The sequence below is a fragment of the Brassica rapa genome, chromosome A06 (genome assembly GCF_000309985.2).
Source record: "Brassica rapa cultivar Chiifu-401-42 chromosome A06, CAAS_Brap_v3.01, whole genome shotgun sequence".
Lineage (NCBI taxonomy): Eukaryota > Viridiplantae > Streptophyta > Magnoliopsida > Brassicales > Brassicaceae > Brassica > Brassica rapa.
The window spans coordinates 17,210,381-17,350,327 of NC_024800.2; the positions used below are offsets into that span (position 1 = coordinate 17,210,381).

General features: G+C 34.4%; 19 protein-coding genes, 1 long non-coding RNA gene and 1 pseudogene across 35 annotated transcripts; 12 read left to right on the forward strand and 9 right to left on the reverse strand.

Annotated features, from left to right (window-relative positions):
- The first annotated feature begins 3,034 nt into the window (after positions 1-3,034).
- Positions 3,035-13,915, forward strand: LOC103873684 (annotated as a pseudogene).
- LOC103873683 lies at positions 12,104-13,749 on the forward strand. The gene is made up of 3 exons (XM_033273509.1): positions 12,104-12,247; positions 12,491-12,500; positions 13,310-13,749. The coding sequence occupies exons 1-3, from the start codon at positions 12,104-12,106 to the stop codon at positions 13,747-13,749; spliced, it is 594 nt and encodes a 197-aa protein (XP_033129400.1).
- A 3,134-nt stretch (positions 13,916-17,049) lies between the features above and the next one.
- Positions 17,050-20,055, forward strand: LCB2 (long chain base biosynthesis protein 2b). The gene is made up of 11 exons (XM_009151928.3): positions 17,050-17,420; positions 17,493-17,581; positions 17,652-17,797; positions 17,864-17,988; positions 18,062-18,155; positions 18,229-18,392; positions 18,543-18,704; positions 18,903-19,029; positions 19,107-19,273; positions 19,377-19,484; positions 19,674-20,055. Exons 1-11 carry the CDS (start codon positions 17,229-17,231, stop codon positions 19,767-19,769), a joined length of 1,470 nt encoding a protein of 489 aa, XP_009150176.1. The 5' UTR covers positions 17,050-17,228; the 3' UTR covers positions 19,770-20,055.
- Positions 20,056-23,437: 3,382 nt separating this feature from the next.
- LOC103873514 (long chain base biosynthesis protein 2b-like) lies at positions 23,438-29,345 on the forward strand. Of its 8 annotated transcripts, none has more exons than XM_009151925.3 (12): positions 23,438-24,417; positions 24,506-24,571; positions 25,954-26,042; positions 26,768-26,913; positions 27,032-27,156; positions 27,335-27,428; positions 27,874-28,034; positions 28,160-28,321; positions 28,457-28,583; positions 28,688-28,854; positions 28,921-29,028; positions 29,146-29,345. In XM_009151925.3, the coding sequence occupies exons 1-12, from the start codon at positions 24,301-24,303 to the stop codon at positions 29,239-29,241; spliced, it is 1,458 nt and encodes a 485-aa protein (XP_009150173.1). In that variant the 5' UTR covers positions 23,438-24,300; the 3' UTR covers positions 29,242-29,345. The 8 variants fall into 8 exon arrangements, with proteins under 8 accessions (XP_009150173.1, XP_033129949.1, XP_033129950.1 ...); XM_033274058.1 differs by having other exon boundaries at positions 23,440-24,417; positions 25,078-26,042; XM_033274059.1 differs by having other exon boundaries at positions 23,440-24,417; positions 25,246-26,042.
- Positions 29,346-29,725: 380 nt separating this feature from the next.
- Positions 29,726-31,752, reverse strand: LOC103873515. Its single transcript, XM_018652648.2, is given in 3 exon segments — positions 29,726-29,962; positions 29,964-30,196; positions 31,558-31,752. Coding segments are annotated over 3 exon segments (402 nt in total). The 5' UTR covers positions 31,633-31,752; the 3' UTR covers positions 29,726-29,868.
- Positions 31,753-32,559: 807 nt separating this feature from the next.
- LOC103873513 (sialyltransferase-like protein 2) lies at positions 32,560-35,960 on the reverse strand. 2 transcript variants are annotated; one of them, XM_009151923.3, is made up of 12 exons: positions 35,722-35,958; positions 35,557-35,648; positions 35,067-35,156; positions 34,826-34,903; positions 34,641-34,741; positions 34,254-34,446; positions 34,059-34,149; positions 33,879-33,943; positions 33,620-33,774; positions 33,453-33,534; positions 33,165-33,274; positions 32,560-33,076 (listed from the first exon to the last, which is right to left on the reverse strand). In XM_009151923.3, the coding sequence occupies exons 1-12, from the start codon at positions 35,807-35,809 to the stop codon at positions 32,881-32,883; spliced, it is 1,341 nt and encodes a 446-aa protein (XP_009150171.1). In that variant the 5' UTR covers positions 35,810-35,958; the 3' UTR covers positions 32,560-32,880. The 2 variants fall into 2 exon arrangements, with proteins under 2 accessions (XP_009150171.1, XP_009150172.1); XM_009151924.3 differs by having other exon boundaries at positions 32,587-33,076; positions 35,557-35,630; positions 35,722-35,960.
- Positions 35,961-37,508: 1,548 nt separating this feature from the next.
- On the reverse strand, positions 37,509-42,667 carry LOC103873512 (mitochondrial phosphate carrier protein 2, mitochondrial). Its single transcript, XM_009151922.3, has 5 exons — positions 39,496-42,667; positions 38,504-38,909; positions 38,101-38,315; positions 37,899-38,023; positions 37,509-37,813 (listed from the first exon to the last, which is right to left on the reverse strand). Exons 1-5 carry the CDS (start codon positions 39,790-39,792, stop codon positions 37,756-37,758), a joined length of 1,101 nt encoding a protein of 366 aa, XP_009150170.1. The 5' UTR covers positions 39,793-42,667; the 3' UTR covers positions 37,509-37,755.
- A 1,406-nt stretch (positions 42,668-44,073) lies between these two features.
- LOC117126260 lies at positions 44,074-47,614 on the forward strand. Of its 2 annotated transcripts, none has more exons than XM_033274085.1 (3): positions 44,074-45,949; positions 46,041-46,281; positions 46,353-47,614. In XM_033274085.1, exons 1-2 carry the CDS (start codon positions 45,092-45,094, stop codon positions 46,230-46,232), a joined length of 1,050 nt encoding a protein of 349 aa, XP_033129976.1. In that variant the 5' UTR covers positions 44,074-45,091; the 3' UTR covers positions 46,233-46,281; positions 46,353-47,614. The 2 variants fall into 2 exon arrangements, with proteins under 2 accessions (XP_033129976.1, XP_033129978.1); XM_033274087.1 differs by having other exon boundaries at positions 44,074-44,872; positions 45,088-45,949; positions 46,041-47,614.
- Positions 47,615-47,649: 35 nt separating this feature from the next.
- On the reverse strand, positions 47,650-48,843 carry LOC103873680. The gene is made up of 3 exons (XM_009152077.2): positions 48,187-48,843; positions 48,048-48,114; positions 47,650-47,951 (listed from the first exon to the last, which is right to left on the reverse strand). Exons 1-3 carry the CDS (start codon positions 48,841-48,843, stop codon positions 47,650-47,652), a joined length of 1,026 nt encoding a protein of 341 aa, XP_009150325.2.
- A 1,572-nt stretch (positions 48,844-50,415) lies between these two features.
- On the forward strand, positions 50,416-51,905 carry LOC103873511 (membrane steroid-binding protein 2). The gene is made up of 2 exons (XM_009151921.3): positions 50,416-50,813; positions 51,314-51,905. The coding sequence occupies exons 1-2, from the start codon at positions 50,497-50,499 to the stop codon at positions 51,669-51,671; spliced, it is 675 nt and encodes a 224-aa protein (XP_009150169.1). The 5' UTR covers positions 50,416-50,496; the 3' UTR covers positions 51,672-51,905.
- Positions 51,906-52,363: 458 nt separating this feature from the next.
- LOC103873510 (fasciclin-like arabinogalactan protein 2) lies at positions 52,364-53,881 on the reverse strand. The gene has a single exon (XM_009151920.3). The coding sequence runs from the start codon at positions 53,731-53,733 to the stop codon at positions 52,534-52,536; it is 1,200 nt and encodes a 399-aa protein (XP_009150168.1). The 5' UTR covers positions 53,734-53,881; the 3' UTR covers positions 52,364-52,533.
- Positions 53,882-59,517: 5,636 nt separating this feature from the next.
- LOC103873509 lies at positions 59,518-62,511 on the forward strand. The gene is made up of 14 exons (XM_009151917.2): positions 59,518-59,745; positions 59,819-59,972; positions 60,046-60,158; positions 60,236-60,308; positions 60,390-60,544; positions 60,613-60,753; positions 60,868-60,963; positions 61,058-61,169; positions 61,259-61,417; positions 61,494-61,531; positions 61,620-61,712; positions 61,799-61,882; positions 61,984-62,130; positions 62,219-62,511. Exons 1-14 carry the CDS (start codon positions 59,674-59,676, stop codon positions 62,351-62,353), a joined length of 1,572 nt encoding a protein of 523 aa, XP_009150165.2. The 5' UTR covers positions 59,518-59,673; the 3' UTR covers positions 62,354-62,511.
- Positions 62,512-63,573: 1,062 nt separating this feature from the next.
- On the reverse strand, positions 63,574-65,116 carry LOC103873508 (60S ribosomal protein L13-2). 2 transcript variants are annotated; one of them, XM_009151916.3, is made up of 5 exons: positions 64,970-65,116; positions 64,562-64,680; positions 64,347-64,480; positions 64,101-64,259; positions 63,574-64,012 (listed from the first exon to the last, which is right to left on the reverse strand). In XM_009151916.3, exons 2-5 carry the CDS (start codon positions 64,665-64,667, stop codon positions 63,791-63,793), a joined length of 621 nt encoding a protein of 206 aa, XP_009150164.1. In that variant the 5' UTR covers positions 64,668-64,680; positions 64,970-65,116; the 3' UTR covers positions 63,574-63,790.
- A 1,343-nt stretch (positions 65,117-66,459) lies between these two features.
- On the forward strand, positions 66,460-69,202 carry LOC103873678 (FBD-associated F-box protein At3g49020-like; the record flags this gene model as incomplete). The annotated part of the gene is made up of 1 exon (XM_033273510.1): positions 66,460-69,202. A coding segment is annotated over one exon (912 nt), but the record flags the coding sequence as incomplete, so codon positions are not given.
- An 899-nt stretch (positions 69,203-70,101) lies between these two features.
- On the reverse strand, positions 70,102-78,193 carry LOC117126256. Its single transcript, XM_033274077.1, has 2 exons — positions 77,551-78,193; positions 70,102-73,848 (listed from the first exon to the last, which is right to left on the reverse strand). The coding sequence occupies exon 2, from the start codon at positions 73,422-73,424 to the stop codon at positions 72,207-72,209; it is 1,218 nt and encodes a 405-aa protein (XP_033129968.1). The 5' UTR covers positions 73,425-73,848; positions 77,551-78,193; the 3' UTR covers positions 70,102-72,206.
- Positions 75,094-76,356, forward strand: LOC117126109. The gene is made up of 2 exons (XM_033273511.1): positions 75,094-76,230; positions 76,306-76,356. The coding sequence occupies exons 1-2, from the start codon at positions 75,094-75,096 to the stop codon at positions 76,354-76,356; spliced, it is 1,188 nt and encodes a 395-aa protein (XP_033129402.1).
- On the reverse strand, positions 76,669-77,212 carry LOC103873507 (uncharacterized protein At4g04775-like). Its single transcript, XM_009151915.3, has 2 exons — positions 77,039-77,212; positions 76,669-76,959 (listed from the first exon to the last, which is right to left on the reverse strand). The coding sequence occupies exons 1-2, from the start codon at positions 77,210-77,212 to the stop codon at positions 76,669-76,671; spliced, it is 465 nt and encodes a 154-aa protein (XP_009150163.1).
- A 4,060-nt stretch (positions 78,194-82,253) lies between the features above and the next one.
- LOC103873505 (U-box domain-containing protein 32) lies at positions 82,254-86,998 on the reverse strand. 2 transcript variants are annotated; one of them, XM_009151913.2, is made up of 10 exons: positions 86,575-86,998; positions 86,007-86,128; positions 85,646-85,767; positions 85,439-85,543; positions 85,101-85,246; positions 84,834-84,997; positions 84,360-84,506; positions 83,448-83,975; positions 82,650-83,366; positions 82,254-82,577 (listed from the first exon to the last, which is right to left on the reverse strand). In XM_009151913.2, the coding sequence occupies exons 1-10, from the start codon at positions 86,744-86,746 to the stop codon at positions 82,395-82,397; spliced, it is 2,406 nt and encodes an 801-aa protein (XP_009150161.1). In that variant the 5' UTR covers positions 86,747-86,998; the 3' UTR covers positions 82,254-82,394. The 2 variants fall into 2 exon arrangements, with proteins under 2 accessions (XP_009150161.1, XP_009150162.1); XM_009151914.2 differs by having other exon boundaries at positions 85,646-85,757; positions 86,575-86,688.
- Positions 86,999-88,544: 1,546 nt separating this feature from the next.
- LOC103873504 lies at positions 88,545-93,025 on the forward strand. Of its 4 annotated transcripts, XR_004448806.1 has the most exons (7): positions 88,545-89,360; positions 89,499-89,556; positions 89,653-89,830; positions 89,943-90,075; positions 90,928-91,905; positions 91,997-92,120; positions 92,202-93,025. It is a non-coding gene; the product is annotated as an uncharacterized LOC103873504 (long non-coding RNA). The 4 variants fall into 4 exon arrangements; XR_004448805.1 differs by having other exon boundaries at positions 90,928-92,120; XR_004448804.1 differs by having other exon boundaries at positions 91,997-93,025.
- A 6,009-nt stretch (positions 93,026-99,034) lies between these two features.
- On the forward strand, positions 99,035-100,224 carry LOC103873502 (signal recognition particle 9 kDa protein). The gene is made up of 4 exons (XM_009151912.3): positions 99,035-99,213; positions 99,416-99,484; positions 99,697-99,790; positions 99,912-100,224. The coding sequence occupies exons 1-4, from the start codon at positions 99,142-99,144 to the stop codon at positions 99,986-99,988; spliced, it is 312 nt and encodes a 103-aa protein (XP_009150160.1). The 5' UTR covers positions 99,035-99,141; the 3' UTR covers positions 99,989-100,224.
- Positions 100,225-132,272: 32,048 nt separating this feature from the next.
- LOC103873500 (BAHD acyltransferase BIA1-like) lies at positions 132,273-135,256 on the forward strand. Of its 2 annotated transcripts, none has more exons than XM_009151909.3 (2): positions 132,273-132,928; positions 134,214-135,256. In XM_009151909.3, the coding sequence occupies exons 1-2, from the start codon at positions 132,523-132,525 to the stop codon at positions 135,083-135,085; spliced, it is 1,278 nt and encodes a 425-aa protein (XP_009150157.1). In that variant the 5' UTR covers positions 132,273-132,522; the 3' UTR covers positions 135,086-135,256. The 2 variants fall into 2 exon arrangements, with proteins under 2 accessions (XP_009150157.1, XP_009150158.1); XM_009151910.3 differs by having other exon boundaries at positions 134,217-135,256.
- The last annotated feature ends 4,691 nt before the right edge of the window (positions 135,257-139,947 follow it).

Here is a 139,947-nt window from a genome sequence, read left to right on the forward strand (position 1 = left end):
TGAACAATTTAAAAAATAGATTTAAAAAATAATATGATGGAAGACATTAATGGAATGAAAAGATCATTGATCATCAGTATTTTGTTTTTGAGCATTTAATACAATGGAGAATATTATAGAAATATATATACATATGTGATTATAACTATGTATATATTTGTCGTGGTGTTATTAAAAGTATACATATGATAATAGTATTATAAGTATACATTTAATAATAGTGAAAATTATAATTAGAATTTGGTTGAACTGGGTTGAATCATGACTAATATGTTTTGTCAGTTCGTCATCAGGTCTCGTTTTCAAAACAGTAATGGAAAAAACTATATAATATTTTTAATATAACATTTCTAAATTGTTTTAATCCATCAAAAATTATATTAATTATTAAAAGCCAAAAAAAATGTTATTATTATTAAAAAAAATTATTGATTCAGTTGGCTTTGGGCTAGTAGTTTGTTCATTTTAAAATCACAATTTGAAATTTCCCAAATATACAGATATCAATCCTTAGATTTTAAAAAGACAAAAATATCTCTGTCTTCTTTCATCTCCCGTGTCGAAAAAAGAAAACCCTAGTAGCCGCTTTCCATTTTTTCAGCATCGTTAACTTTTGGAGCCAAGTGTTTATCTTGCGAATGACATTTCTAGATACAATTGAAAGACTCTGTAGTGCTTTTTTGTGGTCGGGTGATCCTAATCAGACTCACAAAGCTAAAGTTCGTTGGGAGGACTTGTGTTATCCTAAGTCGGAGGGGGGGGGGGGGGGACTAGGGATAAGGAGACTCAGGGATTCAGTTAGGGTATTTGCTCTCAGCTTGATCTGGTGCATATTTAATATGTCAGATTCCTTGTGGGTTTCATGGACTAGGCATTATCTCCTGCGGCATAGCTCATTCTGGGATGTGTGTGACGAGTCAACGAGTTCATGGATATGGAGGAAGCTACTTAAGATGTGTACTCTGGCTTTTCAGTTCATCAGGGTGGAAGTTGGTAATGGGGCTAGAGCTTTCTTCTGGCATGATGATTGGTTGAGAATTGGCAGACTTATTGATGTAACAGGTGCAACTGGCACACGGTATCTGCGGATTCTTTGCAGTGCAAGGGTTTGTGATGCCGTTCGCCAGAACCAGTGGAGTATATGGGGCCAGAGCATCCGCAACTTCCAGGAGCTTCAAGCCAAAATTCAAGCAGAACCAGTCCCCGACCCGCAGATGAAAGATGATAAATTTCTCTGGAAGCATGATACTGATGACTATAAGGACTACTTCTCTTCTGCTTGAACTTGGGAAAAAATACGCTGCAAGAAAGAAGCAGTAAATTGGAGTAACGGGTGTGGTTTAAACAAGGGATTCCTAGATGTACTTTCATTGTTTGGCTTGCAATACAGAACATGCTCTCAACTGGAGATCGAATAAGGCAGTGGGGGATTATGCAAGGATTCATTCTCTGTGGGGATAGGGACGAAACTCGTGACCACCTATTCTTCCCATGTCCCTATTCTTATACAATTTGGGACAGAGTTGTAGGCAGGCTCATAGGAAGAAGAATAAATCCAGATTGGTCCGATATGCTCAGGTTAGTGTGTGTAGGAGCTTATTCACTTATGGACCAGATTCTCATTCGACTATTGATTCACTTTAGTATATTTATGGATCTTATAATCTAACCACTCTCTAGCACCACTCTTAGATTTATTGACTGCAAAGTGTATTAGAGATACCAAAGTGGATCACCTGCCAATTACCCACACTTGCTGAGAATTTTTAAAGGAAACCTAATTGAGCTTAATTTGCTTGTTTTGGAGCTTGGTATACATTAGATCACATTCCTCCTACAAGCCTGGAAGGCAAAAGTCTGTGTGGTTTCTGAGTTCCCTCTCTCTTCTCTCTCTCTTCTCTACCTCTCTCTCTCTCTCTTCTTCTCTCTTCTCTCTCTCTCTCTCTCTCTCTTCTCTCCTCTCTTCTCTCTCTCTCTCTCCTCTCTCTCTCTCTCTCTCTCTCTCTCTCTCTCTCTCTCTCTCTCTCTCTCTCTCTCTCTCTCTCTCTCTTTCTCTCTCTCTTTAGCATCTATAAGAATAAAAGATTGAAATGATTTCCTGCGGTTTATAAGGGTATGGGTGTTTCTGATTATCTTCTCTCTCTCTTGCAGTTTATTCATATGGTTGCTACGATTTAGGTTAGTTCACGGTGATCCGGATTGCAGCCTACTAATGCGCCGAGATGGAAGCTTGGATTCATTCGAAAGGCAAGTTCCGAGTTCTTTACTCTTAGAACATACTCTTGCAAATTCATCGAGATTGATTTTGTCTCTCGCGATAAGCTGGAGGTTTATTGTTGGATAAATTGCATCGATAGGACAAGGCCCATCGAGTAAACAAATGCCAACCTAATTGACTTAAAAGCGGTCAAAGAAACATGCTGACTTGGAGAAAAAAAAAGAAAAAAAAAGAAAAAAATCAACAATAAAAGGAGAAGACCAAAGACGAGACATGAGACATTTACAAACAGATCAATAAATGTCTTTCAAAATAATTCACCATCTAACTTGTGCCTTCAACTCGTATCTGTTGAATTCAAGTTAAACAAAAATTGAATTAAAAATTGAAGAAAAATAGTGGGTATGAACAATTTAAAAAAAAATAGACTTAGAAAATAATAAGTAGGAAGACATTAATGGAATGAAAAAAATCATTGATCATCAGTATTTTGTTTTTGAGCATTTAATACAATGTTGGACCATGAGTCATATGTTTTACTGGTTCATCATTCAATCCGGTTTTTAAAACTGCAGTGAAGAAAAGCAGTTAATTATTTTTTCCTATTAAACTTTTTGAATTGTTTTGATCCATCAAAATTATGTTATCTTTTATCAAGAAAGACAAGTTAAGCTATTAATGAGCTTCTCCGAATGATCCAACCATTTCTTCATAATGTAATTTTTCACTTTCTTCTCGTCGCCTCCAAATATATTGCACAATGCCTCAACGTAGTAAGTTGGGAACTTCCCGTTCATTTTCAAGAAGAACATAATAATGCGTGTCTCGTCTCTGCATAACTGGTCTTTCATAACATCGAATTGAGAAGTGTGGGAAGGCGAAGAAGAGAGTGATAGAGCAATTTTTCTTCGTATGCAATTTTTCTAGGAAATATAAACCTTTGGCCGGAGCTTCTCACGCCAAAGGAATCATCCTTGAGCTCATGTAAGACATAGAATATGCTTCTTTATCTGGTTTTTTTTGGTGTGGACATTGTTGATGATGAGTGATTCTCTGTATGTTTGATTATGCAGAGGAATGGAGGCTAAGCAGCCAAACTATGGTATATGTAAGTGTGTTAGAATACAACTTGTCAAGAATGGAAAGAAGATTGCTGCTTTTGTCCCCAACGATGGTTGTTTGAACCTCATTGAGCCAAATGTAAGCTGAATGAATAAAGCCTTTTGTAACCATTTATGATTAGTTTTGTCAAAGGTTGAATTCATGTTTTGTGTTATGTTGTTTGCAGGACGAGGTTTTTATCTCTGGATTTGGGCGTAAGGGTCATGCTGTGGGAGATATTCCATGAGTAAGGTACAAGGTCGTCATGGTTTCTGGTGTTTTACTCTCTTCTCTCTACAAGGACAAGAAGGAGAAGCCAAAGTCTTAAAACAAAACCCTCAAAGCTTTTGAATTTTATTTTTGATGGCATAAACACTTTTCAGTATTTAAGTTAAATAAAAGAACTCTTGTGTTCTATTCTACTTTCGGATTCAGTAACTTGGTGTGTTAAATCTTGTATTCTGATTAGCATTTGAGTTTAGTTTAATCAACCTTATAATATGGCATGGAATTCTATTACTAATCCAAAACAAGTGATACATATCACTACATAAAGATGCTACTCATTCGTAATCATGTCAATTATAAAAATCATAGAGATAAACAAAAGTCACACAGCCAGCTTACAAACTGAATAAGGTACCCAAACAAGTTTAAGATCAGATCAGTGACCGATCAAAATACACCAGAAACTAAACAGACCATATCTAATATACATAAATAATTTTATAATCAATTATACATTTTAACTCATACAAGCTTTTAACAATAATCTACTGTAAAAACCAAATTTAGTAAAACATAAGATAATCCACTAAAGTATATAAAATTAAACAAAACATTATGTAAATTTATTTACAAGTTTGTTTCTTTTCTACTAACAATGAAAAAAAAGAACCTCATGGGTTTTTTATGATCATCCAACTACACAAAGTCACAAGAAATGATGTAATGTCACATCCATTTCTTAATATATAATTAAAACATAGATTACTTACCAAAATAAAATCATCTTGAACCTTTTAACAAGAAGAAAATAATCATATTTTAAAAAATAATCAGTAATAATAATTTTAAAAAATCATAACTAATTTTTCAGATAACATGGTATATTTAGTCTTCATATACAATAACATGCACAAAATTTAACTATTATGTATATTTCTAAATAATAACAATTTGTATTAAATATTTACTCTAATTACTTAAATTATTTCTTAATTTTCATCACGTCCGTTGGGTGGACCGGCCCTAATATATAAATATAATTTGCTAGTTATGCTCTTGTTATTTAAAGGACTAGAGGACCTACGAAAATAGACTTATCCTCAAAGCAAATGGCGTACTTTAACCTTTTTTTCTTTTAATTTCCGTGTCGACCGGAAAAAAGAAGAAGTTTACATGATTTTAGGAGTGTATGATATTAGAAAGTGTGCTTTTGAGCACATAGATTCTCCTCTCTTAACTGTCTACTAGATCTTAATCCGCGTTTTGAAAGCGTTTCAAAGCGTGAAATATTTTATAATTAAATATTTTATCACCAATGTTACAAATGTTTTATTAATTTGTATGAATTATTTTCTGTTTAAATCAACGATTTTATATCCAACCTAGATCAGTAGACAAACCGGTAAATCCGATGATATGATATGCAATTCAGTTCAGATTTTAATAAATATTCATTATTTAAAAACTCTTTAAAACTCACAGAAAAATCTGCTAGGACCTGAGGTTAACAAGCTGAACCGATGGATGACTGATACGTAACCCAATTTTTAAAAAATTTGTTATTTAAAAATTTAAGTTAATTTAATGTTTGCATTAGATATTCAAATACTTTTTAATTTTAATATTTTTATTATATGTCGTAACTCCAACTTGTCACAAAAAAATGTTTAAATTATTATTTTGTATTTATGTAAAATGAAAAAAAATAACGAAAATTGATTTAAAAACTTTACTATTTTTAACATATTTTTTGTATTTTTAAATTGATATATATAATCATATATTACAATTAATTGAACTATTGATCTATGGTTCACCCGGTGTCAACCCAATAACCCATAGACCAAAATAGTTAGTCTAATGTCAGGATCGGGTCTTGAAACATTGATTTAAACATATTTTTACTCTTTATATTTTCTTATAATATACATTAATTTAGTTTTACCAAAATGATATATGAATTATATAGTGATTATTTATATATTGATCATATCTCAAAAGATAATATTATTTATTGGTTGATCATATCTTTACTTTGTTTGATCTTCTAAAATTAATTGTTTTTGCTTGTTCTATAATTTTTGATATCCATTTGATAATACCTGTAAAATTTGTAGGCCCTTTTAGACTCCATTTGTCAGAGACAATGTACATAATGATGTGGGATTACTTCTTCCGAGAGAAAGAGAAGGATTCACAAAAGCGGCATGTTACAAAGAGCATAACAATTTAGCACCCTGAAACAAACATTAAAAGTTAACAATATTAAAATTCCATGATATTTAAAAATAACAATATTATGGTTTAAAGTTTCAAAAAATAGTATATGGAATTTGGTTAACCTTTTTGTTTGAAGAAATTATCTACAATGTTTCACCAAATTTGTCATTGAATTCCTTCCATGTGTGAATGACCTTAACTTGAATGCACCAAGTTGTTCCGAAGCTTAATTTCAGAAAGATATGACAACACTCTTTTTAGAAGACATTCTGTATGAGATATTGTTCTGATTCTTGTGTTATACATAAGGTTAAAATGGTTGTATATATAGCGAATGGGTAAGTGGTTTAGAAAGGGATCTCACGAATGGAAAATAGGAGATGAGAATTGAGAATATTTGGTTAGTTCAGAATATTACTTGGAATATACTACTTTAATGATCTTAATATATTTTGTATCTACATTGTTACAAACTATGTTCTTCAAATAACAAATATAGTTAGTTAGCTGTTCAAATAGAAATATTGTTGTTAGATATTAACTTCGTGTTTGTGAAGCTACTGTTTGAATTTGGTATGAAAAATTAAAACTAATAAAAGCAAAAGACATGCATTATATTCCATAAATAGTGTTTTGAAATTGGGTTTATGTAGATAGGTTAACGTATACTGTTAGTTTGGATTTTATCATATTTTTATTTTTTGAAAATATATTAATACATATATCCTATAGCACTTAAATATAATATACACTTAAACACACCATAACATGATACTTTGTTGTAAAATTAAAAAAAAAAACGTAAGTGTAGTTTCTTTCAACAATGTCAACTATCAAAAAACTAAATGATGTTTCGATAGGTTTCCTTTCGTTTGAGTTTCCATAAATCACTTTGGAGCTTCGTTATATAATGTTAAGGGTTAGGATAGTATAGGGGTATATGACTTACCAACATATAAAATATCATCCATCCCCTACATGTGTCTTTAGTGAGTTTCAATCAAGACACTTTAGTTGCTGATAAAGTAAAGCGGAATAGTAAGTGTAACATCATATTTCCTCTCTTAGCATGCCTTATGTATTAGAATGAGTGATGAAATAAGAGGAATGGCGATGTGATGTGATGTTGTATTTCGATAATACATGTGTTTCAAATTTAGGTGGGTAGTTAAATGATAACTGGAACGTGATATTAAGCGTGTATATTATTTAGTTAGCATTAATTTAGTTGGTCTTTTTTATTTGACGATTTTACCCTTAATGAAGAATCTTTTAGAAAATGTTATAATATGTATTTGATAGCGTTACTGAAACCATTTAAATAATGTTTTTGGCGCTTAAGTATAATTTCTGCTAATTATTGGCGGAATCAGTGTTTTATGTTTCCGTTCACTTAATTTTCAAAATAGTATTAATTAATTGATATTTTGGGTTTTCTATATAATAGCGTTTATTTAATGCTATTATATAGTACGGAAAATTCAAACTCATCTACGATAGCAGTTCAGTAAAATGTGCTATAACAATGTGATATTAATGTGGATTGTTTTTAGTGAATCCAAGATGAACAAGTCAACAACACCTTTGCCAAGTTTCATTCAATCAGAGAAGATCTCACTATCGAATTTACCCCCAAACACTTAAGGAATCACTGCTAAAGAACTGTGACGACCATCTTCACTAAAACCCAGACTACAGAAGATCCAACCGTTGAAATCCAAATTTCTTCGTTGAAATTTTAACTCACTGATTGAAAACGTTTCCCACAAAATATCAACCCGATCAGGATCTCTCTAAACATGCCTTGACAAATCCGATGAAGTTTTCTTCATTTTTTCCTCTCTCTTTTGTTTAAGGAGTCTTCTTGAAAAAAAAAATTATGTCAAGTCTAACTACATAAATTAAGTTAAGAAATTTTATATAGTGTTTTACTGATTTCTAATGCCCAATATTAATTTCATAGACTAATATTAATAGCCCAACTTCAAGTTTGGCTATTACCAACCAAACCCATTAAATTTTCCTTTGTGTAGAAGGAATCCAACAAAGAGAAATAATGATGATTAGAGATCATTAACGGAAAGCGTGAGTCACAAATAAAGACAAAAGAGAAGGAAAGAGTTGTCAGCAATCCATCCATCCAGGTGCTGAGAGAGAGAGAGAGAGAGAGAGAGAGAGAGAGAGAGAGAGAGAGAGAGAGAGAGAGAGAGAGAGAGAAGAACCTGTAGATGCAAAAGATGGTGGTAGCTTAGTTGTGAGATTTGGTGCAATGGTGGCTGCTTTTGTAAGCAAATCTGCAACTACAAAAAAAGAAGATTTTAAACCGAGATAGAAAAGCAGAGAGTAGGAAATCAATAAAAAGTGAGATGGATACAGAGCACATACTGCATAACTTAGTCAACTTCAAGAAGTTCAGTTCTCAAATATAGAAAAAGCGTTGTTCTAGCAGACGTAACACTACGGTTTTATCCTGGATTGAAAATAACTAGTATTACCCCTCTACCAAAGTTAGTTTACTGTTTTTAGATTTTTTTGATCATTTTCATATTTTTCAATCAGAATAAATTATTATTTAAAATATTATATGAACAGTGGCACATAAATAGTAGAGGTTCCTCCATTAAGAAAAAAAGAAGGGATAAAACATATATCAATATAAATGGATACATGTTTGCAAAACATTTTAAAATACCAAAAAATAAAATATAGTTTAAATACTTTATTTGATCCCTTAAATTTTTTGTGATGATTTTATAATAACAGATAATTTAATTTATGTAAATTTAAGTATGATGAATCTAATAAATTTGCTATTTTATTTTTTACAGTTGAAAATAAATGTTGCATTTATATTTTATGTTAGTTTACCAAACATCTTTTTGTAAAAGGACACATTTGAAATTAACCCACATTACTTATTTTGATACTTTGTTAAATTTAGAAGATTAAATTTTCCAACTTTAGTTTGCTTTTTATTAAATTATAATTAATTATCTAGCAGTAATTAAGTAACATAAACTGACCTTTGGATTCAGAGATGCAAGGTCTGTGATACATCCAACAATAGTTTTAGGAGAATGCTGAAAAATAATTGATTCAATGAAGGAAATATTTATCAACAAATAAAAAAAAGTACATAATGAAAAACAGGCAAAACCTTCTTTGCCAGGCTAAAACATGATGCTCCATTTAGTCCCTTTTCATGTGAATAATTTTGATTGTGATCCATCCCATCTCTCCAAACTGTGACCTACACTGCATGTAAATCAATTGATATAGGAAGTTTATAAGTTATATACTGCAGTGAATAGTGATCTAAAATTGAATCTCTTTAAAAAATACCATACCAGCATACATCTTCCTATAATTCCATTGTACTGATCTAAAATCTCGTCGATTGATATTATTCAGACAATGAATAAATAAAGTTTTGATCTGGTACAGAGAATAAAAAAGAAGACAGGAAGAAACATGTCGATGTCAAAACTGGAATTTAAGAGATAATACATGTTGTTTTGATAGAGAAGATTGAAAGAAACAGAAAAAAACAAAGAATAATTAGTAGATCAGAGAATCATATAGAAGAGGAAAACAGTTTGAAAAATCAAGGTCATATGATTTTGAACATGGGTAGATGCAATATCCTTAGAAAATTTAGGATCTATGTGCTGAAATTTAGGAATCGGTTTTTTTTTTTAAATCAATTGTTTTTTTAATATTTTGTATTTTCCATATGTCAAATTTTGATTTGTCAAATGACTTGTGCTTTAGTATATAAAGGATATGTGAAAGGAAACAACTTTTTTTGAATGTATTTTTCATTTTATTATATAATTTTCAGTAAATTATTATTTGTTGACTAAATTTTTTATCAAGCTCAAGTTATGATATGTATTTTCACTATTTTTTTTATAATTTGATAGTTTTTGTTTTTCAAACTGATTCTTTTTAAGTTTAGTTTCGATTATTTATTAATTTGTGGTTGTGGTTTCTTCTCATTAGCTTGGTGGCCAAAAAAGAAAAAAACATTTCTTGATAAAAAATGTTTTTGCTGGCATAAGTTTGATGAAAAGTGGAAACAATAGCTTAAATGTATTTTTCTCATTTTTATTCTTATGAATATTCTCTATTAATTTTTTGAAATCTATGTTTTTAGATTATATTATGTATTTTAACTAAATTATCATATATTGATAAAAGATTGATGTTGATAGGATTGCAAATAAAATAATGATTAAAATAGGTTTATGGTTTATTATATGTTTTGTTAATTGATTTGGTCTAAATGTAAAGATGATGAAAAATTTAAGATACATATTAAATTTTTTAAACTATACTTAGGTATCAAATTTTTATATAATTTCTTGATGAGTTGGCTTGAATAAAAATTACTTTTACACATGTGTCATTCATAGGTAAACTTTCCAATTGATTTTTTTATTTGATTGGTCGATGTTTTTTGTTTATTTATTTATTTAATTTGTCTAACCAATAAAATAAACCATAAACAAACTTGTATAAGTTAACAAACAATGCAAAATATGTTATGAAGAAAAATATATCCCTCAATTTATGGCAAATATGTTGTCAAACACACCCAATAATAAAATTTAACATGAAACATTTGATTGAATAAGAATCATCTGAATATTTTATATCTTCAATTTAGAGTAATCTTATATAATTTTCAACAAAAGCGAAAAATGAATATATGGTCAAAGTTATGATCATAAAGATTAATCTGATATAAATTTATCTTATCTTATTTTAAATGATTTTGATTAATGTAGTTGTTAATAAATACAAAAAATGGTATAATTTAAAATTCATAAATCATTTATCTTACAAAATAAAAAACAAGTTCACTTAAATTTCTATTTAGAATAAATTTTATCATTAGAGAGTTATAATATACATTTATTGTAAATTGAACATATTTTATAGTATTTAATGTATACTCGTTTTATATTTAAATGTATGGGTTTTATATAAATATATGTTCCATTTATATGAAGCGATAAAAAGGAAAACATTAAATTTATGGTTTATAAGGGATGTAATATAATAAATTGGCGTTAGACAACCACAAATTTTAAACACTACACAACATATAAATTTTATTATATTGTAAGTAATTAAATTGAAGCATATACTAACTATTTTTAATTTAGTTGTTGATAAAAAGACAAATAATATACTATAAAGTCTTGTATGTATGAAAAAGTAATAAAATAATGAAAGTAAACAAATAAATCAAATATTTATTTTGAAAGATATATAATAAATAAATTTTACATTTAATCTGTAAAATATAAATATATCTTAGAGTGACAAAAATACGTTAAAACTATTATATTATATATTAAATTTTTAAAAGTAATTATATTTGCGTAATCACGGACAATCACCTAGTATGTACTTGTTTTTGCATTTTAATGGATTTGAAAATCTGAATTAAATCTAGTGTTATTAGTTCTATGATTTTCAAATCTGTATTAAAATCATGTGTTATTGGTTTAATGATTCATAAATTCTATATCAAATCAAGTGTTATTCTATCGTACAGATTTACTAATAAATTTGATTTTTAATGGCTTTGAATGGATTTGTTTGGATTTTTTTGTTTAAAATACAAAGACTCAAATCCGAGGGAAAACTTCCGGATTTGTAAATACTAATCCGAAAATTTTTAAAATCTGCATAGTTTACTTGGATTTATAAATACTACATGGATTTCTAAATCAATCAAAATATCACAATACTAAAAGTAAAAGCCGGATATGGTGAGCAGGGAGCGTGCCACGTCATCAAAAATAATCAGCCAATCAGAAAATTTAAATCTGCAATGTCAGCTTAAGTTGAGATTGATAAATACGTAAAGGCCCAGTTTCAGCCTACTTCTCCCACCACCGTATATCATAAAATTTCTTATTTACTTCTTCTCTCTTGATTACCTCTTCGTATCCTCTTCGTATCTTCACTCCGTCTCCGTATTTGCGTCCATCCGTCTCTTCTCTAATTGGTTCAACTGCATCAGGTTTTGGAAATCGAAGTGTATGCCATTTTTTTAATTTGGAGTTTAAGGCTGAGCTTGATGATAGAATCGTTTGATCATAAACCCAGGTACGACGTAATCCTTTGAATCACAAGTTATTACATTCACAATTCGATTTATTAAGATGTTTATGTGAAAATCAGTTTAGCAATTTACGAAAACGGAGACGAGATCTAGACGGCAGAGAAATAGAGTTGAATGGAAGAGGATATGCAAGAAGATGTTCGAAAGAAGCAGCTCTAAGGTGGAAATTTATGGGACCTCTGCTTCCGACAGAAACGATGCTGACCCATGATGACGGAGTCGCCGATGCTGGTGGGAGCAACAGTGGAAAGATTCTCACGGTCAAAAGAAGGCTAAAAGTACATAGAGGTTACATTTTCTTTATGACAATCAGAATCGTTGGTGGTGATCGTAGCCTAAAGGTATAACTTGATTTAGGTTCCCTTAATATGCTCGACTTTGAGAGAATATAGTTTTCTCTCATAAGTCATAACCTCAATCTTATTGTATTTGTCCAAAACCAAAACTATATATCAATCATTTTTATTGGCTTTTGATCATTAGGAACTTCAGATGCTTCTGCAGCTGCACAAGAGAGATGAAATCTGAGTGATTTTGCCAAGCCTCTTGGGCGATGAAAATTTTGTTATGTTATGTCTTGCTAGGTAAAGGCAGGTCAGTATAACTTTCATTCATTCCCTATCTTTGTTGGAGTTTGTTGTTCATGTTATACAAACACAATTTAACCTTTGTTCAAATCTGTTCATTGTTTTTCCAACCAAATTCTCACACATATATGCAAATATGAAACAAGATTCTTTCCAATACCCTGCTTCACCAAATTCAAGTTGAACATCATCTCAAAAGAGAAATAGAGGTTCAGTCTCATCTCGAGTCTCATCTCATGAGTGGCGTTTCAGACATATTTTGAGGTATATGAAACATATTATTAGTACATTTTTTCCTTCAGTTCAGTGAATCTTTTAGGACTTCTGTGGTGGTTGATGTTTTTGAAGTTGTTATGACAACACAAAGTCATTTGCTTCAAAGTGAATGAAGCGTGTTCATCAGCTCCAAGAGGCTGGTTTCATCATGATGTTCTTCACTTCAGGTATATATGTTTGTTTCATTGATGTGAAATATCTAACTCTTATGTAAGGGTGAGAATGGAGAAATACATGTGGCTGTAAGACGTCCAATGTGACAGCAGGGAAATGTGCCATCTTCTGTTATCTCGAGCCACAACGTGCATCTTGGAGTATTTTCAACCGGATGACACACCATTTCAACAGGTACCATGTTTACAGTTTACTGTAAACCAGCAAGATCTATGATTTTAAGTTTAACTAACATGACAACTTTGATTCTTCTCTGTGTCTGATGCCTACAATGTTACTTAATGTTAATACATTGTTGTTTTGTTTGAGACAAGACTTGTCCATCAGAGTGTTAAAATAGCTACTCTATAATCATGAAATTTAAAGCTGATATGAAATTCGGATGTTCTGCTCCTGTAGTAGCTCCAAGAGTTGTGCTTTCTAAAACGGTGTTTGTCAAAAGCCTTCGCCTTCAGCCTTTACCTCCAAAGATTTTCTTGATTGCTCTCATGTGGATGGCTTCAGACGTGCCTCCTGGTGTTTGTAGAGAACACACCGTCAATTTTTCAAGTTCATGGTTTGTGGCGGTCCATGCTGTTGTGCCTTTCATACCTATGCTCGGAAACTCTGTGCTGATGCCTAAAGCAGCCATGGCTAAAACCATCGGAGCATCGATCTTGGGACAGCTCATTAGTCAAGAGCTGAACATTACCGTCTCGGAGCAGCAGCTGCGAATAAAGTTTCTGAAAGTTAACAAGATCTATGATGGTTCAGACGTTGCCAAAGGAAATTGTGCTGATGGGGAAGGAGTGACAGATGGTTATTAGTTATTACTTATTACAATGTAATAGTATAGGCCTCGACCACAAGCTTTAATCATTTCAAAGAAGAAATATGAAATGATTTTTCTCTAATGTATATGACTATAAATGAGGATACCAGATGAGAAAAATATTGATAGAGAAGCTATTGAAAAGGTCAAATTATGTAGTTCTCAAAGTTGTCACAGAGTTAACCAATGTAAAATAATGCACATTGTAAAGAAAAAGGGCATGAGTAAAATATTTCCTTAACTCTAAATTTATTAAATTGTTTTATCAATTAAATAAGAGACAAATAAAGAAGATGTGCATACCTTTTAAGTAATTAAAAATCATTAATTAATGATAACAGACATAACAAATAATGATGATTTTCTTTTCATCACTGCAGTATTAGCCAACTAAAATTTTAAATATATACAATTTGCTAAGCAAATATTACAAAATATGTAGAGTCCAACTAACATTGAAATACATACAATAATATTTTTTTGTTTAATCGTAAATACTATTTAGTAAATATGTGAAATTTGTGCATTTTACTATCTTCATTTGTATTATTTTGAAAGTTGAAAAATATTTAAGATTTAATAAAACTTTCAAGATTAAATATAGTAGTAGCTAAAATATTATAGGAAATAATAACAAAAAAAATGTATTGACTTTGTTTACATTTGGATATAAGACTAATATTCAAAACATATTTAATTTGATGGTGCTATGTTTTTTCAAAACTCTATAATGACAAAAAAAAAAAGCATATATACCTAAATAAAGTACATAGAGTAACTTGGTGATAGCTCACAACTAGGAATGACTATAGAAGTACCTATAACCATTCTGAAAATCCTTTGCAATTGTAGCAATTTTTTATAGTCAACTTTGATGCATAATTAACTTCTTCCCGACATTAGAGATTTAGAGGTTAGGAAGTCACTTTTAAAAATACTTAATCCAATCTCCCAAACGAATTGTTTTAATTTTTAAATATTTTGATTGCTTTTTAAGAAGCAAGCTTGGAACCTTTAAAAAAAATAGCAAGCTTAAAATTTAAAACAAATAAGGTTATTCCTTAACCTCTTCGATGATTTTTTTTTTTTGATGAAATATCAAATTCATTGATCAAGCAAAGAATGTTATTTACATAAGTATGGCTACTTTACTATCTTTATGTATGAACCACTTCTTTTTCACATACTAAGCTGGAACCAACGGCTGAGTAATCCTCCATATTTGTGATCGAATCTGTATTTGAGTGAAGAGATTTTGTTTCTCACTGCCTTATCAATGCGCCGTCGCATATGATCAGTGGTAACTCTGCTTTGCTGATGACGCCTCCCATTCCTTTCTCTCCAAATGTGGTAAATTGTGGTCTGCAACAAAAGTTTCAACAAAACCATGGAGATGTGAAGCTTAAACTTTGAGACTGACCAACCATCTTTGTTCAAGGAGCTGCGAAGTATGAGTAATTGGATATATAAAGTTGTCCATATTTAGATTAGTTCATAAACAACCATAGAACAAGATTAATTAGTTCATAAACAATTCTTTCATTCTTTTGTAAAGGGTCCATATTTTTATCAATAAATTTAATTTTAAAAAAAGTTATCGTGGTAACAACCATTATCTCCATAATATATTTTAAAAAAAAAATTAAAGGTTTAATACATACTAATTAATAATTCTTATTTATATAAAAGTAATTACTTCCTTCATTATCACACGGTTTTATTTTGACAAAACAATAAAAATCATCCAAAATTTCAAAGGAAGAATAAGAGTAAAGTACAATAGATGGGTTAGAGGTTAGACCAACTAATAAGAAGATTTAAGATGGTAATAAGATTATAATCAAGGAAACACAGTTAAGGACAATTTCCTGACGTCTGATGAATTGTCTATGTATTCTAAACTCAGTTTTGGTATTTGTATCAAATAAGAAAATTTTTATAACAAAAGTGCGAGAAAAAAAATTATATGCAGCATTCAAACAACAAAAATCAGAACATGTTTCATTTCATATATTATATCTATGGGTGGACAAAAAAATCGAACCAAACAGAAACCGATCCAAACCAAGCCAAAATCTATTATCAAATAGTTTGGATAAAGATGTTTCCAACCCGAACACACCGAACCAAGTAAAACCGAATCGAAAAACCAATGTATTTTTTATTATTATTTGAATTAAAGATAGTAGCAGTATACAATATACTAAAATCCTAAAACTAAAGTCATTGTTAATTTTATTAACTATGTTGGGGTTTTTAATTTTCTATGCACTTTAGTTAATTTTGGTTTAATTGTGTTCTTATAATTTTTTGTGTGGTTTTTTTAAATTTTTGTTTCAGTTTTATATTATATTTAATTTACATAGTTTATTTTTAAAAAGCATTATTAATGATTTTTTTATTAATTTTCTGTTTACTCAGTTAACTTTGATTTGATTATGTTATTATAAACTTTTTGTGCATTTTAAAGTTTTTAATTTAATTTATATTGGATTTAGTTTACATAGTTTATCTTTTCATAGTCACCAACCTAATGATTTCATGACCAAACATTTATGTTTTAAGACATATTTCTCTTAAATTAAACTAAGGGAACCTGATTAAACCAAACCTAAACACAAATCTAGACGAATACAAACTGAACAGAATACAAACCAAACCGAAATCGATCCAGACCAAACTAATTTTGGTTTACTTCAGTTGGTAAAAAATTATAGAACCGTATTAACCGAATCCAAACTGAACCGATAAAATAATCGAAGTGTCCACCTTTAAATTTATATTCTACTCACTACAAACATATAAATTATCACAATAAAAAAAAATATCAATTATCCGCGCGTAGCGCGGAATACGACCTAGTATAAACTAATAACACTTCCTAAGAGTTCTTTAGTTTATGAAAAATACAATATTATTTCTTTCAAATCGTTAAACAAGTAGAACTGTTAGCTGTACTTTGGATAATTTCAAATATTTTTAAATATTTAGAATATTTAAATACATAGTTGTAATTCAGATATTTTATGGTATCTAAAATTTTTCAGTTCGGGTAAAAATCTGATCCAGCTCTTCGGATATTAAAACCATTTGAGTATTTTTACCAATTTTGATTCGAATTTAGTAGGTTAGATTCGGTTTGGGTTTTTCGTGTCCGGATATTTTACCAGATCCTACATGTATCGATTAAAAGTTGGGATTGGATTATAATTGAGGTTTTGTTTTGGTAAGTTCTGGTTCAGAATTTTTTCTGGTCCAAGTAAAGTGACAAAGGAATAATAGTTTTATTTATTTTTATTTGTAAGATTCGAAGGATCCTTTTGTTTTTTTTAGAAGAAGAAAGGGGAAGAGATCCAATTCAAATCTCTCTCTCCTCTCTCCCGTGAGAAAGAGAAAGGCGCAGATTTTTCCAGATCTCATCACAACCGAGATTGAGAGAGAGAGAGAGAGAAGGAGAAGGAGAAGGGAAGAAAAATGATTACGATCCCATACCTGACGGCCGTATCGACATACTTCAGCTACGGCTTGCTCTTCGCGTTCGGGCAGCTTCGAGATTACTCGCGCCTTATCTTCGATTGGTGCTCCACCAACAATCTCCACGGATACGCCCCCATCTGCTTGGCTCACGAGGATTTCTACATCCGACGATTGTATCACCGTATTCAGGTCTTCTTAATTGATAAATGAAAAAGAAAACATTTTGTTTATGATTCCTAATGTTTGTTTGTGTGAATAAAGGATTGTTTTAATCGGCCCATCTCAAGTGCTCCTGATTCTTGGGTTGATGTTATCGAGAGGTACTCTAATGACAACAACAAGACCCTCAAGTGAGTGTCTCTATCCCCTTCCCTCTCCTTCTATTCTAAAGGTTTAACCTTTCCTTTTTGGTGGTTCCAGGCGAACAACAAAGAGCACAAGGTGCCTCAATTTGGGCTCTTACAACTATCTTGGGTTCGGTTCTTTCGATGAGTATTGCACTCCTCGCGTTATTGAGTCCTTGAAGAAGTTTTCAGCTAGTACATGCAGCTCTCGCGTTGACGCAGGTCAAGACAGAACAATCTCTCTTCTCTGTTTTTGTATTCTGACATCCGTTTCGTTTCTGCCATCAGGGACCACATCTGTGCATGCAGAACTTGAAGAATGTGTTGCCAAGTATGTGGGGAAACCTGCTGCTATTGTCACTGGTATGGGCTTCGCAACAAACTCCGCTATCATTCCTGTCTTGATTGGAAAGGTACGTTGTGATGAACGCCCATGGATGCTACTCCCAAAGACCTATGTTTTAGTGGCATCTTTGTCCTATGCAGGGAGGGTTGATAATAAGCGATTCTTTGAACCATACTTCAATTGTAAACGGTGCTCGAGGTTCAGGAGCCACTATCCGCGTTTTCCAACACAACAGTAGGCTTTTCTTATGCTTCTCTTTCCAGGTTTTTGTTATCCATCCATGTAAACTTGGTTGATTGCTTTTCAGCACCTGCTCATTTGGAAAGAGTATTGAAAGAACAAATCGCTGAGGGACAACCTAGGACACACAGACCCTGGAAGAAAATTATTGTTGTTGTTGAGGGTATTTACAGCATGGAAGGGGAGATTTGTCAACTGCCCGAGATTGTCTCAGTTTGCAAGAAGTATAAGGTGAGATACACTTTCTTTAATGTTCCATATTTGTGGAGGTTAAGGAATTCGATCTACTTAACCATCCTTTCTTTGCGACTTCAAAATATTCTAGTCTAGTTTGTTTGTCTGGTGTGTAACTTCAGTTGTTCTTGTATATCCTTGTTGCAGGCTTATGTTTACTTGGATGAAGCTCACAGCATTGGAGCAATTGGAAAAACAGGCAGGGGTGTTTGCGAACTTCTCGGAGTTGACACAGCTGATGTGGACATTATGATGGGGACTTTTACCAAATCTTTCGGATCTTGTGGTGGCTATATTGCCGGATCCAAGGTTAGCAAATTATATACCTTTCTTTTGCAATTATGTAAAGATCTCTTATAATGACCCTTGTCAAAGATGAGGAAAGAGCTTCTACTAAGGCCCTAATCCTACACAACAGACCATTTATTTTTGTCTAGGCAAGTAGTGCAGTTTATCTCAAAACCAACCAAGGGCTTATATCATATTTTGTGCTTTCAATTTCGGTAGGAGCTCATCCAATATTTGAAGTACCATTGCCCGGCTCACCTTTACGCAACATCAATCTCAACTCCTTCAGCGCAACAAATCATATCAGCCATAAAAGTTATCCTTGGAGAGGACGGTTCAAACAGAGGTACCTCTCTATTGTTTTCTGAGCTTCATAATCTCAAGTTATGTAGTCTCAAAATTCTTCTAAAAAATCTGGGGCAGGTGCGCAAAAGTTAGCAAGGATAAGGGAGAACAGCAACTTTTTCAGGGCTGAGTTGCAGAAGATGGGATTTGAGGTCCTTGGAGACAATGATTCCCCAGTCATGCCAATAATGCTTTACAATCCAGCAAAAATCCCAGCCTTCTCAAGGGAATGCTTGCGAGAAAACGTAAATACAGACAGGACTCTTGTCTTTCTTCCAGTATCTCATTTGCTTTTATTACGCAAAAGAGACTCTCACCTCTTCAATGTACGTTTAAAACTGTGAACAGGTCGCAGTTGTGGTTGTTGGTTTCCCAGCTACGCCTCTATTGCTAGCCAGGGCTCGTATTTGCATATCCGCATCTCACTCAAGAGAAGATCTTATCAAAGCTCTAAAGGTAAAAGAAAATATCTTTCTTTGAGTTCACTCGCGTGCTCTCCTAATATCATTTACTATACAATTGATGAAGCCTTAACAAATTCTCAGGCATAGTAAAGAAATATTTGATTTGAGTCTAACCCCAAAAGTCTACAAAAAGAACATAATAAAGGGACTGTGCTTATAGATACTCTCTGTGTTATGACAGGTTATAAGCAAAGCAGGTGACCTTACCGGAATCAAATATTTTCCGGCAGCACCAAAGAAGCAAGAAGAAGAGAAAGATAGAATCAAATTGGATTAAGACCGTAATGCTAAGCAGTTTCCTTACCAAACGAGGGTTTGATCAGTACTAATTAGCATTAGTTTACTGGTTTTTCTTGCGGTTCTGTCTTTTGCTGTGGCCCCTCTACTTGTCTTGAAACTTTGTGATCGTTCTTCTTTTTTTTCATTTTGTTTCTTTGGTTTCGTCCGAGTTAATTGTATAGCTTCCTTTAAGATTGGTGCTCCAAAATTACAGATGCTATTTGATGACGTTTTATGCTTCTGTTTTTGCTTCACGAAGCTAATATATGGTGTCTAATTCTTTAGGACCAAAGCAATTTTTTTTTTTTAATTCGGACTGTTTTGTTGTGCTCCTTCCTAATTTTAACCTCTGAAAAATCTATATATCAAACCAAGTGTATATTGTTGATTTACAATTCTTCAGAAATGTTCAAACGCAAAATGAACTGTTAAATGATCAAAAACCAAAATGGAGCATACAGTATTCAATTATTCCAGATCGGGACAGGAATGATAATGATGGGAAGTTGTTGGGACGAGTGGTAGCTACATCTTGGTCCTCACTTCATAATGTCTTGAGAGTGACGCTACTTGTCACGAATCTTGTGATTTATTCAGACTTAATTGTTTAGGGTCTTCAAAAAGCAGAGGATAGGGAACCGCTAAAAGAACTTTTCTTGATCTTTGACTCTATTTTTGTTCCGAAGTCAAAATATCATTATTTATGCGTCTGCTTTTGTTCCACGAAAACTAGGGTGTCCAATTCTAGACTAAACCCTAAGAAGATCTACAAACTAAAAAATTATCTTCATGTTTTAAATTTCAATACAAACTTTGAGGAAATAGTTTCAGTTAATCCAAGTTCCTAATGGCCCCACAATATAATGTAGACTAGTGGTTGAATTCTCTTAATGGAAAACCATATCTCAAAACGTAACTGATGACATTTGTAATAGATAATGCCTACTAAACTAGAATAGAAACAATCATTCCTAAATTTTTGTTCTGAACACTGAACACATCATTATTTTCTGAGTATTGGAACTTCTATTGCAAATCAGTCTAAGTGTTGTATACCTACCACCGGACGTAAGTGACGAGTTAGTTTAAGCATTATTTTCTAAGTGCTGGTGTTGTTTTTATATGGGACTTTAAAGTTTCAACTTATACTAGTCGTTTTAACAAGCCATTTTTAAACGCCGTTAAAATAGTTAATCATTTTGAATTTTATTTTTAAACGTTTTTCAAGGGATTCGAACCCGAGTCGAATGCCTCAATCATAAGAAAGGTAAACCACTAGACTACTTACACCATTTTATTAACTAGTGGTATATACTAATAGCAGAAGAAACAACTTGATATGATATGCTATTCTCCTCCTATTATCGACAGCCCTTTCTTGTCCGCGTCCTAGAATAAGCAATTTGATGAAGTGAGTTTTTAAGTTTCTACAGAGAAGTGTGTAATAACTGTATTGAGAGAGCTCCAGCCACTTGAGTTTTCAAGTTTTTACATCAATGGTTTTGAATCGTAGATTGGATAAGTGATAGAATACAGTTACAAATTACAGATTTAGGTTTTGAGAAGAAATTTATTAGGGTTTATTAGATCCAAAAACTATTTAGGGGTTTATGTTGGAGAAGAAACAATTTGAGGGTTTAATAATAACTATTAGTATCTACCACTAGTTAATGAAATTGTAAGTAGTCTAGTGGTTTACCTTTGATATGATTGAGGCTTTGGGTTCTTTGAAAAATGTTTTTAATAGTATTTCAAAAACGACTTCGTATGGATTTGACAGAGATTAGAAACGGAGATTAATCTCGTTAACTCAATATGTTAACCATTTTAACGGTGTTTTAAAAATGGCTTAGTCAAAATAAGTTGAATGTTAAAACGGATAGTCAAAATAAGTTGATTCTTTAAATGACCCACTAGAAAATTCATATTTTTTCTCAACCAAATTTGAAAGTTGGTGATTTAATTGACAATTTTCTTTTTTTTATAGTGATTGGAAACCTTGTAAAAAAAGTGTTTTACGACATAAATGGTACCAGCGAAGGCTAGCTCTAGACCAAATAAGAGATGGGCTTATTTGCTAAATAGCCAAAAAAAAGTGAAATTAGATTTTTAGAGAGAGAGAGTAGAGAGAGATAGGAAGAGAAAGTAGGAGAGAAGGGGTGTTTTTAGTTAGTTAGTGAAATTTGTTTTTTTTTGTGTCTACTGGGTGCAATTTCCCATAAGAGATTGGGGTTAAATACCCAAACTCTTCCCAGCTAACAAAATAAAAATATAAAAAATGTTGTATACATATTCGGTAGAGAGTTTTTGTTCATCAAGAACCAGTGTCGTGCAAAGTGTTTTAGGGGCATAAGACAAGTTTAAAAAACAAACTTACAACTATAATGAAAATAATTTTCTAAGGCCCTGTTCGTTTGCTCACCCAGGTGATCCATCTGGGTGAAAATGCAAATTGATGTTCGTTTTATGCATTATAATGTTATATCCAAATGGATCATCCAGCTGAATTTTTAAAAACTCATATCAAATTCTCACTTAAATGAAGGTGAGTCTTGATGGTGCATCTAGATGCAGATGCATCTAGATGCAGATGCATCTACTTCAGTCCAAAATGATAAATGACAAAAATGATCTTTTAAAATCAAAATATTATTTTCAAACCGTAAATTCTATTTTTTTGCATATACATTTTTCCCCTATAACTAAAAAATGCATTTTCTCGCAAAAACTGAAAAACACACTTTCCCGCCAAAACCGCAAGATGCGTTTTTCTGCTAAAAAACATAAAACACACATTTTCATAAAACACATTTTTCGGCTAAACAAGTAAAACCGTACTTTTCAACGAAAACCGAAAAAACACATTTTCCCGCTAAACCCAAAAACGCATATTCCCGCCAAAACTCCAAAAAGCATTTTCCGGCCAAAACTGCAAAAAGCATTTTCCCGCCAAAACCGGAAAACGCATTTTCTCGCCAAAACCGAAAAACACAATTTTCTCGCCAAAACCGGAAAACAGAATTTTCCCGCCAAAACCGGAAAATGGAATTTTCCTGCCAAATCCGGAAAACAGAATTTTTCCGCAAAAACCGGAAAACATAATTTTTCCGCCAAAACCGGAAAACAGAATTTTTCCTGCGAAAACCGGAAAAAACGCATTCCCCCCCCCCCCAAAACTGAAAAACGGAATTTTACCGCCAAAACCGGAAAATGAAATTTTCCCGCCAAAACCAGAAAAACGTATTTTCCCGCTAAAACCGGAAAAACGCATTTTCTTGCTAAAACTGAAAAACGCATTTTCCCGCCAAAACCGAAAAATGTATTTTCTCGCCAAAACCGGAAAAATGTATTTTCCCGCCAAAACCAGAAAATTGTATTTAACCGCCAAAACCGGAAAAATGTATTTAACCGCCAAAACGGGAAAATGTATTTTTCCACCAAAAACGGAAAAAATGTATTTTCCCGCCAAAACCGGAAAAGCGCATTTTCCCGCCAAAACCGGAAAATGTATTTTCCCACCAAAACCAGAAAAAATGTATTTTCCCGCCAAAACCGCAAAAATGATTTTCCCGCCAAAATCGCAAAAAAAAAAAAAAAAAATTACCGCCAAAATCGTGAAAAAAACTTTTCCCGTCAAAAACACTTTTCCCGCCAAAACTTGAAAACACATTTTTCCCATCTAAACCGCAAAAACGTATTTTTCAGCCAAACCCATAAAACCTATTTTCCACCAAAACTATAAAAATGCACTTTTTCGCGAAAAACACATATTTCCTCAAAAACCGCAAAAATATTTTCAGCCAAAACCGTAAAAAATGCTATTTTTCCGCCGAAACGTAAAAAATTATATTTAGTCATTTTATTAACAAGTCCACCTGGATGCAGATGGAAGTTAAAAAATGACAAGCAAACCAACATAGTTGCATTCAGATGATTCATCTGGATGCATGAACGAAATGAAGAAACGAACAACACTCAGATGGAGCATCTGGGTAAAACATCTAGATGGACCATCTGGATGCATCTTCCAGATGTACAAATGAACATGGCCTAATATGATATATCACCTTTGCCAAATACACAAGTTTAACACTTACAAAAATAAGTTTATTACTTAAATATACTATATTATGTCATATAAGAAAAAATACATAGATTCAAAAAATTAGTTAATCAATTCTCATGAAAAAAATTTTCTTAGAAAATAAGTTAAGCAACTAGAAATTATTTTAAATTTTGGGTCTAAAACAAATACATTTTTCGATACACTGTAAGCACGCCTCTTTCGTGAACATCCACGTAGCTACATTGTTTAAAAGAAAGAGAGACCTCAAAGAGTTACCTCCTAAGTTTCTTCTCTCTCTCCCTCTCTCTTAATCTCACTCTCATTACACCTTCAACTCCAAGACCCTACAGCATTTACTTGACTTCTTTAACAGAAAGACCTCTACAGCAAACATAAATAATGGAATAGGCAGAAGTTTTCGAAAACCTATCATTGTATTCTTCTGTCTAGAAACTCGCAGAGGATGTACTTTACCACTATCTCAACATATTTGAGCTGCTGCTTGATCATCGGCTTTGGCCATCTCCGTGATTTTTTCCGTCGGATCCTCGTTTTGCTATTCACCAACGACAATCTCCAGGTTTGTCATTTCGTAAGTTAACTTTGAATAATCTTTTTCCATTTATTTTCTTATATCGTATGTAACTTGAGTTTCACTTTGTGTATAGGGATATGCGCCAATCTGCTTTGGACACGAGGATTTCTACATGAGACGAGGATATCATCGGGTTCAGGTCATTCTCTTAACTATAAACTAATAAAACCATTTTTCTACAAGGTCCATGTGTTAATTGTTTTTCTTTTCATTTGGTAGTTGCCATAAATGAAGCTTTGGTATAGATAGACCAATCCAAACCCATACTGATCTTCCAACTAAATGAAAAATGAATAAACTTTGTAGTTTTGCTCATTTTTTCGCATTGAATAACAAAGCTGAGAATGTTGTGGTTTACATTTCTCATTTTATTAGTAATTTTTTTGATAATTCATCCTTTTATAAAAAATCATTTTTCAAATATATATTACAAGAATCAACTAAAAGCTAGTATAGTATTATATTTTTTGTCATCAGCGTAAGAAAAAAAAAATAAAATATTATATATTCAACCCGAAATACGAGAATTCAGATCCAGTTATAAGCCCGATTTGAATAAAATTTCTTGAGTCATCTAATACATAAGTAGTTTCGTCCGTCCACTAAACTCTGCACATTCCGCTAGTCCATATTTTGAATCTTTAGGAATCAGTAGTCGCTTTCGACCATCAACTAAACCATAGGAAGGTGGGGTTATCCTCATTGCCTTGGATGCCGGGAATTCCCATGTTGTCTCCGGAGTAGCTAGCTTCACATAATCTCTTTGAATCTTGTAACTGTCACTGACGATGAAGCGCGAACCGAACAACATAGATGGAGGGATAAAGAACTTACTCTTACCGGGAAGAAACACCCACCATCAACACCAAGACAGAGACGGACCTAACTTCGTCGACACACTTTGATCGAGATGGCTCTAATGACCTGCACAAGATGTCAGCTAAGAAACACTACCGAAACGGAATCAAATTACCCGAACCAGGCACTGGGATGTGACGCCACTTGCCGCCTCCAAGAACCGAAATGACAACTGACTGTGACACGCAGCCTTGAAAAGCTGACTCCACCGCGCACAATGGCTCTGTTCCACCGTGTCGTGACTCCAACACCAACCAAAATGCCACCGCTGACAACCTCGCGAGCATCTGGAGAGACGTCAGACCAGGGCCAACAACAAGACTGATAGAGGAGGGAAGGCACGATGAAGCAAATACGAAACCGAGGGTGAAAGAAAGAAACCCTCTGGCGACGGCACGCGCTCTCACGCGCTGCCGGACGCTGGAGGTAAACTTAGAATACGATTTGGGTTCGAGGAGAAAGAGAGAATGAACAGTTCACAACTTCTTTTTGTAAAATTTGAAGATAAAAAGACTGATAATGTTAAGACTTTGTGCAGTACAGTGCTATTATCTTGATAATGTTTTCCGTTATATATATATATATATATTTTTTTTTTATATTGTAATACCTACTTTTTATTTCTTCGTTAGCATGAAGGACTGTTTTTTTCTAACCATGAAGGACTGTTTTGCCCGTCCAATAGCGAGTGCACCAGATGCATGGTTTGATATGGTCGAGAGAGACTGGAACGATGGGGAAAAAGTGATAGAGTAAGCAGGCCCGGGTTAATTTTTGAGTGGACCTTGTGCAAATTCTAACTTTTCAGAAGCAATAAAAGTAATTTGCAAAAAAAGGGCCCTAATTCTATAAAATTAGACCTTAAATTCTAACTAAATTTTATTTATTTTTTGGGGGACCCTGTGCAAATGTGCCTTGTGCACAGGGTAAGAGCCGGCACTGAGAGTAAGTGTACTTTCTTCCTCACCTTTTCTTTTTTACAAACAGTGTGCTTTCTTTTGAAAAGTTATATCACACGCTTACATTGAGATACAATAGAGTTTCTAAAAATCGATAAACACACTAAATTAATTAAACTTTTGATCTCGAATTGGACCGATTCAAAATAAAAATATGACACAAATCGATAAGATGTTACGATAATAAAATGATAAAATAATATTTTTTAGAAAATACTATGTAAATATATAGTTCCACTAAAATCATAAATTAATAATTTATATATATATATATTATATAAGTACAAAATGTATTGTATTATTTTGTTTATATTCACAATGGAGTTCATCTCTATTTTTTCTTAACATTTCAATATATTTTGATAATATTTAGTAAAATTATTTATAAACCCACATTTAAATTCTACATATACACAAAATAATATTAACATGATATAAAGTCAAATTTCTAAAATTTCAATATAACTTTAGAGATGGGATTCTAAACATAGCTGAGTAAACCTCTGGTTGCAATGCAGTCGAACAACAAAGAGAAGAAGGTGCCTCAATTTGGGGTCGTACAATTATCTTGGATTTGGTTCATTCGATGAATATTGCACGCCTCGTGTTATTGAGTCTTTAAAGAAATTTTCAGCAAGTACATGTAGTTCTCGTGTTGATGCAGGTAAACATTACCGCCTATAATTTTAAGTGTTTCTCTTCTTCTTTTTTTCTTCTTTTGTTTATCAAATTATTCCTCTATATTTCCTCTGACCTACGTGTGGTTTGATTATGGCGTAAAGGAACTACTAGTGTGCATGTAGAGCTTGAGGAATGTGTAGCTAAATATGTGGGAAAGCATTCTGCTATTGTCTTTGGCATGGGATACGCCACAAACTCGTTTATCATTCCTGTTTTGATTGGAAAGGTATGCGCATGTATACACATCCAGAGTCAATGAGTCATGACTTCGGACCTTAGGTTTATATATATATATGCTAATATGTTGAAATATGATCCAGTTCATAGTTCTGTATGCTGTATATTGTTAGCAAAAACCATTAATCTTTAAGTAGCTTATTAGTGATTCATTTCACTTGAAACAGGGAGGATTGATAATAAGTGATTCTTTGAACCATAGTTCAATTATTAATGGTGCTCGAGGTTCTGGAGCCAATATCCGCATTTTCCAACACAACAGTAAGCTTTTGTAGTGCCTAAAATTTCAGCTTTTTATCATTCAATTGAATGGCCTTCTTTTATAATGTAGCACAGATGGTATCTTTCGTTTTAGACACAAGATACTAATAATATTTTTTGTTATTTTTACTTATTGTAAACATTTTTCTTGGTTTTTTGTTTTTGTTTTAGTGATGTTTATTTGTGTCTAGATCTTAAATTATAAATTTATTTTTAGGACATGTTCGTCTGTCCATCTAAATAAACTATTTAGATAGAGATGAGAACCAGGGTCCGTTTAGTGTTAAAACGTAAAATATTAAAATGGTTCATATTGATGAGACCTGTAATTTTAGGCAAATTTTGAAAACCAGTTGGCTGAACAAAATTGAATGATCTGGATGGAGAGTTCAGTTAAAATTGTAAACTATCTTCACCCTAACTATATTGCTTTTTCTTTTTGCAGAACCTTCTCACTTGGAAAGAATACTGAGAGAAATAGCGGAAAGACAAACCAAAACACACAAACCCTGGAAGAAAATTATTGTTATCGTTGAAGGTATTTACAGCATGGAAGGGGAGATTTGCAAGCTTCCCGAGATTGTGTCGATATGCAAGAAGTACAAGGTTGAGACAACTGAAAACTAAATTATCATTCACATGCAATGCAATATCAAAGTCTTCTAAAAACCAATTTGGTTGTCTTATATATGTATAAAAATGAAAAGTTTTATTTTGTTATATATATATAGGCATATGTTTATTTGGATGAAGCTCATAGCATTGGAGCCATTGGGAATACAGGAAGAGGTGTTTGCGAACTTCTTGGAGTTAATACGGCTGACGTGGACATAATGATGGGAACCTTCAGTAAATCTTTTGCCTCTTGTGGTGGATATATTGCCGGCTCTAAGGTCTTTAAGCAAACTTATGAGCATCACCTCTTTTATATCAAATCTTGTCAAAGAAAAACTTGTACACATGATGATTAAAATAAGAAAAAGTTATAAAAATAGTATTTTGAAGTTTCATTTTCTTTGTTTTTGTAGGAGCTCATCCAATATTTGAAGCACCATTGCCCGGGTCATCTTTACGCAACATCAATTTCAACTCCTTCCGCACAACAAATCATATCGGCCATAAGAGTTATCCTTGGAGAGGACGGTTCCAACAGAGGTACCTCTTAAAGTCCCTTCTCTGTTCTTACATTTATCATTTTTACTTTCATGTTTGACTAGCTTCATTTTCGACTCAACCCTGATTAAAAAAACTTGTTTAAGGGGCACAAAAGCTAGCAAGAATACGAGAGAACAGCAATTATTTTAGGTCTGAGCTACGGAATATGGGATTTAAGGTACTTGGAGACGTTGATTCTCCAGTCATGCCAATAATGCTTTACCATCCAGCTAAAATCCCAGCCTTCTCTAGGGAATGCTTGCGAGAAAATGTAAGTTTCTCTATCAAAATGAATCTCATTTATAAGAGAGCAAACTCTAAAAGAAATATGAAACAGGTTGCAATCGCCGTGGTCGGTTTCCCAGCTACACCTCTAATGCTAGGAAGGGCTCGTATTTGCATATCCGCATCTCATTCAAAACAAGATCTTATTAAAGCCTTAGAGGTAATATCTTGCTTGTGCATTCTCTCCCTTTCTTTCCCTAGCAGTAGCAAGCCGTAGAGGTTGATATATTATAGATGCAAACTCTAATAAACATTCTTTGTATATGATGAATGACAGGTTATAAGCAAAGTAGGTGACCTTACAGGAATCAAATATTTTCCTGCAGCTCCAAAGAAGCAAGAAGCGGAGAAAGATACCATCAAACTGGTTTAGAAATTTTAGAATCGCAATGTGTTGCTCTATCTGATAATATTCATGCACAAAGAACAGGTCCGGTCGATCTGATTTCATAATAATGTTAGCAAAATTGCAGCCTCCACGAAATTAATCCAACTGAATCCTAAGAGGTCTTTACTTCAATTCTCTATATCAACATTCAACTTCTATTCCACAATAAAAAAAACTGACCTTAGCATATCCATGTCTCCTGTTTCTTCTACAAACTGAGAGAAATAAACACTTAACGATGCCAATCAAAAGCTAGACTGAAAAGTGAAAACATTCAGTTTCATCTCCTTCAAACTCCTATTGCAAGTTCCTTATTATCATCAAGACCATCCACAGAAATAGCTCAAGTGAAGTAAAGAGAGATATCACAGATTAAAAACCTTTTTCTTGCTTCAACTTGTTCCTTTTCCCACTTCTACTTCTACTACTACTGTAGCTAATGCTACATTCAAACAAGAAACATCAAAAATAAGAACCAATCAACGAATAGCAAAAAGGATGAAAACGGTTTCATTCATGGTTTTTAGACATTGCCACGGCTGATTATCTCACCAACAAAAACAACAACACAAAACCATCTTCTCTCTTTATCTAATATATCATGAGAAGTCTCTATCTACCAAGCTTCTGGATAGCAGAAAACATCTTCCTCCTAGACCCAACAGCGTTAATCCCCATATCTTTCAAATCATCCAAGGACAACAAGGTCATCAACCTCATGAATCTGAAACATTGGCCAATATCTCCCTAACCCTCCTAACGCTTGCAACCAAATCTTGACCCCTGACAACTCACTACTATTGGCGTAAAAGCCAATATCACCGTCTCTTAATGGACTCTCCGAGTCTTCTCTACTGAAATCCCTAAATCCTAAACCTTCTAATTCATCCATTTCCCCAATTGGATAGTACCCGCTGCGCTGCTCCCGGCGATGACCCGACTGTTTGAACCGAAAATGGTGTGTTTGTCGGATTCATACAATATACAATGAAGAATTTAACAAATAGATTTTTTAGATTCTCGAGAGGCTTAAGAGAAATCAATATAGAAATTAAATGGAAAATGAACATCAAAAAGAATTTATTGATCAAAGATTATATTATATGTATGATTACAAGTGTAAAATATCCATAAACTCTTTGTAAGAATCCATAAACTCTTTGTAAAAAGTATTAGCTCTAAAATGGAGAAGAGAATAAGATCATTTCTCATAAGTAAGTAGCTCTTTATCTCCTATATATTATTTGAGAAACATTGCAACATTTTTTGTAGCCATCTGTCATTACTAGAATGATTCTTAGAATCCTTAGAGAAATAGGTTGGTCCATCTAAATATATAATAAATTTTTTATTAAACCATAATAAATACATTATTAATGTGCTTCATTATTTTCTTAAATAAGATTACGGAATTGCCTAATGTGGCTAAAGTATATATGACAATTAATGATTTTGAATAATAAAGATTTGATAAAAATAAGTGTGTATTATAATATATATATTTGTTTAATTTTAAGCTATTAAAATAAATTAAACAATCATAGTAACCATATAATAAAAATTAAAAAAAATTATATATATTATATTTTGAATTTTTAAAAACGAGTATAAATTACTAAAACTGTTAAAAAAATTTATTATGACATGATACAAATAATTAAAAAATAATATAAGTTGAAAGTCTCATTTAATAAGTATCAAAAATAAAATATATATAAATATATGTATCATTTTAAATTAAACTATATGCAATATAAAAATACATAAATATCTTAATTTTGAAATTTACTTTGAACATTTTTTGTTAAAAATTTTGAAAAAATATTGACAACTTAATTTTTTTAAATATTATAAATTACTTAAACCATTAATCCCTCAGTGAAAATTTTGTTATCACTAATTTAGACATTGCTATAACAGATACAAATGACAAAAAAATAAGCAAAAAACATCATTTAATAAATATTAATATTAAAATATACCATATATATGTTACTATCATTTAAATTTAATTATATATCTTATCAAATAAAAAAAATATTTTTTAGATTTATAAAATTTATTTATATGTTCGCACCAATTTAATTATATAATTAGTAGATAATAACTTTTTAATTATTTAATATATATTTATTATTTTATAATATGTTATAAACATATAATATATAAAATAATTTATATATATAATGTTCATTCCGCGCAAGGCGCGGGTCTTAACCTAGTTTATATAAAAAAAAAAGGTGTTTAAGGTTTCTTAACAAACTGGGTCTAGTTCATTGTCTTAAGAGGATGTAAATCTACCTCCAACACCGACCCGTTTCTTGACCCGCCAACTCCCAACACCGAAAGGATCCACATTTCCTTCTCTTTCATCATCTAGCTAGGGCTCCGGTATTCTCCTCGTACCCAGAACTCAAATTCGTTAAAGCTCGAGTCCTCACCGATGGTTTGCTCATGTCTTTCTTGTTCCACTAAGGTTTCCTCCCCTGCCAACCGTGGTGATTGTACAACTGGTCGCCGCCGATCTCGCCTTATCGAACACTTGGTCTCCTAAATCGTTGAAGGAAGCGAAAGAGGAACGCAGCCATTGTCGTTATCTGGTGGCAGTTCCGTCATTTCTTGAGAGGTTTCCTGTTTCACTTTTTATCAGACATACACATACATGTGGTTCTGCGACTGTGGAGCTACTCGAGAGAATGAAAGGTCAAAATCTTTTTTGTTTAGGTTTTATCTTGGAGAAGTCGGAAGAAGTGGGATGTGAAAGCAAGAGATTCGTCATCAGTAGAATCGAAAAAGGAAGGTGAGAGAGGGAGAGAGAGAGGGAGAGAGAGAGGGAGAGAGAGAGAGAGAGCTGTTCACTTCCTGACACGTGTACGCTCCTGCACAAATTAGCAGTTTATTGACAAAACCTGCTTAAGTTCTGTTTAGTTCCATTTTTAATCCCGAATAAATATTTAAAAGAATTAGCTATTGAATAGGCTCTCAAAGACAAACCGAATAAATGAAGCTTATGGTCTTTACTCCAGAGATCTCCATGAAAGGTGTGGAGTAGAGCTCAACTGCTTACTACACACTTTTACGTGGATCATGCAATGCAGGTCTCTCCAGGATAGCTCTGCAGCTAGGAGGGAAACTGGTTATGGATAGTAGAACTCCAACTCGGGATGGGATGACGAGGAATATGAGAATATTAGCGTATTGAAAATTAGGCGCTATTCTACTTTTAAATATGGAACTAACCGAAGGTCTGATACTGAAACAATTTGATGAAATTTCTGCTATTCTACTTTTAGGCGTTATTTCCAAATTAACACAAATATTAAATGCAAATAAAGAAAACAAAAGAACATTATAACATTTGCTTATGTATTAAAATTAGACATGGACCTCTAGCTTCCAGTTCTATCTCACATTAACCGATCTCTGGTGAAGAAAACTTCGATAAACAGGATATCAATCCCTAACCTCTAAGAGATTACCCAGAAAGATCTGACCTCGATGGTCTTGAACTCCATATAATAACTATATTGCAGAGGGATGTACTTGATTTTGAATCCATCGTCGGCCTGTTTTGTGCTTTAGTGTATGGTGGAAAAAAAAACGATTTCTATATAAGCAGTTTCGTTAGTCAGCTGGTGTAATGCAAAGCTGACTATGTCCTGGACTGTGCTCCAATGGGTACATGGTCGTGCTTCTCACAAATTTCTGATGGTCCCTCGCAGGTTTTCTGAGGTCAGAGACCATTGGACGCTTGTTTTTGCTTCTCTTCTTTACTATCGAGCATGAAGCTAATGGGTCTACAGATCCTGCTCCAACTCTCCTGCACGTTGAATAAGTTTTTTCTTAGAGAGATAATATTTTTTTGAGGCAGACTATGTGCGCAAAAGAAATAAGACGAAATTGATTACCTTAAGAGCTTCTCTGCTGCGATTCTTGCAGATCTTATTGTTTTGCGACTTGGCAGCCATTTCATGACTCGGTTTGGATCAGCTCTCATGGGCGAGTGTATTTTAATGAGCTATAAACAACAAAGAGAAGAGAACCAAGTCAAAACCAAAAGGCCTGAAGGGTCTTTTGAATATATAATAGGCCAATGCAAATCTAATTAAACGAATCAAGTGATTGTTGCCATCTGCCACATTCAAAATGTAGCAACTTGTACTGAGAATTAAGAAAACGAGAAAGGACAGACTTACACCCAAGCATTCCATCATCTGGTAGTAGGCTCTACCATGCAAAGGAGTATGTCCTTGCCGAGATTCTGAAAAATATCTAGTCCTGAAAAAATAATGCAAGAGGTTACTGTCAAACATAAACATAGTTATTAACATCTAGACAAAATAAATCTAGGTAAACTTCATACCACTCTTTATAACCTGGATCTACAGTGAAACCATACATATCCACTGAATCACAAGTCGATAGAGCAAATTCAAGAGCCTTGAGCCCGGTTCCTTTAGCTGCTGAGCCAAATGAAGCACCAAGCATCAAGTAGACAGGATTTTTTATTGGAACTTCCTACAGAAAAAGGAAGAATCCTCAAATAAGTTTGGAAGACGAGGAATAGATTTCAGATATTCAAAACCAAAGAGCTAAGAGACGAATAAGGGCAATGTACAAACCCGAATCATCTTGTTCATAATATCATGAATTGTTGTTTTTACTAGTAGTACCTCTTGCTTTTTTTCTGCACAGTCTCAAAGGATCAGAGAGAGTGTAAACTATGACACACACAAGAAAATCGAAATAGAGAAACAATGGCGGTAACCATGAAGGAATGTAAAACAAGAAAACAGTTATACCATCCAACTCCACGACTTTGTCAAGGGCTTTTGCCGACCCTCGATTAAGAAGACGGAATGTACTTTTCTCTCCCACATATTCCTTGTAGTTCTGCAAGAAGATGTTCCAAGAAAAAGAATGGAGTAAGATAAGTGAGAGAACAGAGGGGGAACAAAAGAATCGGGAGTTAGATAAAAAAAACAACTCATCATTACTTGAATTGGAGCACCGTTTTCTCTGATAACCGCATCATAAGTATCAATCTCTTTTCCGAACTTTGTTTTCAAAAGATCACCAGAGTTGCCAATAACAGCACATCGCTCAAACTGCCGGGGAAAATATGGAGGTGTTTCAGGTAGCACCAATGAAAGCTTCTCGATGCATAAAGACCTATTCTGGCACCGATTACTGCACCAGGGGAGTGCGAGTTTCATTAAGACCAAAAAAAGAAGAAGACAACACACCATTTTACTACTTGATATATTGTGACTGGGACCCTTCAATTTTAGCAAGTTTTGAACTGTTGTCTATGAAGAAAACGGATTATAACAGTAACAACCACCATGCACTTCATTCCTCGGCTAATTTCAGTCAATACTTACAGTTGTATTCCTTTATTGATTCTGCGCCATGCATAATCCTCCCATCCATTTGGTAAGGCATCAATGTATTCCCTAGTGAGTATGGTAGAGCTATTCCTGACCTGGTCAACCAACTCGCTAATTAACCCATCAATGTATTATATGAAGCGAAAGTTTACACAGACTTTAGGAAATGAAACACCCACTTGTTCCCATGTAGCTACTGCTTCGCACAAGTCAAACTCATAAGACAGTCCTTCAAGCTCTCCAGACTTAGGATCTTTCTGTTATTGTTGGACATAATCCAAGACATGAAAACAAGGTAAGAGTAGAAGTATTCAGTACAGTTTTTTTGCTAAACAACGATAATGACAAGCTTAACTCTGTCAAATGTATAAAGTCAAGTAAGCAGAGTGAGAAAATAAATAGTCAGAAGAGTGCATTTACCCATTTGGGAATAGTATCCCTGGGGAAGTTTATTGAGACTTTACAATAATCTCTACCAGTAGCAGCTTGTAATCCCAAGCCATTTGCACTCTACATCATTCCAAAATATACACTTTTAGTCACACATGATGTTGTTAGTAAATCTTACAAGTAGCATACAAAAGAAACATATGTATACACACAAACAAGTAATACAGCAACTCATAAAGTTAACTGAAGATGAAAACTCAACCCAGGATAAAATTTTCCATCTTTTTTAAGATGTTGTTAAGGTCTTAGCTAATGAATCAATGTGCCTCAATTTTCACTCAGGTTCCAGTTTGAATTGATTCCAGCCATTCAGTAACAATCCACTAGATTGGATCAATTCTAATCAACAGATCTCCAAAATTCACAATTAAGACTTAACTCTCAACGGATCAAGAACGTGATTCCCAGCAGATAGTGAAGTGAAGCTAACAGCAAAGATCTGTAAAGCGAAAGTACTTACGACGCACTTCTGGAATCCGTTCTGCAGGGACTGCAACGCCTCTAAATCTTCATTGCTAAGCCGATTTGATTCGTCTAAACCCACGGAATCATCTTCTTATTCATCAATAATCATCGCCATAAATCACACTGTGAACAATAATCATATATACATATACATACTTACAGAGATTTGAGACGCCGATAATGTAGATGAGAACAACAGAGATTCCAGTTGTTAAAGCTAATAGGAATATCAATTGCAAGATCTTCATCGATTCACTCAGCAAGTTTCAGTAGTGAGACGATGCGATCTTCCAAAGTAACTACAGGGGATCTGCGGGTCTGAGCTAATAAGGGTGGGCGGGTATAATATGTATCCGGACCCAACTCTTGTTAATCAAATCTATAACCCAAAAGAAAACTAAAAAACCTATAAATATTTTTCAAAAATTGATCCAAAAATCCAAATTAGCTTCTAAAATAAATAGTCAAAAACTAAATAAATATCTCAAATAACCAATTTTTATATTTAATTTTTATTGAATATCTAAAATACTTAAATTGAAATTAATCAAACTGAAGTTGTCGTCTTAACTGAACTCGACCTTACAATATAAAAAAAACATGAATGGAGCTTAGGAGACTTATTTTGAAAATCTGAAACTCTAAAATAGATACTTGAACATATACGTAAGTTTGTAGGTTATGAAGATTTAAAGCAAACACCGTCAAATCTGGTTACTGGTTGATGAAATGTTTGAAGAGGGAAGTTGAAATCAGAGATGCTGAGACAAAACCTTTGCTCAACCCACTCAAGGAAGCAGTCCGGAAACTCACCACATCACCCAAAATCAAAGTTTTCCTATGGAAAATATTATGCAATGCTATTCCGGCAGGAGAACTCCTTATCAAAAGAAGTATAAAGATGGATCAGGTCTGTAATACATGTGGGCATCAGGAGAATCAGTTAATCACATTGTCTTCACATGTAGACAAGTGTTAGCTCTAGCAAAAATCATGGTTCCTTTTATGGGTTTTACAATTTTTCATCGTTTGCTAGAGTTAATGAACAAGAAGAAGGAAATGATGGAAACTTTGAGAGCTATACCTTAGATTATATGGTTCCTGTGGAAAAACAAAAATGAAGTTTTGTTTGAAAGAACAACTAGAGAGCTAATGAATTGGTTCAGAAAATTGAGCTTTTGTTCATGGCTCAATCGCATGAGGAGGAACTTGTTGCAGCAGAGAATGCTCAGAGGGCTATGGTTCAAAAGAAATGTAGTCAGCCTCCGCGTGGATGGCTAAAGTGCAATATAAATGTCATGTGGGACGGACACAAAAAGATTGGAAGGGCATTATGGGTGCTTAGGGACGACAGGGGCGTAGTCCTGATGCATAGTAGAAGAGCTTTCCTTAATGCTTGTGACATTAATAAGGCTAGGCTGAAGACTTTGGTATGGGCTATTGAGAGTATGGTTTCTCACAGGACGAACAGGATTCTTTTTGCTATTGAAGATTCTACTCTTGTAGGGGATGGTGACTCGACCCAATAGCCTTCTTTCAAGGCACAGACCAAAGATATTCTAAATTGCTTGACCAGACTGAGTGGTTGAGAGTGGTAATGGAGGAGAGAATAACAAATAGAGGGGTCTTTCTCATAGCTCATAGCATGATCAAGGAAAACAGATTGCAATCGTATGTGGCGCATGGAGATCATACATGGTTAGAATCATTCTTTGCTAATGAGAAAATCTTTGCCCTGTGTTTAGTTTTCTGGCTGTTTTTTGTGGAGTTTGTTGGGATGGGATGAAGGCTGGTCCATTGTTGACTTAATGATTGGTTATTTTATGGCTTTTAAAAGGATGTTAGTAGGTCTATGCATGTGGTGTATTAGGAACTTGTTTAACTTCCTATTTATGAATATAAATCAAAAGATGACAACAAAAAAAGAAGATTTAAAGCAAACAAAAATGAAGAGAGAACAAAAATTGTTGATTATTACGTATGATTACAGAGTTTTTTCGCTCTTATAGTGTCCAATCAAGCAAAACAAAAAGTATTCTAACAATAAAATCCATTTAAAGTGCACAAGCAGAACAACTAGTTGTAGGGAACACACTTTTGGTTACAAGGCAATAGGCAAAAATAAGAATAACAACAATTGCTTCCCTTTTATTGCTTTAACGTGTCTGGCTTTGCAAGGAATGTCTTTGTAACCTTATGCACTTACAGCTGGAGCAAGCGCAGTAGCTGGAGAAGCACCACCAGTGGTTGGCCTAAGAAAATGAGAAAATTATAAGTAGATGTTTTTTTCTTAAATATTTGAGTATTGATGAAAATATGAGGGGGAGTATAGCTTACAATCCAGCTAAAACTTTGACAGCATCATAGATAACCCATTGAGCACCAGTAAGTGTTCCTATCATGAAAATGCGAAGAGGAAGTCCACGAGTAAACATACCCAATAACCCTAGCCTCTTTACTGCCTGTAAATCAAAACCAAGTCAGAGCAGCGCATATGTATCAATGAACAGCTCTCTGATTTGCATGTAGTTTCACTTACATCACTAACAGTTGCTCCTTTAGAGTTATTGAGGAAAGAGACCAAGTTATCTGCAGGATGTGAGATAACAGCGCAGAAAATTCCAGCAATGTATCCACCGGCGAAGCTAACTCCTAGCTGAACTGGCTCTGAGCACTCTTCCTTTGGGGTAGGAATCACTTTCTTGTATATGAGCTCCACAGTGTTCTCAAAAGTAGCAAATTTCATCATGGTATCTGCAAAAACCTCTAAATTTGTTTACATATTGATACTTTTATTTTGTGAATAAAGCCGATTCTGAACACAACACAGTGAAACATTAGTTTCCCCCAAAATTATAAAAAATAATTTATAAATATAGTCTCCAAACTGTTAAAAAGGTTCTATACAAGATTGTCTTTAGTATAACTGTATAAGGACTTACATGGAATCTGGCGTCCCCATAGAGGAACAAGCCCTTTGAACAACCCTCGAACGCCTTCTGATCTAATGATCTTTGGTAGACCATCAGATAAACCGCGGGCGAAACCAGGCTGAGTCTGGACCCTGACTTTGACAGCTTCCATTGGACAGAGAGCCACATCTGCGACGATCTCCGCAGAGGCCGAGCCAGCTAGGTAAATGAGGGTCTTGTATTTGGCTGCGTTTTCTGGTCCAACGATGTCTGAGTAGTATTTCTTGGCGTACTCATACAGACCGTATTTAAAAGCTCCCTGAGCACTGTACCCTATAAGAGTTGGCGACCAGCCTCTGGTGAAACCCTTGAGACCTTGCTCTTTGATTGTTGTCTTGAAAGCAGAAGTTATGTTCTTGTACTTGGATGGATCAATCTGAGAATATAAAACAATTAGGGAGTTTTCTGTAAATTCGTGGAGAGTTGCTATTTGTGTTTGCTATATTAGCTTTAGCTCAGATTCTCTATGATTGCACATCAAAATCGTGCAAAGATTGAAAAGCCTCCGTCGCAGTTGAACATTCAGTGCCGTGTAAAACAAGAAACTCAAAAGTTGACACTACGTGTAAAGTAGCATGAAATGATAATATAAATAAAAGTAGGAATAACTAGATGTAGAGGAGAAACAGTCAAACTAGATGTATATTCAGATTAGTAAACATACGGATATCTCACATATTTAATATTATTATAATTTGTCATATAATTAAAATTATTGCCCATGTTATAAGATTCTACTAGTTTTTTTCTTTTTGACAATTGCATAAGATTCTAGTTCAACCACAATATTTTTGAATGAACACCATTTAATTATATTGATAGAATAAACAAAAATCGTTATTTTGCAGTTAATTTCGCTTACCCACCACGTACATAGCTTTCGAATAAGGTTCGAAAATGTTAATACGAAGAATCAGTTCTGCTAAAAGAAGAACAAGACAGTTTTGGTTTAGAAGCTTCACCTGCATATTACATTTCAGGACATCGAGTGGCGTAACGGCCGTGTGGGTGACGCCGCAGCTCAGCATCCCGCCGACTGTACACGCCGCGAAATACGCCGGAGAGTACAATTCTACTTTCTCATTCGGCGCGGGAATCGCAAAACTTGGACCGTTCGATGAGACTGAAGAAGTCTTCAGCGACCTCGACGGCTGTGCTTTGCGTTGCGTCATGTTCATCGCTGGCTCATGCAGCTGAAACAGACGATGGTCGGAAGAGTAGAGGAAGCTCGGGATCAACGATCTGCTCGAGTCCGACATTTCCGGAGGAAGAGGAAGAGAAAGATAGATTGACTTGTGTTGGTTATGACTTTTCTTTTTTTTGGAAAGAAATGTGATTTTGTTGTGGAAGGCGACAAGATCTCAGGTTGAATTTATAGGTGCTGATAGCTTCGTTATAGTATGTCATATTTGACTGACGTCTCAAAACATTCAAATACTGGCTTGTCACGACTCTTTGCATGTCAACAAGGATTTGGAATTGCGCTACTGAATGTTTTATTTGCAGCTTAATAATATGACATTTCCTAATACTAATATGATTTAAATACGACTTCTTAGTGATTTTTGTTGGTTTCTCTTTTGTCTTGGTCGTCTGTTTCTTTGGTCATCAACTCGTTTTGCTTGTGGGTTGTTTTGAATGGTCTCCATAGTTTGGCTTTAGATCGTGGTTTTCTGTTTATTTTAATTCGTTCATGAATGAAGAAGAATCACTCTGTGAAGACCTTGCTTGATCTACTTAAGAAAAAAAACAACTTAACTTTTACTGCTAACTAGAGACTGCGATTAGGGGCTATAATCCTTGTGGAAAAGATATTTATAGCCAGTAATCTAGTGACTCATATAGCAGTAGAGCACCTTCTTAGAGCTAGAAATTTCTAAGAGTTTTGCAAGTATTCCTAAAAAAATTGGTCTTTGATTTTTTACACAATGAAATGAAGAAGATTACCTCTGAAGTGTTGGAGAAAAACCAATATAAGATTTCTGGGTTTATATATGCAATTCAGTTATGAGCATTATCTTATGTCAATCAACTAGGCACATTGTTTGGTGATGGAGATGATGAAGAAAAGTTTACATTATGCTTGCGTTGCATAGGAATCACCTACTATGGAATAGGTAACCAATGTTGATAGGAACCAAAAGGTAATAATGTTTATATAGTTCTATAAAATTATTTTAATCTTTGCGTTCTTCTTTGTGGATTGTTTAATAATGCTAATATTGGACAGAATGTTGTCAAAAGTGTCCTTGAAAATCTCTAATTGCATAACAATTCGGTTGAAGATGTTAACATTCAATTTAGAAGATTTTTTATCTTGCAAAAGAGGATATCATTTGAAGAGACATGATTGGCTTAATGGAAGTATCAACATTATTGTTGAAGTGAATAAAGAGAATTATGCTCATGGCAGTGATTTAACTGCAGAGAAGACTGAATTCCTTACTTGGAGGGTATCACTTTTGGAATGAAGAGTGAAGTACCATGAAGATCTTTTGAACATTCGTAAAAAATCCGAGAAGGTAAACTATTTTATATATTTGTATTGTGTTGAAAATAACGGAAGATTCATATTCTTATAACTTGTAATAGGAAACTGAGAAGTCACATGAAACTGAAGGTGACACGAAACCAAGGCTTGGTATTTGTAAAGTTTTCATATTTTAAATCTCTATGATATTATTTGAGAACTCAGTTTCTTATGTGTCACTCTCACGTTAACTTTCACGATGGTTGATTACACTAATATCTTTAATGAATTAGTTTACATTTAAAATACTATTATTTTTTTAATTTAATTTCCTTTTTAAAATTTTCCAAAAAGCATATACATATAATAAAAAGGAAAATTATTATAAAGTAAAAAAATGAATTGAAAAATGAAAATATATGTATATATAATATAATTTCATGAAAAAAGGGAAAGTTCACAAAATAGTAATATTACATTTAAAAAATATTTTTAAATAACATAAAATATACTTTTGAAGTAATAAAATACTTTCTTTATATCTATATTTTCTTAGATGAAAATATAAATGTGTATATAATGTGAATTCATTAAAACCAATTTACACTGATAATCTTGATATTAGAAAAATAAATAATATTTCTTTTAAAACATAATTTTAAACAATACAAAAAAAATTCAAAGTAACATAAATATTTTTTATATATCTATCTATTTTATTAGATGATTACATAAAATAATTAAGTAACATAAACTGATATATGTTAAATTGACTAAAAATAGTTTATAATTAGTAATATTGAGATATTTTATTTATTTTTCATATATTTAGTAGAAATGATTTCCAGCTTTTGCAGCGGCAATAACATGAACAGAGAAACGAAAAAGAAACTTCTCAACATCATGCACAAAGCATGAACAATGCCTTTTGCAAAATTCATCACTTGATCTCATGTATCTCCTTTAACCTCAAACTCTGGATCATTGATTTTGGAAACTTTGAGCCAACAGAACTTATGATCATATAAGTTCTTTTTCTTCATTTCTGAAGTGACATGGTGGATATAACGAACTCTCTTTCTCGTGGCATTCAGTGAACCTTCTACTTGTAATCAATCTAATAGTGTCAAAAGCATACAATCGGTTAGTCACGAGTACTCAGTTTCAGCATAGAATTAATAGTTTCAGCCAAGTTGGATGTCATGATGTAGTAGCAATTAGGATAAGCATAAGCCCGTAACCACTTCTTGATATTTGCTTTAAGAAGATATTCTGGAACTTCAGTGTCAAACTTTTGAATCTCATGAAAATAATAGTCAAAATCATCTTTGGTGTAGGCATAAGCAGCCTCTACAACCAATGATATAAGTGTTGAACTCTTATACTTCTCTTGGACATTCTTCTCAAAGTGGAAGATGTGAATTCTATAGTGAGCAAATTCAGTTGCAACTTGCAATAGAAAATATGGAAGATACAAATTCCATGGTGAGCAAGAGAATAACATTCTAAAAGAGCAGTTGCAATAGAGAATGCACGATCAGAAACAAAAACCAAATCCTCTTCATAATGAATGATAGTTTTGTAAAAATGGAGCCATCTCTGTAAATATGCGTGCTCTGTAAATGGAGCCAGGGAGTGGATGAGATATGCGTCTGGTCAAGCAATTTAGAAATTTAGAATATGGCTTGCTCTGTAAAAATGGAGCCAGGGAGTGGATGAGATATGTGTGCTCTGTAAAAATGCAGGGGAGACTAGAAATTAACCATCTCTTCTTTGATTGTTCATTCTCTTCTCAGATTTGGAGTCATCTTATGAGAGGAATTCTGGAACATTCTTACACAACTGACTGGAATGAAGTGATAAGAGTTGTTGGGTAGTACAAACAGAGATAGGAAGAAAGTGTTTTGCTTCAGATATGCTTTTCAAGCTAGTATACACATGATTTGGAGAGAAAGAAATAAAATCAAGCATGGTGAGAAGCCTCTTCCCATTGCTGCCGTAAAGAAGGTTCTTGATAAAGGAGTTAGAAACAAGCTGAGTTTGATGAGATTTAAAGGAGGTAAAGGGCTGGAAGGCATGCTTCAATACTGGTTTACCACAAGAGTGTAGATAAGGGTCTTTATCTTTTTGGAGTTATGAGTATATGATAGGGGTTTCCTCTTAATTAGGTCTACACTTTGTTGTAAAAAGGCTTTTGATTGAATAAAATTTAACATTCATTCAAAAAAAAAAGATAGTTTTCAGACATATCATAAACCAACTCCATAAGGCTTCATTTTCAAAATCCACTATAGCAAAAGCAATAGGATACAAGTGATATTTATCATCTTGTAATGTGGCAGCAAGTAGAGTCCATTGATACTTTACTTCTTCATCAACTTAAACCCTCTGATAAATGGAACAAATGACACAAAAGGCAAATTTAAACTTCCCCATAGAATCAACATCGATAAAAGTCACAAAATCTAGATTCTTTTCCTTTAACATGTGAAACTAGTTGAAAAAAATATCATAACTTTCATTAGGAATACCCACAGCTAGATCTTTAGCGTGTAATTTGTAATCGCTAAGATATAGTGTTATATATGATCTAACATAACATATTCCAGATAACAATTTATATATCAGCTGCCATAACATGTACCAAGTAACAAACCATCTATCAAATTTTTATACCAAATTATATATCAGGTAACAGAACATATACCAAGTAACAAATATTTTATCAGATAACAATAAGTATGTAGCATGTAACAAAATAATTTATCAGATAACAAACAATTTATCAAAAAATATATCAACTCTCAAATCATGTATCTACCGATTTATTAAGTAACAAATCATGTATGGAACAATTCGTTGGAAAGAGGACCTAGTCTCCATAGCTGTCCAACACAACACTTTTAAAATAGAATTTTGGGAGATTTGATTCCAACATAAAAATAGTGTTTTACGAGAGCGATTAGTGTTTATGTTGGAGATAGCTAAAATACAAACTGAGTTGAATTTGGAATGGAATAAACTAAAATAATAATTAGAAAGTAAAGTTTAGAAAAATAAAATACAGATGAGAATCGTGTTTGCGAGAGGAAAGGAAAAAAAAAGAACAATATAATAAAGAGGTAAAAGAGATAATGAAAAAAGCTAAAAAAGAACATTTTTCTAATAAAAAGGTTACAATGCAGTCAGGCGTGTATTTTTATATGGTGGTAGAATGTCGGCTGTAGAATCGTCTTTGTAATATTCTCATCGTTGTAATAGCATGATTAATCAGGCGTTAAAAGAAAAAGGTTACACACCTTACATATATTAAACATCTTACACACCTACATAAAACTATTGGATTTAATTAAGGGAAATTACCTCTAATAACTCACATTTTATGACTAATGACTAGATTAACACACAAAAAAAAGAAAGATAGAAAATGCATAATTAAGACTGAAATGCCCCATCGGTTAAAAAATTAGTTCCCAGTAAAAATAAATTAAGGCAAAATTACTCTTACTTGACCAAAAAAAAGTGAAACCTCTTTGAAAAAAAAATATCCTCACGATACTTTTCTCTTCCATGACCCCAAGAACCCTAAATCCCCAAATTGTGAAATCCTCAATCTCTTAACTCTCTTTAGTTTCCATCATGATTTATCATCGATTTCTTCATCTCCACACCCTAATCAACCACTAAAACCTTCGATTCACATAGGACAAGTGAATCCAAAACCCAAGCGACGAAACCTAAACCCCCTTTCGAAAATTCTCAGCTGTGTCGAATCTCAAGGCTTTCATCTCTTATTCTCATTGATTTCGACACTCTTATAAGCTCCTCTCCACATCAATCAGTTTAATTCACCTATTTTGCCATCAAAGGTTAGTCTCTATCAAACTATTTTTTTAATATTGAGTATCAAATGAATTCAATTTTGTTTTGATACAGAGTAGATAGAAGTGTTTTTCGTTTGTACATTTGTTGATATCAGTTTGGGTATCGTCTGGCTCGTTTGTGTTCTTCAGTCTTGGTCGTTTCTATGTTTTTGGAAAAAAAATAAATTTTCTAATACTTACTACATTTTACAATTTTGCAGACGGATGACTACATCAAAAAGTGGAAAAAAATATCCAGCAAGACTTTATCAAGAGGGGAAATGTCCATTGCAAAGTGGAAGCATGAATCATAACTGTCATTTGGCTAATTTACAGATGGTGGAAGAAGTAGTTGGTTTAGATGCGTGGGAATCCATTAAAACATCATCTGTTGGAGTTATTATGAGGCTGAAAGAGCTGAATTATACCTGGTCAGCCAAGGCGGTTCACCATTTACTTACAAAGCAATTGGTGGTTAATAATATCCATGAGATATGGTATGCTATAGAAGGTCAGCCAATTAAGTTTTCGCTATATGAGTTTGGTGATATTACAGGTTTAAATTGCGAGCCTTTCAACATAAATGAAGAGGTGGAGGTTGATCATAAGCCATTTTGGGAAGAGCTTGGTGTCTCTCCTTCACATGGTCCTATGCTTTCTGAGTTGCTGTCGTTGTTCACTAAAATTAGGAATTGGTCGTTTGAGAAGAGAAGAATGATTGGTTTACTATGTGTCTTGTCTATTGGAGTACTTGGCATCTCTTCAGGCAGTAGAATTCCTTTGGATCAAGCAAAGAGAGTCCTAGACAAAGAAGCATATGACAGATACCCTTGGGGGCGTGTGGGATTTTCTAGCCTGGTAAATTCAGTGAAAATTGTTTCATATGAAGGAAGGAACAAGTATACACTTCGCGGATGCGTACACGCTCTTCTCATCTGGGTGTATGAGTCGATACCTGGTATTGGGCATGAATATGGGAATCATATTGAGGGTAACCAAGTTCCTCTTCTCTCCTGGTATGGATCTCGTGGCCGTATAAACTGGGATGACTTTTATAAAAAAGAGAAAAGTCTCCATCTGAAGGTTACGTTTTTTTTCTTCATTATTGTTTTTTTTTTAAAGTGATCACTTGACATATTAAGATACTAACATATTTGCATTATTTGATTGGTAGGTACGAGTCAGACATCTCATTGTCAAGCAAGAAGCTGAGATATACCCTCAATGGCCAGAGGACAAGGTTGATGATGATCTTCACAACTTGATCACAGACATTCTACATGGTGAGATCGATGATACGTATTGGAACCTGAACTCGCGTTACTGCACCAGTACCAAACAAAGAGAAAAGGAAATTGGTGAGTGAAGAACAAGCGTGTATGAAAAAAAAAATGCCAAAAGAGAGGACATCCACTGTGAGTGTATAAGCCTTTTGTTATACATATATGCTTGACGTTTATTGCTGAGTTTGTTTACTGTGTTGTAGCATGCTTGCGGATCCAGCCTTAACTCAACTCGAGATGAGACATTCCAACTTGGTCTAATGGAAGCAATGAACACATTGACTGCAAAGGTTGGAAGTATGAACACAGTCATTGTTGAGAAGGTGTTGACTGCAGTAGACGCATCTGTAGATGAAAAAGTAAATGCAAGGATTGGTGGAAGTTCTCAGATACTTACAAGAAGGTGTTCAATGGGTCAGAGACTACAAGAAATATGATCCTAAAACGTGGAAGTTCTCAGATACTTACAAGAAGGTGTTCAATGGCAATCACCCTACAGAGTTTTCCAACAACAGAAAGTGGCTGAAGGATGTGGATCGGTTGTTTCTTTGCCACTTGATAAATGGTGACCATTGGGTCGCTTTAGAAGTGGATCTTGACAAGAAAATAATCCATGTTTACGATAGCATACAGACAGTTGTCCCAAGCCACACGGATCTTCTAGAAGAGTGTCGTCCTTTCACGAAGATGTTTACGCTCTGAAGTATATAGAGTGTAAGGCGATTGGCTGTGGTTTTGAAGGACTTTCTGATCAGTGCATTCCGGCAATGCGTATTAAGTTAGCTGCTGAGATCTATGATGAGGTTTTGGGTCTGTAGTATTTTAAGTTTCTGATATGATATTCTATGTCTTGAACGTTATGGATATGTAGTATTTTCATTTTTCGGATGTGTAACATTTTCATGGTTTGGTTTGGTTTTGAAATCAATATTTCGAGAAATTGTGATAGTCTAGAGATGTGGAAGATTGTGGAGACGTTGATCAAACACGCTTCTGAATTAGCTTCAAAACTGTGTTCTTTTGTGCCTTTAGAATAATATTATTATTGATGCAGGTCTATACATAAGATGTGTCGTTGTTTGGTGGTATTTGGGTTGTTTTTCGCCCATCACTTCACGGGTTCAAACCCAGCAGAGAGCGTTTTTATTTTTTTTGCATTTGCTAATTCATTAATGGCATAATGGTAAATAAGTTCATCTTCTTCAGATCAATTCTAGGGTCACGAAGATTGCAGATTTTTGTGATTTTTAGTTCAAAATCGTGAAAGCAAGGTGATAAACCAAGTCGTTTCACTTGACTTGATCTCAATTTGTCAATTTTCTATCGATTTGAGGCTGGGTGATCGAATTAGTGGTTTCTGGGAAAAAAAATTGGACTTTCATGTAAAACAGAGTAAAACAGAGAACAAATTATCTAACCAGAATCCAATAAAATAGAAGTTAAATTGTCTAACAAAAAAATAATAGCAAATTGTCTACCAAGAAACAAATGACGCATTGTCTAACCAACAGGACATGTTTTGCAATTGTGACCAACTTGATTACAAATCGAACATTTGTGCTCTTTTCTTGGTCGTTTCTTATTTTCACCTTTCTCAAACCAAGACTTCATTCTTGAATTTTTGGGTCTCCCTGGTGGTTGGCGAACCTCGGAAGGCAAACAAATTTTTCCTGCGACATTATTAGGGACTGGTGTATCAGCATCTCTCGGCATTACTGCCACAGAGTAAGCGTTGTACAGATAGTTTGTAAGATAGTATGGATGACACAATGAAATGGTTGATAACTTTGTCGCTTCAGCTGCTGCAATTGCGTGAACACAAGGTAGTTTTTCTAAGTCAAATCTGTGACATGAACAACTTCTCTCAGTCAAATTCACTATGTGGGTAGATGAGATACTTGACACCTGATATTGATGAATATCTATCTGTTGCACGCACAGCGTCTTAGCATAAGGTACACGGCCCTACAAAAGTATGTCTCAAATGTTAGTATTGTGTTCACAAAACATTCATGTGTAATAGAAAATCAGGTTTACCTCTAAAAGCTTCTCTACTCCACGAGTTAGAGTTGTTTTCATTGAATTTGCATCAATTTTACGTGACGAAAACCAGCGCGTCATCATTTGCCTTATTGCTTCTATAAGTCTTACAACCGGCAAACTCCTTGCATCTGAAAGCACTTTGTTGATAGATTCAGCTATATTGGTCGTATTCAAGTTGTACCTATCACCAGGGAAATGAGCTCTCGCCCACTTGCGTACATCTGCTTTCTGTAAATAACCATGTAATGCCGGGTGCAGTGCTTTGATCTCATCGAATATGGTTTCAAAATCTGAAGGCTTGTATGAATTAGCTGCCTTTTTAACCAAGCCAAACAACTCGCGGCCTCTAAACTTTAACAAGACATTCTTATACAAGTGATAAGTGCAAACTCCCGCAGTTGAATATACATGGGCTATTGCTTTTCCAATTGATTTGTGCCTATCAGAAATAATAGCAAGCCTTTCATCATCTGAAATCACACAGCTGAGTTGTCTGAAAAACCACTTCCATGATTCATCATTTTCAGTATCGACTATCGCAAATGCTACTGGAAATATTTGAAAGTTGCCATCCTGTGCTGATGCAATTAGTAGAGTCCCTTTGTACTTTCCTTGCAAGAATGTGCCATCGACCACAACAACCTTCCTCATGAATGGAAATCCCTTGATGCTAGCACCAAATGCGATGAAAAGATACTTAAATCTGTCACTAGAATCTACTACAAGGCGAGCCAAATAAAAATAGAGCCAAAATCGAAACTGAAATTGTTTTTTTTTTTGTTTATGAAAGATAGAGTGCAAATATATGATGTTTCTGGGTATATGGACGCCAATTAAGTCTAAATAATATATGTGTTCGAAAGCCAAAATAATAATTGAAGATTTAAAGTATAAACTAGATAGTGACCCGCCCTCGAGAGGGCGGCTATATTTTTTGTTTTTAAATTATTGCCTAATATAATTTATATGTTTGTGTGTATATAATCATATTTTTGTATGATATAAATTTAATAGAATAGATAATTTTTGTAAGTATATTAAATAAATCAAGTTTTATAAGTATGTAATTGTGTCTTTCCTTGTATCATATATGTATTTTTTGTAATCATATTTGTGTTTTTATCTGTGATCATATTTGCGTATTTAAAAAAAAAGATTAGTAAAGTATTTTGATAATTGTATTGAATTTATTATATTGTTAAAATATAAATTTGTGCCCTAGATTCTGACCCACTCTTTCAAAAGACGGGTATATCTTTTGTTAAAAAATTATTTTTAAATTTTTTATTTTTATATTTGTGTTCTTAGTTTTTTAATTATATTAAACCTGTTAATGTTTAAATAAAATTAATGAGAATAATAAAGTCCCTAAAATAAAAAAAATACATAGTTGGACATAACATTTATCCCTTTGAAAGGGCGGGTCAAAATCTAGTTATAATTTAAATTTAGAAAAAAAGTTATTTTATAAATTAAAAATTTATTTTATAAATTATATTCATATGAATATATAGGGCTAGAGTTTGTTTTGAGAATTGGAGCCAAATATATTTACTGATTTCATTAGTATTATATATTTATTGATTTCAGTAGTATTATATCCTGAAATTTGATTTCAGTAGTATTAACAAAATACATTCTGATATTAAAAGTTTTAAAATTTTATTACGAAAAACCATGTGGGTTAATGGATCACACTGTTTAGATGGCTTATGGGCTCATTCCCATTTTATGATAGTAAAGGCACGTGAGAAAGACCACGTGACATCTTCTTCTTTATGTTAAACCTAATTTTGTCTCGTATTTTTACAGTCGTCATTCCGGTTTTTGTCAACATTATGAAACTTCTCAAATATATAGGTTTTTAATCGTATAAACTTGTTAATCTTGCCATCTTTACAGAAACTTTAACAATCGAGATCCCAACTTTTACCAAATTAGGTGGCCGGCTAACTCAGTTACTCAGGCGATTTAGAGGACATAGAATACCACCGATCAAGCATGTACGCCACACGGTCACCTTTCATGGACAAAAAATTGATTTTACTAAATTGTTTTTTGGTAATTTTTTAATAGGGGATGAAAAAGAACGTGCTGGTGTTTAAAAAAGAAAATTGAACGTGGTAGTTTTTAAATTAATCAGATACAATTATATAAAGATAATAATAAGTGGTCTCATAGATAAAAGAAATAGATAGTTAGACATAACTTTTTTATCAATGGGTGATACTGCCGTTTTAATAGAATAAATTATGAAAAATGTAAAGAAGCAAATATCAAGTGAGACCAGTCTTGGATAGCGTAATGATGATGGTGGTGGTTCAACTATGGGAGACGCTCAAGGAAACCATTAAAGCTTACACTGGACTCTCCCCCGCTGCGTTTTTCACCGTCTTAGCTCTCGCTTTCGCCGTCTACCATGTCGTCTCCGGTTTCTTCGCCTCTCCCGAGGAACACCGCCCTCGTTCTGCGGAGGTTTACCCGCAGTCAGAGCCTCTTCCGCCGCCGGTTCAGCTCGGGGAAATCACGGAGGAGGAGCTTAAGCAGTATGACGGTTCCGATTCTAAAAAGCCCCTTCTCATGGCGATCAAAGGCCAGATCTACGATGTTTCCCAGAGCAGGTATGCTTGAGAGAGAGAGAGAGAGAGAGAGAGAGAGAGAGAGAGAGAGAGAGAGAGAGAGAGAGAGAGAGAGAGAGAGAGAGAGAGAGAGAGAGAGAGAGAGAGAGAGAGAGAGAGAGTCCAGATTCTCTTCCGCGTTATTGATTATTGCTGAAATTGGGGGTTTAAGGTTTATTATTCAATTATATAATTTTGATTTTGAGTACCTTCATCGTTTCATGGATGTTGAAGTTAAAGTATATTTCGTTGAACTGATAACTTTGTGTGATGCTATCTTTAGTATGAATATTCTCTTCTTGTTCAATCTGCTTTTCTTTTCTTGGAAGTTGGAACAGTACCATTAGAAGCACTGAGCATATTGTGCTTGTACATAGCATCCATCATCTGTAGTACATATCTTATATTCTCATGCCCCAAAGGGTAGCTTTTTCAGTATTCATTCTACTTGTCTTGCTGGGCCACTTATTGACATGATGATACTTTCTTCTTTTTTTCTGCAGGATGTTCTATGGACCAGGTGGACCTTACGCTCTGTTTGCAGGGAAAGATGCAAGCCGAGCTTTGGCAAAGATGTCCTTTGAGGAGAACGATTTGACCGGAGACATCTCGGGTCTCGGTCCTTTTGAGCTAGATGCGTTACAAGACTGGGAGTACAAGTTCATGAGCAAGTATGTCAAAGTCGGGACCATTCAGAAGAAGGATGAAGAAGGTAAAGAAAAAACAGAAGATTCTACAAACACTGGAGAAGAAGCTTCGGCTACTACTGTTGGCGAAACTTCCAGAAGCGTTGAAGAGAAAACAATACAAACCATCGAGAAGAAGGATGTTGCAGATGGCGATGCTGCAAAGGAAGAGTAAGGCAACACTCTTTCCATGAGAAATTACCGAGATTTTGAAGGGGTTTTAAGTTATATATATATATAGCTCAATGTGGAAGAAGGAAGCTCAATAAATTAAAAGAAATGTAGACTCTGTACCTTTTGGATCTTATATTGACATATTTATGAAGTTTGTGAAGTGCCATCAAATTGAACGAATTCGTATTTGTTTTGTAGCAAAATTTGTGCCATTCCGCTGGTGGGTTTTGTTGTTTATGCAGCGTTAGAATTGTTGTCACTGAGAAAATGAGAATGGTTGTAGCATATGGTATAAGCGTAAATTGAAATCAAGATTTGAGGTACATTGAATGCCAAATGAAGCGCACTTGTGCATTTTATCTTTGCATATCTGTGGCTAGTCATTTATTAGATTAAAGAGGTGATCAATGCGTTTATGAATATCAAATGCCACCACGCAAACTCTAATACAGTTTTCAGGTTAATCTTTCTTTCCGTTTCTTAATTGTTAGTCCTGTAACTCTGTAAGGCTGTAAGTAGTGATAGTTCTGGTCCTCAATAAGGGAGCTAGCAATCATCTGCACACAAGGAATCAATCACCGACACTTTTCCTGAGTTTAAGTTATGCTCCTTGCTTTGCAGTTTCTTACTTGCAAAGGTTCTAACTATTTGTGATGCTTCCTTGTGTTAATAACCCCCTATAGATTAGTGAACTTGATAAAAATGTTGAATGTATATTTAAACATGGAAGAAGAAAGTGATATGAACTCCAAACTCACAATTCACAAACAGAGCCCAACTCAAAAAAAAAAAAAGAAAAAAACTTAAAAGATCAGACAAGAAAAATATAAAAGATAATACAAGGGAAACAAGATTAACAAACATCACATGAGCCAAACACCAAAACAGAGCCAGACAATCGCCGACACAAAAACACTGCTTCTTGAAACCATCATCACATAAATGGCACCGTTTTTATCATCAGCAACCTCACCGTCATCATCTCCCGGAGCATCAGCGCTTGGTCCATCAGCCTCCGCGTTCTTAGGCTTGTGCTTACTTGACTTAGGAGCCGGAGCGGCCGCCTTAACAGCCTTGTAGATCTCTCTCGGCAGCAAAACTTTGTCCACCTTGTAGATGATCAACGGCTCTTGATCCTTCAACGTCCCCATGATCTTCGCCGTCACAACGTCCGTCTCAAGCGTCACGTCCTCTCCGTCGTTCTGAACGGTGAAGTCAAACTTGTTGTTGCCTTCAGTCGCCAACGTGTTAACGGCGCCGTTACCTGATCTAAGCATCTGCAGCGATTGGTAAACCGGCATGCCATGGTACAACACCAACGCCGTCTTGTTCGCCGCGGAGAGGGCTTTGAACTTGGGCGCGAACTTTCCGACAGCGCTGTCGGAAGGACAGAACACCGTCAAGCCTCCGTCGACGGTGTCCTGAAACGTCTTGTCGGCTCCGGTGGATTTCAACATGTCGGAGAAAGCTTTGCATCCTTGCTTTTCGAGAATCGTGGTGAGGATGAGATCGCTAGGGCTGGCGGTCGGAGCCTCTGCTTCCGGCGAGGTCAAGACTTGGCTGATGTGAAGAACGGAGATGTTGTAAGCCTTCTCGAAGATGGACTTGACGTAGTGAGCCGTGAGTCTGCTGTCGTCTTCCTGGACACCGAAAGCAACTTTCCCGCCTTTTATGTCGGTGATGTTGACGTAACCGGAAGTTCCCGTGGCGGATCCGGTGGACTGGAACATGGAGGCGGTGGAAGTGGAGCCGTCAGTGATCTGGTGAAGCTTCTTGGCGCCGAAGTAATCGACAAGGACGTGGAGGGAGAGAATGTTGCGGATTGTGTAGAGTGAGTAGCCTTTGGAGAGGATAGAGTTCATTGCTGAGTTGTCAACCGCCAAGACGGTGATGGTTTGACGGCGGTTGATCTCGTCGGCCAGATGAGTGGCTGAGAGGTAGTGGTTGAAAGTGGAGAATTCAGGGTCTTTGGCCAAGATTTTGGTTATGTTGTGGGCGTTTGAGAGAGTGAAGAGTTGCATAATGAGGATCAATGCGGTGGCCGCTCGCCGGAGATAAGCCATTTTGGGACTAGGGAGGAGGATACGGCGGCTGTGATTAGTAGAGTTGATTGGTTAGGCACTGAAGAAAGAGGTGTCTAATAATTATAAAGAGATAAAATTAATAATAAGAATAAAAGCTGTCTCGAATCATTTCCAGCGCTGCAAGCAGGTAAGAGGGGCCACATATATAGGTCCAGTCTGAAAGTAACATGCGTGTCCGAGTGTTCTATACACTAACCGACACTTTCTTTATTTTGAACATAACCGACAGTTATTTCCCCGCCCGCCTCAAAAAAAAGAAAAAAACTATTAACGTTGGTTTTGGTCCTTTTGGAGTAAATATATATATATATATATATTTATTAATTTATAAAAAAAATTCAGCAGCCTTGAAGTTATCTGGCTTTCTTTTACATAGTTCAGTGAGAAATTGCACAAGAAACAAAAGAATATTCCTCTGCGGCCTTAGGTGCCAGAGTAAGTGCACGGTGTCTGAAATCATCAAGACTCGCAAAGTACAGGGAGGAGAATGTTTTTACTTAGAATGTTTTAATGATGATGATCAAAGTCAGACGTTCACTCATTTATTCAAGGCTGGAGAGAAAGCTGGCATTTAGCTCAAATGGCTGACATTGGTCAATCCTGTTTTGGCGTTAATATTCAGGATGAATCAGTGAACTGAATAGTATGTCTGAACTAGGCAGATCTTCAGGTAAAAATAGCCAGTTGTAAACTTAACCGATTAATACAAATCCACCGGTTCAGCGATATTTGATTGCCTTGCCGAACAAGTACGCGACCTTCCCAGCCATCTCGACAAGCCAAAGCTAACAGCCGAGCCAGACTTGACTTGGATCATGCCAGACTTGACGTGGATCATGCCAGACTTGACTTGGATCATGAGGTTTCACAAAATGATCGAGATTTCTCTCTTTTGGCTCGATTGGCTCGTACCGCATGTACCGATGACCATGCTGATGATCTCTCTACCTTGTCCGATCCGATCATGGACTTTTCCTTTGGACATTTCTCTAAGGCAAGGGTCCTTAAGATATCAGAAGACTTGGGCTTTGTTGGAACACAACTTATCCGATTAGAACGTCATGCGGCCCTTGCTGATCGTCCCGCCTATGTGCTGATCCTTACCGCTTTGGTTCGGATGCATCTGGACAGAAACCGGTCACTTTGACTAGTATCTAGATCTACTTTTCTATTTAATTCTTAGATCTACAAAACTCTATAAGTATGAAACTCTTTCATTTTAATAAATCAGGAATCAATTTGTCTAAAGTTTTGAGTTAAACTCTTTGTTCTTCGTTTAAAGAACTTGTTCTTAGTTTCTTGGTGAGTCATATCTAAGCAAACACTTCTCTTTTTCGTTGGTCTTGTGAGTCATATCAAGCAACAGATCGAGATTTTCATTTGGTGGACTTGTGAGTCATATCAAGCACCATCTGAATCCGGGAATATCAAAGGCCACTCCGCAACCTTTGTGCGACCCTTCAATCCATCCAGTTCTCCATCTGGAATTCATATTCAAATCTGATCCATTCGAGTGGGCCGAACTTAGGGTCCTTCACAAACCAGACTGTACAGTCTCATCTCCACTGCCAACCACACGCTGACAGACGGCCAGACGCGATTCAGAGAACCATAACCACCAGTGGATGGATTGCATAAAGCCAGGTACGAGAAGACATTAAAATAGAGAAATTCCCTTAGATAGCCATTTTTAGTTTATTTTCACAAAAATAGACACCCAAGGAAGAAAATGACCAAAATATGTTTTATTGAAGGGTAAATATTAAAATTTCCAAAATAAAAAAAAAGTTATTGTGATCATTTTATTGTTTGAGGACTATTTTTGTGACAAAAACTTCAAAAGACTATTTGAGAGAATTGCCTTTTAAAATATTAACCAATAAACATTTAAATAATATTCATTTATATAAAAATGAAATAAAGTATCGGCGCAATCGAGCTCTAGTTTTAAGTTAACATCAAACACAATGTAAAAAGAGCTTATTACTTGTAACAAGCTTTTATGATTTAATAATATATATGTTGCAATAGCAATCTCAAATCCCTTATATATTAAAAGAGAAGCATTGTAATAAATGCATTCACATTATAATAGACACGTGGCAGCCTCACAATGATTTGATAATAAATATGCTAACGCGTTCACATTATAGTCATAAATGTGTTCACACTAAGTACTTTGTGATTTTTTTAATATAAAACTCACATACATAGTTCCAATAAAACTCTGGATTTTTCGGTTCGAACAAAAATAGATAACGAATCAAAAGCCAAACTATATATATATTATTTTTATTGTTTACGGATAAAATTGAGCAAAATATTCATAAATTTTGATTCGATTTGTTATCCGTTTTGATTTGAACAAAAAAATCTTGATATTTGAAACTTTACGAAACAAATCAAATACTAAAATACAATATCCAAAAAAGAAGCAAATCACTAATACCAATATTTTTAGGAACATATATCTAATTCGATATGTTATATGCATATATATACATATATGAAAAGAATTATATATATATATATGTTATATATATTAACTTTATATCAGTTTTACAATATAAATTTATTATATTAGGTACTAGAATTAAAAGGTTATATAATGTTTTATTTTTGTAATAAAATGTTATTATTAAATTATTTTAAAATTTTTATTTTATTTACGAATCAAATCGGATATTCTTTAAAATTTTAAAACATTTCGGATATCGGAGTCACCGAATATCTAGGTGGCTAAAGATCGAATCGACAAGAATGCTTCCAAATATCCAGATACTTGATATGTGTCCACCCCTATTTACGAATATAATTTTATTTTCTTTTGATGAAAAAATGACTAATGTCAAGGTCTTTTTTATTTTAAATAAATTTTAATTTTATCTTTCATGTATTATTCTGAACAAAAATATCATTTAATATTAATTAACAATATCTTTATATATTTTTCAACTATTTTTATATACTTTTTACATAAACATACATGTGCACCTTGATGTGAGCATCTTATAACTAAGTATTCACCACAGCTGAAGTATCTAATTTTTTTGAAAGTTGAAATATTTTTTCTTAATGTTTCTTTCACTACCGACCAAATTGTTGTGAAATGATTTGTCTTAATAATTTTCTTTTCTTTTTCTTAAACTATTATCTGTTTAAAAACTATAATATGAAACTATTGGTTCGACATGACGACTATCTAAACTTCATAATATGAAAATAAACATATAATATTTATTTTAGGTTTTTATCCGAAAAAACCAAAAAATCAAATGTTTTAACCGAATAAACTAAAATGAATATTAATTTAAAATAATAGTTATATTTTAGAAGATTAAAAACAAAAAAAAACGTAAAACCTAACCAATATCCAGATTAAACAGATTTATTGTCTTTTTTATTAAAAATAACGAAACTAATAATCACATCCCGCGCAAGGCGCGGGTTATTACCTAGTTTATATATTAAAAGAGAAACATTATAATAAATGCGTTCACACTAAACTGGACACATGTTACGTGTACAAGCGTCGTAATAAATGCGTTCACACTAAAATGTACACTTGTCACATGTAGAGAGCTTCTTAGTCAAACTCTACATAAATATGTTCACACTATGTACTTTACGTTTTTTTTAATATAAAACTCATATGCATGGTTCTTCTTTACGTTATTTTTGCTGTTTACGAATAGAGTTGGACAAATTATTCATAAATTTTGATTCGATTCGTTATCCGTTTTGATTCGAACAAAAAAATCCGGATATTCGTTACTCTACGAAGCAAATCAAATACGAAAAATGCAATATCCGTAAAAAAAAAACAAATCACAAATATCAATATTTATAGGAACGGATATCCAATTTGATCCGTTATATGCATAGATATACATATATTTAAAGAATTATATATAAGTTATATATTATATTTTATATAAATTTTATAATATTTTGTTTTTAAATAATTTCATTTTTAAATAATTTTATTTTTCATGTATTATTTTGAAAAAATGTCATTTAATATTAATTAACAGTATCCTTTATATACTAAATTACAAGTCACTCAACCAATAATATATTGCCACATAATTAAAAATAAAAATGATTTAAAACAATAAAAATTTGAAAAAACAGAAAAAAATGACATCAATTTAGTAGTTACCAGACAAAAAAAAATCAATCCACCTCGCCTACGGTTATTCGCTCTGGACATCCACGATCATCATTCACTAACTACCTATAATTATTTACATATATTTGTATGAGGTTCTTCTATGGCTGCAGTTCAAACGATCAGTCTTTCCTTTCATCTTTCTTCTTCATGTTTTTTTTTGCGGTCAAGTGTAGCAAAGATCCACACAAGCTTATTTATTTTATACAAGTGTAGCCTTTCTTCATACAATATTTATTTGTTTCCTTCTCAATTTAATGCTCTTTGATTCTTTTTACATGATTCAGGTTGAAGGTTGAAGATGGGTGCTTAAAATTACTCCCATTTCAAAGCCTAATTCTTCAAAAAGAAAAGGAAAACTCAAAGCTTTGTTAGCAACTTAGGTAACAGACTATAAGTATGTATGTCATAATCTATTATATACAAATTGAGTATTTACAAATATATTCAAATATTTTACAAATCTGTTTATGAGTCTATTATGTGCAAATTAACTATTTTACAGTACATGTTTTCGTTCTTATCCTTGAGTTCCAGATTGTTGATTACTGTTTAAGAAAAGGAAAGCCACGGAGAAGAGTACTAAAGTGTAAGTTCAAAAAATATCCTAAATGTATTGTTTAGTTTTAGTTTGCCATTTATCTTTCTACTATATCTTATATATTTAACATTTTAATAATACTTTCAATAAAAATTTAAATGGCTTTCATAATTTATTTTTGTTTCACTATTTTATTATATTAAAAATAATTAGATTTATATTTTAAAGAAGAATTATTTATAAAAAGTATACAAATAAAATTGAAATGGATCATATCAGTAACTTTTAGCTGTATTTAATATTTATATTAAAAATAATTATCTCTATTCAAAATTATCTTTTTAACATTTGTTTTGCCCCTTCTATGTTTTAACTATGTTGTTTGAATGCAACACTTCTAATTATAGGTCTATTATTCATCTCTAGAATGTAACTAAAATAGTTTTTAGTTTTGATAAAACAAAAGTTAGAATTTTATAAAATGATCATTTAAATACAATCAAAAACTAACCCGTGCTCAGCACGGGGTGATAATACTAGTCTTTATATATTTATCAATCATCTTTATATACTTTTACATACACATACATGTGCACATTGACGTGAACACCTTATAACTAAGTATTTATCACAACTGAAATATCTAATTTTTTTGGAAGTTAAAATATTATTTTTCTTAATGCTTGTTTTACTATCGACTAAATTGTAGTAAAATGATTTGTCTTAATAATTTTTTTTCTTTTTTAATTATTATCCGTTTAGAAACTATAATATGAAACCATTGGTTCGACATTACGACTATCTAAGATTCATAACATGAAACAAAAAAATAATAGTAATTTTTGATTATCACAAGAAAAAAAAGCCAAAAACATCAAACATTTTAACCAAACAAACCAAATAAATATTGATTTAAAATGATAGTTATATTTTAGGTGATTAAAAACCAAAAAACAACCTATAACCAAACCGATATCCAGATTAAACAGATTAATATTTTTTTATTAAAAAATAACGAAACTAATAGGGTAAGGCGCTAGTTATTGTATGATACCAAAAGATTGTTTGGATCAATTTGGAAGGATAAGAAAAAGCGGGCCCATAACATTGGGCTTTAGGTTAAACATTCCACTCCACTCCACCAGGAAACACAAAAGTTGAGAGACCTTTACGATCGATCAAACACCACCGTCACCGAATTAACATCATGACGGCGACTGAGTTCGGCATCGTCTACGCCGTCCACATCATCACCTCACACTTCGGTTCCGTCGCATCGGTAATTATTAAGTCCTTTTCGATATGTTCTCTAATGAATTCAATTCCCTCAGTGATGAGTACATATTTTGCAGAAAGTGTGCGAGTGTCTTCTCCGGAGAGGACCTCTCTCCTCCCGAGAGATCTCTCGTCTAGCCGAATCTGACATCAACCATACCAAAGTCAAGGATATTCTCTACCTCTTGATTCACCATAACTGCGTTCAAGCTTTCTCTATTGACCCTCCCGGTTAGTCCCGGTCCGGATCAATCAATAAATCTTTTATGAATTTCAAAAGTAAGTTTGTTTATTATATGTATAGATGGTTCAGAGAGCAAAGCTACTGTTCAGTACATTGCACTGTTTCGCAACATTATTCACGGTGCGAGGTATAACAAGTTTTCTAAGGTTGTTAACGAAGAGCTTGGCTCTCAGGTCTGATTCCTTCATCTTCATCGTTCCGAACACTAAAGTTAATCACGTTTCATGACCCCCTTACTCTATGTGTACAGTGCAGCGGGTTGCTTGATGGTTTACTTAGTAACGGTAGGCTTACCTTGGAACAGCTTATAGATAGAGACAGAGGTGACTGACTCCTCCTGTTTTATTTTAATCGCAATTAACCACCCCGAGTGGATTGGATGCTAATCTGTTGCCTATGATCAGATTCAAAAAAACCAATGGGTTCAGAAGCGATCAGAGATTCTCTTCAGAAACTGGTTGCTGCACGTTTTATTGAGCGCGTTCCTTCTCCCGAACCTGTTCTTGGCAACAAAGATGAAGGTCCTGCTCAAAAGAAAAGAGGCGCCAAAGCTTCCAAGGTAATTCATTCATACCTTGTGTTCTCTCTCTACGTTTGTTTGTTTACTCTTTTTGGGAACTGCTGCAGATCTTTAAGGAACCGGAAAGCTTAGAGGAGCGTATTCTCGAAGCTGCAACTCCTGTTGACGCAATAAGGTTTCCATTTATATTCGAGCAAGACTCTAGTTCAACAGTAGCAGATGACGATAGCAACATCCCTGAGGGGAAGGTATCACCATTCTTACCATTACCAGTTTTGGATGTTTTTGTAATCTCATCAGACAAGCACTGAATATATATCTTTTGTGTTGATGTTTTCTCTTTGAACCGAAATGTATTTTAGCGTAAACAACCTGAAGTGGACTACTCATCAGGTCCCAGCAATGAGGTAATTTGGCGTCCTAATTTCGAGGAGCTCATCCGCCGCCTTAGACATAAGGTAATAAAACTCTTGTTTGTTGGCATTTCATATATTGTTTTTGCCTACTCCATCACTATTATGAAACATCTGTTTCTTTTTTTTTCTTTTTAAGGCGTGTGTGGAGATAGTGAAAGAGCGGAGAGATGAAGGATGTGCTAATGTCATGAAGGCAATGTTAGAAGTAGGAAGATCTCAGGAGAAGAAGGCGAAAACCGACAAGTCCGGTAAAGTCCTCTCTTGTTTTCTATACAATTGATTGAAGTTCCCAATGTTTTTTTTTTTATCATAGTACGTACACCTATCTTCTTTTCAGTTCCAATGTCAATGGGTTCCATTTACGAAGAGCTTATAAAGACAGACGCAGGCCGTGAAATGACACAAGCGCGAGTTGAAGCATGCCTTGAGCAATTGAGTGCAACGTCTTCTTATCTACCAGCCTTTGTGATAGAATCAGATGATTCATACATAGTTGGTATATTAACTTCCTTCTAAAACCCCTGGTTAACTGATAATGGATTTGAAACGTATTTCGTTATTTTCATTTGCAGATTTTAAATCCATTATCAGCGTTGCACAGAAAGATGAGGTGTGTTCCATTCATATATATATATATATATATATATATACTTTTCCTGAAAACATTTTTGAAACTAATTAAAATGAGATGTTTTTAGATGGAATCAGTAGTTATGAGAAGATACGGGAAAGAAGCTTTCAGAATGTTCAGATACTTATCACAGGAAGACCGTTTTGTTGAAACCGATAAGGTGAGTGATCGTGTTTAATGTAGAAAGATAGGTGGTAATACATGTTTCTTAACTCTACATAAAATTTGTTTTATCTTTGTCTTAAGATTGCTGATGCTGCACTGACTGAAAAGAAAGACACGCCACAAATCCTTTTGAAGATGTGGAAAGATGGTTACTTACATATGCAGGTATGAGTGTATTTCTTTTGCCAAGTTGAAACCAAAACTTTTAAAGCTAAAGAGGATTGGTTGATCGGAGATTCTTACTTGTCCTCTTTTTGTTGTTTTAGAAATTGGCGGTCACGGGAGTATATATGCCCTTCCTGTTGTGGAAGGTAAACAAGCTGATTGTGTCGAGGCGAATGTTAGATGAGATGTATCATGCTTCCTTAAACTTGAGCCTCAGGTTGACCCATGAGAAGGATTCAGAGAAAGAGGTTAGACTCGCACTTAAAAGATCGATTGAAAGATGATCCTAATGCTAAACTAGTGTAAATTGTTTTTTCTTTGTGTGTGGGGGGGCAGTTGTTGTTGCTACCAATGGAGAAACTAGAAGGAGCATTGAAGGAGAGACGGAATAAGTACAGAGCTAAGAGTGTGTTGCTCACTTCGGCTAGTTTTAAACTTGATGATGCTATTCTGCTTTTCCATGACTTCTAGAAGAAGACACCATTAGTATTTTCCCATATTAAATTTGTTGGTTGTCTGGCTATGTTTGCCTTTTCAGTCTACATTATCCTATCTTGTAACAGTTTTTTTTCTATGAGGTAATCACAAGTTGGAACTTTAAAAGTGATTGATATTTGTTTCGAGACGTATGTTTTAGGTACCTTTTTGAGTAAATATTTGAGCAATTTTCTCAAATAAACTTTTTAAAATTTTGTCACAGAAATAACACTCAAAAATAAAATAACTAAAATAGTACTTTTTTTTTGTTTTGAAAATTTTAATATTTAGTTTTTATTTTTTTAAATTTAAAACTCTATTTCCAAAAATCCATTAATTCTAAACCCTAATTTTCGAGTATAAATGCATAATTACCCTTTAATAAAACTTTGTTTGATCATTTTTTTTCTTTGAAGTCTGTTTTTGTGAAAATAAACAAAAAAAAATATTTAAGAGAATTTCTCTAAATATTTTTCTAATTCATATTAACCAATAGAGAAAAGTATGTTAGTGAGAAAATAGTGGCTTAATCTCCTTCAGATGATGAAAGGTTCATAAATGCTTTCATGGTGACACAATATCTTTCAAACCTTCCGAGCTTTATGCATTGTTGTGATGGTTTTGGTCAGGACAAGACCTAAGTGTCTCAAATACTCGACTCCTCACTTCACTAGGTCAGAGGCGTCCCTGAAATGTTGGAGACCTAAAACAATTTACTGAGGATTTTCTAAAAATTTTTTTTACAAATTCAAGAACCTTTTTCTATGTAAATATTTTAAAAAAAATTTGGAACCTTACGTCAATGTTTCAATTCGCTGTGTTCAGACCACCCATGCTAGGAGCTGTTAGGGTATTCCTACCGACAGTAAGGTTTTCTTCATCCTCTATTCCACTTTTTTTTGTCAGCTCTATACATTTCTTATGCCATTTCATCCGTTCAATTATTCACTCCACATATATATGTACAAATAGCCTGTTGATTGTAGAAACCATTTGGCTGTAAAGCTTCTCCAAGGATTTAGCTAGAAGCTCTTGTTAGCAATCCCTTACAATTTTAAAAGAGTATATAATAGGAGGCCATTTATTGGGGTTGATCATGTTAGCATTAAAAAGATTGAATCCACCAAGGTCAAGTACCATGCCCCGTCTGTTCTAAGTTTGCTGCAAGAAGACTTTTAGAAAGGTGGTTTGTGGATCTCATTCTTCTTTGGTCATTGACAAAACAATGACACAATCATATAAAGATTCTCTACAATATAATCGATTGCAGTAGAACAAAGGCAAACTTCTAGGAAGTAATCCAGAAAAGCAAATATAGATAAAAACTGACGAAACACCAAAAAAGAAACAGTCTGATACACACAAAAAAACAGAGATCCAAACGATGACAAAGATAAAGGAGTTTTTTTTAAACCTAACAAGAAAGGATCCTCACTTCTTCTCTTCTTTCTCAGCATCAGCAGCCCTCTTGGCTCTAGCACCTGCATGTCTCTTGTTTGTGCGCTCTAGACGAATCTTGTCGTAAGCATTGACCGATTTCATCTCAGAGGTCAGCTTCACTAGCTCTGTTGCTTGCTTCTCACGGACGATAGGCATGTAATCTCCCTGGACTTGGGTGGCATTAGCCAACTCTTCTGCAGTAGAATCACCAGCCTAAAACAGAAGTAATAGGCAATTATGATGAGCACACATCTAAAATCCAATCAAAACATGAATCATGACTGGAGGATTGAACTAGTACCTTGACCTTCCTGGCACGACGCGGGAAGATGACCAGCTTAGCCTTGTAGGTTTTAAGCCTCTGGACATTGGATTGAAGACCCTCCAATGATCTGTTCTTGCGACGATGGTCAACAGAGATACCAATGGTGGGTGCCAACTTCTTGGGGATTCCAGCAGCCTTGATTCAATCAATCAAAGACAGGACTAAACAAGACGAACAAAACATCCAACAAGAAAACTTAAAAGAAAAAAAGAGAATACAAACCTTGAGCTCTTCAAGAGTGAATCCCTTACCAGTTCTGACCTTCATGTTGTACTTTAGGGTCTGACCATGCACAACAGGGCGGAGAGGTCCAGCTGTGGGACGAGGGAAGATCTTCACAGCCTTCTTCTGTCTCGCTGAGTAAAAGTACAATACAAACAAATGATGAAATTAAATAAAGAGAGACTACGGTTTAAAGAGAAACATATATCACTAACCAACTCTTCTTCTGGTTTTCCTGGCAGGCTGGTTAAACCATGTCTTGACATAGTTCTGCCAGTGCTTCTTGAAATGACCATTCGGGATAACATTGTTGTGCTTCATTTCTTCACCTCAGCTGTAAATGTAATTAATAATCATCAGCATGAAATCGATGAGATTCAAAAGCCTCATCATATTATGTAACTTCACACTGAAAGGCTAGGCAGTAGTAATATGATATAGCAATCACAAATCTCTTAACGAATCTGACAAAGCCAATCAGTGCAACTGTAGTCTTAATCACCACAAGGAAGATACTTTCATTAACCCACTAAGGAGGCAAAACAGACAATGAACTCAAGAACACAGTCTAACGATAGGTCTCACTAGAAAATCACAGGGGACGGAGGATGAAGAGTACTCACAATGTCACTGAAGAGAGCTTTCTTTTTCCTGCGGCGAGACGAGAGAAAATGTCTAGGTTTCTTTGGCGATTAGGTTAAACTATTTAAATACCAAAACCCTAATAGATAGATAGCTGCTGACTCTTTGTTTGATTGGGCCTTCACCTTAACGGCCCGACCTACAATATCCCATTATTATTAAAGAAAATAGGGGCTCACACAAGTCACAGAAGAGGTTTTTCCTCATTGGGCTTTAATTACGTGAATGATTGGGTTTTTCTTAAAAGGGCTAAGATAATAAGATTAACCCATTATTAGAAAAGCCTTTTATTTCACGTATCTCGACTTTTTGACTTAGGGATTATTGGTTCTAGTATTTTAATGGATTTACAAATCATATAGATTTAAAAATTTTTGGTAAATCCAAGATTTTAAAAATCAAACAAGTGGATTTAGTTATAATTTATGTGTTTCAAAATCAAAATAGGTGAATTGTTATAAATCAATAAAATGGATTCAGTCGAGCAAGTAACTAAATTGAATCAATAAAATGGATCAATAAAGTGGATCGATCCAATCAAGTAAGCAACGAGTTATTAAAATTAAGTGGGACGAGACTTTGATGTATTTTAATAATTCAAAATAGGTGAATTGTAACTAGACCTAAATAACGACCTTACTAGTTCATGAGGGAAAATGTTTTGAGAGAGAAATTGTTGGAATATATTAATTTTTGTTGGTTAGTGTGGGAAAGTGACAAGGTAACAGTTAGGAAGGTCCAAAGCTAGTTAATTACATACAAGAGAATATAACTAAAAACTTTGAACTATTGCCGGTGATTATAAATTGAACAAGTTGAGAATTCATTTGTTTCCCAGAGAGAAGAAGGTAATGATGAACACGATAATAATATATTGACTGAATACATAAGTTTTGGGATATTGACGGGGTTGCCAAATAGAAAACATACTATGTACGTGAAAACTTGTCCAAACGTAAAGAACTGAAAAAAAAAATTACAAATCCAATCAAAATAACAAGGTTGAACTCAATATTTGCTCCTTTGTATTTTTACTCTAAAAACATATGCATAAATCCACTCAAATCCAATTTCAAATCAAATCCTTAAATAAATCTTTGTTTTTGAATAACACTAGATTTTGAAATTTATTTTAAAATCATAAAACCAATAACACTACATTTGAATATAGATTTTAAAATCACAAAACCAATAACATTGAATTTTGTTTGGATTTTCAAATCCATTAAAATACATAAACCAATAACACCCCAGGGTTTTGTCGCTCACTGGTCCTTTTTTTTTAACTAATCAGAATGGTTATGAAGCTGCTGCACCGTTACCATTATCATCTCTAAGCTTTTGTTAGATTCGTGTGCTAGGCTGGCTGTGTTTGCGTTTGGTTCACGAAAATGGAACAAAAATCATATGATTCAATTCATTTCGTTTATGTTTACTCCAAACCCTAACTTTTTGAAACCTAACATTATGTTTTTATTTGGTTAATTTTTCTGGCAGAAAAATCGGTGGTGAGAGTTTGAGAAATCGAGATGTTGTGAATGAGGACAGACTCAGTGCATTACCTGATGATTTGCTTCTGCGGATATTATCTCCACTTAGAACCGAAGATGTGATATACACTAGCTTTTTGTCTAAACGTTGGAGATATCTTTGGAAGATGGTACCAAATCTCAAGTTTGACTCCTATTCATTTTCGGAGCATGTTTACAAGTCTCTGGCTTTGCACAAAGCTCCCTTTCTCAAGAGTTTGCACTTAAAAGTTAAACATGAACGCGATGCTTCCGATGTTGGAATATGGATTGGGGTTGCATTTGCGCGCAAAGTGCGTCAACTGGTACTCAGCGTTTTCTTTATGAAGGACAGCTTTGTCAGATTCCCAAGTGTTTTGTGTAGTTGGAATGATACACTCGTGTTCTTGAAACTCAAACATAGCATTCTTTTAAACTTTCCTTCTAGGGTTTGCTTGATGTCTCTTAGAAAGCTGCACCTTCACTATGTGATGTTCAATGATGAAGAATCTGTTTGCCCTAGACTTGAAGATTTGATCATTCGAGGAAGCTATGTAGATGTGAAGACTTTCACTATTGATGTGCCATCGTTACAAAGACTAATAATGGAAGAGGATAACCTAGTGGAAAGAGATGGAGGACGCTATGTGATAAAAGCTCCTTCTTTGAAATACTTAAAAATGTCAGGGTTCGTTGGTCGTGAGGTTCTTCTGATTGAGAATTCGCCGGAGCTGGTAGAGGCAGAAATCATTGACATTTACAATATAGCCAATGAGAACATTCTGGTCTTTCTTACTTCAGCCATATGGTTTTGCTTACACTTATCACCCTTGGAGGTAATTTTAAGATTTTGCACATTTCTTCTTGACAACTAGGATAAGACATGCGCTTTGTTTGCGCATGATGAATTTATATGAAAATTATTTCAGAAATATCGTATGGAAAATAAAATTTATATTATTGATCGAATAAATTTTTTTGACCATTAAACAAATTTTTTAAATTCTTTTTTTTGTTAATTACATAATTTGCTTACTAATGAGTTGATCCCATTTTTTAAAATATTTTAGGTCAAAAACTCAGTTATCGCATAAGAACCTAACGTTTAGGCCGAAGAATCTTAGACCTACTATTTGGTTACAATGAAACTATCCCAGCTCGGTTTTATATCATGATTTAGCAATTTAAAAGTTAATTATTGTTATAAGAAGTGTACATTCATGTGCCAATCATATCTATCTTCAATATTTTTCTCATTTTTGTGTCGTTTTTTTTTTATTTTGGTTATTGCTCGATATAAAAATTGATTTTTGAGAGTATTCTCATTTCGTTATTTTGTTTTGGGCTGAGATTTAGAAAATATTTAAGATTTAAAATTATTAAAGAGATACATACTTAGTTTAAGATTTGCGCTTTGTCCAAAATAAATACTTTATATTTATTATTTATTTTATGTTTTTTTTTTGCATATTATGAAATAAGAAAATAATAATTATATATTAAATAACTAAGAAATTGGTTACTATTATGTAATAAATTGGCATGCGCATATAAATCAAACGACCGCTCTTGTTTATTCGCAATCATTTTAGGGTAAATAAATCAAAACAATCCAGTACAAGAAAACGTGGGAGTAACGACTACAGTATTCGTTGCTACTTGGTCGTAATATAGGCTTTACGACTAATTAGCTTCAAAAATCGATTGGTCGTTAGACACTGGTCGTAAATATCTATTCGCGAAAAATTGGTCGTAAATGTACGACTAAACGCTTTAGTAGTAAAGCAGACGTAAATATACAACTACGAGTTTGGTCGTATATTAAACGTAAATAACTTAGTCGTAAAGCAGAAGCAAAAGTACGACTCATCATTTGGTTGTAAAGTAAACGCAAAAGAGTTAGTCGTAAATGTGACGCACTTTTACGTCTCACAGATTAGATGTATATTAGTCGTAAATATACGACCAATTTGCCTCTCCGTCGATGTTTATTTGTCGCAAAATGAACGACCATTATACATCGACGCTAGATGTTCATTGGTCGTAAATTAACCCCACTTTATTTATTTATTTTCGGATTTTGTATTTAGTTACGAATTTAATATAATATTTAAAATCAAATATTTAAATTTTAAAATCTTGATGAAATTAAAAGAAAATATCTAACATTCAGAAACATAATAATATCCATAATATAAAACATTCAAAATACTAATTAACTAATAACGGAAAAAACTAAGGGCAACATTATTGGTAGGACTTTTTTATGAGTCCTTAGCTTATTTTATTATGTTTTTATGTTAAGAGACAAAGCTTAAGAGACAATCCCTAAAGTATAGATTATTGGTAGGACTTTTGTTGTCTCTTAGTAAAATAATTATTTATTTTTTTGTATTTTTTAGGAGTAATGATATATAAAAGATAAGTTTTAAATAAAACATATAACATTAAAATTGAAAACATAATTAAATTTCAAAGTTGCAACAAAAAAAAAATTTGGAAAAAAATTACAAGCTTAATAAATAAAAGCAAACACACATTTTATTCAATGCATAGAAAGTTACAAATTATATACAATTTTACTAGCATTTGTATACAATTTTACATTGTCAAACTCATGCGAGAAGATGTCGACGTTGTCACAGCATTACACATTATACATGATCATAAACGTCAGTACAGCAACATTAACGAAAACGAGACAGAGAGATCATTACAACAGCATTGATCAGCTCAGCTTGATCAGTAACGTCATTAGAGCAACATAAAAAACAAAAAATACAGAGAGTTCATTCAAGCTTCTGCTCAGCAACATACAGAGAGTTCATTCAAACTAAGACAGTAACAAGTACAGACAGTAAGACAGTAAGACAGAGCAAACACTTAACAAATTTAACAAATTAACAACAAATCCGCAGACAGAGCAAACACTTAACAAATTTAACAAATTAACAACAAATCCGCAGACAGAGCAAACACTTAACAAATTTAACAATGTCAAGTCGAATTCAGTTTCATTACAACGCATCACTTGTTTATATGCACACAGAGCAAACACTTATAAACTTTACCACAAATTCAGACTGACAACAGTTTCATTACCACACAGAGCAAACAGTTAATAAGCACACAGAGCAAACACTTAACCACGAAATCAGTTTCATAACCACACAATTTTTACAATCTATTATACGGACACCACAAGAATACAATCACACACGGCACAAGATTCTTTCTAATGAGACAAATACGAAACACGATTTTGAAAATCCTAAATCTACAAATATAAAATACTAATCGCCGTCTCGAGAGAAGCCGCGAAGCCCCGTCGAGAGAGAACGCCCCGTCGAGTGAGAAGCCCAATGAATCGCCGTCGAGAGAGAAGCCCCAAGAAGAAGAAAGTGAATCTCGGACGCACATCAATTTTGCTCTACCAGTTTATCATCAACGGGGTGCAACATGCCACGTGGTTCGTAAGGACGCAAGCCAAAACTTCTTAATTAAGCGTCGTCCCGAATGTTTTCCTCTTTTTTCATTTAAATTTCTACCCCTTATTCGTAGGACTTTTGGCTAAGAAGTGCCGATAATCTTGCTCTAAGTGTTAAGGTTTATTTCGTCGAAGAGGTCGGAACTATGCTCATCCGCACGTCGCTCTAAATCTGCCTGCTCTTCTGGAGTGGGCTCGGAGACAAAGGTCGGACGTATAGACTGCCACCTAGAAGCAAGAGCCGGGTTGACGTTTGGGGTTGTCTCTATCATCATATCGAACATATTTTCCATACATGCAAATAAATCGGTTACTATCTCCGCTTTGTGCAAAATAAATACTTTATATTTATTATTTATTTTTATTAATTTTGCATAATATTTATTTTATGTTTTTCCATTCTTGCAGCGTGTTCAGCTCTCGCTCTCGGGACATCGTTGACAGACCTGATCCCGACAATACGTCCCCTTTTCTTCGGAGTAACCTTAAATTAATAAATAGATATTTAATTAGTACATATGTAAAACTTACTTAAAGAATAAAAAATGTAAATAAACATATATATATAAAAATCTAATTTTTAACCTGCTCAAAAATTTTGTCTTGTTCGACGGTGGACAGCTGGACCGGTGCACCTTCCGGATTTTGTTGCGACAACTGAGTCTGGACCTCCTGGATCCGAGCCTCAACAGTGTTGTAGATCCTCTCTGCTCGAGGATGCGAGAAGGTGCCATCAGAATGCTGGTGTGTCGTCTTGTAAAGTCGGGCGAGAGATGGTGGTGCTCCTTCTTGGGCAGCCTGTATAAAAAAAATTACATTAAACTCACACATTAAATAAATAGTCAATTAATAAATTTAATAAAAATTAATAGGAAAGATCGAAGACTTACAATTTGTAGTGCCCTACCAGCGTGTGGACTCTGCCCGGAAGTATGAGGTACTGGCAGGTTACCATCATCATCGCGAGTCAACCGAGCCGTAGAGCAACTGAGAGACCTCTGAACTGACTTAGGCAAATTCCAATAAGCCTTCAAGCCCTTCCAAACGTCATTGCTGAGGTAGGATGTTTTTGCGTCGTCCCCCAAAACCCTCCACTTCTCCTTCCAATCACCAACAATGTTCTTTAGGCGAGCCATCGCCTTTTTGTTGAACTCTTCCTTCACCTTTTCGTTGACAGCAATGGACCAATTCCATTTTTGCTACAATAAAAAAAATTAATTAAATAAATAACTATTTTAAATTAAACAATTAAAATTTATATTTAAAACTAACCGCGAAGCACTTGAACCAAGTCCTCCGAACGTGGTCAGGTGTAAGAGACCAGTTTGGATGCGCTTCCCAGAAGTTTGCCCTGATGATAACTCCAACGCTCTGTCCCACACAATTGTCCGTCAAAAACCTACAAAATTTGAAAGAATACATATATTTAAAGCAATGTACATAAGTGTATATTTAAATGCAAGTAAAATTTTAATAAATTAAAAATTATCAGTAAGTGTTGGGTGGTCGATCTGGGTTGATGATTGGTAAACCTTCTCGTCCCGGCATCTGGAGAAGGTCTTCCACTGTATATCTTGCATATGGTGCATTCGGTGGCACCATCAAATCTGGATGAACAAATGCGGGAGCTGTAGCAGCTGCAGGAGCCGGAGCAGCGGTGGGAGCCGGAGCAGCTTCGGGAGCAGTGGACTGCTGCTGAGGATGGTGGGGAAGATGATGCTGCTCATATCGAGGCTGGTGTGGAGGCTCATCGTATTGGGGAAAGAATTGAGCAGGATCGTCGATCTGCGGATAGTAAGCTTCAGGGTCATATGCCTGCGGAGGCACATACGACTCGACAGTAGGAACTTGGCTCTCAGGCACAGTCTCTTGACCGGATGCAGTGCCGGAAGTAGAAGCTGATGGATCCGACTGTGGGAGAAAATTTCTCACGTAAGAGTTTCCAGGCGTAAGGTTCTTAAGTCTTTGTCTACCACTAGCCATAGCAATATCGGTAATCTGAAAAAACATACATTAAAATAGATGGTTATAAATAATTCAAATTTATTATATAAAAATAATCTACAACTATTCTAATTTGATCATATTCTAACTCAATCTTAATCTAATTCCATCCTAAACTAATTCCAAACCTAAACTAATTCCAAACCTAAACTAACTAACCACATAAATCTTAAAAAAAAAGGAAAAAAAAATTACATAGAGAGAGATGGGAGGTCGTTGTTAGAGAGAGGGTAAGGCGCAACCAAATGGCCCAGGTATCAATATACTCATGAAAAACAATTCCTTTCCCATACACATCTCTGGTGGAAGGTTGTATGGCGTTAAGAAGACTGGCCAAAGCGAATATTGTCTTCCAAACATTCCAAATGGACTAAAGCCATCTGTGTAGAGCCCAAGATAAACGTTGCGGGGGTTGCTTGCAAAATCAGGGTACACCGAATTCAAGTGTTTCCACGCTTTTGCATCAGAGGGATGATTGATCTCGCCTTCCTTCTGAGTATGTTCTGCATGCCATCTCATCGCTGCTGCCGTCTTTTCAGATTGATATAATCTCTTCAGTCTATCCTTGATAGGTAAGTACCACATCCGCTGGTACGACACCCTATTCCGCCCACGTCCTTGCGGTTTATATCGTGGCTTCTTGCAAAATTTACACTCTAACAATTCTGCATTTTCTCCCCAGTATATCGTACAGTTGTCTATACACACATCTATCATTTCCAAAGGTAAACCAAGGCTATGAACCAATTTCTGAATCTCATAATAAGATTCAGCACACTGTTTATCTTCATGCAAATACTCTTTAAACAACTCAGCCCATGCATCCATACAAACTTCAGGTAAGTTATGATCAGTTTTGATATTCATCATCCTAGCTGCCAATGATAATTTAGAAAGACCTTCTCTACAACCTTCATAAATTGGCTCATTAGCAGCTGCTAGCATTTCATAAAAACTTTTTGCATCCAAATTAGGCCCCTCTACATTTTCTACCTCCTCTATCACTGATCTTGTTTCACGAAATGCATCTGTAACCATATCATGCATCCTATCATGATCTACCATATGATCCTCTTGAAGGTTACAACTTTCAGAAGGTAAATGTGGTTCATCTGATCTGTTACGAACATTTCCAACCTGATTACTACTACTAGCTTCCTTCATATTATCAGCTTCTCCGTGGTTAAACCAGATATAGTAATGTGGAGTAAATCCTCTATTTACTATATGTTTCCAAACCGTTTCACTAGCAGCAAACTTGGTATTGTTGCATTTACGACAAGGACAGAACATTTTACCCGTTTCTAGTGTGAGAGACGTCTGTCCGGCGTGGTACATGAACATCTCTGCTCCATTGAGAAATTCTTCTGTTACTCTTCCACTTGAATCTTTATGCGCATACATCCAACTCCGAAGCTCATTGATATTTCTAGGCATTTTTTTTTCTGCATCTTAAGAATGAGGGAGAAGATCATATTTATAGCGAATTTTCGATTTTGGTGGATAATAAAATTACAACGAATTTACGTTCGATAATAACTTAACAACCATTTTGCAACTACTTTCCTCGTAAATTGGTCGTTCAGCAGATGGTTAGTTTTCGATGTTATTTAGTCGCAAATTACGACTACTTTACGACTACCAGAAACGGTAGTCGTAAGGAAGAAGTTAATTTTACGACCAATTTACAATGACAACCTTTCGTAGCAAACTTACGTCTAATTTACGACAAACTTTGTAGTAGTCGTATTTTAGTCGTAAAGGCGACGTAAATTTACGACTACACATTTGTAGTCGTAAATCGTAGTCGTTACTCTCACGTTTTCTTGTAGTGATCAATTTTATCTATCGTATATGATATCTAATTAAATTGGGTTGACGATCTATTCCCCCCTCGGAACTTTCATATAGCACCAGTTATCCACAAAGTTCAGACCTCGTTCCATATCTCCATGAGATGAAACTCAATAATCTATTTCCCCATCGATAGAAAGTTCGAAATCTATTTACCCCTAAATCAATACATCAAAATCTATCAACACATAAACCACATTTAAGTACGGTTTACTGTTCACCAAAACGGTGATAACCATTAAACGCCAACCAGACTCAAAATTAACCGAAATAAACCTGATTACAATAATTAAAACCTTACCCACCCGAGTTTATTACCCGTAAGTCGACCAAAGAGAGCAAACCCACCAAATCAGAAACTTTTACGAAGAACCCTAAACCACCCGAGTCTGTGCATCCATGGCGTTACCGGAATGGGGAGATGTTCCTCCACTCAACGACGAGGATTCTGATGGAGAAAACCGTACTGAAAGAAACGATTACAACATTGAGCAAGCTGTGATTGACTTTGACGGTGAATCACCCATTCGTCACAATGTCTATCCAGACACAGAGAGCGATGATGAAGAAGAAGAAGTTCAAAGAACAGTGAGAAAGCGTAACAATATCGTCAGAGGCGAAGGAAATTTGTTTGAAGGACAAGTCTTTAGCACTGGTTTGGCTTTTAAGGAAGCTGTTCTTGATTATGCTCTGAAAACAAGCAGAAATCTCAAACAATACAGGTATGACAAAGATAAGCTTGGCTATAATTGTGTTGGCGATGGCTGTTCATGGCGGATCTACTGTTCCACAACGGGGAAGACATTCCAATGGCAAGTTAAAGTCTTTAAGAATGTGCATAGCTGTGTCCCTAATGGTTGTTGGGAGATGATCAAAGTTCCAGTCATTGCACGCTTGTTTGTCGACAAGATTCGAGAAGAACCGGAATACTTTATGCCAATGAAGATCGAGAAACTAATCATGGAGAAGTGGAAGATCAATGTGTCTAGACCTCAGTGTCAAGCTGCAAGGAACAAGGCGTTGAGGTGGATTGCGAGAGAGTATGATGAACAGTTTGCGCGTCTCCATGATTATGTTAAGGAGATACTGGAGTCGAATCCCAATTTTTTCTGTGGAGCTTGAGTGTCTGCCAGATGAGAAAGGTTTAGAGCTATTCAATAGGTTCTATGTCTGTTTTGACATATTAAGAAGAAGCTGGAAAGATACTTGTAGGCAGATTATAGGAGTGGATGGATGCCATCTGAAGTCGGAGATGAAAGGGATGTTATTGGTAGCTCTAGGTCGAGATGCAGATAATGCAATATATCCTATTGCTTGGGCTGTAGTGCAAGTAGAAAACACAAATAATTGGTTGTGGTTTGTGAAAAAGATAAAAGATGATTTGGGTCTGCTTAATGGTGAAGGATTTATCATGGTCTCGGATAGGCAAAAAGGATTAATCAAAGCTGTTCAGACTGAGCTGCCAGAAATAGAGCATAGAATGTGTGTGAGGCATATATACACAAATTTGATGGGGAAGCATGGAAAAAAAGGAACAGATTTGAAGCTTCATGTTTGGAATCTTGCGTGGAGCTACAATGAGCCACAATATTATGAGAACTTGGACAGGATATTCAACTACGATTCTCAACTTCATGAAGATGTGTTAAAGACAAATCCCAAGTCTTGGTATAGAGCATTCTTTAAGCTTGGAAATTACTGTGAAGATGTTGAGAATAATTCAACAGAATCGTGGAACAACACAATTCTGAAGGCTAGAGACAAGCCATATGTCCCTATGTTGGAGATGATTGCTCGACAGTCAATGGTCCGTATCGCAAAGAGAAGTGTGATAACGTTAGATCACAGAAGCTTGTGTACTCCTTATGTGATTGAGTACCTAGAAGAGGAGTTAGAGAAAGCATCGGCGTGTGTGGTGCATAGAAGCACAAATAACACATTTGATGCGAGAATTGGTGGGTGCTCGTATCGTGTTAATTTGGAAACTAGAAGTTGTACTTGTAGGAGGTGGGACATCACAGGCATTCCTTGTGAGCATGCGTATGGGGTCATCTTAAGCAAGAAGCTTGAGGTTCAAGATTATGTGTGTCATTGGTTTAGGACTGCTATGTGGCGGAGGACTTATTCTGAAGGTATAATACCGCTTAGAGGTGCAAGGTTTTGGCCTGTTGGAGAAGAACCACGAGTGCATCAAGCTCCGGAGCCACCACAACCTGGCCGTAAGAAAGGTGAAAAAGATGGAAAGAGAGGAAATAACAGTAAAAAGAGGAAAAAAGGAATAAATGAGTCTCCAACAAAGAAGAAACCCAAGATGTTGAAGAGGATAATGCATTGTAGTCAATGTGGTGTAGCTAATCACAACTCTCGATTTCACAAGAAAGCACAACAGGTTAGTTTATCATTTGTGGTCCTTACTCTTTTGTATTTGTGTGATGGTTCTTATGGTATGATGTTACTTTCGCAGGCTCCTCAGCGTGACTCTTCTCAGGTTGAGTCTTCACAGGCTCAAGAATAATATGTTTGTGTTGGTGTAATGATTGATGGGTTAAGCTCTGTCAGTTTTTTATTTTGTTGAGCTACTAGGCATTTTGTTCCTTTTGCAATGTAAAAGAGCTACTTGTGTGTTAGAGCTACTTGTTATGGTTTATGAAATCAAAAACTACTTATTAGTTTTACGTATGTTTCTTACCTATGAGAATGATGACAAATGATAGAAACACAACAATATATATCATTACAAGAAACACAGCTCATGTCTAGTGACACTTGACATAACAAAACAAACACATATCAAGTGGCACAATCCGAACACAACAAGACAAGATTCCTAGCCTACTAGTTTCACTAAACCGATCATCAACATACATCCAATGACTCCACCAATTATCATTTTCTTCATGTTTGCCTTGGATTCCAACAAAGCATCTTCAACCCTCTCAAAAATCTCTTTCTCTAGCTTCATTTGCACACTCTCAAACATCATCTTCTCAAACTCCTCTCTACCTTGATCTATCTTTTCCATGGTTTGTTCGATTTTCTTTAATTGAGCACCCAATTTGTCTATCTCATTTAGAAAAGCCTCATCCACCCATTTGAAAACATGATTGTCATTTTCAAGCTATAAAACAAGTTTTCTCAGATTAAACACCAATGACATTCACAAATTACATAACCATTGCAAAATATAATCACATTACCTTATGTGATGCAGCATAAGAACAACGATAGTATCTGCGATACGGATTGAAGTCAGATTTTGAAATCTTTTCCACAACTGCAACCCCACACCAACATTGGCTCGGAACTCCCGAGACTCTACCTCTTCCTCGGCGAGATGATGCAGCAGTCGAATCTCCAGTTAGATTTCTCATGGTGAAAGATGGATTTCAAATCGATTTTAGGGTTCCTAGCTTTACAAAGTTCAGATTTGGGAATTTTAGGAAAAGAGAAAGCTTTTACCCGACTTTGATGGGTCCGGTTTACTCTGGTCAAAATTTAAATTCGGTTTACGGTCTGAATATATGTGGTTTGGTTTTTGGTTTTGGTTGTAAACCCAATTAACCAGATTTAGGGGTAAATAGATTTCGAACTTTCTATCGATGGGGAAATAGATTATTGAGTTTCATCTCATGGGGATATGGAACGAGGTCTGAACTTTGTGGATAACTGGTGCTATATGAAAGTTCCGAGGGGGAAATAGATCGTCAACCCAATTAAATTTAAATGATATTAACATAGATATATATTATACTTTTAATATGAATATTTATTTAATGAGGTTTCTACTCATATGATTTTATGATTATTTGCATATTTGTGTAAAAATATTTTACACAAACGAATCTTTTTTAATGTGGAATGTTTAGTGGTTTCAATAATATATAATCATTTAAAAAAATAATGAAGATTTAAAAATTAAAATATTAACTTCTCAATATATGTTCTACGCAGATATCAAAATATAAATATGTATTTTTATATGATGTATAGTTTAATTTAAACGATATGAAATATATATATATATATAGAAGAGAGAAAATTCTCTAGTATAGCTATTTTTAAGTTTTTGTCATAAAAATAGTCCTCAGTGAAAAAAAAGACCAAAATAAGTTTAATTAAAAGGTAAAAACATATTTTTACCCTAGGGTTATTAATATAGACTTAGGGTTTATTAGAGTTAACTAGTGATATTTTTGGGACATGGTTTCAAATTTAAAAAATAAAAAAATAAAAATTTCAAAATAAAAAGGGGCTATTTTGATAAAATGACTAAAATAGTCTCTTTTTATTTTGAAAATTTTATTTTTTGAAATGACCAAAATAAGTTTTATTAAAGGGTAAAAATGTAATTTTATCTTAGGGTTAACTAATCTAGACTTAGGGTTTAGAGTTAAGGGGTGAGGTTTTGGGGATAGGGTTTCAAATTTTAAAAAATAAAAAATAAAAAATTAAAATTAAAATTTTTAAAATAAAAAGGGACTATTTTGGTCATTTTTTTCTAGGAGACCATTTTTGTGACAAAAACTTAAAAATAGCTATTTGAAAGAATTTTCATATATATATATATATATATTTTTATATATATATATATATATATATATATATATATATATATATTTGTTAACATAAACACTTATTAAAATAATTTTTTTTATTAATATGATTTTATAACCATCTATATTATTAAAACTGAAGTACCTTTTGGTACTTTTTGGAAACTTAGATAGTAGATTAAATGAAATTTGTTTGAAAACAAGGATAACATATTAAATATTTTTTTATTTACATATTGAATCAATGTATTTCTTTCTCATTTACAGATTCTGTCGTTTGGAAACTGGTAACAGATTAAATCAGAATTGTTTGGAAACACAAATATCAGATAATATTTCTTTTTATTAACAGATTTAGCCTTTGCATTTCTTTTTTAATTACAAATCTGCCACTTCACTTAAAATCAAAAATTTAAATTAATTAATTACAATGAATTGTTATTTCTTTTTGCTGAAAATAAAAACACAAAGTGTAATATATAGTATACATTAACCTTCTACAATACAATTTTCAAGAAAACCAAATATCATAAAATTAATAATAATTCATAAAAACCTATTGTAAAAAATTAAATTATTTTTAAATAAATAAATAAAAAATAAATAGGTTAATATATGAATATTACAATTACATCAAGTTGCATCAAGTTATAAAATTAGAAATATTATATTACGTACAAGTAAAAAATTATTATCAAACATTTATATTATAATATAATATATTCTACTATAAATATATTTGACAAAACATAAAAATATATATGAACATTTTATAAAATCAATGGTTTATAAATTTACGTTGAACGCAAGTTAAATCCAACATCTGCGCGGGGGCGCGGGTCAAGATCCAGTTGTATCTTATTATAGGAGAAAATTAAACCTTGATTACTAAAGTTTATGTGTGACTTTTAACAGTTTAAGTAATTTATACTCGTTTTGAAAAGTTCAAAATACATATACAAAAAAAATTCTAAATTTTTATTATATGATTAATATAATTGTGTAATTTATTTTAATAATAAATAATTAAACAAAAATGCTAGAAAGTATACATATTGTTAGCAAATATTTATTATTTAAAATTATTAATTGCCATATATATCTTAATCACATTAGGTAATTCTGTAGATTTTATTTAAAGAAATAATATATATAATTTCAATCTGATAAATGAATGGTCCATAATGGACATACTATATAATATAACATTCACTAGTAATTTAATTTTGGACTAACAAAATTCTTAATTGATTCTCAAGGCGACACGTAAGAAAAATTAGTATTTCAACTACGTGACAACTCAGCAGGACACTTTTTTAATTAGTACAAATTACAGGTTATAACTTATAAAATGTTTCTCTATTAATATATAGGAGATTATTTGACATCATTGTTTAGTGTACTAAGAGTTCCTTCTTGCACAGATCAAGTATCCTACTGGTAGTATCTTCTGTCAGCTGGTATCATTGGAGCTATGTACAGGTAAAATAGAGTGGTGGAATCTACTTGCGCGAATGCTCGATAGTTCTCCTAAATTGCAAATCCTCAAGCTGATCCCTGTAAGCCATTTCATTAGGCAGCTAATTTGTTTTCACAAGTATTTTGATGATCTAAAGATTATTTGGATTTAGGCATATTATGTAAGGGATGAAGATTATCCTCTGTGAGTGGAAAATGGATCCAACCTAAATGTGTACCAGAATGTTTGGTGTTGCATCTTGAGACATTTGTGTGGAAAAGATACAAATGGAGACAAGAAGATGAGAAAGAATTGGCTACATACATTCTACAAAACTCGAGATGTTTGAAGAAAGCAATTTTCTCCACAAACAACCCGGAAAAGGTTGAAAAGTTGGGAAAGAGACGTGAGATGCTCAATGAGTTGACTTGTGTTGTCAGGGCTTCTTCAAATCCGAGTGATCATCACTTGAGCTTTTACTATGCTGTTTTGGCCATTGCAAATCTTTCATTTTGAGATATTCAGATAAAATTTAAAGAGCAGGAGGTGTGGAAAACACACAAAGCTGGGAGTGAGAAATCATTCAGTTTTCTGATGAAAGTTGAAATTGGATTTTTGAATAGTAACGTCTTTTTAGATGAATGAAAAACAAGTAGTATAATCATCATATTGATTTGGATAGGCCGTTTAACTTTTCCTTTTGTTACAATAACGAGTAACTTATGGAACTATCCAAACTAGTATGCATTGAATGAAAATCTATGTTTTGCAAATTGCAATGATAGAAGTTTGTTAATTTTATTTTTGAAAACCATTCTAGAATCAAATTCAGATTTGTTTCAAGAATCTGCAATATGTAATCTTAGACAAACCAATATAAAATAATGCGACTGAGAAAACTGATAAGATACCTATAGATGTGTTGAAATGATAACAACATATTGATGATACATAACACTGAAATGGTTCCCTTTTTTTTGTTTCTTTTGTAAATACATTTAAATTGTTCCATGATTTTGTTTCTATAAAAATGGATTTTATTTTTGTATTTCTTAACCATTATAGTATTTTCTAATGGATTTAGCAATATTTACATGTCTTCTTTATTATATTTAACTGATTGAGCTTCAGATATAGTCAACCACCATATCGTAACAATGCTATGTTGCTTATACATGAACTGTCAGTACCAGTCACAGCAGCTGTAGTAAGACGCCACAAGGGCCAACACCAAACATACCTAGCCTTTCTGCGTTTGCGTTCTATAGACTAGCTTTTTCCAGTTGTCGATATATAAAGATGTTCAATGCGGTTGAGAAGTTCAGATATTCTTCGCTCAGATAGTGGCAGCGACCTCTAAGGTTCTTCTTCTCCTATCATTGCAGCCTTAGCCAAATCGTCTTTCAGTTTTACTTTCCCTACTGATATAGACAATGCTGAATTCATCTTCTCAACCTCTGCCTTTAAAACAGCTATCAGAATCGTATAAAAAGATTGACTGTTTATTAATTATTGATTTTATTATTGACTTTCAGTTTGGAATAGTGAATGAAAAATACGAGTTCTTCACGTTCTAGGACGTTGCGTTGCGAGGCTTCAACTTCTTAGCTCACAAGCTTCTCTCCATCTACTTGCTTCTGATTCAGCTTCTCTTATTACATTCAACAACTCTTCTACCTAGAGTAAGAGATTCACTGCAAAAGTAAGAAAACAAGAAAATGTAAGCAGGTCACGTCGATGAACATCATGTTCTCTTCTTCTATTGTCTGAGCTTGTTCCCTGTAATGTTCTTTAACCGCGCTTCTTCCAAACTGCCGGAGCAAGAAAATGAAAATAGGAAAAAATACGTCCTACTCTAAATAGAAAGATTGACTTCATAGATGAATTATCCTCGATATTACTTAAAATCTAATATAACTTAGAAATTTTAAATTATTTGATATTTGACAATGATGATATTAACACACAGATTTTCTTATATCAATATTGCCAAATATCAAATAATTTAATATTTTGAAATTATATAAGTTGTAAATAGTGCTAAAATTATTAATGTATAAAAATTTTAAAAATTAGTTTTATAATAAATTAATGTATAAAAATTTATATATTAGTTTTAAAGTCTTATAAATCAATCTAAAACAATGTATAAATTATTATAAATATATTAAATATTTAATGACTTTTAGTAATAAAACCCCTCAACTATTTTTGAATCGTAAAAAATCCTCTCAACTAAGTTTTCAACACTATAAACCCCAACTTATAAACCGTTAACCTCGGTTACAGTTTTTTTAGACGGGAAGTAACATATGTTAACAAAATGAAAATTGAAGGTTTATTTCATAGAATTTTTAGTTAAATTCTTTTTTACGATTAATATTTAGTTGAGGGGTTTAATTACGAAAAACCCATTGTAAATGTGGCTTTATATATTTTCCATACGTTTGAGTAGTGAATTTACAAAGTGACAATCTAAAAAATTATTGGGAGTTAACGTAGCAAGTGTTTGTCCCTTCAAAAAGAGGCAAAAAAGGTAAATCACCATTGGTTTTGCCAATCTTGGATAGCTAGATGAAGAGCATGATTAGGTATGAGATTGCAATCTTCCATCTTCAGGTTTGTCATCGGCGATGTATCGTGCCCATTCGCTAACCATTCCCTAATCGCTTCCGCTTCGTAAGTAAACCCATCTGCTGCAATCAAAGGATCTTTCATCACTTCCTGTGTTCACAACAAAGAAGACCAGTTTATGTTTTGTCTTAAATCCTGATCATCAAACTCTGTTCAACGTACCTGAAAAATGGGGCATAGGTAATGAGAAGGAGGCTTGCGTGGAACTTTCTGGTTCGTGTACGATGATGAAGGAAGTTCTGGGGCTTTCATACGATCTATAACCCGTAGAACGATGGGTAAGTCTGGTCGGTTCAACGGGTTTTTCTTACAGCAACGGATGGCTATATTAGCTAGCTTCTTGCCTCGTGCGACTGGCCAATCGCCTGCTGAACTATCCAGAACCGCGCTGATGTTATCATTCTCAACAGCGCATTTGACGTCTCTCAGTACCCCAGAGAGAGGTCTTCTGGTGAGAAGCTGAAGGAGAATCATTCCAAACGAGTATATGTCTGACTCCAGCGTCATTTCTTCAGAGACAAAGTAATGTGGATCAACGTGGGGATCAGATTTGTCGACTCCATCGATCGGGATTAGCTGAGAGATCCCGTAGTCGGTAATCTTGGTGACGAGGTTAGAGTCGAGGAGAATCTTAGACGGTTTTAGGTTACCATGAATGATACAAGGAACGTTTGAGTGAAGAAACAGGAGAGCTGAGCATATCTCAGAGGCGATCCTGATCCGAGACTCCCATGGAAGCGCAGGAACGTTGTTTGCAGATGAAAAGCAGTCTTCGAGGCTCCCGTTGGGAATGTATTGATAGATAAGAGACCGAGACTCTGGACAAGTACCCACTATTGTTACCAGGTTTGGATGCCTTACTCTGCTTAAAATCTCCATCTGTCATCCAAAAAAAAAAAAAAAACAATTAGAACATCTGCGGATGATGTTTGCATATGTAATATAATTGAGGTTCTTTACCTGACGCTCAAACTCAAAGTGATTCTGGGATCCATATGAAGGCAACATCTTTACAGTTACTTGAAGATTTTGAAGATTCCCTTTGTAGACACTTCCGTATTTGCCTTCTCCAAGTTTCCAGGACGGATCGAATTCGTTAGTAGCTTCATTGATTTCCATAAAAGAATTGTCGAGCATTTCTGACCCCGAAGACTCTACAGACTTTCCTTTTACCAGTCTCTTTAATGCGTTTACTTCCTTTATAGCATTCTCGTGATCGATGCGGATCTCATCCCTTCTCTGCCTGAAACTTTTCAAGAGCTCCATAGCCGTATCAAACTTGTCACCATGTTCTTTTTCCAAGTCTTGCAGTTTCTTTATCTGGCTCTCCAACTTAAGATTATCACTCTGAACTATCTGAAGTTTTTTCATGAATCCGCTGTTCTGCTCTATTACTGTCTTTACTTCACCCTTTTCTTTCTCTAGCAATTCCTCTAATTTCCTTCTTCGACTCTGCTCCTTAATGCATAAGCCCTCCAAGGCTTTCGCCTGTGAGATGGCATGACGATAACCAGAAAAAAAAAGTTAAACCGGGAAAAAAGAGTTTGACAAAGTACCAGTGGCTTAAGAATCTCTAGCAGTGGCATCAACTATTCAACTATTGTAGACTCTTTTGCTTTTTATTTGTTGTGATGAACAAAAGCGCATGGATATATGTACCTGCTCATTTCTATTTATCAACTAAATTTCTGTAACCTAGCTAAACTTAGCTATCTACGAACCCCCAGTGAAAAATTTCTTTTATGTATGTGGTTATAAGATGTACTGATTTATCTATCGCGCTACGAGCAGATATGGATAGATATACTATCACTTTCGAAAATTATCATATTCATTTTCTTAGAAATCTGAGAAATAATTTGGACTTATAACCTTGCATAAAGCCTCCATGGTACTGTTATCCTCTTTCCATTCCTTCCGAGCTTCCCCATAGACAGTTCTCTTTGATTGGCCAATATCATGCATGGCTTTATCATACCTATGAACTTCGCGCGCTACATTTCCTTCACGCTTCTTCTCCTGAAATTCCATAGGATCACCCGATTACCAGGCTGACTCTTACTAAAAATTTACAACATCATGTGACATGATTCATGTCATCTTCAAGTAGCGGTTTCAACATATTGCAAACGCAGAGATACTCTCTAAATCGTTTCTACAAAGTTACATTCTAAAACCTCTCTATATCAATAACTTGAAGAAAAACCGGCCCCTCTAATTAGTTGGCAAATTGAAGTCTTTTCACGCAAAATAATACAAACAGTAAAGAGATTTACAGTTACTGCATGACCGAGTATCATCAGTATGAAAGATGAACTTAAGGATGAAGAAGTGAACTCTTTCTACCTCGACATTTGAGGGAGTACGGGTATCTGAGCCAACTACTTCAGGGCTAGCCGGCTCTGGACCAACCTGCTCCCCAAAGGAATAACTCGAACCTGAAGATAAATGAGTAGTTGGTCTTGGTTCCACCTTTCCTCTCTCCAATAGACCGGTGTCTTTTTCACCATCTGCACAATTCTGTAACAAAGTTACCATACATAGACAATATACAACCGGTAGCAAAGGACATAATATGCAGCGGGACCTTGCAAAACCCAAGCAAAGCGCTACCTTGTTCAAGGAGGCTACGCCAATATCTTAACCTTCTCCTCATATAAGAGGATTCCAGTTTCTCTGATCTCCTTGTCTCAGTGTCTGAATCCAGCTGTACTAGGGGAGGCATTGTTTGTCTGTTATTACCATCGTCATTTGTTGCCCTGTTTTCATCTTTCAGTTATATGAATAGAGGTAGAAAACAAAAAAAAAACAGATAGTAGAATCATTTAATTGAAGGTATCAAAGTTTCTACAGATGTATCTAAATAAGCAAATAGTTTAGCTAGGGAAAGACGACGATTTAAGATGTCCATTCACTCTTTGTGTAACATTCGAAAGGAAAAGTAGTTTTACCTTGTAAAGATAAGGTAGCCTTTACAAAGAAACCAAATATGGCAGGAATCAGGAGCTTTTTTGCAAACGAATATGGCTTTCTTGGATTTTAAATCCGTCATTCTCCTGACATGTCAAAGTTAAATAGATAATACGAATGTCAGAGGTTAGATGAAAAACGTTTATAACATAAGTCATAAGAGATCAAATAAAGAATCATATATTTACCATGAGTAATGCTTATCTGATGCAGCTCCCATTACGAGCCACTTAATATTATGTCGAGCAATCAAGTCTACGATACCTTCCTCGATATTTTGTCCCGCAATGCAAAGCTTATCTGTTTGAACCTAAAAAGAACTATGTGAATTCAGGGTTCCTGACTAGGAATGCCTTAAAACTAAAGTAAGCTCTACAATTTTGAGGACCGAAACAACAGGGGAACAAGGTTTTTCCGTTTAGGTTATAACTTTATATGAAAAACTACATCGACCAATAATATCACATGAGAATATAAAAAGAATTGCCTTCTTTGAATTAATCTTGAACACCAATAGACAATACACCAAAAAAAGGAGAGAATTAATACCTGAGTTTCAGATAAAAGGTGTAGATAGGAATCCATAAGCTCATCCACTTTGTGTTTATCAACACGCTCAATCACCTTGACAGCATGTTTCCTAAAGGTACCACCAGCAAGTTTCTTGTGTGCTGTAGGTAAGCAAAGGTAAAAAATCTCAGAAATTACTAAGTTTTGGAAATAGAATGGTAAAAAGGAAAACGGACAATAGCTAAAGTCATCAACTCATGAGTCTTCCACAAAGAAACTTAGAATTTCCAGTTCTAAGACAAACAAACCAATACTGGTCTTATTTACAGTAGAAGCAAAGTAGTGTCATCATCATTCCAATGTTGTCCACTTCAACTTGATACAGAAAATACTTTGAATCAATTGTTTTCTTCTTACATTCACTTAATCAGGAAAATGGATATTATATGCTTTCTCTTCCTCTTGTTAATATAGTAAAACAATTATAAGGTTCAATCATGAGCAAATCTATTGAAAGGTTAATCCACTACACCCAGAACAATTCAACAGATGTATACCATAACAAAAAAAAGTAAGTCAGAGAGAAAGAGAAGCAGAAGATTCTCACTCCAGGAGGCAGGCCGAGCAGGACGATGGACGTAAAGCAAGCAAATCTTCTTGCCGGAGAAGTTTCGCGCCGCCCATAACACCGTCGTTTTGCTCCTCTCCACATCTTCCGCCACCGCCACGAATATCGTCTCATCCACCTCTAAAGCCACTTCGTCTCCAATACTCCCCATCTTTGTCTCTCTCTCTCTCTCTCGATTAGCTTTCTACAAGCATCTCTCCTCCGATTCCATGATGCAAAGCCTCTTTAATTTTAAAGTGGAAGTCGTCGTCAGAATTGGAATCGGTCTGTGGCTCGGACTGAGTCGCTGACTCGGTTATGAGTCAACCTGTTTACCTCTTTTGGATGAACAGTCTGATGTGTTGAGCGGTAGTATTCCTATTTTCCCGACCTGTAATTTTATTTTATATTGGAATATATATAAAAATTAAGAAACGTAACATAGACACATGTGAAAACAGATTTGGAGTCTTTTGACAAATGTTCACATTCTGATACGTTATATTTTGCTAATATATTAATGTTCAAAAAATCACTAGATGTTAAATTAGAATTAAGCTAAATTAGAAATTGACCTGCGAGTCCATTCTAAATTAATTTTTACTTTTTTTTTATAAATGGTTTAATAACATTTTCAACATATAGATATAAGTTATTTAGATATTTTTAGTTTTTAAGAACTTATCCGAACCTGAAAAATTCGACTCAAATCTTGACCAGAAATTTATAATATACAAACATAGGTTAATTTTAAAATCTAAAAAATCAATACTCAAACAACTTTATATATCAGAACATGTATTTGGATGTCCATATCTAATTAATTATGTAAACAAAAAATGTTTACCGATTTGAATAGAATAGATATGGAGTTTGATATGCGGCCCATACGGATATTTGTTTTTACTGTTATAAAAATCAATAGTTTTATATAATATATAAGTTATTGATTTTTAAAAACTATCAATAGTTTTTAAAATATAATGTAACATTTACCCGTATTACATATTTGTTTCAAATGACATGTTTACACATAACAATCTTATTCTGTATATGTAGTAATTATTGTTTATATATATTCTTACAATTAGATTACATTGAAAAATAGTTAGAATAAAGCCTATTAACATAAAAATAGACCAAATGGGTAAGATACTTTAAAAGTAAATAAACAAGCCAATGTAATACAGTAAAAATTAGAATGAGCCTATTAACATAAAAATAGATTAAATGGTTAAGATGTTACAGAAAAACAAAATCGTTAAGATAATTTAAAAAGGCTTAAGATGAAGATTGTGCTATAATAAAAGGAATATTTGCATATTTAGAATTCCATTTGCAGCTTAGGAATGGCTTACGATCAAATGTCATTTTGTTTTATTAAGACAATTAAATTTGGATTGTTTAGGAATGCAGTTAAATGACAAAAAATTCAATGGCATAAACTTGTAATATTAAAAATGAAGTGGGGTTAATTCCAGATTGTACTTCAGTTTTAATAGATAAAAAAAATATTGTTTAGTTAGATGCCTAAACCAAGTTAAACAAAATTACTCTACACAAATTATTTTGTTTAGATCCAATTAGTTTATGTTTGGTTTCTTTTTCAACGCTAAATAATTATATTATTACAACTATGAAATATATTACAAATGATTCTACACGCCTGATATAGAAGCATTAATGAACTCTTAGTCAAATTTTACTGGACCAATGGAGTTTCCACGCTTATGTTCGTTTAGAACACTGAAATATATTACCTTATATGGAAGGATCTTCAAACTAAAATACTTTAAAGTTATAATTCCAGTGCTTTTAATCTTTATAACTAAATCTTTTCTATTAAAAAAGAAGTACTATTTATATCTATTACAAAATAGTCATACTAGAAGTCTAGGTCCATATATTCAAATAATATTTTTATTATTTACATTAGTTTATTTAATGTATAACATTTCTAAATAATTATAAGGATATTAATAACAAATCCATTTTAACTATAAATTTAAATTTAGTGTTAGGAATAACAAAATCTGTTGAGAAAAAATCTAACAAAATCTTTTAAAAATATTTTTTTTAATTAATGCACTGATTAATTTTGTAATTAGTAGTATAATGTTATCCTATATATTAAAAGTAGTGACTTCTCAATAGGTGGCAATCATACAGAGATTCTCAGAAAAATTCTCTTAATCCTATTGGTTGATTTTGATAATTTTTTTTTTTAAATCAGCAGGAAAGAGTTAACCTAGAACTACTTAATTTAGGTTTCCAAACACTCTCAAGAAATAAAGACAAAACACTACGCTTTTCTCTTTTGTCGATTAGAAGAACCAAAAGTTGGGATTTTTTCAAGGTTTCCCTTTGATCATTTTAATTGGATTTGGGGATTAAATTGATATGGTGAATCGAAGTCCGACCAGAACCAGAGGAGTTCGTCAGGTGGATCGGTAATATCGGTTCTCGGAACAGTGAATGAAGGTCGATCGAAATCAGAGAAATCGGAGAAGTGCTTCCTTGAGAACCGGTGGACTTGAGAAATGGTTCATATCAAATATGTAGGTATGAAGATGGAAGATCATGTCATGTTCTTCGTTGTGCTCTTCTCTTTATCTGTTCAGACGATCGGTGGAAGATTCAAAGCGCCCCCCCCCCCCCCCCCCCTTGTTGCAGCAGAGCAATACTAATGGATTTGGTTTCAGCAAATCGTTCAATTCCATTTACGATACTTCTATGTACGGTAGATTGCAGCTCAACAATGGCCTCGCTCGTATTCCTCAAATGGGGTTAGTTTCTTATTAGTTCCGGTTTTGATGTGAAAAAAGGAACAACGTTTTTGTCTCTGTCGTGGTGTAAAGTTTATAACTTTTGAAGGGTGTCTCTCTTATTAGACTTTGTGTGTGTGTTTTGTTATAATCTGACAGATGGAATAGCTGGAACTTATTTGCTTGCAATATCAATGAAACTGTCATTAAGAAACTGGTAAAAAGCTGCTCTCAAATGTTTCATATGATGATTACTTTTTGTTATTGTGTGTTCATTGTAGTTACTGATTTTTTAAAAACTTCAATTAAACAGCTGATGCTTTGGTCTCATCTGGCCTGGCTGATTTAGGATACATACATGTCAATATTGGTACTGTTTGTCCCCTTTGAACCTGACTCGTCATTACTTTTTATCTATAACTGATTCATGTTTCACAAGTTTTTGTTATGTTGCAGATGATTGTTGGTCCAATTTGTTACGTGATTCAAAGGTAATATTACTTGTACTAGAGAGTTTCTGTTTGATCTTCAAAGTACTAATTTGTAGTGAGCTCATGATGTCCTAAGGGGTGTGTGTTCTTCTGTAAAATGTTTAATTCCCAGGGACAATTAGTTCCACATCGTGAAACCTTCCCGCAAGGGATTAAGCTTCTTGCTGATTATGTTCATTCAAAGGGTCTCAAACTCGGTATATATTCTGATGCTGGGTAGGTTCAAGCTTCATGCACTCTTGGAGGTATATTCTTTCCTTGGAAAAGATTGATTGAGAAATGGTTCATATCAAATATGTAGTTGTTTGGAGCTGGGGATATACCAGTGACTTTTCCTAGATAGTTGTTAGACCAATTTGAAGCGTTCGGTTTTCTTGGGCGAATGTAACTGTAGGATTTAGCATAAAATATAGATTCCATAGCCTGTTTAGAAAATCCCAAACTTATTATCGATTTTGAAAAGAAGAACATGTTTTTGTAATAAATAAATTAATTTATTTAAAATTACAAGGGGATTTTTGTATTACTTGCGCAAGTTGCAAAGTAACTTATGAATAGTTTAAATGTAAGTTACCTTATTTAGAGAAAACATTTCTTGCCCAAGTTATTATCACATTTTTGAAATTTTAAATACCAATTTACCTAAATGTTTCTAAATTCTTAATTCGTTTGTAATGACTTACCTTATTACAATATAAAATCCCCGGTGAAATAGTTAATAGGGGGATAACTTTCTTTAATATATTTCAATATTTATTGTGAAAAAATAATATAGAAACGTCATTTATTTTTATATTGTCGACAATATAAAGTTGTCTTAGTGAGAATAAGCATTTCTTGCGCAAGTTAGTAACACATTAATTCGACTTTTAAATATTTCTAAATTGTTAATTCGTTTTTAATGACTTACCTTATTTTAAATATGCATTACTTGCGCAAGTTCTTATATATTAAATGCAAACCAACTTATGACAATGTAGAGTTAATATTTTTCTTTAATCTATTTCAATATTTATTGCGGAAAATAAATATTCAAACTAACTTATTATGAAAGTAATGTTGGAAGTGTCTAAGCTTGGATGCTCTGTTTTTTTTAGGTGGTTTTTACTATCAATCGATGCTAACAATGCTGTGAAAGTAATGTTGGAAGTTGGAGGACGATACTTATAAAGATGGTTGTTTGAAAATGATGTGATAGTACATGGTGATGGAGGACACATGCAAGGCAAAAAGGCTGTGGTTTACCGGTGTTGTCATTTTATTACGAAAGTTATTCGTTGCTTTTTTGCATGCTTCTTGATATCACCAAGCAAAGTCATTGTTTGTCTTATGCATTTGTATATTTTGTGTCTCAAAAAATAAAAATGAAAATTATTTTATTCATATATCCGAGATTTCTTTCTTATGGAAATGCATTCAAGTATTTGAATAACGACATCCGAGATTTCTTTCTTAATAAAACCTAATAAAAGTTAGAAATTTACTTCACCACTACTCATGTCCTTATTCATACGAATAAGAATATTTTGTTGCTCAAACAAGAAATTTACTTGACCTAGGTATCTCATAAGCTCTTATAAATAAAGTTTATATACTCGACATTATATAGATCATATTTCGCCAAAGATGTTACAATATCCACTCTCTATCTTCTGTATTATTATGTTATCACTAGGTTATACAAATCAAGTATGAAGGTTGATTTTTATCTTTTCAAAACACAGTCTTCTTGAAGCAATGGAAAGCATGAAGAAAACAATTTCTGAAATTATTGAAGCAAGATCGGTAAATATTTTATTTTTTTCATTTTCCCAATCGTTTTCATTTTTTTATCATACTAATTCAAATATGATTTCACTACAATTTTAATCAAAATAGGCTGGAACGTGTGTGGTTGTTGCTAAAATTGATGCTATTGATTTGGAAAAACCATGGTATTACACTGCCTGCAATTTTTGCAAAAGAAAAATGGTCAGACAAAGAGATGGTTTTGAGGGAAACGTGCAACATCTTCAACAGAACCCTCTATACAACTGCAAAACATGCAAAAAGGATGTTCAACATGCTATTCAATTGTATGGCCTTTTATAAACATTAATCTTGCTACCTTTCTAATCTCATATTATTATATGTTCTGAAACTAATTAAAATTGTTTATTTTTTTAGTTACTACTTGGTTGTACATATCTATGATGAATCAAAAGGAGAAGCCAGGTTTTTGCTTTTCAACAATATTGTAGAGAAGCTCATTAGGAGACTTGCGTTTGAGTTAGTCCAAGAGGCTGCTCAGGTATTTCCTTCATTTCTAATATATATTAAAGAATATTTCATTTCTATATATTTGTGTAGAATTATTTATTTTTTTTTACAGGAAAATCCACATTTTCTGCCTCAATCTCTAACTGATTTAATTGGGAGGAAACTTCTATTTAAGATCACTATCGGAGCTTATGGTAAAAAAAAACAAAATTCAGCATATGTTGTTGATTTAGTGATTGACGATGCAGTCATAATTCAACACTTTGATCCACATGTAAGATTTGTTTATAGTTATAACTCACAATTATTTATTTTGTGCAGCCACATGTTGTGATTTTTAATGATTATGAGTCGGAAGATGACTGAGTATTTAAGCGGTGATGGTAATCCAAAAGAAAGGAAGAAAGTTGAAGTCCATTATGCACATGAAAGTGGAAGATTTTAAGAAATGATTTGTTTTTATTTTCTTCAAATTTCATTATTTTTTCCATTGTCTCTGTTTTTGGTTTTATAGTTATGAGCATGAATTATTAGTTGTTATTTGATTCTTTTTTGTAAACAGCTCCTTTAATCTAATTTTGTTTCCACATTATAGCCAATTTATTCTTTAAAATGTTAAATTTGAAAACCAATCACTAGAAGACAGTATAGAATTATATATCTAAGGTGTTAAAATATGGTTAACCTTATATGTTAAACTTCCAAAAAATTCATAATAAATCATGAAACAATGTAAAAGAAGATATTATAGAATTATATTGTCATAAAGTATTTTCCAATAAATATCATATTTACTTGCGCGAGGAATACACAGTAACATGGTAAGATTTGATAAGTAAAATTTATTTTGCAAGAAAGGATTGTACGTATATTTTGAAGATATAAAAAAATGTGCAAGTCATGGATCGATCTCTATTATATTTTGGTGAAGAGGTCGGCTTCTGAACTCTAATCTTCACTTTAGTGTCTAAGCTTGGATGCTCTGTTTTTTAGGTGGTTTTTACTATCAATCGATGCTAACAATGCTGTGAAAGTAATGTTGGAGTATCAATCTGTCAGTTTAATATTATTTTCTGACTATTTCGATGACAGTATGTCAATTTAATATTATTTTCTGTTAAATAAAATTTAGAAATTTATGAATCTATCAAATAATGTTAACCCGTTCAATTGCTTACAAAATTTAAGAAATTTTAGAAATTTATGGATATTTTGTTTTCTTTATCGAGAATTGTACTTCATAATTTATATTATTTATGGATACAATTTTGAATTTTATTATATTTTCTTTTAATATGTCTACATAACTTTTTCGATATTATTTATGAAAAAATAATATTATTCGCTTAAAATAAAGAATTACAACACATATACAATACAATTCTAATTAACGATAATATAAAATCTGTTACTTCTAAAACTATACACTATTTATTCCATATTTTGAATGAAAATATCTTCTTAAACACACAAATTATTTTGGGACGTTGCAATTATACATACACACAATAGCTTCCTCTTGATATTGAAGTTACTTTGTTCCCTCTCGTCCATGTCAAATACTGAGTACCAGCTTTTCTCCATGGCTGATGCTTTCTCCCAAAGACGGTGGTATTATGATGTAAAATCCGTTACTTCTAAAACTATACACTATTTATTCCATATTTTGAATTTTTTTATGCCCGCACAGGGTGCGGACCAGTCACCTAGTTTTACTTTAGGAGGTATGTTAACTTAATTTTATAAAAAAAAATTATATATCAAAAATGTTTAGAACCTCCTGAAAGCAGTCTTTTTTATGGATGAAAACTAGAAATGTTCCAAATTTTATATTACAATAACCAAATAAAAATAAATTATGAATAAATATTTATTTTATAAAACTAAATTGCTATTACATGTTTGTTCTTTTTATAATAAACAAGGACACTAAGAAATGATCAAAAGAACAAGTTATTTGCCGATAAATATTCTAGTATCATTACATGAGGCAAAGAAAATAAAGACAGAGACGAGAGGGAATATTGTACGCCTTTAACGATTGACCCATTGGAAAAATCTTTGTTGCCTTAGCTTTTTCATGCTTCTTCCTCCCCATAACTTTCGAGTTTCTTGTCCAAAAAAAAAAGCTGAAACATATCCAAGATGAGAACAAGATCACTATCAATACCCATCAATCTAACAGACATACTGTCTATCAATTGGAAACATCCATCAGACAACAACATGCTTGTATCTCTGCTGAAGAACATTCAACACATATTTCATACAAGTTGAGATGGGTTAAGTATCTTGCTTATCAGCTTGAAGTGATGTCCGCATATCTGGTTCTTAGTTTTGCAGTGCCCTGCTGATACCCAATTGAATAGCTCCAACTTGACATTCAAACCAGGCATTTAAGTACATAGTTAGAACATACTAAATGCTAGGATAATTATTGATTTGCATAAAAAGTGATTGTTGAGGAGTTTAACCCATAGTTCCACCGCTATTAATAATGCATTTAATATTCCAACTACCTAAAGTTTTGGTTTCAGCAAGTGGACGGAGAAGAGCAGCGCGATGATCAAGTATAGAGAAATATATACCAAACTCTTTGTCTTTAACAAGGAACTTTCCTTTCCCAAGAACAATCCAAACACGGGCAATGCTACATTTTCTTCTCCTGGTTCCATAGGATCTCCATGTTCCATCCATTTGGCAATCTCCTATTGAATCTGGAGTTCTGTCTCAGCTCTTGAAGATTCTTTAAACTCTTCTCACGGAGAATATTTTCGATCTCACTCAAAGGAGGCAGTCCATCGACTCTTTGAAAATCCTTCAAGGCTATTAAACTATCCAGCATGTCAGCTGTTATACCAGACTTAGCAATAAGGTCTCCAAATGCTCAATAGTAATAGTAAGTTCCAAATCAGTAAAACAAAAAAAAAAGAACTCTTATGTTCACTATACTGAGCATTGTTAAGCAAATGCATTAAGCACAAAACTATCAACTCAATCACAACTCTTTCTACGTAAATGCTCATGCATATCATCCGCATAGAAAACATGACTATAAAGTTCACGTGACAAATTTGCATCCACTAATTAGCTACCCATTCGACCTGATTCCAAAACTAGAACATCTTTGAAGCAAAAACTTAAAAGCAGCTAGCAAAGTTGTAGGTTTTGACCTTTGATAATCCCAGTGATCTCTTTCTCTTCCTTATCAAATACCTCCTTCTTCGCACGTTCTACACGCTGTTATCAAAGCTAACGAGCATATTGCAGCTAGTATCAAACACGACTTTATCATCATCTTCCTCCTTCAAATTCCATGGCTTAGACATATCACACCCATTAGATTTCACATCTTCGCTAGCTCCAAAACCATTCACCACCTCACCTTCGAGACCAAACACTACCGTGTTCTTGAAAGCTCAAGGTGTCTGTTTTGTGTATAGCAAGTTTCAGTTTAAATTTTAGTTTGAATGAGTCTTTTCCGTTGAATAAGTCTCCTGCTTTGTAGAAGAAAGTGTTGAGTTGTTTAAGTAGTCAGTTGGTCTACGTTTTTTTTGTAGTAGTTGTTGTAAGTCTTATTGAAGTTATATTTTCATTCAAGGAATAAACAAGCACTTTTCAGATATCTTTTGCTCATCATCTTTCATTCTAATTAGCAACAAGTGGTATCAGAGCTTGCAATGAGCCTGGTACAAGAGAAAGAGAGATCAAGATGAGTGAGAAAGATACTTTGATTGTACCAAAGTTTGACGGAGATTACGAGCACTGAGCGATTCTCATGGAGAACCTGCTCAGGTCAAAAGAGTGGTGGGAGCTTGTCAAAACATGAATCACAAGACCTGAAAGGAATGTAATCGTTATTAGAGTACATAGTGCCCAACTTCAAAGGTTAAGAAGAAGTTCTGAAGTTTTGGGAAAAAAGATGGGGAAACTATCACCGAATACTTTCTCAAAGTCATCGAGGTTGCCAATGACACACGCAACCTAGGAGAAGACATGCCGGATGTTAAGGTAGTTTAAAAGATTCAACGGACACTCGTAGAAAAATTCACATATGTTGTATGTGCTATTGAGGAATCAAACGGTGTTCAGGAGATGACGATAGATGGGCTGCAGATTTTTCTAATGATTCATGAACAAAATCTCAGCAGACATGTGGGTGAAGAGCATGCCATGAAAGTTGAAGGGGAATGGAGATCAGATTGTGGAAGAGGCAGATGCAGGAGTCAAACATAATTTTTTGAACGAGGTGGATGAGGGAACTCAGACTTCAACAAAGATACAGTTGAGTGCTATAAGTGACATAAGCCGTGACACTTCAAATCTGAGTGTCAAAGCTGGGACAGAGAAGCAAATTGTGCACAAATGGAGGCAGACATACTTCTTATGGCATACGTAAAAGACCGTAGAAGATGAAGAACATGTTTGATTCTTAGACTCAAGCTGCAATAATCACATGTGTGGTACTAAAGAATGGTTTACAGAGCTTGACAATAGCTTACGTCAAAGTGTCAAGCTAGGATACGACAAAAGAATGATGGTAGAAGGGAAAGGCAATCTCATGTTAGAGATAAATAGAGTGATCTCTGTGATTACCCCAGTCTACTACGTCTCGGGGCTGAAGAACAACATATTCAGTGTAGGACATCTACAAGAGAAGGGACTGAGGATCATCGATCATCATAGAAGATGGTGTGTGTGAGATCAAAAGTAAAGAAAGAAAGAAGTTGATCTTCCAGTCAAAGATGTCTAAGAATCAAATGTTTATGGTACTGGCAATGGTCAAATAGGCTAGCGACGAATCAGAGAGATGCCTGCAAGTCATAACAAAGAGAGATCAACTATGGCACAAGTGGTTTGACCATCTCAATCATAAAGGCCTGAGATCGCTCGCAGAGAAGGAGATGGTTAGTGGACTACCTGCAATTAGTCAAGAAGAAGTGAAGATTGTATATGAAGTATGCATGAAAGGAAAACAAAACCGAGAAAGCATTCCAAAGAAAAAAAATCGTATGAAAGGAAAAACATAGTCTGCAAGTGGTCTACAGTAGCATATGTGGTCTAATCACACCGACTTAAGAAAGTGGTAAAAAGATATATAATCAACTTCATTGATGATTATAGTAGGAAGTGTTGGACTTATTTCTTAACTGAAAATTCTAAGACATTCATAACCTTTAAAGAGTTCAAAGATGCCGTTGAAAAAGAGATGAGACATAGTTTGGTATGCTTGAGGACTTATAGAGGTGGTGGATACAACTCTAAGGTGTTTGGAGAATAGTACAAAAAACTGGAATCAAGAGGCATTCTTACATGGAGAGTTGAATAAAAATGTGTATGTAGAGCAGCCTAAGGGTTTCAAAGTAGAACGTGAAACATACAAAGTGTACAATTTGAGAAAGGTGTTGTATGTATTGAAACATGCACCCAGAGTATTTGAAAGGCGGCGTTGTACATCCATATAGAAGGATACTTCAAGAAGAAGAAGTTTGAAAAATGCTTTTGTGAACACACCTTGTTCATAAAGCAAGAAGGAGAGAGTGTGTTGATTGTGAGTCTCTATGTAGACGATCTTATAATGCTTGGACACAAACTGACAAAGGCTGCAAGTGGAGAAGATGTCAATCAAACAGAGTTTAAACAGCTTGTAGGAAGTCTGAGGTATTTAACTACAACTCGACCAGATCTGATTTACTTTGTGAATCTAGTAAGTAGGTACATGGAGCATCCGAATGAACATCATCTACATGATGTGAAAAGAATCCCGAGGTATGTCAGAGGCACTTCGAGTATGGCATTCTATACAAGAGAGGTGGGGGACAGAGAGTAGTTGGATTTGTAGACAGTGACTATGCTGGAGATGTGGATATTAGGAATAGCATATCAGGGTACGTCTTCATGCTATGAGGAGGAGCACTCTGTTGGGCATCGAAGAAGTAACTTATAGTAACTATATCCACTACATGAGCCGAATTCATTGCAGCAGTCAATGGAGCTTGTCAAGCAGTATGGATGAGAAACATTTTTCAGGAGATGGGATTTAATTAAGGTGAGAGAACTACTGTGTTCTGCGACCATAGCACCACCATAAATTGTCCAAAAATCCAGCATTACACGGTAGGAGCAAGCATATTCATGTTCGCTTTCTAATGGAGCTAGTAAATAATAGAGTTATACAGCTTGAGTACTGCTCAAAGGAAGAGCAAGTGTCTGATATTATGAAAAAGCTGTGAAGCTTGAGGTGTTCGAAAAACTCAGAGGAATGATGGGAATATGTGCGAAGGAGAAGAGGCATGATCATGAAAAATTAAACTGAAAGATGTTCTTTTTGTTTAAGGGAATGATTGAAATCTCAAGGTGTTTGTTTCGTGTCTAGCAAGTTTCAGTTTAAATTTCAGTTTGAATGAGTTTTTCCGTTTAATAAGTCTCATGGTTTGTAGGATAAATTGTTGAGTTGTTTAAGCTAGTCAGTTGAGTCTGCATTTGTTTCGATAGTAGTTGTTGCAAGTCCTATTTAAGTTATGTTTTCATGCATGCTCGGTTCCAGTGGTTAATTTGATTTAAGTAATTTAGTTTTGGTTAATTCGGCCGTACAAAAATTCACAGAGTTTAATTAAACAAAAAATTGGTTTGCTATTCAATTAGTTCAAAAAATTTCAAATTTTGAATTATAATTTTTTTTGAATGATATTTCATTTATTATTATGTTTAATTTAGTTTAAAATAAATAATTTCGGTCAAATTTGGTTATCTTTGGTTATTTTAGTCTGTTCGATTCATAATTTTGCTCTTCAGTTATAATTTGAAAATAAAATTTTGAAAGAACGGACTATTGAACCAAAATCAATATTTTTTCCCGGTCAAAGACATCAATAATCTACCCAAGTTAAACCAAAAGAAAAAGAAATTACGGTTTGGATAGGCTCGGGACAAAATCCCAGGCCTAGGCTATAAATATTTTAAGAAGCTCAGCTTCTCTCCGTCGTGGTTATTTTGGGAATTGTGTCTCCCAGAGATTGCAATCAAATCAATAGCCCCAACTCTGAATCTCGATGGTTTACATAGTTTCATGGGACGAATTCGTAGATCGATCTGTTCAGCTTTTCAAAGCTGATCCCGAATCTGTAAGTTATCTTTATCTTTCCCGATTGCGTTCGTCACAGTTGCTTTGGAGATTTTGAGCTTCATTTAAACTGTTTGGGTTATGATCCGTCTCGAGTTTTTCGTATTGATGATTGATTTGAAATAGGCAAGGCAATATCTACATGTTTTGTTTCCAGAATGCAGTAATTTTGTTTGCTAATGAATTGGATGTTTGGGGTGCAGACTCGGTATGTTGTCAAGTATAGACATTGTGATGGCAAGTTGGTTCTCAAGGTTACTGATAACAAAGAGGTAGGTACACCAAAGGTCACGAGTTAAATAAGCAGATCTACTGGTAGCAGTTTACCTTGGTGAAGCTTGTTTGTGTTTGTTACTCAAAGGTCTATGCATTGAGCTACGCCAAGTTTGAGACAGAGAATTGCCTCTATCTCTGTTGTTAATTAGCTCCTCCCTGTTGTTGCCCTCTTGTTTCATTCTGTGAATTTTTTTTTCTTTGATCTTAGTGTCTCAAGTTCAAGACGGACCAAGCACAAGAAGCAAGGAAGATGGAGAAACTGAATAACATATTCTTCACCCTCATGGCCAGAGGACCTGATGGTAACATCTTCTTTTCTTTAATCTTCATTAAAGAGATTATGGAAGTTTCACAGTCGAATATGTTCGTGTTATGGTTCTATGAAGTTCTACTCTGACTTTATTGCTTACTTTATTTATGCAGTTGATCTTTCTGAAGTGAACGGGAAAGAACAGATGGAGACACAACCTGTGAAGAAAGGAAGAGGACGGAAGCAATAAGTCCCATGATTCTGTTTTTCTTTCTTTCTTTTTGGTATCAAGATTTTGATCCATTTTTGGGGTATTCTGAGTTGGGGATTGTGATGATAGGATTATTAAATATTGGTTCTTATTTAACCTGACTTTGGATCTAAAAATACAACTTTCATCGAAAATGCTAATTATGTAACCATTTTATCATCCAATCTTTCTGTCTGTCCTCTCAGTAATGTGGCAGTCTGTGTGGCTTCAATTCATTTTCTCCCAAGCCCTCCTTTACTCTCAAGTAACATACAAACTAATATTTATCGGTTTTTAATCATATATAGTGATAAGATTTTGTTTTCGTGAGACTTGTCCTGAATTGGAATCAGAATTGATATAATACTCACTCATGCATTTTGACACGAACACCCCAAAAACCGAAATATGACGTTGCTGAAAATGTAACTTATCTCATGCCTGTATATATATATATATATACGTATATAGTGCAACTATTACCTAAACATTAAAAGCATGGAGTTGATAAATAGTTTGTGCACGGCCAAGAGAGAGGAAATCGATCGGCCATTAGCTGATTTCCCGGTGAATATATGGGAAGATCCCTTGACATCTTTTGTAGTTTCCGATACGGTATGTATCTTTCCTTGTCATCACTACATTCTATGAATTATGAATACAAAATCAATATGTTATTGTTTGAAACCGAGTTTGGTCGGAAACAAGTGAGAGAGACGAAACTCGTCGGTGGACTCATTGGTGGACTAGTAACAAAGGCGTTTTATTAGACCGAGAAGAAGTTTGTCGGTTACAAGTAAGGAAACAGACGGTGAAACAAGCCGGTGAAACAGAGTTCACCGGAAAAGTACAAGTCGTCAAGAATTAAATAAGCAAAACCCTAATTCTAGCCGTCAAGTGTGTGGGTTGATTTCGGATCCCCTTTCTTGATGTCGCCTCGTTTCCTTTTATAGCCGGTCTCCATGAGTTAATCACTTTTAATCGCCTGCTTGAGTCGGCTAAAAGTAGTTACGAGCCGAATGTCTCGTCTGTCTTGGACAACTTTTAGTCGCCGTATGTTGGTTTGTTGTTTCTCGGTTTTGGTTAACCAGGTTATCTTTTTCTATAAACCAATTGTTTTGTCCCGGTTGAATTCGGTATGGATTGATATAACCGGTTAGGTGCAAACCGGGTTTCAGTTTGCACTGAGAAGCGGAACTGTCACCATGACATATATTAAGTCTATTTTTGTTATGTTTCAAAACCCGGATACATAATTCGTCAGAAATTTGTCGAAAATTTATGATGAATTTATGACAAATATATTTCTGACGAATTTCCGACGAACATGGTATATTCCGACGAACTTTCGAAGAAAATGGTATATTTCGACGAATTTCTGACGAAAATGGTATATTCGTCGGAAATTCGTCTGTAATTGAAATTTGACAACGAAAAAACCCGCCTAATTTTTTGCGAAGCACCAAAATAAAAATTCCGATGAATTTCTGACGAACGTAATCCGTTAGAAAATTTTAATATAAAAACGTAAGCCCCTTCTGCTTCCTTATTTCTCCTCTCTCTCTCTCTAAACACACACAAATTCTCTCCGATTCTCTCTCTCTAGTCCCGCGATTTTAAGCCTTAAACTCCTCAAATCCACCTCACAAATTATGTAAGTCATCTCTTCCCTTTTCGCATTTGACTAATGTTACTTTTTGATTGTGAAATTGTGAATTTTAGGTTTTGAATGTTGGATCTATGTTCGGATGAAGAATTTTATGAATTAGATGTTTGATTTTGTTGTGGTTTAGATAGGTTTTGATTGTGATTTTGTGGTTTTTTTTATTTAATTTGTTGTTTTGCGAAGTTTAGAGAGTTTTTATTATTTTATAAAAGATTTTTCAAACTTTAAAACCTTTTTGAAGTTTTTTATAATTTTTGAATGTTTAAAAAATATATATATATTTTTTTTTCAAGTTTTTATTATTTTTGTTGTTGTTTAAAACGTTTTTATGTTCTATTAAACTTTATAAGCTTTTTATAAAACATTTTAAGATTTCATAAAAAGTTTTTAATTTTGTTATAATTTATAAATTGGTTTTTGGTTTCTAAAGTTTATCAAAACGTTTTTCACGTTTTTAAAAGCCTTTTCAATCTATAAAAGGTTTTTGTTTTCGTTTTTAGATTTAATTAAAACGTTTTTCAATTTTTAGAAAACGGTTTCATTTACAAAAATGGTTTTTTTTTTTAATTTTATTAAAACGTTTTCTTAAAAAAAAATTCAATTTATAAATTTTTTATCTTTTTAAATTTTATAAAAACATTTGTTATAAAAGATTTTAAAAATAATTATATTACAAAAACGTTTACTATTTTAATTTTTTTTATATATTAATAGAATTAAAATATCTATTATAAATATTTAATAAAATTTGTTTTATTTTTATTTTAAAATAAAATTTCTGACGGATATATAAAATTTTTGACGATTAATATATCCGTCATAATTTCGTCGGAAATATATCTGTCAGAAATTTGTCTGTCAGAATTTTGTAGAAAATTTGTCCGTTGGAATTTTGTCGGTAATTTTCCGTTGGAATTTCGTCAAAAATTTGTTTATCGAAATTTCGTTGGAAATTTGTTGGCGAAATTCCCGACGAAATTCCGATGAAATTTTGTTTTCTGACGAGATAGAACCGACGTTTTTTTTCGTCAGTAATTCGTCGAAAATGGCTTATTTCAAACGGATTTCCGACGAAATCGGCCGTAGGAAACAAGCTGTTTTTTGTAGTGTCTCTCTAGATTTTTGTCGTAGATTAAATAACGCCCTATTCGATAAAAAGTATGTCGCCGAAGGAGGAATTGTCCCGAGAACAGAAAGGGAAAGCGATCGCCACTGAGTCAAGTCCAGCGAAGGATTTGACGACTAAAAGGACTCCTCTAGATGAATTCAACTGGATTCATCATGATGCTATGATGGAGACGGTGAAAATGGAATTATCGCAGCGTCTGTTAGTCGCTGGCGCTGCGAGGCAGTTCAGAGAGGAGGAGAATTGCGCCGCGGGCGACGGCCAGGATGCTGTTAGTGAAGATAGGGATGGTACGAGTAGTAAGTCGGTCAAGCCGACGAGAGGTTCTCGATCAGGGCACTCGATTCGTCCGGACTTCTTTCCTACCTGCTATTACCCGGGAGGGATCTTCGAAGAACTCCCAGGTTTAGCTCCTGAGTTAATGCGTTCCTGGTCATAGCCGTACAAGATTGGGGGAATGTGGTGGCGACTCTGTCGACTCCCCGGCACGTGAAGAAACTCTTGAGAGAGAGTATAGCAGTGGGGGTGACGTTCCTTATTACGACGCGCGAACAGAGGCTGTGGTCTCCTCTGGTGGGGTATCACTGTGTGTACGACTCGTACTTCCAAACAGATACCAAGCTCTTGTTTCTGATCCCCCGACTTTTCACGTCATATGCTTTTTGTGGGGATGTCGCGATCTGTCAGTTTCTGAATGGTTCGTTTCGCATTTCTATAACATTGATGGTGCTGGGTGCCGAGATCGACGTGTTGATGAGTGTTCGGGCCTTCTAGGAGCTGACGTTTATTAAAACAATGCCGGAGGGCCTTTTCTCGATAAAGATGAAGCCGAATTACAACATAATCACTGGCCATCCGAACAAGACGAGTAACTGGCAGCGTTATTGCTTTTACATCAAATCTGACGAGTCTGCGTTTGAGGAGCCACCTAAAGATGATTTCTTTGGAATTATCGTATCGGTAGACCGCTATTACCGATCAACTGTGTTATTTCACCGGTTCTAACTGTTTTCTTTTTATCGTGCAGTTGAGCGTCCTAATACGATCACGTATCCGGAGGACTTCTTCAAGAACACACAAGCCATCACAGCACTCAGCCATTAGAGTTGGCCGGATATTGGCGACGAGAAAATATGATTTTACTTTTTTATAAATATTTTATGGGATTTTAATTTTAATTTTTAAAATTTTAATTAAATTTTAATCATAATCATAATTTAAGTTAATTAATTACTAAATAAATTGCAAATAGAATTTTTAGAGATTTTGTTAGAATTTTATTAGGAAAGTTATTTATTTGTATTTCAAATAAGAGATTAAGATATTAAAAGATATTGTAAATAAATTATGTGTAATTTGCTAAATTTTCTAAGGAATGGTTCAAATAAAAAAATCATATATAAAAAAAAGTCACAAGACTCTAATTTAATAGATTAGATGTTTATAAACTCTAAGAGGATATTAGAGAATCATTTCTGTTTTGTTATAAAGGATTAATATAATGTTAGGAAAATGTTTAGTTGTTTTATTTTATATTGTTAGCATAATGTTATGAATTCTTTTCGCTGTTTATGTTAATATTGTTAGCAAAATATTACAATTAATCATTGTTCCATTTCTTTTACTCATTAATAATTCTAAAATTTTAGTAATATAGAATATTCTAAATCTAAAATTTAATATATATACTCTATTAATTTATACATATGCAATATTTCGTATGAAGCAATACTTCAAAATCAGGCCAGTTTTTTTTAAAAGTAATACATCAAAGTTTTCTAATATGCATCACGTATTTGCAAACAGATAAAGAATGGATTTCAGAACCGAATCTCTTCCATAACCGACCACGAAGTCTTCTTAGAGTTGCAGTCTATCTTGAATTCATTATGTCTTGAGTTAAGCACAACGTGAGACATGTTAGTCAGGAGGCTGTTTTCTTTTATAAATTTGCTTTGCTTTTCTGTATTCTCTTTGACAGACTCTGACGTGGAGACAATTGGAAGAAACAAATGAAAGAACCAGATTGTTACATGATTTTCGAGTAGAGTTTGTGAATAGGGACCGACTCTTCTTAATGTTTTAACATTCGAAAGATTCAAATTTAAGAATAAATGTTTGTTAAACTAGATATATATTGTATAACCTAATTATAGTTATTAACTAATTATAAGGGATATATTTATTTCTAACGAGTTGTGAATAGGTCCAAATTTAAATGGCAACATGTTTAATTAGATAAAAAATAGGACTCTGTTATAGATAAGATGAAATGCTTATGATTTTTTCTTGTAAAGTTTTTTTTTCTGCAAATTTCTGGATCTACGCCACCCTTACCTTTAAATCAATGATGCATTTACTACATTTTCTATATGTTGTTCACATGTTCAATGACAGAATTAATTCATGTAGGTAGCTGGTTTTTAATTAAAACCTTTGGTTTGGTTTCATTTTCTATATGTGGTTCACATATTTTCTAGAAATATAAAGTCTAAAGACCATACAATATAAATTAGGCCATGTGTTTCAACGGGTTTCATGTTTGACCACAATATCGGTGCTATTAAAAGGGAAGGATTCTTAAAAGAATCTACCTATGAAAGATTGTTAGACATTTTCATTAAACTTAACTATTTTGTTGGTCTCACTTTATATTTCTCTAACTACATAATAATCAATTATCTTATATTTATCTGGCTATAAAATAATTAATGCTCTTATATTACTCAACTTACTATGATACACCAAAGATTTATACATCTGTACTATTCAAAGGGAAGGATTCTTAAAAAATATACCTATGAAAGATTGTTGGAATTTTTCATTAAACTTAACTATTTTTTTGGTTTCACTTTATATTTTTCTAACTATACAATAATCAATTATCTTATATTTCTCTAGGTATAAAATAATCAATGATCTTATTTATTACTCAACTTACTATGATACACCAAAGATTTATACATAACTTCATTATACCAAAATATCATCGTACCAAAACGTGTCTCATGAATCCATAACCAAAACGTGACCAAAACTATATTGTTCCTTGGTGGCACCAACTTTGTAATATTTCACACTATCATTTTTTTTTACCAAAAGTTCACTCTATCATTTTTTCGTTGATCGAAATGTGTTTTTTTAAATGAATAGGTTAACCTTTCTGAAATATTTATCTACAAAACTTATACATCATAGCTTCTCCTTGACTAACACTTTTAATAATTTTGAGTTGATTTTAAATGAAGTTATTTGGCATACTCTAGTTTAACAATATATTCTAAATATATTGTTAGAGGTTATTTCACGTACTTTAGTTTAACAATATATTCAGGATATTTTTGATAAGAATATATTATAGATGCGATTTTGAAAATTAATATTATTAAAAGAAAACCTTTTAAAAAATATATTATAAAAAGCTTGTTGAATCTATATATAACTCTTTTTTTTTTTATCCTACCATTAACTACTATAACTATAAATAATTTAAATATTTTAAATGAATTCTATTATTATTTGTCATCCTGTGTGATACACTTTTCTAATTATTTTTTTCCTTATCATCCAATGTTTTGCTGATATTCAATAACGTTATATACATCATATATTATGCTCAAAGATAGATATATAATATTTATATATCAAACATATCAAACATACAACATATTATACCATGTCATCTAACATGATATAATTCTAAATATTTACAAAATAAAAGTTGATAAAAACACTTTAGCAAATCATTTGTTAAAACAAAATTATATATATATTTACGTAAATTAATTTTTATAAAAAATATCTATAATAAAATTGTTATTCAATATAAGTTTAAAAACTATTAAAAATCCCTGCAAATAAAACTATTTAAATTAGCTTAAAATCTGCCAAATACGTTTTAAGTCGCACTAATTGAACAAAATAAATAATTGAGAGTGGGCATAGGCATTCGAGTCTTCAGATCGGATAAAGTAGTGTTTTTGTTCAGGTCGGGTCCTTTGAATCCTAAATATTTGAACTCAACTAGATATCTGAAATTGTTTTACCTGAGTTCGGGTCAGTTTAGTTTGGGTCAGTTGAGTTTGGGTCAGTTCCCTTCAAGGCTGGGTTGGTTCGGGTCCATAATTCAAATACATACAAAAATACATGTAATTTTTGGATATGTAGCGGGTCCGAGTTGGTTCGGGTATTTAAGACCCAAAAGACTAAAAGTAACCGGAAATCCCAAAAAATACCCAAAACCCAAAAATGTCAAAAGTCAAAACAAATACCCGATGATATTCAAATACCAGAAAATACCAGAAATTATAACCGGAAACCTGAGAAACCAAAAAAAATATCCATAGCTTAATCCAGATACCCAAAAAATATATTTTAAGAAATTTTAAAATTTGCCGTAAACCCAAAATTATAACCAAAAACCAGAACCTGAAACTTAAGAGAATATCATAATATCGAAAACCTATTTGAAATACCCAAAATACCTAATATACACAAAACATTTTTGGTACCTTAAATATCCGATCGGGTCTCGAGTAGGATGTGGACTTGAACCAAAACCGCATGTCCAATAAATATCCAACATGTACTTTTCTATGGATCCAAATCAAACATGTGTTTCTGGTCGGTTTTTGGATCCAGATAAATGTCCTGATTTAGAAAGTTGCGTAAAAATGTACATTTAAAATCTTAAATAATCTAAATCATAAATTACATAATATTTTTAAAAAATTATCTACTTTGATATAATAAAGTTTTGTAACAATACTCTCAAAATATTAATCCATATCAAACTTTGTTTATAAGCCAGAAAAAACTCGCGCTTTCGAAGCGCTGATCAAAATCTAGTGGTTGTCTATAAATGGTTATTTTTCAGTTTTAAAATTTAATTAAATAAGTTTATGTTAAAGTGTAAAACATTTTTGATTCATATCATTATTTAAAGTGGAAAAATGTTACTTCACAAAACTAATCCATGTGCTTGTCTATAAATGGTTATTTTTCAGTATTAAAATTTAATTAAACTAGTTTATGTTAAAGTGTAAAACATTTTTGGGTTTAGATATTCAAGCGAAACACTTGATCAATAAAAATTGTTTAGGATCTCCTATTTTTGAAGATGTGGGTTGACCAGCTGACCCGTCTCAATATTTTTGTGGATCCTAAGCAATTTGTTTTTAATTTTATAAGAACTAGAGATTTTATCCGGGCTACGCCCGGATCTATATAAAAAGCATTATATTATATATATTTACATTATAATATATTACATATATGTTATAAAAAATATAAATAATAAATTAAATTAAAATGAGTAAATTCACAATTTATTGTTTTCTACTAAGTGGAATAGTGAACAATGTAAAATGAATAAATAATTTATTAAACCTAAGCTATTCTCAAAAATATTTTTCGTACATATTTATTTTATTATGAAAATATACCATTTATCTCAACATCGCGTATTGTTCTCGTTATATGTGTTATTATATCATGTGTATGTTTTTATTTATCTCTTATTTAATCTTTTATAATCTATTTTTACGATTATAATCTATTTTTTACAATTATAATTAGTAAAGCTAATTTAATTACCTATTTCTTTAATTAAAAAAACTTTTAAAAATGTTTTATGTGTTAAATACACTGAAAATTCTATGAAGATATTATTATTTATTTTATTATTTGTTTTTTATAAACAAAAAGACAAATCTTACAGTCCAGCTATAGTTAAAATATTGACTCGGCGTAAAAAGATAATCTAAATATTCTGAATAGATATTCACATTTTATTTAACTTTTATTATTAAATATTAGTTGGTTTTACAATTAGTATTTAAAAAAACAAAATCAGGTTATTACACTGTTATAAAAATAAAATTTTATATACCAATTGGGGGAATTTTGCATATACTTCCAATAACATTATCTTCATACTATTTTTTTGTTTACAGTAAAAACAAACCAAAGCTTAAGTCGATTTCTTCATTCGAGTAACCTAACTTTCTGGGGAATAATATCCTTTAGTGAGTCTTGGATCGATTGGGATCCTATGTGGCTCTATATCCTTATGATGTCCCTCGAACATGCACGCTCTCCAACATTACGTACCTTTCTGAGTTTTCAATTCGACTTGATCCTTTGAGATTATATTTTCCCCTTTCTTTAGTTTTAGTGATCTTTCAAGGAAACATTTGTGTACTTTTATCCCCACCTTGTTGAAAAACGCATATTAGTAGGTATGTTTTCACGTACTATCAAACGGAAGAAGTTTGCAAGTTATCAAGGTAACTATTGCCAGACATGGCCTAAACATATTTTCTTCACTAATTGTCCTTTCATATCTCTTTTCATTTAGTGATAGATAGATTGCTAAATAATCAGTAGGTCCATATTACAATCTTTTTTTTTGAACACAACTCCATATTACAATCTAAATTTGATATTCTGTGTCAGATGTCTAAATCCCAATGTTTATTTCCTAATCTTGGGCAGGTCTGGCAATCATATCGGACTGAACGGGAAGCCCTTTAGCCGACGAAGAAACAAAGAGTTATCAAAGATAAGTTTACAATTGTAAAAGCTGCCACATGCATCACATGGTCTGTAAAAAATAATATTTTTGGCTTAGGACATAATAGGATTTTATCCCAGGAAGAAATACAGGTAATTCTATTTTCAAAAAGGTTTATTACTTCCTTCATTATCCACTTCAAAATTGTAATTCTATTTTATAAAATCAAGAATGTGTTCATTAGGCCTTTTATATTTGTTACTGGTCATCCTTCACTTCATATTTGTTATTGGCCATGCTCTGCTGTGACCAACACATAATCCGACCTGCATGATAAATGAAAAACTGACTTAGAAAAATTAGAACTTCTATTCTCTATTGACACATTGGGTTTTGAATGGGGTATCTCTTATGGTTTACCTTTATTCATTGGAAGCTCATTCCTATTTCAGCAAAGTAGAGCCATCATTAAAAGTCTTCCATGCCTCGCATTCAGTGAAGATCTTGTAACTAAGATAGAGAACTAAGGTTACAATTCACAGCAACCAAAAATATTAAAACCAAGAAAAGATTGTATTTGTTTCCTTACTTTTACACAGTGTTTCAGTGACAGAGAAAGCTTTTCGATGCCGAACGTGTAAAGATCATTAAAGCACATGCAAATATGCTGCCAGCTAAGTCCTTTCCAATTGAGTGTCTTGAGAGTTGAAACCCTTGCTTATGCAGTTCAATTTAACTGTAGCATCCATAGTACTTACAGTTTTCAACTGGGGAAAGAAAAAACAATGATGTTGAATGATCTTAGTCCAGCTAAAGAAAGCAACCATGATAATATCAATGAGAGAAGGTAAGAGATTGAGTCACCAACCAAAATTATCGAAATCCTTCTAGATCAATGTTTCTTGATTTCTCACACTGCACTGCTTTCTTAGCTTCTTCTGTATATGTGCAAGTGTTAAATTAGTTTGTGGTCATTGTAAGATGCTAAAGACCCATAAACTCTTGGAAACCTTGCCGTCTGCAGTCTTCATGTTGGCAAATCACCTTCATGTTACTTAAGGTAAAAGTTGTTTAACCTACTTGAAAAAGTTAGGTGAGAGTAGTAAGGTAAATGATAAATTTTTTTGTTTCTATTTACAGTTAAATGCAAAAAGTTAGGTCCAATCGCAAACCTGAATTCCTTTGCAGACACCACAAAAGCACATAACGCAAGATCGTATGACTCCTTTAAGCCCTCTAACCCTTGACTCTGTCATCTACCATGTTGACATACACATCAGCTATATATAATTTTTTTCTGTCACACGAAGGGAAACAAAATCAGAAAGCCACCATTTACCTTTGCGCCTCGAAGAGAGTTCACAGTTAGTCCCTCAAGTATTCTAAAACCCGGAAGTTCTTTCACAGCAGGGATATCGAAGACTACGTTATACACTATATTATATGCATTATAAATCAAACACGAAGATAAACATATACCACCGATACACACTTTTTTCTGCGACTTGTGAAAACAGTAAAGGGTCAGGTTAATCAGTAAAAGATCATACCTGCTTGTTTAAGAGAGAGCTGCCGTTCAAAGCCAATACGGAGCCCCTGTTTCTTGACTCCCATAAGTGAAATAAACTAAAGCGTAACTCTGAGTCCGAGAGGCCTAGTGTGATGGCGTTGAAAAATAGAGCCGCCCGAGACTTGCCAAGAGATTTTTCCGACTGACTTTGCTTTTACTGGAAGAAGTTTTGTGGATGTTGTTGAATGAGCTTGGAGGTCGATCGGAAAAGGTTTTTATATAGGAGGAGAGACATAGGGAGTCAGAACGGTGAAACACATAGACGGTAGGGTTTCTAGACTTTGAGACGGCAAAGAGAAAGTGTAAAAGTCGGAGAGATCGTGAAAATTGGGCCACATCAAATCACTAAGAGCCCATATTATTTCGCATGATTATATTGTTGATAGCATGGCAGATTAGTGCATTTTAATTGGACGATTAAAAAATCTGACATGGCACTCTCTCCATTGAGAATATCTTCCTTTTAGTATATGATAGATTCTCATGAAAAAAATCGATAGGTTAAACAAATGTTTCAAAATTTGTTGTGTTATTGTTTTCTATAAATTACAAAATTTATTGAATTAATATATTTAATTATTACACTCCTTAAATAATATTTTATTAAGACATTAGAGAAGTATATTTTAATTGTTTCCTATGCTTTTTCATATTTGTCACGAAAATTTATATGTTAAACTTACTTTTACAAAATTCTTAACTTTGTCACGAAAACAAAAATCTATGCTTTTTTATATTTGTCAACGTTCTCACACTTTCTAAGAATATATTAGCTTAGTCACTTACTTATTTTTTTTTTTACAAAACAAAGTATCGGAGTCTTGAAAGTTGAATTTATATTATTGTAAATGAGCATAAGAGTTTGTGATTATATACTTAGTGGTTCTTGTATATGTGTCCAAGAATGTTTCAATGGCTTAGTGGTAACTGTCCTATATATATATCATACTAACCCGGGTTCGATTCTCACCTTCGCATTGTTTTTTTTATTTTTTACGAAAAGTAAATGAGATGACATGGCAATTTCGGGTTCTCTGATTGGTTGATTTTTCTATCCTATGTGGACACCCTCTCCATGGCTTATATCCCCCTTTTAGTATAGTATAGATAACTAAAATATTTGTCGGTGAAAGATAATAGTTTTGAAAAACAGAATCTTAAGTTTTTGAAATAATACTCTAAATTCGAACAAAAATATTATGGAAACCGAAATTCGTACTGTCGATTTCCATTTAAATTAGGAAAATTAGAAAACCCCTAATTTCTCAGAAGTCCCAGATATCTGTTAAACCACACGCCAAGCAATCAGAACACGCAAGTAAAGATTAAAAGAAATAAGAAATCTTGAAAAAGAGCAAAAGGAGTTTTATTCCGAATTCGCGTATGAGCGTTACAACAAGGTAGAAGCCTCGGCTATGAGAGCTGTCGGCGAGATTTCTAGTTCTAACAACCTAAGACTATAAAATCTAGTTGAGTCACAGCTCGAAATAACAAAAACGGAAAGTTATCTAATTGCTCTAAGTGGCGGATCTTGTTTGCATCCTTTTCCTATGTTTTATGAACGTGTTCCTTAGTTCCGATGAATGAGCCAAGATTAATGCAATGCTTCACCGCAAGACTTTTCGTGAAAGTAATCTTTTACGAAGAATACTTTTCGTAAAAAAACGTTCATGTTAATTTTTACGGATATTTGGATGTTAACTTCGTCGTGTCAGTTTTTGACCCCAACAGTTAGCCTCCCAATCCATTAGAATCGTTGATTACAATGAGATTCTATTGTGCGGTTTGGCGAGTTTAGGCAAGATAGGCGTATTGGACAAAGTTTGTATCCAAAAATTCCGCGGAAAATATTGATAAAGGACTATATATATAAATCAAATCTTAAGCTCCTACCTCTATAAGTAGTGAGCTCCCATCCTTCATTCCCCTCACACCTTTCTCTCTTTCCAAAACAACAAGAAGAGTCCTGATGCTGAGATGGCTGAGGCCTCCTCCCAGGCGCCGGAGACAACCCCTTCTGACGACGCTCCAGCCTGTATCGCCGGCTTTTTCTCTTTCCAAGAGAAGATGGCTCGTCGTAAGGCTGAGAAGGAAACAGCCCATGCTGATGCCGAGCTCCCGTCCTCTTCCGTTCTGGTCGTTTCTACAACTCACGAACTCGAGGTCCAGGTTTCGCAAGGTACGGGAGCGCAAGTCAAAGCGGGCGCTCCATTCGTGCCAGACACTTTGGCGCAGCCTCCGGGATCGTCTACGACTCCGATTCTTATTGAGAGCAACAACAAGGCCACTGAGTCAATGCCTCCTCCTCCAGCTAGGAAAGAAATTGTCCTGGCATTGCGTGCCCCTAGCGCTACTCTGGTTGTTCAACCAAAGGGCCGGAAGAGAAAGTGCATCAGGGGCAACTACGGGGAATCTTCGCAGCAGGAAGGATTGAATCTGGCGTCAGGACTCCGCGGAAAGGTTCATTCTTCACTTTGGCTTTTTACTCTTAGAGTGTGAGATCTTGTTTAGCCCTATTTTGCACCGCATCTCTTAATTGTTTTTCCCCACCTCGCAGTTTGTGTCGCTGATTGATGGGATGGTCAGCGAATGCGGTTCCAAGGTCAGCAAATGCGGTTCCGAGGTCAGTCGTCTTGCGAGAGATTTGACCAAGATACAAGGCAAACTATCTGAGTCCGGGGCCATGTACAAAGCTCTCGAGGATTCTCATTCCGCAAAGGTGTCAAAGCTCGAGGTCCAGATCGGAGAGCTCGAGAGGGACCTTGGGAAGACGACGAGTTCTTTGCTTAAAGAGAAGAAAGCCAAGAAGACCAATTCGTCGGAGGTACGACGACTTCAGCGTCAGATCGAAAGTGGTGAAGGGGCGGCGAGCCGTGCAGTCGAGGAGGCCAAGGATGCACTTTGTGTTGAATTTCAGACCCGTTTGACGAAGATCTCCGACCTTCAAGGTTACCTTGAGTGCATTCGCAGCAGGGACTTGGCCTGGGCGACTATCGATGGTGGGATGGCCGTGATTCAGGCACCCCAGGGTGAAAATCCTTCGTCTCTTCAGGCCGAGGAAGCCAGGTTGTTCGCTTGTAAGGGAGATCTGGCGACCGTGGACGGAAGTTTTGGCCTTATGTTGGCTGACCTAAAGTCCTAGTGTTTTCTCCTGGTGTGTTTAAAAGACCCAGAGGGGCAAGATCCTGCGGTCAGGGGGAAACAGAGATGGTGCGGCCCCGAGCTTGGACGGGCTATGGGTGAAGAGGAGGTCTAGATTCCAAATGACAATCAATGTTACGATCTCTGTTTGAGAGATTTCTTTTTTGAATGTTCCGGACTTGTACGGCCGTGTTTATGTTTTTGGGACTGGCCGCTTGTGGCTTTGAATCCCCACCGCATTGCGGCTTTTATGAATGGATATTCAGTTTGCGTTTTTATGCGAGTAACTCGGATGGTGTAGAAGGAAGCTTTTATGAGTTGTCATCTCATATCTTTCTCCCAAGTGGAGTGCTATATTCGTGGTCCGTTTCGAATTTTTCTGTAGTCTTAACTTCATGGGATTTCTGAGGACGTTGAATATGAGCATAGAGGCATGCTTTAGGATCTCGTATCTTTTGATATCATATCTTGAGATGTTAAAGACCAGTGTGCTGGGTTTAGGGCAAGACCTAGGTTTACTTCTGGTTTTAGGGGGTGCGATGACTAATTCGACTTACATATCCCATTGCAGTTTCGACCTGATTCCATACCGATTTAAAGTCCGCGATAGGTTCTCGGCTTAGATGACTTGTCTGGTTGGAATCGAGCATCTCTCCAAGGACAATTTTTAAGTCTGCTGGAAATTTAAGTCTCCTGGAAATGCTGACCAAAAATTTTGGAATTATTTTGTAGCGCTATTACCCTTGTGTCAGATGTATAAGAGTCATCTCTTTGAGATGGCTTAGTCTGTTTAGGACGTTGGGAGTTCGATGTGATCAGCAACGAACTTGGTGGTAGATTCTACCGCTTGGATCTTCGCGAAGAGTATATGTTTGAGATGATGTTAATGCGTATGACAATTCTTTTTTTTTAGACCATGATTTTGTCTATGCGATGGCTGGCGGGAATTAGTTTCTTAGGCGTTTCTTCGACGTCTCGCAATACCAAAGGTTGATTTTCCCTAGGACTCGAATATAATTTGTGGATCAAAGATGATCGTGCAGTTTTGTGGAACGCTGATATCACTCAAATTACCCTAAGGAGTGATTTATACTCTCTCAAATAAGAGGTCGAATTGTAGTACTTAGGGATCGAATTCACAGGGAGCTAGGGAACCAATTAAATCTAATCAGTTTGATTAAGCCAGGCTAATAGTTAATAAAGCAGTAAATAATTAATGCAAATCAATAGATAAAGCAGTAAACAAGTTGAACAAGACAATTATTCAGCTTGGCAAGTAGTTGTTTGATGGAAGGATGGTTGCTAGATCTAGGATTTCTATTCAGGAGATCATGATTATAATCCTACATATGCTTAATGAGTTGCATGCATGATAATATAAAGCTCAACTACTTGATCAACTAGTCAACCAGCTCTCGCATGTATTGACTTCTCTATTAACTAGATCTATGATCTCAACTCTCGTTATATTGATCAATAGAAAGTGTCGATCGATAATCCTATTGGAATATCGATCGATACACATTTTGCACCGTCGATCGATTATTTAAGTGTGATATCGATAGATGGGCTCTAGTCAAGCTTTATGCACAGGTTGAATGAAGGCTTACTAAGCTCACTAGATCAGCTCTCGCCTTGCTCATAGCAAGAAACATAGTTCCACTAGAATATTTTCAGGATGAGAATAAAGCTCACGCTTTTATCGATCAATCCAAGGGCAGGTTCTAGGTAGCTAATCTAGACACATACATTATGAACAATCCTAAAGATGATTATCACAACTCAGAAATCTATAGTTGGGGCTAATCCCTCATCCTATTTGAACCCTAAACCTAACAGGTGGAACTATTCAGACATGAAATTTGTCAAAGAAATCATAGATGAATAAATATAAAATTACAATATATATAAAAACCAAAGACAATGGAGTTCCAGGAGGACTCTGAAGGAGTTCCTCCTTTCTCTCCTAACTAAGAACAATGAATAAAAAAAATCTTAGATAGCGTAGCCGTCAACAATGGCTTATAACTAACATAAATAGGGTTTCTGGTCGTTCAAAGGTAATCAGGTAATTTGTGGTTACTTCTGGGCTTCATTCGGTCATAAAATATGCTTGCCCCGCATACTGGCATCCATATTGATCGATGTCCAGAGTTCTGCATCGATCGACATACGTTCCTCTTCTCGACAGCTTCCAATCGCGAGGCAGACTGACCACTCTTCAGTAAAACGGGGATAACCTCTGCTACAGGATGCTGATGGACCGCAAACCGGTGGCATTGGAAAGCTAACTCAAAGCTATATTTTGTGTCAAACGATAAGCTCAATCTAACAGGCAGAAGGTCTCCATCCATAGCTACACATCTGACGTGTCTGTGCAGCTCTACACTCAAAAGGTTCCAAAAGACACAAAAATTACCATTTTTTTCTAAATCGTCCATGAACCTGTAACACTCTAAATAGACTCTATATAGTAGTAATTAGTTATTAAAACACTTATAGACCATGACTGAAAGTGGATAAAATCCATGGTCTATCAACTCCCCCAGACTTACTCTTTTGTTTGTCCTCAATCAAAACAGACGGGCAGTCTCTCTGAAAGAGGTTTGAAAACAGCAGGGACTCACATGATTTATACTTAAAATCATCACCTCTACAATATTGTAATCCACATCTAAGAAATCATAATCACAAAAACACATTATACCATATCCTAGCTTAACAACCAAATTCACCTAGCCAACAACTTATCAAATCCTGTCGGACATTCCCCTCTACCAACCTCACTTTTTTACATAAATAAAAGTGCATGCTTTACCTTGGGAGTATCGATCACAGGATGCAAAAATTTTCAAACAAGTATATGGACCTGTAGGTAACAATAGTTCCTTTCCTCTCTCTCTACTAATTTCTCCCCTAGTCAAAGTCTGCTTTATTGCAACATTATTGACCAAGGTTGGACATGCTTCCATGAACGAAGCTTTAATGGTTTTAGCCACTAAATCATGTTCACTTCTTTTTGACCTATATCCTAGGATTCTTTGTGAATCAAACCTTGACGGTTGTAGCCACCAAGTCTTGTTCGAATCCTTTACCTATAGAATTCTTATGAATCAAGCCTTAATGGTTGTAGTCACCAAGTCATGTTCGAATTCTTTTCCTAAATTATAATCTATAATAATATTTTTTTATTATATATATATATTTTTCTTTTCTTTATATATATATATATATTTTTTTTTTTTTGAAAATAAATATCTCTACCTATAAATCTAGGTTTGAAATAGAGAGAGAGAGAGGGTGACATATCTACACAAGGTTTTACCTTTCAGGCTTGTTTGAAGAATCCGATCCCATGTATACCAAGCCCCAAGACAAGCAGTTGTGTCAGGTTTAGTGTTGGAGGTCAGCTTTGGTTCCTGTAAACAATCTGAGCAAGTGTAAATAGTTGATAGATTGATCCACATAAGCATCTTTAGTACTATATGCAATCAATAAGTTTAGAATGGTGCTAAAAAATGGTTAGATAACAAACAAAATCTAATAAGTTCATTATCCCCTTCTTGACTCAATAAAATATTTTGAAAACATTTTGATAAAACTTATGAACACACTAATATCAGTAAACATCCCCCAGACTTAAATTACAATGTCCCCAGTGTATATCTAGTTGGAGTTATGGTGAGAAATTATCATAAGTACATAATTTAACAAGTAAGAACGATGACCTGCCTAGTGTGATCGACACAGTGAAGTGACAATCGATCGTTGTTGATGAAGTGTTGTCGACTGATAGCGACATGGTCTCATCGGTCGATGGCTAGAGAAATCATTCGACACAATGAAGAGACAATCGATCATTGGATCTGAAGTGCTGTCGATCGATATCGAGCTGGTCTCATCGGTCGATGTACTGAACAATCGTCTACTCGGATCTGTTTTTTTTTAAATTTTTTATATATATCTAACTAAAACACAATATTAGTTGAACCTCTCCCAGACTTAAATAACACTATCTCTAGTGTCATACAATCTAAGATTGGTGGGGAAATAAATCATAAGGATAATATGTAACAAAGAAAAACCGGTATACCTGACTTTGATGTGAGTGTCGACCAAAACAGTTAATTGGTGATCAATACTCTTGAAGCTCTGTCGATCGACACAGTTAAGTGGCGATTGATCGATGCTAGTGATGCTTTGTCGATCGACGTTGTGCAGTCATCATCGATCCTCGTGCAAACTCGTCTTCCTCGGATTTTTTTTACCTAACATAAATAAAACACTAAAAGTTAGTAATAGATAACTTATAAAACCAATTCTAATTTTTTTTTCCGATGAACAGTGATTGCTACAGTGCTGCTACAGTAACTTCTGATTTTTTGCTACAGTGTCGATCAATTTGTTTGCTACAGTGTCGATCGATTTCCTTGCTACAGTGTCAATCGATGCTACAGTGCCTCTGCTACAGTGCGGTTCCTACAGTGCCGTCGTTACGGTTCTTCCATTTTTTTACCCGCAACAAATAAAAAAATTTAATCAGTAACAATCTAATCAGTAACAATCAGACAAGTCTCAATGTCTACTCTCTGAAGCTTTATCATTATTGTGTGAAAGCCTGCTCCATAGACTCTTCTCTTTTGTCTATCATCTCAGCAAGAAGGAGTGCTCGAAGCTTTGCAAATGGATGTGAGATGCATCTGCTGCGCACTCTGGATTTCCTGACACCATCTGAGAAGCAAGGAATCAATGAAAACTGAGAACTGTCCTTGATCCTTTTTCTCTTCTTCCAATTCCTCCTCTTCTTTCCCCCAGACTTGTCTGATCGCGTGGTGGTTTTTCCATCCCTAAGATTTCCACACACATCAAATTTCTTATGCTCTGATACCCGTCCAGTGTCGATCGATGGAGAAGTGGTAGCGTCGATCGATGTCGGTAGTTGATGTCGTTCGATGGTATCTGGTCGGTGTGGATCGATTCTGCTTCTGCTGGGCCGTTATCGACTTCATCTCTAAATCGCAACCCTCTCTGAGAAGCTTATGCATGTAGAGGATCATCAAGTACCCCAATGAAAGAGCTGAAATGCATACTCCTATCAGGTGGAATAGGAGATTCAACTTCAAATACAACATATGAAACCACAATCTTCATAGGATCATATATCCTCTTCACTCTTTTGTGAAACCCAGCAGCTTCTTCTATCCAGAAAGGTGGTCTCTGATGTGTAAGGACATCAAGGTGTGAGGCCTTAGACATGTTCATCCTTTCCTCAATATGTTCCAGCTCAACTATGCAACCTGGCGGATCGTCCATCAATGGACATATATCGATATTAGGTGGGTGGTGTCGATTGATAATTGGTTGACGATGTCGATCGATGTCGGGTGGGTGTAGATCGATGATGTGGGGTTTCTGTCGATCGATCTCATCAGGTTGTTGTCGATCGATGTTAGCCTTTGAAGTTTCCAGATCTCCTCTCGAAGTGTGTTGATCGTCATCAAGCTTCTTCTTCAAATTATGATCCATATCTTCAAGCCATTCCTCCAGCTCCAAGAAGTCTTCCATAGTGACTTCCCTACTCGAATCCAAGTCTTCAAGCTTTTCTCCATCCTCCAACTCCAAGAACTCTTCTAGCTCCAAGAAATCGTCTATGGTGATTTTTCTGTCTCCATCTGAGGTAGGATCACAACTTGATATATCAATGTTCTTATGGGTCGAGTCTGCAGTGTCCTGAGGACAACACGATCTTTCAGGGATTTCGAGTGGTATCGATCGATGATAAAAGTCTGTGTCGATCGTTTCTGAAGTGCCGATGTCGATCGATTCTGAGGTACTGCTGTCGATCGATGATGAAGCCGGATCACTTGTATCAGCTTCTTCTACTTTGCTCGGCTCTCTAAATCCATGTTGTTCATCCCTTTTTGCCATAATGTCGTCGAGAAGTTGGATTGGAATCATAGACTCCTCATCTAACGATGCCAAAAACCTGTCCCATTTATCATCATCAAGAAATTTGTAAAGGAAGGCTCTTTCAATGTCATCCCAGCTGGTTAGAGATCCTGGTTGCAGTTGACTGAACCATCTGAATGCATCCCCAGAGATAGAATAGGGGAAGATTTTCCAGAGCATGTGGTATTCAGACCCTTCATTCTGCTCACTCCTTGACATTAGATCCTCAAGCTCCTCAATTTGGTTTTTGGGGTCTTGGTGAGGAAGGCCCTGGAAAGGGTCTTGACCTACCCAATTATACCACTCTCAGCTCAGGTTAAAGACATTCATCTCAGCAACATCAATAATATCAGGGATCACAGCACCCTGAACATTAATTAACTGTCCTGCAATGTTGCGAGTGCGACCTTCTTCGTCTCTTAACATCCCATTCACATTGACCTTAAGAATGAGCACTTCCACCTTCCCTGCCTCCAAACAAGTGGTGTCAGACGGCAAATGAATAATGTCGATCGATGGTTGATGAGCAGTGTCGATCGACATCGGGTGAACAATGTAGATCGACGTCGGGTGAACAATGTAGATCGACGTCAGGTGATCAGTGTCGATCGATTTCTGGTTCATGTTGTCGATAGTTGTTGCTTGGAGGGTGTCGATCGACTCTTCCCTCGTAGACTTACGGATCGTGCGCGAATCAGCAGGCTCCTTCTTTGAAGGACCTATAAATTCTCTCTTCATTGTTGTTTCCGGTACTAAGATGTATGTACCTGAAACAGAAGAAAAACTTTTATCAGTTTTTTGAGAACAATAGTAAAACCTACACTAAATCTAACTAGACAAGATCTAATAGCGCCAAATGTGATATCATTCAAATTACCCTAAGGAGTGATTTATACTCTCTTAAATAAGAGGTCGAGTTGTAGTACTTAGGGATCGAATTCACAAGGAGCTAGGGAACCAAATAAATCTAATCAGTTTGATTAAGCTAGGCTAATAGTTTATAAAGCAATAAATAATTAATGCAAAGCAATAGATAAAGAAGTAAACAAGTTGAACAAGACAATTGTTCAGCTTGGCAAGGAGTTGTTTGATGGAAGGATGGTTGTTAGATCTAGGGTTTCTATTCAGGAGATCATGATTATAATCCTACAGATACCTAATGAGTTGCATACATGATAATGTAAAGCTCAACTACTTGATCAACTAGTCAATCAACTCTCGCATGTATTGACTTATCTATTAACTAGATCTATGATCTCAACTCTCGTTATATTGATCAATAAAAAGTGTTGATCGATTATCCTATTGGGATATCGATTGATACACCTTTTGCACCGTCAATCGATTATTCAAGTGTGATATCGATCGACACGCTCTAGTCAACATTTATGCGCAGGTTGAATGAAGACTTACTAAGCTCACTAGATCAGCTCTCGCCTTGCTCATAGCAAGAAACATAGTTCTATTAGAATGTTTTCAGGATGAGAATAAAGCTCTCGCTTTTATCGATCAATCCAAGGGCATGTTCGAGGTAGCTAATCTAGTCACAGACATTAATGAATAATCCTAATGATGATTATCAAAACTCAGCAATCTATAGTTGGGGCTATTCCCTCATCTTATCTGAACTCTAAACCTAAAAGATGGATCTATTCAGACATGAAGTTTGTCACAGAAATCATAGATGAATAGATATAAAATTGCAATAGATATAAAAACCAAAGACAATGGAGTTCCTCCTTTCTTTCCTAACTAAGAACAAAGAATAAAAGAAAGCTTAGATAGCGTAGCCGTCAATAATGGCTTATAAATAACATAAATAGGGTTTCTCGTCGTCCAAGGGTATTCTTGTAATTTGTGGTTACTTCTGGGCTTCAGTCGGTCATAAAATATGCTCGGCCCGCATACTGGCATCCATATCGATCAATGTCAAGAGTTCTGCATCGATCGACATACGTTCCTATTCTCGACAGCTTCCTCTCGCAAGGCAGATTGACCACTCCTCAATAAAACAGACATAACGTCTTCTACAGGATGCTGATTGACCTTAAACCGGTAGCATTGGAAAGCTAACTGAAAGATATATCGTGTGTCAAAATATGAGCTCAATCTAACAGTCGTAAGCTCTCCATCCATAGCTAGACATCTGACGTGTTTGTGCAGCTCTGCACGCAAAAGGCTCCAAAAGACACAAAAATCACCACTTTCCTCCAAATCGTCTGTGAACCTGTAAACACGCTAAATAGACTCTATATAGTAGTAATTAGTTATTAAAACACTTATAGACCATGACTAAAAGTGGGTAAAATCCATGGTCTATCAAACGCATACGACGGTGTGAGAAAACTCGAGACATTACGGTAGTAAAAATGAACGCATACTTCCTGAGCTCCTCCCCACAAGTGCGTTCTCCACTTTTTCACTGTTTCTTATGTCCTCATAACCCGCACATTTTAAGCATCCCTTACCCAATTGCATCACGCACAAAGCACTGAAATGTTAAATGGATGATGCTACATTTCCTGTTCATAGTGTTCTAAAAAGCTGCAGTATGGATTATCCTCTGTACATGCAACACATGTTCTGACGCAAGAGCTGTTTGCGTTTAAGATTGTCCACAAATTTAATTATCTTTCACCACCGGCTATATACCATTCACACTTGAGTCATTGTGTTGATCCTTTTCTCACCATTATAAATGGAAACTAAATTTGAGGTACCGAGTGGAGATGCTGGTGTCACATGCAGTTGAGTCGGGAGCCTCTGATGCAGCTATGACCTAACAAATATCCAGGACTCAGATGAAACTAATCCCATGGTTTGTGGCATTAACATTCATTAATCATCAACCACAACCATAGTCTGACTTGCCTTCTGAGCAAATAAATTAGTGGTGTTGTGACATTTATTCAGGACCAATTGGGTACGAGAAATTAGTTCCTGAATGAAGCGCTATAAATAAATTATTCTTTCGATTGTGCATATGCTTTATCTTACTTCTCTGGCTAGCTTTATGGAATGCAATTTGTTTTTGCATACTTTCTCCACTAAGGTGTTTTATAGCTTTTGTCTCACATCTGCTCGTGTTATTAAGTTAATGATTTGACTATTTTGAATATCAACTATTATTGGATTCCCTAGACTTTTGAAAGCATGCACTTCCAATATTTGAAGATACGTAAATAATCTACTTTACCTCTTCTACCTTATTGTTAAAAGCAACCAACATGATAAACAAACGACCTATTATGAAATTATTCCATTTACATGTACCAATTTTAAATATATAGTAAATTATTTAGATTGTAAATTGTACATGTAATATGAGACCATCAATCCAATGATGGAAGCAGTGAGAAGAGGCGGGATCAAATACATACATAATATATATATATCTTTAGTGATGACCAAGTCTCTTACTACCCTTATTCTTATGTTTAAATGTTGATTTGATTCACCCCTGCAACTACTCATGGATTCACTTCCAATGTGTTCACCTCATGTTTGTAAAGTTCATTATTAAGACCAAAGATTTGCTGTCCCCTCCCACCCTCAGCTATCCAAATGCGTCACCATTTTCTTCTGCATTAACGAGGCCCTCAACATATTTTCTGCGGCCAAAATTTTGGTTATTTGTACCGTGATACACATTAAAAACAACTATCTATGTGTACTAACATTTAGAAGACTCGGGCCGCTGCTCTAGATACCTTCATTGTTGGTACCTCAAGGCCAACTCCGATCACACTATTCATTAGTTTCACAATAAACAATAACATTAAGCAACTTCAACCTGAAGTAAAGTGCATCCCTCCCTTCCCAAAAAAATAGCTTAAACCCCTAAACTTTTAAACATGCATGTATGGTTTTCCTGATTTTTAAGCAAACCAAAAGCCTACAATAATAAAAAGACCCTAGTACTAATTATCACATACATAAAATAAAACAAAATCAGTCATTTTCCTCAACCAAACTAACACATACTATCTGTTGAAATTTCAAAAAAATATCCCCGCTTAGTGGAAATTTACTATTAACGAATAACAAATGCTTAAACACTATCTACATACTTTGGGCGTTGAACAAAAATCCTAAAAATAAAAACAGCTCCCCTCGATCACTGGCTACATCAATAGAAATTTTGTGAGAAAATATGAACTCTCCATAAAACAATTCAACTTGATCAAAGACTGATATACAAACATATATGAAATCTACAACCTGCACGAAGCGTGGACAAAACCTTAGTATTTTATATTTTTTATCAACATATATTTTACATAGAATAAATAGCTTATGTTTTAGATATGAATGCAGTGTGGGTCTTAAGTTGTTACACTCCATTTATTTTGGAAAACAAGATTTCTAGCTACACCAACTATTTCGTAGTGTATCTAAACCCATTCAAAGTATTAAAATGTGTCTCCAACTACATAACTCTTTAAAATATATCCAATTCACCATAAGGGGTCTAATCAGATCTAATGAAAACTCTTTGGGTTGATTTGAAATTTTTGAAAAATTTAACCGGCTCAACCGCAAATCTGAATCTAACTTTCTATTGCAACTAGCTCCAATCTTTGTTTATCCCATCTATCATACATCACATTTCGTCTACTCTTCAGGATGTAAAAAATCATTTGTTTCTTGAAGTCTTCCCTACTGGAAAATGTCTGTCTTACGCTGAGTACACCATTTAATAAGCATGCTCAAATCATTCTTTCAGCTTGTTCCTCTTTCTCGTCTAATGATGATTCAGTATCGGGTTACACATCTTCATCAGGAATATCATTATCATAATTATTATTAGTACTTCCATATCCTCCTCAGCAGCCTTATCATTGTCATCGCTTTCATCATTTCTGGCTCTCCGTCAAACCAATTATCTTCTTCACTTTCTTACACATTAGCATTTTCCTCATAATTTGCATCTTCTCCATCTTCTTTGTTTTCTCGCTCTTCTGCGTCCTCAGTAGCATCATTCTCTTCATTCTTATGCTATCTTTTCTCAACAATTATCTCCTTCTTATTAACATTAGACTCATTGTTCTCATTAGATCCTTGGTCATTCATTCTCTTCTCCTCATTGACATTTTGTTCTTCGACCACTTCGTTTTCCTGATCCTCATTCATTTCTTCTTCATTGATTCTCTCATCTTCACCTATCCTTTCAACGAAGAAACCTATTTCTTTCATCCAACGGCCCCCAGTCGACAATTTCTTTTTACTTTGATCAATTTGTCCAATAAGGGCTTTCTATCTTCCATGTCTTCATAAGGTAAATTATACTTCTCCAACTCGGTTTTTGCACCAGTTGAAACACCACATCTTTAGATGACGTCTCCGCACCGCTGCAACACTTCATGCACCAACACCACAAATATATGGAACAAGAGAATAATGTTAGCATCTTAAAATTTTTGAGGAACATGATATTATGTTTAAAATTTTTTCTAATGTCTTTAAATTTGGAAATTTGGAAATTTTTCCTAACCTCTGAAAATTTATTGCTTGATCCTCATGGTTTTAGTGGGTGATTCTGAGGCAACCACCAAACCTTTTTCAGTAGTGTCTTCGAAAGCTCTTTATTTGTTGGATGGATTGTACTCTTTAGCTTGGATATCCCATCTTGTGTTTGTAACCCTTTCCATACAGGATATGGAACGTGTTGGGGTCGAAAACGGTTACGACGAAGTTATGTCCAAACCTCCGCAAAAATGAGTCTGAGTATCTTTCTGCGACAATTATGCTTCGTAAAGAATGTCACAACAAAGGATCTCGCGATAAAACCTTGTTCGAGTCTCGGTTGGATCAAACACCGGCTGTCCCAAGGTAACAGACACGTATCTATACCAGCCACAGATAAGTTTGAGTATGACGATCGGAACACGGACAAGCCAAGCACGGTTGCTATGCAGCACCAAGCATGCACACTGCTCGATCGCTACGTAGCGACCGAGCACGTGCACGTTTCGATCGTTACGAAGCGACCGAGCTTTTCCGAAACGTCGATACGACGCAAATCCATGCATTCTCATCTGCTCTTTGATGCTATCTCCCAAAGACCATAGAAAACCCATTTTCATATTTCTCGTCATTTGAAATCATCAATCGAACTTTACGATAAAAACCGCGGAAATTTCGTTTTTATCGAAAGAAGCCGTAATAAACGTTTCGAGCTAAAAGATGGCCCAAATAGACCAAAGACGTGACTCGAAGCCCACTTACAATTTCTTAACCAAAAGCCCGTAAACAGTAGGACGGTTTACGCTTGGTTCGCAAGGAAAGATAAATGTCAAGTTTCCACGAATAAACACAAAGTTTTGGAAGATAATTACGAAGATCGGGAAAAATAGAATTTCTCTATTTTAAGCTATGACGGCTTAAGGGCAGAAGGGGAAAAGCATAACCCGATCTGGGAGCAAGTATATAAGGAGTCCTAGGCGAGAGGCAGAAGTAGGATTTTTTTCTCTGAACAAACTTAGTACTTAGAGCGATTTTAGGCAATTTTCCGTTTTTGTTATTCGAGCTGCGACTCAATTAGGTTTTTGTCGTCTTAGGGTTTTTAGAACTAGGAATCTCGCCGACAGCTCTCGTAGCCCAGGCACTTACCTTGTTGTAAACGCTCAAACGCAGATTCAGAATAAGAACTATCTTGCCTTCTTTTTTGATTTCTTATTTTATTATTGTTCTCGTTTCGTGTTCTGATTGCTTGGCGTGTGGTATTAGCAGATATCTGGGACCTCTGGGAAACTAGAGTTCTCCTACTTTCCTAATTTAAATGGAAATCGACAGTGCAAATTTTGGTTTCCACAGAACCCAGAACTTGTGAACATCGTCGATTTTTTGTATAAGTAACTAAACATTGGTCTTAGCTCCAATTTTTTGTGAGTTAATATATATGAACATGAGCTCCAAAATTCATAAAAGAAATTATTTATGGCTCTCAAATTTTCAGAATCGATCATGCTTGTGAATTTGAGTAATGGAGTTAGGTGGACGTAGATGATTGAGGAGGGGCTGGGCACAAGGGCGGATCCAAAAATTTATTTAGACTGGGGTACATAATTATATTTTTTATAATTAATATAATAATTTGTTTAAAATATAACATAGTCATATAAAAGCTCAAAATAAACTAAAGTATACAATAAACAAAAAAAATAAAGACAAATATAATTAAGAAACTTATATTATACTATAGACATTGGTTTTCAATGAAGATTGACATTGTTTCTTAAACTATTGTTCCATAAGCACCTAATAAAAATAACTATAATAGTATTTCAAATACGGTAAACAGCAGAAGGAAATGAATAATTTAGCTGAAATCAAATACTCTTTCTGTTTTTAAAAGATGCATATTATAGATTTTTCACATATATTAAGAAAACTCATTAAATATTTTTTTTTGTGAATAACAATTTTTCATAACTTTAAGCCAATAAAAATTTAATAAACACCATTAATTTTTTTGAAACTTACAATTTTTCATAAAATTATACATTGAAAAAGTAAAAAAATGTATCTTTTTGAAACAATTTTTTTTTCAAGAACATATATCTTTTAGGAACGGAGGGAGTATATGCTAAACTCTTAGAAATGATAGATAATCTTACTTAAAGAGACTCTAAAGAAGTAATTTTGATGGATTCAACAATGTTCCATTGTTAAATTAATAACTATAATTAATGTCAACACCATACTCCATGTACAAAGGTTTGTGCTATTTAATAAAAAAAATAAGAAAGCTTTTTTGTGTGCATATATTTTTTTTACAAAAAAAAAATAGACATAAGACTCATAATATTCAACTTTAACGAGAAAATATTAGGGTTTTTAATATTTTGACTAATAACTATATGGGCTGGAACACATTCATTTTATTGTAATTGGACTAAAACATTTTTTCTTAATTCTGATTGGGTGGAACACTTTTTTGTTTTAATTGGGTGGGGCGTTTTTCTTTTGTTTTTTTCCTTAACTTAATTAAAACCAAATATTTTTAAAAAGTTTTATTTTATTATTAAGGAAAAAAAAAAGAGCGTGGGGCAAGTGCCACACCCACAGTGCTTTCAAGGTTGCTGATGCTTCTGGTCTACCGTTCGCCTTTTATCTCCTCTGGTAAAGATTGTTGTTGTTTGTTGTCGATCTATTTTGTCGGTACTAACCAATTATCTCATCTTCTTTTGCAGGCTGGTCTCTTCTGGAGCTCATCTGCTTCGATCCACGACCGGAGCTTCTTATAGCTCCACCGCCGGAGCTTGTATTCTTCTAAGATCCAACACCGGAGCTTCTCCTCTGCATGCATGTTCGTTTCCTTCTCCATTTCGCCTCTTTATTTAATTGTTTTGTCTCTTATATAGCTGTATTGCATGTGATGTTTGTTGTTTAGCTTAGGTTGATGTCTTTCGAGTGTGTTATGTCTCTGTCTCGGTTGGGTTTTTTTTTTTTTTTTTTAAATTGTGAATCTGTCCGTTCAACAGTTCATGTGAATGTTATGTCTCGGTCTCTGTCTCTAGTTGACCTCGTTGGAATATTTAGACCAGATTAAATTCATTTGATTGTTTGTTGTCTCTGATTGTCTTACCGAAGTTTAAATTGTGAATGTGTCCATAAAACTCGTTAGAATATCCAAGAAGCGTTTTATTTGATATGGTTACAGAATATCAACTAAGCAACTTGTGGTCAGTTCTGATATGTTTTCTTGTCGTGTTGTCTTTGTTTTGTCTTATGTTTTGAGGCGATGAAGTGATGAATAACAAGGAGGCGACTGGTTCATCCTCTTCTCCTCTTATAAGATAAGACATTACTTGTTTGCATTGTAAATTTGTAATGCCGATATGTTCCAAGTGATTTATCTGAATTTTTGTTTGTTTTTGTCATGTGTATGAAGAAGAAGGCGTCAGCACGTCAGCTTCCAGCTTTTCATTCCCTAATAGCTTCAGTACCTCAGGTTATTCACTCTCTTACGCAAAACTAGTAATCATTGATAGGAGAGCTCAATGTCTTATTGTCTTCAACTATAATCTCTGATATGTATTTTCTTTCTGTCTGTGTCACGCTTTTGGATGTGTTGCCTCGAGCTCTTGGAGTGGTCGTGACCAAGGAGGCGTCAGCACGTCAGCCTACCATTGCTATGAGCAGCTTTAGGACCTCAGGTTAGTCGCACTCTTCCGTAGAACTAATAAGCATTGATATGAGAACTCACTGGTTAGATAGGACTCCCTGTTTAGATAGTTGAACTCACTGGTTAGATAGGACTCCCTGTTTAGATAGTTGAACTCACTGGTTAGATAGGACTCCCTGTTTAGATAGTTGAACTCACTGGTTAGATAGGACTCCCTGTTTAGATAGTTGAACTCACTGGTTAGATAGGACTCCCTGTTTAGATAAGTTAACTCACTGTCTTGCTTAAGAATAATTGTATTGATATGAGAGCTCATTGTCTTGCTTAGAACTAGCTTTATTGATATGAGAACTTTCTGTTTTGCATTGATCTGTTTAGTGATGCTTGTATATGCTGCTTGTCCTCAAGCTAATAAATATTTGTGAATGTTTATGTGAATGTTTATGTGAATGTTTACGTAGCTTACTAGCTTGTCCTCAAGCTAGTATAAAATTTATATGGGAAGACGAGCTATTTCCCCATGAGAAGTATCGTATAGCACTATATGTCTCTCAAACTATGACCTCATTCTAGATGTCCCCGAAATAAAAGTTCTAAACCTATTTTTCCACTAAACTTAAGCTTACTACTTATATCTCCATAGATTAAAAGTTCGAAATCCATGACCCCATAAAATTAAATTACTTGGTTTAAAAATTTTATTGATAAACCAAAACCATCAAAATTTTAATAATAAACCAAACTAAACCAAATTCAAAAATTAAACCTGACTCTACAAAAAAATAAAACAAACCAACGCTTTTGGTCTTCTTATTCCTTCATCAATCTGTAACCATGGTTGAATTCAAAGACTCAGCAATTTTCAAAAACCCAGCTTGAAGCCATAGTAGAAGTAGTCGAGAAATCAAAATCATAAACCCACAAAGTTTCTTCCTTTTTCTTTTACTTCTACGTGAGACTTGTCTTCTCTAATCCATTGATGTTCTGTCTAAATATTATTAAACTTGAGACACTAATGACAGTTTCCTCCAATTAAGAGATTTGATTTATTCAGAATGGGGCTGAAGGAGAAGACATAAAGAAACAATGTGTTAATGGTGATAGAGGTGGTGGGGCCGTTGAATCAAAACTTGTAAACCATTGGGTTAATGGTGATACCAATCTCTTTATCTCTCTTGAAGAACATGTCTGTATTTTTAGCGACGAGATTAACAAGCATATCCAAAACAATGAGAGAAGAAAGAAGAAATCAATTAATGGAAGCAATACATATGTAGATGAAGAAGTGATTGGTTAGGGATTAGGTGAAGAAAAAATTGGGTAAAATCTGGGGAAAAAGGGGTGAGGAAGAGGATGATGGTCGGGTCACGCTTTTTAATTGGTTTAACTGAATTAGGTGTCGGTTCTATTTACGAGTTTTTTTTGTTTGGTTTTGTGATTAAACCGAAAATTGTCTTAACCAATATCAAATTGAGTTTCATGGAGAAATATGTTTAGAACTTTTATTTCGAAGACATCTAGAATGAGGTCATAGTTTGGGAGACATATGGTACTATACGATACTTCTCATGGGGAAATAGCTCGTCTTCCCAATTTATATTATCAATTTTTAACTTAATTAAAATTTTAAAATATTTTAAAAACCCTAAAACCACTAACACACGTAGTTTAGGTTAAGGGAGCCGTAACTTAGCTTAGAATAGAATTTTCTAAACTTCTAAGTTCTAACAAACCAACGGAGACCTGAGAGACGATGGGATCAAGAAGCGACTCAGAAGAGCAGTTCACTTTGGATACTAACTACGTGCCACCAGATACAACGGACTTTGAGACTCAACAAGTCATGGCAAGACTTGCGGCTATTGATGAGAACAATGATCAGCGTGATGGTGGTGATGATGGAAACAAGCAAGGTCGCAAAAGAGAGCTGATCAGTCTGGTCGATTCAGAAGAGGATGATGACGTTGAAATAACTCCAACAACCCAACCGAGGAAGCCTCATAGAAAGACCAGTTTTGGAACAGCCTCGCAGAAACCCATGTACCAGTCCACTCTGGATGGAGGTAGTGGCTCTTCCGCACAGGCGTGTAGTCAGAAGAAGACTGTTCCTCTGAAATCTGTGATTCGTGGAGGGAGGAGAAAGGCAGAGCCTCGGGGCTCGTCTACTCTGTCGCGGAAAAACAAAGGACCAAGTACTCAGTCCCGGAAAAACAAAGGACCGAGTACTCAGTCGCTGAAGAAGAAGAGAAAGATCCAAGAGGAGATACCAATCACAACAGTGGCTTCGGTATGGTGACTTGGCTGCAATGGCATGTGATCTGCTAAGTATTCCAATCACAACAGTGGCTTCGGAGTCTTCTTTCAGTATTGGATCGCGAGTTCTGAATAAATATAGAAGCCGTCTACTCCCAAAAAATGTGCAAGCTCTCATATGCACTAGGAATTGGATCAAGGGATACGAATCTTATGCACATGGTAAATAACACTCATTTTAATTTTATTAAAAGTTCCATAGTACTAGAGTCCCATTATCCTTTATCTAAGTAAATGAAATTTCAAATATTTTCAGATGAAGAAGTCGATGGTGATGGTGAAGAAGAGAATTTACCATCATTTGAGTCCATTGTTCATGGGGAAGGTGAAGATGAGTAGATCGCGAGTTTGAAATGTTATTTTGATTTGGTGTTTTGCTTCAATTACAATTTAAGATTTTTTATTTAAAGTGCTTGGTTTTGTTTTGAGTACTGATTTGGATCATTTGGTGTTTCTATGAAATTTACCTTGGTTGAAACTTGGCTTTTCATCTTTAACATGCTGTTGAACTTCATGAACTTCAAAAACCAAAAAAAAATCAAGAACAATAACAATATATGTAAAATTTTGTTTTCAGTTCCAATAATAGATTCATGTCTTCACGTATGATGTATCTTCACATAGGGGAGCAGCAAGCAGTGTCGAGACAGATCCTTATGCACTCCTTTTACGTTCAGCCCGCGGGACGGCTTGTAAGGGACTGTGAACATGGGCGGTACGGGATTGGGACGGCCTTTTGGAGACCGCAGCCCGCGCGGGATGGGCCCGCCTGAACCCGCGAGATGACGATCCCGCCGCGGTACGGGACGGGATGGGACGGGACGACCTGTTTGACATCACTACACCCACTCCTCTCCTCCGTCTCATCTTAAATGGGGACTTGGTCTGCTTAAAAGCACTTATTTAATGACTCCAGTATTATTACGTTGCACTTTATATCATTTACATCTACCATACGTGTCCTAACTATAACCTCTCCATCTCCATAACCTACATGTAAATGGAATCAAAACACTACCCACGAACAGTTATAAATATACACACACATCAGATAGTTCGTTATATATGTTTGCAACTAAGAAATTAATATCTTTCTTAAGTAAAACACACATATAAACCCAAAAAATGACACTGAAGATGGAATTAGTCGGTGAAGAAGTAATCAAACCATCTTCACCAACACCTAATCATCTCCAAAGTCTTCATCTTTCTCTCTTTGATCAATTTCTTCCACCAACATACCAGACCGTTGTTTTGTTCTACGACAAAGAATCTGAATTTGATCAAAAAAATCTAAAAGAACATATAATAGGAACGAATTTGATCCAGAGGCTAAAGAGCTCTCTCTCACACACTCTCACTAATTTCTACCCGCTCGCTGGACGGATCCATGGCGTTACCGTTGATTGTAACGACGAAGGAGTTCTGTTTACTGAGGCAAGAACGGATGTACCTCTCTCGGATTTCCTAGGTAACCCTCGATATGATTTGCTTCAGCAACTGATAGCCCCTTCGAAAGTCTCGGATCCAGGTACTACTATTCTTTTAACTTTTACGGTTTATTAATTCAGTTTCAAAAACTAGTTAGCATTCACTGGACTGACAATTTTATCATAAATAAGAAATTTTGATTATTGTTTTTGTCGGCGCTATTTCGTTACATTTCTATATCCCTGGTCATTTTAGCTTTTTCTTTTGTTTTGGTTTAGTTTTTTTTTTAATTCAATTTTTGGATTTTTGGTTTTAAAGATATAGTTTCTGTTTAGGAATTTATGAAATTCGGTTCAGTTTTGGTTTGGCCATTCTGTTTTCGGTTCAATTTGGATAATAAGGTTGGGACCGGATTTATACCCGAGAAAACTTTGGATCCAGTTTGGTTTTGTTTTTACTGTTTCGTTTAATTTGTGTACGTTTTATTGCTAATTTGTGTTTTCCGAAGAAAAATATCAGGTAATTTCAATTTTTGGATAAAATACCAAGTAATTTCACTTTTGGATAAAATATCAAGTAAGTCGGATAATTTGATATATTTCAGAAAATCATTATTTGGATGATTCTTTTTGAATAACTTGGTTTATAAATATTATTTTAGGATTTTTTGTTATTTCAAAACTAAGTATAATCAATATCTTTAGTATATAAACAGCATTTTAAAATTTTGGGTAGTCCTCTCCTCGGTTCAGTTTTGATTTTTTATTTCAGATATTTATGAAATTTGGTACCGTTTTAGTACTCGGTTCTTTGCTTTTGGGTAATACGTCGAGGTCTATATTTACATGTTATAATAGTGAGTTAAATTTAATAAAAAGATATTAAGTAGTATTCCTTGTTTTTGGTCATGATAGTTAGTGGTATTCTTAGTTTGAATGTTACACGAATAGTAAAAAAAACGAAAACACTAAGTCAATAAGTGTGTAGTTCTCTCAACTAAAAAATAGCAAAGATTGTAGAAGTCTCATGATCAAATGGGATTTGGGAGAGACTATTTTACATGTTAGTTATGCTTTCGGAATTGGAATAGTGTATGGTTTTGTCTCATTCTCTAAATCATTAAAACATCTAAATTAAAACCTAAATGGGATTTTTTGTGTCCGTTTCCATTTTACAAAATAAGTTTGTAGAACATTTGCACCAACAAAAAAGTTTTGTAGAACATTGAAATTGTATTTTAAAAATAATGTGCATATACATATGTTTTAAATTTACATTTTAATACAAATTTACACTTTTAAAACAGTGAATAAACCTAATACTCTAGCATTTTTCTTTTTCAAAATAATACTCTTAACATTTTTTTATCGATGTTAAACTTTAAGAAGGCATGTGGCCGTTGTTGCGAGTGAAGGTCAGTTTCTTTAGAAACAGCGGATTTGCGGTTGCGGTTTGCGTTTCACACAAAATCTGCGACACAACTTCTTTGGGGATGTTTATTTGCGACTGGACTAATGCCGCAAAAGGAAACGTTTTGGCCGTAAATCCCACTTTTGAATTGCCCATTTTCTACCCTCCTGCTGATCTTTCTATCAATCTCCCACCGACTATGGAACGAGCCAGTACCTTGACAAAGAGATTCGTCTTTGGTTCCGCCAAGATTAAAGAACTCAAAAGCAAAGCCTCAAGCAAACTTGTGACACACGCTACCCGTAACGAGGCAACCACGGCCCTACTCTTGAAATGTATGATGAAGGCAAGTCGATCAAAAGCAGACGCTATTATAACACAGACCATGGATTTGCGGGCTCGCATTCCTTCTAATTTCTTGTCAGGTAAGTCAATAGGTAACTTATTCTTTTTACCTACTTTAAAAGAGAACACAGAGAAGGAGATTGAACTACATGATATGGTCTTCAAGCTAAGGAATAATAAGAAGGAACTCGATGAGTTAATCAAAGAAGATTCAGATGAGGTGGGTGAGAGGCTCATGAGCGCGATGTTGAGTAGGTTATATGAGATGAGTCCTGAGATGGAGACATTTGTAGTGACTAGCTGGTGTAGAATGCCCTTTTACGGGGCGAATTTTGGGTTGGGAACTCCAGTTTGGGTCGCGGCTGATTCTATCGACAAGACGCAGGTTGTGTTGGTCGATGCAAATGATGGTGAAGGAATTGAAGCTTGGGTTACATTACCTGAAGACGACATGTTTGCGTTCGAACATGACAAGGAATTGCTCGATGTTGCATCTACCTAAGCTTACAGCGGTTGTATTTATGCTATAACTATTTGGTTAACGAAATGTGATTATGTAATAGTGTGTATTGCATTGCATCTTACGATGGCTTTTATATGAGTGTGGTCACATTTGATGCAATTTTTACTACAGTGGAAACTTTCATATATATATTCTGTCATATTTAGATCAGGGTCAAAGGAAACCAATAGATCGGAATAACCCATTAGGTAGACGAAGCCTCATCACTAATGATGGATTCCAGGCTTCCAGCCACACCAGCCTCTAGATCGCAACATACGATCGATAGCGGTGGTCACTTGTTACACTTACTGCAGTAAGTTTTAAAAAGTTTGCCGTTAGCCAAATAAATAGCATATGAGTGTATGACTCATGTCTTACTTAATAAACCGATGTAAAACCTTGTGATATCATCCATCACAATACCACTTGTTAGAATCTTAAATTTGAATCACACTTTGCCAAGTTGATTCTTAATGGATCAAGCTGATTGAGTTTGAGCTTGTAATTCTTCTTCTCGAAACTCAATCACAATGCAAAATACTTTAATTGAATAAATGAAATGTGAATTACACTTTGTACCAAAGAATAATGATACACGTTACGGCATCACGTACCACCGACAGAAAAAATAAAAGATTAAAGGATTGTTTCCTTTCTTCTTTATAAGTAATAGTGTTTTCGTGTATTTCCTATTTCATATAGAATAAGTTATTTTTCCAATTTAGAATAACCTACAACGTACGATCGATAGCGGTGGTCACTTGTTACACTTACTGCAATAAGTTGATGATAGGTTTTGAAAAGTTGGCTGTTAGCCAAATAAAGAGCATGTGTTGAGCTTTAGCAAAGAAGATCATAAAAGAAAGAAGGCTTAGACGTGGAGAACAAGTTGTTTGCTTGCAGTCCATAAAGACAAGTGATGAACAAACCGAAAGTATTTACAGCCATGTTTTCGTACAAAATGATGATCATGATACTAGTGATGAAGATGATGAAGCTTCTAAGCCACCAAAAAAATTCAAGTCCATGGTTGAAATCATGAAAAATTCACAAAGAGTAGAGATTGAAGAGGCGGCTCAAACGATAGAAACTTGTCATCATGCACATGAAGAACCACACTTATGATGAAGCGTGTGATAACAAGGAATGGATAGAGGCGATGAATAAGGAAATAGCCATGATTGAGAAGAACAAGACATAGGAACTAGTGGACAAGCCAAAGAAGAATGTGATAAGTGTGAAGTAGATCTACAAGATCAAAGCTGATGCAAACATAATCACATCAAGCATAAGGTGCAGCTAGTTGCAAGAGGATTCTCTCAATAATATGGTGTTGGCTACTTTGAGACGTTTGTCCCTTTCTCAAAACATGATACAATAAGAGCCATACTCGCACATGAGACTCAGATGATGCGGTGTTTGTATCAGATTGATCTGAAGTCAGCCCTTCTCAATGGAGAACTAAAGGAAGAAGTGTATGTCACATAACCGCCTGGGAATGTAACACAAGGAAAGGAACAAGAGGTGTTAAGGCTACACAAAGCTTTTTACGGTTTAAAGCAAGCCCCAATGTCATGGTATGGAAGGATAGATTTATACTTTCTTCAAAATGGTTTTTAGAGGAGTATCAATGATGCGGTCTTATACATCATGAAGCAAGGAGGAAATGTATTGATCGTGAGTCTATATGTGGCTGATATAATCATCACACGAAGCAACATTCATATCATCAACACATTCAAGGCGAATATGAAGAAAGAATCTGAGATGGTGGATCGTGGATTGTTGAATTACCTTTTTGGAATGGAAGTAATTCAAGACAAGGAAGACGTAATTCTTTCAAAAGAAAAATATGCAAACAAACTTGTTTATAAGTTTAGGATGCGAGACAGCAAGAGTGTAAGCACTTCATTTACACCACGAGGAAAAGGAGTGGAGGATGACAAGGAATATGGAGATCCGACTAAGTATTAAAGCATTGTTGGAGGGCTTTTGTACTTGTGTGCTTCATCACCTCGCATGAAGCACTACCAAGAAGCCAAAAGGGTGTTAACATATGTTAAAGGAACATCAAGCTTTGGAGAGTACTTTACAAGTGTGAAAGAACCAAGATTTGTAGGCTACTCGCAAAGCGATTGGGGTGATTCTAAGGAAGACAAGAAAAGAACTTCAGGTTATGTGTTTACTCTTGGTTCAGCCATATTTTGTTGGCAGTCAAGCAAGCAACACACATTGGCACATTCAACAGCTGAGGCAGAGTACATAGCCGTGTGTGCAGCAGCAAATCAAGCTGTATGGTTACAAAGACTGTTTGAAGATTTTTTTCAGAAGTTTGAAGGAAAAATTCTGATCTTATGTGACAACAAATCAGCACATAGAGATCAAATACCATTGGAAAGAATCCGGTGCAACACAGAAGAACAAAGCACATAGAGATCAAATACCATTTCGTGATGGAAGCTGAGAAAAAAAAAGAATCATTGAACTGGAGTACTGCAAAGGGGATGATCAACTCACATACATTCTCAAAAAGGCATTAGGCAGTTCAAGGTTTGAATAACTCAGGAAGCAGCTTGGAGTGAAGTCGAGATATGATTAAGGAGGAGTGTTAAATTATATAATCTAATCTATCCTTAATGCATTCACATTAGTTAGTTATTACACAAAGAATTGTAACTCTTCATGTGTGTGTTTTTAGTATGAAGTTGTGTCTCTTATACTTGTAATGATTCGATCTCTATATAAAGATCAATCATAAAATGTAAACAATATCTAAGAATCTCAATAATATCAAAGTAATTTCAGACATGTTAGTTAAGTCGAAACTGTTCTTGAATAAGCCTGAAACGTTTATCTTATTCTTTCTCTTTTACTCGTGTGTAACACACTATAATCGTTTTATAACACAAGCGGTTGGTGAAAGATTAACATGCCATTGGCAAAATAAATAACATACGACTCATGTATTACTTTATAAGAGACCGCTCTAAGACCTTGTAATATCTTCCATCACAAAACAAATCTCACGGTTAGTTGCAAGAAAGACCCTTCCTCCTCCTTGAGCTTGTAGTACCTCCACTGATACAGTGAATCGCCTGAGTTGTTAGAATCTTAAATTTGAATCATACTTTACCAATTTGATTCTTCATGGATCAAGCACACTTTAAAAGTAAATTTGACAACAAGAATTAACGACTTCTCTTATGTGAGGGTACATCTTTTCTGGCAACCTTCTCCCACAAAAATCCAATATCAATCAAATATTTACATAATGCTCTAACCCGCGCTTTCTTTATGTTTCAGGTATAAGATTTGGTCAAAACCAATAACAAAGACGAGGACAAAAGAAAAAGGAATGAACTTAAGTTGGAGACTCAAGCTCACTTATCTATGGAGGTTAATTCTTCTTTTTCTATATTTTATTCTCTCTCTCTCTCTTTTTTCTGTTTTATTAGTCTCTTGCTTTCTCTCTATTCTGCAAGGTTTTATAGCTATCTTTCTGCCATTGAGGCAGTAAACTTGATTTATGTTAAATCTTCATTGAGTCATCTTCTAATTTTTTATAAGCATATTCACTTCTAGTTTCTTCCAACTAACGTAATTCTTAGAATGATTTGGGATAGCAAACCTTAAAAAATGTAGTGATAATTGGGAGATTGTTAGTGCAGTAATGGCTGAGTTATAGAAACTGAAGAAAAAAGAACTCCTTAAGGTGTCCATGTACCAGTTATAAAGTATTACATGAAGTTGTACAAGAAGTGCTACGTGAAGTAAAGCTGTGTAGCTAACTTGAAGACTGGAATTGGAATCGACTTAGAGCTGGAGTAAAGACTACTTGGAAGCTAAGCAAGCTATGATTTATCTTGGAGAAAAGGTAGATCACAAGGGAAGGTTTCTAAAAGATTTTGAAGAAGATTTGGAAATATTCCATAAAAGAAGATATGGTAGTATCTTTTCTTTGGGAAGATGACTAAGGCAAGTCACGAAATCCCTTATATATTAAAAGAGAAGCATTGTAATAAATGCATTCACACTATAATAGACACGTGGCAGCTTCACAATGATTTGATAATAAATATGTTAACGCGTTCACACTATATTTATAAATGTGTTCACACTATGTACTTTGCGTTTTTTTTAATATAAAACTCACATACATAGTTGCAATAAAACTCTTATTTTTTTGGTTCAAATAAAAATAAATAACGAATCAAAATCCAAACTATATATATATATATATATATATATTATTTTATTGTTTATGGATAAAATTGAGTAAAATATTCATTATCCGTTTTGATTTGAACAAAAAAATATGGATATCCGTAACTCTACGAAACAAATCAAATACTAAAATATAATATCCAAAAAAGAAGCAAATCACAAATACCATTTAGGAACATATATCTAATTCGATCTGTTATATGGATTTATATACATATATGTAAAGAATTATATATATATATATGTTATATATATTATACTTTATATCACTTTTACAATATTTTTATGAATTAAATTTATTATACTAGGTACTAGAATTTAAAAAATTTAAATAATGTTTTATTTTTGTAATAAAATGTTATTATTAAAATTTTCAATTATTTTTAAAATTTTATTTTATTTTATTTACGGATCAAATCAGATATTCTTTAAAATTCCAAAACATTTCGGATATCCGAGTCACCGAATATCTAGGTGGCTAAAGATCGAATCGACACGAATGCTTCCAAATACCCAGATATTTGATTTGTGCACACCCCTATTTACAGATACAATTTTATTTTCTTTATATGAAAAAATGACTAATGGCAAAACCTTTTTTATTTTAAATTAATTTTAGTTTTACTTTTCATTTA

What these genes read in the sequence shown, in the direction of transcription:
- LOC103873514 (XM_009151925.3), top strand. Translation starts at nt 24,301, where the DNA reads ATGTACTTTACCACTATCTCAACATATTTGAGCTGCTGCTTGATCATC. An exon ending in GAGGATATCATCGGGTTCAG is followed by an intron (nt 24,572 to 25,953) that starts GTCATTCTCTTA and finishes CTAACCATGAAG; the next exon opens with GACTGTTTTGCCCGTCCAAT. An exon ending in CCGCATTTTCCAACACAACA is followed by an intron (nt 27,429 to 27,873) that starts GTAAGCTTTTGT and finishes TTCTTTTTGCAG; the next exon opens with AACCTTCTCACTTGGAAAGA.
- LCB2 (XM_009151928.3), top strand. Translation starts at nt 17,229, where the DNA reads ATGATTACGATCCCATACCTGACGGCCGTATCGACATACTTCAGCTAC. An exon ending in CAGCTCTCGCGTTGACGCAG is followed by an intron (nt 17,798 to 17,863) that starts GTCAAGACAGAA and finishes TTCTGCCATCAG; the next exon opens with GGACCACATCTGTGCATGCA. An exon ending in GGGAATGCTTGCGAGAAAAC is followed by an intron (nt 19,274 to 19,376) that starts GTAAATACAGAC and finishes AACTGTGAACAG; the next exon opens with GTCGCAGTTGTGGTTGTTGG.
- LOC103873683 (XM_033273509.1), top strand. Translation starts at nt 12,104, where the DNA reads ATGCTGACCCATGATGACGGAGTCGCCGATGCTGGTGGGAGCAACAGT.
- LOC103873509 (XM_009151917.2), top strand. Translation starts at nt 59,674, where the DNA reads ATGACGGCGACTGAGTTCGGCATCGTCTACGCCGTCCACATCATCACC. An exon ending in GTTTTGTTGAAACCGATAAG is followed by an intron (nt 61,713 to 61,798) that starts GTGAGTGATCGT and finishes CTTTGTCTTAAG; the next exon opens with ATTGCTGATGCTGCACTGAC. An exon ending in ATGGTTACTTACATATGCAG is followed by an intron (nt 61,883 to 61,983) that starts GTATGAGTGTAT and finishes TTGTTGTTTTAG; the next exon opens with AAATTGGCGGTCACGGGAGT.
- LOC117126260 (XM_033274085.1), top strand. Translation starts at nt 45,092, where the DNA reads ATGACTACATCAAAAAGTGGAAAAAAATATCCAGCAAGACTTTATCAA. An exon ending in AGAAAAGTCTCCATCTGAAG is followed by an intron (nt 45,950 to 46,040) that starts GTTACGTTTTTT and finishes TTTGATTGGTAG; the next exon opens with GTACGAGTCAGACATCTCAT.
- LOC103873505 (XM_009151913.2), bottom strand. Translation starts at nt 86,746, where the DNA reads ATGGGGAGTATTGGAGACGAAGTGGCTTTAGAGGTGGATGAGACGATA. An exon ending in TGCTCGGCCTGCCTCCTGGA is followed by an intron (nt 86,129 to 86,574) that starts GTGAGAATCTTC and finishes GCTTACCTACAG; the next exon opens with CACACAAGAAACTTGCTGGT. An exon ending in GTACTCCCTCAAATGTCGAG is followed by an intron (nt 84,507 to 84,833) that starts GTAGAAAGAGTT and finishes ATGGAATTTCAG; the next exon opens with GAGAAGAAGCGTGAAGGAAA.
- LOC103873500 (XM_009151909.3), top strand. Translation starts at nt 132,523, where the DNA reads ATGACACTGAAGATGGAATTAGTCGGTGAAGAAGTAATCAAACCATCT. An exon ending in TTCGAAAGTCTCGGATCCAG is followed by an intron (nt 132,929 to 134,213) that starts GTACTACTATTC and finishes TTAAACTTTAAG; the next exon opens with AAGGCATGTGGCCGTTGTTG.
- LOC117126109 (XM_033273511.1), top strand. Translation starts at nt 75,094, where the DNA reads ATGAAAGGGATGTTATTGGTAGCTCTAGGTCGAGATGCAGATAATGCA. An exon ending in TTCACAAGAAAGCACAACAG is followed by an intron (nt 76,231 to 76,305) that starts GTTAGTTTATCA and finishes TTACTTTCGCAG; the next exon opens with GCTCCTCAGCGTGACTCTTC.
- LOC103873508 (XM_009151916.3), bottom strand. Translation starts at nt 64,667, where the DNA reads ATGAAGCACAACAATGTTATCCCGAATGGTCATTTCAAGAAGCACTGG. An exon ending in GAAAACCAGAAGAAGAGTTG is followed by an intron (nt 64,481 to 64,561) that starts GTTAGTGATATA and finishes ACTTTTACTCAG; the next exon opens with CGAGACAGAAGAAGGCTGTG. An exon ending in GTCGTGCCAGGAAGGTCAAG is followed by an intron (nt 64,013 to 64,100) that starts GTACTAGTTCAA and finishes CTTCTGTTTTAG; the next exon opens with GCTGGTGATTCTACTGCAGA.
- LOC103873511 (XM_009151921.3), top strand. Translation starts at nt 50,497, where the DNA reads ATGATGATGGTGGTGGTTCAACTATGGGAGACGCTCAAGGAAACCATT. An exon ending in TACGATGTTTCCCAGAGCAG is followed by an intron (nt 50,814 to 51,313) that starts GTATGCTTGAGA and finishes TTTTTTCTGCAG; the next exon opens with GATGTTCTATGGACCAGGTG.
- LOC103873507 (XM_009151915.3), bottom strand. Translation starts at nt 77,212, where the DNA reads ATGAGAAATCTAACTGGAGATTCGACTGCTGCATCATCTCGCCGAGGA. An exon ending in CTTATGCTGCATCACATAAG is followed by an intron (nt 76,960 to 77,038) that starts GTAATGTGATTA and finishes CTTGTTTTATAG; the next exon opens with CTTGAAAATGACAATCATGT.
- LOC103873512 (XM_009151922.3), bottom strand. Translation starts at nt 39,792, where the DNA reads ATGTCGGACTCGAGCAGATCGTTGATCCCGAGCTTCCTCTACTCTTCC. An exon ending in AAGGAGCAACTGTTAGTGAT is followed by an intron (nt 38,024 to 38,100) that starts GTAAGTGAAACT and finishes TTTGATTTACAG; the next exon opens with GCAGTAAAGAGGCTAGGGTT. An exon ending in GTCAAAGTTTTAGCTGGATT is followed by an intron (nt 37,814 to 37,898) that starts GTAAGCTATACT and finishes TCATTTTCTTAG; the next exon opens with GCCAACCACTGGTGGTGCTT.
- LOC103873502 (XM_009151912.3), top strand. Translation starts at nt 99,142, where the DNA reads ATGGTTTACATAGTTTCATGGGACGAATTCGTAGATCGATCTGTTCAG. An exon ending in TCAAAGCTGATCCCGAATCT is followed by an intron (nt 99,214 to 99,415) that starts GTAAGTTATCTT and finishes TTTGGGGTGCAG; the next exon opens with ACTCGGTATGTTGTCAAGTA. An exon ending in AGGTTACTGATAACAAAGAG is followed by an intron (nt 99,485 to 99,696) that starts GTAGGTACACCA and finishes CTTTGATCTTAG; the next exon opens with TGTCTCAAGTTCAAGACGGA.
- LOC117126256 (XM_033274077.1), bottom strand. Translation starts at nt 73,424, where the DNA reads ATGCCTAGAAATATCAATGAGCTTCGGAGTTGGATGTATGCGCATAAA.
- LOC103873680 (XM_009152077.2), bottom strand. Translation starts at nt 48,843, where the DNA reads ATGAGGAAGGTTGTTGTGGTCGATGGCACATTCTTGCAAGGAAAGTAC. An exon ending in GAGTAGAGAAGCTTTTAGAG is followed by an intron (nt 48,115 to 48,186) that starts GTAAACCTGATT and finishes ATACTTTTGTAG; the next exon opens with GGCCGTGTACCTTATGCTAA. An exon ending in TCATCAATATCAGGTGTCAA is followed by an intron (nt 47,952 to 48,047) that starts GTATCTCATCTA and finishes ACGCAATTGCAG; the next exon opens with CAGCTGAAGCGACAAAGTTA.
- LOC103873510 (XM_009151920.3), bottom strand. Translation starts at nt 53,733, where the DNA reads ATGGCTTATCTCCGGCGAGCGGCCACCGCATTGATCCTCATTATGCAA.
- LOC103873513 (XM_009151923.3), bottom strand. Translation starts at nt 35,809, where the DNA reads ATGAAGATCTTGCAATTGATATTCCTATTAGCTTTAACAACTGGAATC. An exon ending in ACGGATTCCAGAAGTGCGTC is followed by an intron (nt 35,157 to 35,556) that starts GTAAGTACTTTC and finishes GGAATGATGTAG; the next exon opens with AGTGCAAATGGCTTGGGATT. An exon ending in ATCAATAAAGGAATACAACT is followed by an intron (nt 34,447 to 34,640) that starts GTAAGTATTGAC and finishes CCCCTGGTGCAG; the next exon opens with TAATCGGTGCCAGAATAGGT.